The following is a 144,179-nucleotide window of genomic DNA, read 5'->3' on the forward strand; positions in this document are numbered from 1 at the left end:
TTTCCATATTAGTTTGGTCAATTTTGGACCATTTTTGGGTCAGTTCAGCTTACTTTTCAGATCTAGTTTTGAAATAGGAGAGAGGAGAGATAAAATATCTCATTTAATTGATTTAAAATTGGGGATAATGATGAGAAAAAGGTGCCTACTTCATGAGGGGAGATCCCCACTCTAAGGTGTCAAAATTCAGTTTTTTTAATCTTTTCTTTGGTCCTCAGTCCCTCTTCATCTTATGTGAGCATTTACTCATTTTTGGGGGGGGTTTCTTTTATTCTTCAATTTATCTCCTCCCTACATTTGGATTAATCTTATTGGTCCATAAGAACCTTAATCTAAAATTTTTAAAAAATCTGGACCCTTAGGCTAAGGTCTTTTGTGCAGATTATAATTTATTTCTAATGCACCTTAGGAATTTCTTTTTAAACTTCTGTTTCACGGGAATTTATTTTAAATCTAGAAGGGATATTTTTCCATCCAAAGATATCTAAAAATTGAATTACCTCTCTCTAGAATATTTTCTCTCTCTAGGCCAAAACAACTAGAAACAAGATCTTTTATTATTCTTTGAAAAGGGGATTGATTACAAGGGAAGAAACTGGACATCTTGAGGGGCTGGGGAGGAATCTTACACTAATTGTAGCACTGGGGATCCGAAAATTCGAGTTCCTTGAACTTTATTCCCGTGAAGGTCAAGAAAAGAGATGATTCCTTTATACAATGAATATCAGCTTGATTCTTACGGAGCCAATCCATTCCAAGGATTCCATCATAGACTCCCAAGGGTAGGACTCTGAACTGGCACTCTATTACGTTCCCATCTAGACTAAACTGAATAAGATCTGTCTCAAGGTGTATGAAAAGAATCTTTCCACTGGCCAATTCCACTTGCAAAGGTTTCCCTGATTTTTTATTTAGGACTAATTTATGCAATCCTAGGGAAATAAAATAATGAGTGCTGCCTAAATCAATCAAAAGCTTGAATTGCTTACCCTGGTACTCTGTAGGAGTCTGGAGGACTGAGAATTGACGGTTATTCCCCTGATGCTCTATTGCTGCATAGATCTGTTCTTTTTCTTCCTCTACTTCATCAGTATAGTGAGAGCTCTGGCTGCTCTGCAGTCTGAGGTGGAACTCTCTCTCTTTGGTTATCCCAATTTCGGGAGGGAGTTCGGAGACTGCTTTGCATGGAGGCTGCAGGGCTGAGCTGGCACTCTTCTGGGATTGCCCTGATTTTGGCGCGGGGGACCCTGATTGGGGACTGATATGAAGGAGTCTGTCTCTGAATTTTGGGACCCTGGCTTCCTTGGCCCTCCACAGAAGGAAATGGGCAATCCTTGAGCTGGTGCCCAAACCCCTGACATCCGAAGCAGTTGTTCTCACTTCGAAGCTCTTCCCTTTGCATTCTTGAGAGAGCCGGAGTTCCTGACAAAGTACTTCTTCGAGGGAAAGGTCTTCCTTCATTCCTAAAGCTTCCCATCTCCAGATTCTGGTTGGGACCTTGGTGTCTCTTTGGAGGCAGAAGGTTGGAAGAACTTCCAGGTGTCTAAAATCTTTTGAAGGATGAGGGAGCTGACTTTGGTGGGACTTTCACGATGAAAGCTTTGGTGAAGTCCTTCGCCATTCTGACAGCTTCTGCCATGGACATTGGCTTGGAATTCTTGACCAATGTGTCTAAGGGTTCGTTCATTCCCCGAATGAACCTGGCCATGAGTTGCTCTTCATCTAGAGGTGGTGAATACTTGAGTAGAAGAGCAAATGCCTGGTGATATTCTTTAATGGTTTTGCTCCCCTGGTTTAGCTCTAAAAATTCATTCATTTTGGTTTCTAAGAACCCGGGGGGACAAAATCTCTTCCTCAAATAGGTTTTAAGATCATTCCAGGATTGGGTATTTCTATCCACCAAATGGTTGGTGTCACAATGGTTCCTCCATGCCACCCTGGCTGTTTCTACAATTTTCAACCTGCCAAGAGCCATTTTGCTCCGCTCATTGTAAACCGGTGACATCAAAATACTCCTTCATTGCTTCCACCCATTTCTCTACAACCTCGCCCGGGTTCTCCCCTTCTCTAGATAGGGTTGTATCCTCTTCCTTATCGTATGGTATTGTCAACTTTGTGCCGTTGACCATTATGATGACCCTATCACTAGCAAAGCACAATGGTGCTTGCTTGGGTAGCAATAGTCCATTTACGCCCCAAGATTAAATCTGCTTCCAAAACATACTGAACCACAAGTAAGGGGGTTAGTTTGAATATACATTGTATATTCAAAGTACCCTAAACATGGCATGTTCAAGTCTTGTGTAAAGGGAATTCTTTCAGAGTATGCGTCCTGAGTATGCGTCCTGAGTGTTGGTTGACCTAACAAATCCCATAACTCGAGGGTCATGAGATTGTGTTCTCGTGTTGGATAAAGCTGTGCTTGAGCTGGGGCAATTTTTTTGAAAAGTTCCAATCCAACCAGAATCCTAGGGATGTTTTCAGTAATATATGTTGGAAGTTACAGCTCCTCCAAGGTCGCTTCCTCCCATATAGCAATTGTACAATTCCTCTAGGAGTGTTCAAGGTGATTGTTTGCATAGATTCATCAATTGAATACAAGTCACATATCCAAGTTCCACCAAGGAAAGAGACGACATCATACTCCAAGGGATCTGGGGTAACATGGAATGTAAATTCCACATCTCCACTGATTGTTTGAGTAGCATAGCAAAAATAACCAGGAACTTCAATGTTTTGTCCATTGGCTCCTCTTGCAAGGCCATTGTCTGTAGGGATGAGTTTAGGTTATCCCAATGACACCCAAGTGTCTATTGTTATGATGTTATGACTAGCTCGAGGACTAATCAATGCGCGTTTGTGCTTAACATCATTGCATGTAAGGAAATCTAGCCATACCATGATAGAATCTTCAAGAGGAACCATGGATGTTTCAGTTTGTGTTTTTGCTTCAGATCCCATTTCTCTTTTATATTCCCATTTCTTTTCGTCCTCTTTTTGGCTCTTAGCTTTTTCAAGAGTACCCAATGTGTGCAATGACACACTTGGTCCTCTAACAATTCTAACTAAGTTCTGTTTGGAAACTTGTAAATCCTTATAGTCCTGTTCTATGGAGCTCTTTTATGTCTTGGTATAACTCATGTTGAGCCCTTAAAGGTGCAAGTGCTGATGTTATGCTGGCTTCACCACCATGAGAGAAGAGCATTCCTCCAAATGAGGTTTTGAGAGACTGCTTTAATTTCATAAGGGATTCATCAAATTCCTCACATGCTTTTCAACCGCATAATTCGTGCAATCTGTCTCTAATGACTCTTCTCTGTAGAGAGTATGTCTTCCTCTTGAAAGGGGAAGCGGTACTCCTTCGGGTTTTGTATTTTGGTTTCTTTTTTTAGGATTGGCATTATGAGGTTCAATTATAGCTGGTGATACTGTAAGACACTCAACCATGCTAAGCATGCTCTCCTGAGCTTGCTTTTTACGTTCCGCATATGTAATGTGATAATGATTTTCAATTTGGGGTGGTTGGGCGGGTTCTAGTTTCTTGATTGGTCTATGCGTTGTAGTGAGTGTCGAATCATAACTTGTTTTATCCTTACTAAAAATGACGTATTAGAACTTGTTTCATGTTCTGACTTTCTTTGGATCGTCAGGTTTTCATTATGTTTGCCCATGCAATGAGAACGAACTTTCTTTTGGGCTTTTGTATCCTATGTCGCACATATGAGTTTTGTGGTTTGTGTGGTGGCCTTTGAGGTGGATGCTTCTCCATCATGTGTAGCTTTTGGCTCTTTTGGGTTTAAGTCCCCTTTTGGGTTTATGTCCTCCACAGGCTCCTTTTCCCTGTCCTTTAATTCAACTGTGGTTTGGATAGTTTGTTGCCCCTTGTTTTTTGGGTTTAGAAGGTTTTGGTTTGTATTATGGTTCTTGCTTTAAAGCATGCTCTTCTACCCATTTTGAAGTGTTATCTTTTACGTTCTTTTTTACTGTCTCTTGTGTCTTGGATTGTAATAAGCGTGTAAGCACATTCAAGGGTACCATGGACAATTGCCCGTTTTGTACACTTAAGATGTTGAGTTGTATTTTGTGAGACAAGTTACATATTGAAGCAACTCGTCTTGGGAAATCTTGGAACATGTGGTCAATGCCACATCGTTCACACATGGGTTACAAAGTGTCGTGACTATGGGCATGGCAGTATTCCAAATTGTGCAGTCTGCCACTTTGTGAGGTCCACGACAATAGAGACATTGAAGTTCCATCTAAGCATAGGTTCAATGCATGTACCTTGGTGGGGCAGTTTGGATTTCCAAAGGCTTCACATCTCTATTCAAACATTTGAATGAATTGAACATAATCAGTTGTTCCATCGTATTTGCCCATAATTTTAGAGATCTCTATGGCCGTATTTTTGTATGAGTCACATAGGCCGTATGTGACTGCTCTTGTTGGTACTCATTGAGTCCTTGGGCAACCCCCCTTCCTAGACTACTCAGTATGTCCAAGGTGTGGGCATCCAGGGGTTGGAAAGGGTTGGTACCTATAGGATTTATGGGAATGTTAGGTAACAGACCAAAGCCCTGTGGGATTGAAGTGACAAGGGGTGCAAAACCCGATGACACTCTTGTTGTTGGCATGGCAAATGGTATTACGAGGTGCATTTGGGGTGGCATAGATCTCAATGGCTTGAAGATGTCAGCTAGTGGGTTCAGTGAGGGTGTCGGCCCACGTAGTCCCTCTATCGTTGCCATGTCTGATTGCCTAATTGCTCCTTAATGAGCAAGCATACTGTTGGAATTAGGGTTAGGTATGTAACAATGCACACACACAAGATAGAGAAGCTTGAGAGCACACAAACTCACTAGATTAGGATGAAAAAATGTGTGCCAGATACCAAAGATAAGTACACACCCCAAAATGAGTAGATAAGAGGGTGTACATACGCACAGGGGAATAAACCTCCTAGTGAGGGAAAAAGTACCTCGGCGGTCCTAAGTGTGTTCACACACATCACTACCATATAATGCTACAAATCCCCCCTGGAGTGATAATGTGAACATGTACAGGGTATGGTCGATTAATCCTGAAAAGGCAGTAAGCCCAAAGCTTTACGAACAGCTTCGACCTTTTCACGAGAAAGAGCCTTCGTGAATAAATCTGCCATGTTGTCATGTGTAGGCACATAGACCAAGCTAATCTCTGCTCTGCAGAGAGTCTTTCTCTAACAAAGTGGTAATGCACCTCAATATGCTTAGTGCGAGCATGAAACACTGGGTTCCTCGTAGTTGCTAATGCACTCTGGCTGTTAGGGAAAATCATAGTGCTAGACGACTGTCCAACACCCAAATCAGCCATAAGACGTCTAAGCCACCACGCACACTCAACTGTACCTGTAAAAGCTGCCATGTACTTAGCTTCACAACTGGAAGTGGCCACTGTAGGCTGCTTCTTACTAAGCCATGATATACATGAATCACCAAGGTGACAGAAAAAATCATTAGTGGACACTCGTGTGTCATAACATCCAGCCTAATCTGAATCACTAAAAGCATGTAGCTGTGACTCACCCCCCTTTGGATAAAACAATCCAAAATATTGAGTGCCCTGCAAATAGCGAAAAACCTGCTTGATAGCCAACCAATGCTTCATACCTAGGCTATGCATAAATCTGCTCAACTATGAGACCGCATACTATATATCTGGCCTCGTGTTGCATACATAAAGAAGGGATCCAACAGCCTGCTAACACAAACTAGCACTAAGTCGAGTACCTGTCTCCATAGGTGTAGCAATAGGTTTACAATCTTCAAGATTAAACCTCTTCAATAGCTTCTATATATATTTAGACTGTAGCATAACAATGCCATCTCTCATTGCACTGCATAAACTGAATCCCCAAATAATAATGCAAGGGCCCCAAATCTGACATCTTAAACGATGACTGCAAATTAGCCTTAAAGGTCAAAATTTGATCTATATTGGGTCCCGTGAGCAACATGTCATCAACGAATAGAACGATGACCAAAAATGTGTTCTTACTCCTCTTCCATAGAGGGTACTCTCTGTTGGACTGTTGCAAAAAACATTTGTAGCCAAGTATGCATGAATCTTCTCACACCATGCTCTAGGAGCGTGCTTAAGGCCATAAAGAGCCTTTTTCAACCTGCACACTTTAGACTCTTCTCCTTTCACATCAAATCTAGGAGGCTGCGGCGAGACATACACCTCCTCATGTAAATCACCATTCAAGAATTCAGTCTTAATGTCCAATTGATGTACATTCCACCCATGATGTGCAGCCAAAGCAATGAGACTCCTAATGGTAGTCATACGAAATGTGGGTGAAAAGGTCTCATCATAATCATTGCCCTTTTACTGGGCATACCTCTTTGCAAAACAAGTCTGACCTTGTAGCGATCAATGCTACCATTTGCTTTGCATTTCAACTTGTAAACCCACTTAGTACCAATGGCATGCCATGGGGTAGATCTGTCAAATACCAGGTGTCATTCTTGAGTATAGAGTTATACTCATCCTGCATAGCATGCATCCAATGATCATCATCCTGTGCTTCCTCAAAGGAAATAGGGTCCTCCTCATTACATAAAGTAGAAATGAGAACATGATCCACATGAGAATAATCTACACAATGAGAACCTGCACGAGTTCTGCTAGGTAAAGGAGCTGCTAACTTGCTATCCCTCAATGTCTGTACAAGCCATTTTGGCATATGCTGAGATTCTTCTATGGTTTCTCTCTCCTTATCCACTACATCCTCAATAATTTCCTCATCAAAAGGCTGTTTTGCACGCTGATTTTGCACTTGCAAAGGCTAAATTTCAGCACTTGGTTGAGTATTCAATTGCTCTACATATGGTTGCCCTCCATTAAACAAAGGTAGGAGTGAATCAAACATGTCCTATGAGCATACATTCTGTTGTTTTTTTGCATGAAAACATGGGCTGAACTGAGTTTTTGATAAAAATAACATCTCTACTTACCAAAATCCGCTTTAAGGCTGGATGGTAGAGTCTATATCCCTTGCTTTCTGAAATGTATCCCACAAAATATGCATTTAACTGCCTTATCATCAAGCTTACTGTGTTGTTGCTCAGGCACAAGAGCATAAGCAAGACAACCAAAAACACGTAAATGAGTCACAAAAGGCTTCTTGCCATGCCAAGCTTCATAAGGAGTTTTAGATTGCAAGGCCTTGGTATTGCATTTGTTCAACAGATAGTTTGCGCACATAGTTGCCTCTAACCAAAAACCATGAGGTAAATCTTGGGCTTTCACCATACATCGTGCCATCTCCATGAGAGACATGTTCTTCCTCTCAGCCACACCATTTTTTTGAGGTGTGTATGGCACTGTACATTGATGCCTTATGTCTTTTTCAGCCATATATGCATGAAATTCCTTGGACATATACTCCCCCCCCCCCCCCCCCCCTTGATCTGAACGAAGGAAGCTAACTTTACATTCACATGCATTTTTCAGCCATGGATATGAATTGCCTAAAGCACATAAAAACCCCTGACTTCTGCTTTAATGGATACACCCAGCTATATCTGGAGTAATCATCAATAAAAGTGACGAAGTAGAGATATCCCCCAATAGATGGTGTCCTCATAGGACCACATACATCACTATGTATAAGGCTCTCATAGATCCATCCTTTGGAAATGATGCTCATTGCATTTTACCAAGAATACACCCCTCACATATATGTCTAGTAGGGGTCTCAAGAGTTGGCAACTCAGACACCATATCATGCCTTTAAAGTCGTAAACAAACTGCCATAATTCTGCATTAGTCATAGCACGAGTCGTAGAGACTGAGCAAGCATCATGCTGAAACTTCTCAAATACATCCATCTTATATAGGCCATGAAACAAGGTACCTGAGGCAATGATAGAATAACCATCATTTCTATCATGAACTGTACATCTGTCATCCATAAATTTCACTGTCAAGCCTGACAAGGCTAAGGTTGAAACTGATAGCAAGTTCTTCTTAATGCGTGGCACATATAAAACTTTCGAAAGAGTAAATGTGTCCCCATTTGCAGCAGTGATGAGCACAACTCTACCAACTCCTTTGACAGGATATGAGGAACCATTTGCACATGTGACGGTTCCTGCACTTGGGACAGATTCCAGAGATGAGAACAAACTTTTTTGTGAAGTAATGTGCTTACTAGCACCACTGTCAAAGTACCAAGCATCCGATTCTGCCATTGACATGCATACATCATGAACAGAAGGGTCATAACTGCAATGTACAGTCCATGCCTAATCATCTTGAGCAAAACTTGCAGATTCCTTCTTCTCTGCACTTGGTGTAGATGCATGAGCCACAGCCATGCCCCCGATTCTTTCTTTTTCTCCTTTTCTAGCCTTTTCTTGCACTCATGTATGTAGTGCCCTGGTTTCCTGCAATAGTGACACTTGCCCTTCTTTTTAGGCTTATCACCTTCTTTCTCTACAGCATCCTTACCTAAGGATTCTGATTTTGGCTTATAGCCACCATGCAAAGAAGCTTTACCTTTGCCTTTCTGATTGGCAACAAAAGCTAGGTCACCAACTTGCATATATTAGCTCTGTTTTGCCTAGACTGTTCTTCTTGCAAGAGTACTGAAACCAGCTCATCAAATGTAAGGGCATTTGGATTTCCCTTCATCATGAGTCTAAGGGTAGAGGCAAAACTTTGATAAGAATCCGGCAATGCATTGAGAACTGTGGGCACCAATGTACTATCAGGATATATCTCATCCAGACTAGCAAGCTGCTCCTTAAAATCTTTGATCTTGGTCAAGAGGCTATCCATTGAGTCTCCCTCATTCATGTGCTCAGACTTCAACTGTTTGCGCAGATATGCAACACGTGCTTCATTGCACACCTGGTATAATGCAGTAAGTGCATCCCATGCATGTTTTGAAGTCTTACATGACCGAATATGAGGAATAATGCTTTGCTTCACAGAAAGTGCAAGCAATGCGTGTGCCTGTGCATCTCTTCCATCCCATCTTGTTTGAGCACAGTGGCAGGTACTGGTGGTGCATGTGGAGGAGCCACATCTGTATCAGATTCTACTACAGTACCTGGTTGCACTGGTAGTTGTGAAACAGGATGAGTTTCGCTACCACTGACCACATTCCAAAGGCCTTTAGCAACCAATACATGCCTCATCATATAGGACCACAATGGGTAGTTAGTCCCATCAAGTTTGTCTCCTCAGCACAGCAGCAACATGTTGAATACATCACTCTACTGCCAGCCATGACTTTCTACCAAATGCAAAATCTTTCAACACACTGCAAGTATCATTCCCTATTTCTGAATACAAGAAAATATTATTTTTCCTTGTTTTTGCCTAGAGAGATGAAAAATTCTAGAGATTGGTAATTCAATATTGAGATATTTTTGGATAAACAAATTCTCCTAATATCAAAAATATGTTTCCCTAAAACAGAAAATCAAAATAAATTTTCCAAGGTGCATTAGGAATCAATTAAAAATGATTTAAAAGACCTTATCCTAAGGGTCAAGATTTTCTAAAAGGTTTTTCAATGCAAATGAAGTTCTCTAATGAAATTTTAATGATTAATCACATAAAGTTTACATTTATGCTTAATTTAGGATGTTTTTTTATGTATATCTCTCTCTCCCCCAAAGAATGGTCATTCCTATGACCAATTTTTAATTCAAATGATGCTTCTCATGGAGCAATTCCTAATTCTAAAATCAAACTCTATGTTAGTCAAGCTAGAGGCCAAAGAGATGGCTTTTTTTTTGCTTTAATGTTACATAAATTATGGTAAACGTAGGAATTAAGTCCATAAATTGGATATTGGTCCAAATGAAAGTTACTCTATCATAATCCTATTACTAAGTCTTATTCTTTTAGAAAATATTAAAAATTATCAATAATAGCAGTGGAGCTATGGTAAAATTTTAAAAAATTAACACAAATCATTTTTATGCATAATGTGAAAAGAGGACTTCCTACCATATTCTAGGATTGGTCATCCTATGTTAAATGAATAATTCTCATCATATCTATGAAAAATTAATTTTTTATGTTTATGCATAAATAGTTAATTAGAGAAAAAGAGAAATTTTTAGTAATTTCATTTTGATAAAAGAGAAATTCCCATGATAATGGAGATCCATGTATTCCAATGGAGAAAGAGAAAATTTGGAATACTAAAATAATGGATATTTTATTTAAAATTAAAGAAAAATTTTAGATAAATTATTTTTATGCATGAAAAATTTAAATGATGAGCCGATTGAGCACTTTTAGGCACATAAGAGGCCTAATGCTATTACAATGACTACTCTCATAATATATCCATGAAGTACATCACTTGGGACTTCCTACAGGCTACCACATGCTGTCATAAATACTCTGTCGTCACACCATTACAGGCGCCCGTCCAAGTTGTAGCTTTAGACACATTTGCTTCATATCTTGAATGTATGACCCTTTGGTGTATCTACCTTGACTCCTTGATGTAAGATAATGGTGGTAGTTCTTGTTAACCCTAGGAATGGGTTAACATTCCCCTCTTCCCGATGGTGATCGCGTCCTCGTGATTGCGTTGAAGACTTTTGTGTGAGAAGAATTGACAAGCTTGATATTGAGTGACGTTCAATGGACCTTGTTCCTCTGGAAGGAATGAGAAGGGTTATATAGTGAATGAAAAGGTTAGTGGTTTACTGGGAATTCCTAACGGGGTGGGGTTTTTTGTGAATGATTGCATTTTTATATTTGTGTGAGTATTTTTTTTGGTTTTTTGTTCCCTTTGTTTTTGGCAACATAAGCAAGGTTACATGTGATTTGTGTTAGTAGGGACGCTAAGAGATGTTAATAATGGGAGAGAAGAGAGGGAAGGATCCGAAGGAACATAGACATAATCATCAGAAAGAGATGGTGATTCTCACTTCCTCATTTGATTCATTGGAGCGACATTCATCATTTGAAGAAATTGGCCTTCGATGAAGTCCCTTTGTGTGGTAGGAATCTTGTCAAATGTTGTTGAGTAGGACCTATTCCTGCATGCTTCTTTCCATGTGCTTTTTATGTTTTTATATATATTTAAGTGCTCTTATGAAACAAATATATATGAAGTACAAGTGAGTCATATAGACTCTTATTAAACTGCTCTGTGATGAAGTGGCCATTTGTTGGCGCGAGGGTTGAAAGAATTACGTTGACTTGTGAAGCTAATATAGATATCTTCACTAAGGATTGGAGATCATTGATTTGTGAAGATGGTAGCGTCGTTTGGAGAGGTTTGTAATTTGAAGAAAAATTCAAGGCGATGGGTTGTACCATTGACTAGGCTTTCGCCCACCATGCCCCCCCATCCAGAGATTTATGTGGAAAGTTGTTGATGGTGAAGCTTTGGTGCAAATGTCCTCCAGCGCATGAGTATGGATATGTAGTCACATGGAGAAGCTGCTACATTAACATAGCCAAAATAATAGTAAGCTATAAGCTTAACAAAATATAATGGCTATTGAAGATCCTTAGGAGTTGCTTGTGATATTCTACCACTTCTAGGTAGGCCATAGGTGCGACTCCTTTGTGTTTGTGTTTGTGTGTTTTTTTTTTACTACCACCTTGCAAGCAATAGGTTCTTGTGGCTACTCTCCTTTTTGAGGGAATAGGTTCTTATGTCTGCCGCGTAGCTTCTGCACTTATGTTTTACATCCAGAGGGTTGAAAAGAGCATTGTGAGTTTGTCTTTGATGCACTCATAAGTCTCCGTTTTGTAGACGTGGAAATTGATTCTTGAATTTTTGGCTCAAATTTTAGATAAGACTACTGGTTGATTACCATTGGGGTTGCTTGAACACACAAGCTCTTGTGTAGGTGCTGAATGCACGAGAGTGGTTGAGTGACTTGCTTGGTGTTGCTTAGGCCTCCATTCTTTTGTTGAACTTTAGGTGAAGCTGTTGGGGTTGAAGTCGGTGGTGAGGCTTTCTTCATGTTGTTCGATTTTGGCAACCATATGATGAGATTACCATCATAGTATCCTTGTTTTGTTGAAGCACATGCACACGTGTCCATCTTTGATGAACATTATAATGTGGTGGCGGCTAATTCTTTTGGTGCTGAGGTTTCTTTTTTTGTGCAGGCTTAGGTGACTTTTTTATGTGCTTGGGAATAGCTTTGGTATTACTTTGGTAGTACCCTTGTGCTTGTAATAATTTTTTGGTACCCATACTTGTTGACTTGGTGGAGTTCTTTGAGGAACTCGCATAGGCTTTTGTGGGGACAGTGTTGTGGAGTACTTTTATTTTTCCTTGGCCTCTGAGTGTTGCATTGAGGAAGAGGATTTGATGATCGAGGTACCTGAATTTGATTGGCACCTTCGTAGTAGCCTTGAGCTACAAGTAGCTGCTTCTCCATCCACATCTTGATACCATTAAGATACCTTGATTTTTGTTGTCTTGGTGGATTTTTTTTTTTGGTTGAAGTGGCTGTAGGTTTGAGACTCATGGATATTTTTGACGATGATGAGGCTAGAGTCTCTTGTGAAGTGGCTGTCGATGATGAGGCTTTCAAGCATGCAGTTGTCTCCTTTGGTGAGGTTTGTCGACAAATGAAGAGGCATAGCTCCGGGGATTTTCCTTTGAGTTCCTTGTTAGAGATAGGTGGTTGTGTGGGAAACTTCTTCAGGAATAGCTGATTGTGAGGTTTTGGCATCGAACTTGGTTGATGAGGATCGAGTTGAAGGAGTATATGCTTTATCGGAGTCGGTTGTTGATGCAGATGGTAGGTCATTGTGTAGAGGGGTTTTCGTGGAAGAGGCTTGTAATTGAGTTTTGTGAAGAGCCTTGCAAACGTCGGGGTCAAGCTCTTCTTCTTCAGAGAGAGGGTCTGGCTGATGGCCATGGTTTCCTCACCTCATGATTCTGCCAAAAAAGATATATTATTAAATTTTTATTTTGATATCGTCCACGAGATCCTAAGACTTAAGAGGTTTGAAAAATAATTTCTTAAACAAGATAAATGATCTTATTGGAGATCTATGACATATGTCTGATAACAGATTTTGCTTTATCAGTTCATCCATAAACAATCACTGATACAACAGGGAATTTTTCCATAAAACATTTCTTTATTTATAGAAAGGTTGCAATATGTACATAGAGCAGCTCGGCTCCAAAAGTCAAAATCTCCTCGGGAGACGCATAAGACGATGGTACTGGGCTATAGACATGCCCTTATACAAATATTCCCTTACTGCCAAGGGAGCTACTATCTTCTCCTTAGGAATAAAGCGACTAAGGAGTCTGTAGATTTAGCAGGAAAGTCTGAAATTTCGAGGCCTTGAGTGATATAAAATAACACCATGTATCACTTTCAGCTTCATCAAAATCATGGTCAATGAGAGATTCTACCTCAGCATCGCACACTGGTCGCAAAAGGGGCGTGGACATACTGCCCTCCAAGCCACTTGTGCTGCCGTCTCTTCGCTGGGTCAAGAAAATATAAATCCTCGAAATGGCCTGCGAGTCAGGCTCGGCTCGTTCGAGTTGTAGCGGAAGAGATGAGATGCTCGAAGGCGAACGCAGTCATGTCTTATGACTGGGTGAGGTCAAGAACACTAGATAAGTGTGGAACTTTCATCTATAAAATCAAATTCTTTGATTAAAAATGTTCATTAATGACCCATGGGTTAGCCAACCACCCGACCACTGTATTGGTGGGATTCCTTTATAAATATTTGGTTGTGTTTTGCCCGGGTACCAAGGAAATGTTTGCAGTTCACCAAGTAATCTCTTATTGGATGTGTTTCAAGGAGGGTTAGGGTGAGCCATAACATACTAAAGATCCCTTGGCCTAACATTTGACAAGCAATCTCCAACCAAGATTTGTATCAAACCTATGGGCATTAGATCTCTAATGTATCTAGATATATATATCTCTAGAACATCTGTGTATCTAGCATTGTATCAATCCCTAGGCAATAGAACATCTGTTGTAGGAGGGATGTTGGAGACAACACATGTTCTCCTGTTTGTGAGTGTACTAATACGTACTAGTGTGTGTTTGTGTGGGAACAACCTCTTAGGATTAGATATTATGCAAGTGTGCAAGTGTGCAAGTGTGTAGGATGCTTCCTTTTTTTGGGAAGAACTAGTCCAAGTTTGATTGAGTCAAAAGACAAATCTTTGTGCCTATAAAAGCATGCATTTGGTGGAGTTTTTATCATTCAATACAATCCTCATTGAATCATGCAAATCCTCTCTCACTTGAGCTTGTGTTTCTCTCTAAAGCTCTCTCTCTGTCCTTGTCTCTCTAAGCTTCAGCCATGGCTATTTTTAAGCCACCATAGATGTGCCTTAATCCTAATTTTAGTACTAAGCATTAGCAAAAGTCTGAGGCTTTGGCAACAAACTGCTAAGCATCTTTTTACAATGTGGGCCACCATAATCCTGCCTAATTATCTTGTGGTCTATAACTTCTTCAAAAAAATATCCTCCACCAACACCTTGATGTGCTTATGTAATCACTGGAACTTTCTCGTGATCTTGAACATATCGTCTTAACATCTAATTCACCCCCATTTTCTATAGCTAGCCTACTATAACTGTAAAAGTTCTTCTATGGAGTGCTAGCCTCTTCTCGTGATCTCTGATCATTCCCTCTAGGAATGCTCCATTTACAAAGAACGTCGTCATTTCATCATACCACGTTTTTGGTGGAACATCCAGAACAAACAACTCAGCATCCGAATATTGATCCGGTACTTCTTTTGGTAGTTCTCCAAGATAGAAAATCTGCAACAACTGCATGCTCACTTCCAAGCCTATGTTGTATGGTAAACTTGAACTCTTGTAAGAATAGTATCCACCTTGCGATCTTACCGGTGAAATTAGGCTTTCTTACCAAATAAACCAATGCTTCATGATCATGGAAAATAAAATGATTGACCAAAAGATAATGTGTGAACTTATTTACTAAATAAATCATGCCCAAGGCTTCTCTCTCTGTTGTGGAGTAATTCTTTTCTACAACAGAAAGCATCTGGCCTACGTAATAAATTGGGTAGAACCATCCACCTTTGGTTTGCTACATTAATACACTTCCAATTGCAACATGTGATGTATCCACCAAAACATGAAATAACCTCTCCCAATCTGGAGGTTGTACTATTGGTGCTGTTCCGCTAATATCATTTTGAGATGCCGGAGAATGCCTGCTCACATTTAGCATTCCATATGTAATCAGCATTCTTCTTTGTGAGTATGTATAGTGGGCATGCCATGTGAGCCAATTAATGAAGGAGCCTTAAGTGTCCAAGAAACTTGCCCACTTCTTTGATGTTGTGTGGATCTTGAAGCATGACTATGATGATCACCTTTTGAGGATCCACTGCTAATCCTTCCTCTAAAACTATATATCTAAGAAACACTCTTCTCACTACAAAGGCATATTTTATCAAATTAAGGCTCAATCTGGTTTCTCGGCACCTCTTAGACACAGTGTTAAATGATGAAGATGCTCCAAACACTTTCCAAACACACTAAAATCATCCACAAATGCCCTCATAAATGTTATAAGATACTCATGAAAGATTTCCTGAACCATTCTTTAGAAGGTAGCTAGTGCATTCTTTAATCCGAATGTCATAACATTGGAGGCAAACACCCCCCATTTTGTGATAAAAGCTATCTTTTCTTTATCTTCAAGTGCCATCTGGAGACCTCATTGTGACCACTGAAGGGTAATGGGGAAAGGGATCTGCGACCACTAATTGCATCCAAAATAGAATCTATGAAGGGTAATGGGAAAGGGGATCTGTGATTTTAGCTTCGTTCAACTTCCTATAGTCCACACATACCCTCAACTTCCTATAGTCCACACGTACCCTCAACTTCCCATTTTTCTTGGGGATGATGACAATTGGAGATACCTAATTAGCTTTTTCAATAGGGTAAATAAAACCTACTTTCACATCAGCTTAGCAATCTCTTCTTTATCTTGGCAAGAATAATTTGGATTCATCCTGTACCTCTATTAGATGGAAACTGAATCTTCCTTGAGATTGATTTTATGTTGATAAAAACTAGGATCAATACCCTTCATGTCTATCAACTCCTATTTGATACCTCTATCAAAGGGGAACTGCATCTTCCTTACGATTGATTTTATGTTGATAAAAACTAGGATCAATACCCTTCATGTTTGTATAGCTCCAAGATAATATATCTTTATATCTAGACAATAATTCTTGCAATTTTATCTCCATTTTTCCATGAGTTTAGCACTTAGCCAGACCATGGGAGGATTTTGATCATTTCCTAAGTTCATTTTGGGCGGTTCGGCTTTTTCATGCATTTCTTCTGCACCAACAATTAATGCTTTAATGTCTTTAGGAACTTCAACTTGCTCTATTTTTGGAAGAACCTACTTAACCCTATCCTATGGATTTACCAGCATCCCTTCCTCCATCCCCAAGCCAATCTCCAAAACTGGACCCACCCGCAGGCCATTTTCCACCTTTCCCCAAAATCATCCTTGGCTTGCCATTGATGCCTCACCCACCCACAGTTTCTCGCAGCATTCTGGTTTCTATAGAGCCCATTGGCTTCGTGAAAGGTTCCCACATCAAGCTTTCCATCAATCCCAACCCATTGGCTTCATATGAAAGGTAGCTTCCCATCAATCCCATATCTTAGCTCGGGGAACATCGACACATGGCTTCCAACAAACCGATCAAGCCCGGCCTCCTTTCTCCAACCAAAGTGCTTGAACTGGATTAGGGAAACGCTTAACAAAATCCGCGTAGATTGGAAAATTTGGGACAATTTGAAAAGCAGGCAACGAGTACATGTAACTCCACAAATTCCTTATTGATAGTCAATTTCAATGTTGCCTTTTGGAGTATATGCTTAAGTTTAAATATCCGCCATCGCCCTGATAACCTCCATCATAGTTTTCACTAATTCAGAAGACTGTTGGAAACACAATTCGACAAGATCAATCTGAAAACCAGAGTGAGAAGGAACATCTGCATTGTACGCCTTAGGGCCCATACAGCAACAAATTATGGCTTCTTAATCCTCAAGTGGTAGTGGTATATTTTAAGACGAGAAGAATGAGGTTACCGAGGAGCAAGATATAACTTGAAACTACCTGTGAGCATTTCAAAACAAGCAATAAGCAATAGGAATGCAAGCACATACTTGGTTATAATCTAACACAATCAATTCGTTCCACTTCACTCTCAAGTACTATAAGTGGTAACCTCCCTTTTCATCGATGAAAGAAATCAGTTAATCTTTTTTAAAAGTAGTATAATTATGATTTTCAGTGACTTTTGTCTCTTCCCATCCATACCTTGTGTATGGTCTTGGTGTTTCTCTTTTTCTTAAGCCACACTTTTAATAGCCTCAAAGCTTCACAATTGATGAGCAAACAGATTTCCAAATTTTTTCACAACATTTTATAAACTCATCTAAATTTCTTTTTGTAACCACATCAAGATTGAATCTGGGATTTGACAAAGAAGGGAAACTTTGGATTTTGGGTAACTCTGAAAGAGTTTAGCCACGATTTGAGAGCATCACGGTAAAACTCTAACGCACTCTGTAGAATTATTAAGCCCAGAGAGTAAAGAGCCTAGCTTCTCAAGCAACACCGATGGCAGGAAATAATCCCTTAGTTTCCTATAGAGCCCAAAGTAAAACTGCCAAGGTCCAGATGATGATGGATTAATATCTGCAAAAACAATCATAACTATAGACAGAATCGCATGATCTTTCCCACAGAGTAAAGATCTTAATGCTGCTCAAATGTAAGATCTTAATGCTGCTCAAATGTGAGGCCAATATAAAAAAGGGCCTGAACGATCAATTCAGGCCAAAAGAATGAAGATACGTCGGAAAAAATATAGCAATGAGGCAGTGCTGAGGAACCTTCATCAAGCAAGGCTCTGAGAGAAGGCCCTTAGAAGCACCCTCTGATGCCTCCCTCGTGCCACTCTTTTACATACTGTAACTCTCGTGATAGAAGGAGTGATAAAAACTTTTCTTCAGCAGGCGTTGTTCCCCCCCTCCGAATGTCAATCGGCCGCAACTACAATTTCAGCTTCACGTTACACCACAGTCCATGACGGATTATTGGTGAAAAGGCTACTTCGCAGCCCAAGTTGAATCTATGTGGCACTGTGCTTGAAAAGCAGCGTCAAAGCCCATCTGAAAGAGTGGCCGGCAAACTCAGGAGCTCAGGTGACATTCTGATCAACCTTCACTTTCAGCTGACTTGCTCACCAATCAGATCGAGGCCAACCACAAGGAAAGAGATCCCTTGAAACAGGAGAAAGTAGAAATGAACACCTTGCACTGATAACAAGCTTCTCGCAGATGCAGTAAGCAGAAGAAGAGCCAGGGCTAGCTCCTTCCTGTAGATGCGATTGACCTTCTTCTTCCGAGGCTGGGGAGTATGTTCACGCACTTTCGGCACGACATCTAGCCGGGGATCTAAGGTCCCGTGTCGATGCGCGGCAGGTTCTTGCTCTGCCTGTTGTGCCTCTTCAGCAATACCTGCCAAATCTGCTTCTGAAGCCCTGCCAACTTTCTTGGTCACAACCCACTCGTATGCGCTTCCGAGCTGGAACAAACCAGAGATCATGGCATTGAACTTGGTCACTGACATGGTGTTCTCAAACAAAAGATAGGGTACAATAAAAGGAAATGACTTAGGGGCAGGTAAGATGTTCAAAAAAGACATCAAAGCAGGTACATAGCACACGACCCAAGCTGGCAAGTGAGCCTCTGGGATAAACATGGTCATGGGAAGTATTATGCAGAAAAGAGTAAATGAATAGAAGGGTAATATCAGCTTCCGCAGCAGAAAGAAGAGAAAGATCAAGTTTGCTTTCTTCCACTTGGAGATCTACACCATCCAAGAACAAGTTAGCATGAGACAGGCAAATGCAATGTTCAAAAGCGACACATGAGATGTTTTCTTCTTGAGAATCTCACCTTGGAAGAAATAATGTCAGGGAGGCAGAGGCGAAAGAGCTGCATTGGCCCAGAATGCCACCGGTGCTGCTGTTTTCTGTACGCCTCGTAAGATTCAGGCAGCTCGCAAAGACACTGGTGGAGACATGGGCCAACAGTTATCAGGACGCCAATTGAGAGAGATTACATGTGGGTATATGGAGCAAACCCTAAGTCTCAAGGAGGACCATGACATTACCCAAACAACATGCTCTACTTGCTCAGAAAACCAGTGTTTTGGAAGTACAAACCTTGACATCATTGAGAAAGATGAACTTCCACCCACTCAAGTGGGCTCGGACGGCAATATCCATATCCTCCACAGTAGTGCGTTCCAACCACCCTCCAGATTCTTCTAATGCTTTGATTCTCCAAACACCAGCAGTTCCATTGAAACCAAAGAAATTGAGAAAGATTCCATTGACTTGTTGCTCAACCTCAAAATGATAGCACAGATTGACATACTGAAGCCGTGTCAGGAGGTTCTCATCTTTGTTAACAAACATCCATCTTGCTTGCACAAGACCCAGCTCCTCATTATCCTACCAGGGCAAGGAGGAGAAGGAATAGCACACAGAGAGTTAGAGATTACAAAAAAAGTAGGCAATCAGGAGGCAGCAATGCACCAAACCATGTGTTGGTAGCTGCAAGTCCTGATACAGAAAGCACATCACCTTAAAATGAATGATGGTCCGCTTCAAAAAATCTGGCTTAGGCTGAAAATCTGCATCAAAAATGGCTACAAATTCGTAATCTTTCACATAATCACAGCTCATTGCTGACTTGAGATTCCCTGCTTTGTAGCCAGTTCGGACAACCCGATGACGATAAACAATTCTCATGCCATTCTGTTGCCATTTGTGCACCTCGTTTTTTATCAGTGTTTGCACTTCTACATCATCCGAGTCATCCAACACTTGAACAAGAATCTTGCCTTTTGGCCAGTCCAGCTGAGTGACAGCAGCTATTGACTGCTGGTATACCTGAGAATACAGAACCACATGTGAATATGTTACCACATGAATCCCCCTTTCTTAAGCCAATGAGTACATGTTTTATTCCTCACCAAGCTAATAACGACAAACCTCCCCCCCCCCCCTCTCTCTCTCTCTCTCTCAGAATGCTCAACTTAAAGACCGCCTTCAAGATTCGAGGACAGTCCTGCAACACCGGACACTCAACCGAACTCGACACAAATTTCAACTGAGCAGGGAACAAAAACGAAGAGAGCCAGCAGCCCTTCTACGGGGACAACCTAAGGTATGGTACAACAAGTAGACAAACTACATGATTTATAATAAAAAGTGATCCAAGCAACACAGACTATCAAATGCGATGTACGAGCCGCAACCAGCATAGCCCTAAGAAGCACGGATCATACGGTCATAGCCCACAAAGGAAGACAAGCTTGCAGTCCTCAGCAATCGAATACCCTCAAGGACATAAAGCTATAGATAGTATAGAAACCCACATCAAAACAACTGAAATTATAGGAAGCCAAGTTAGCCAAGGTTCCGGCAGCCCACAATGCCGGTAAGTGGGCAGTGCGGAAGAGCCATTATCCACTAAATTTGTACTCCCAAAGTAGTGGACACTCTATTCTTCGCTGATGTATCTTGATTCTCTAGGCCATGAAGCTACACAATCCAATGCAGTTTCTTTTCTCCTTTTTGCTATTTGATCATGTATGAGGCCTTCACGATCGAATGCTTTGCTGTGGTCTGAAGAGTCATATATTTGGTTCAGTGAATACTCTCCCTCCCTCCGAGATACTCGTTATGCGTCTGATCCAATAGCTCCATTTCATTGATTGAGTCATGCAGCTGAGAGAATCGAAATATACCGCCGCATTACAGCCATATATATATATATATATCTCATATTCATTCATTCATTCATGTATCGTGATATTTAAGTATGCAAGCGCATATAATTTGTTCATAAATGTATGCATGCACAAACACCACTTACCATTGTTGGGATAAAACTATCCTCAGTTACAGATAACAGCAGGTGGGATTATGTAGGTGAGGGAAAAGAAAGAGCACTACAAATGGTCGAGTGTTCGCCTCTCAAGAAAATCCTTTGTGACCGTACATGCCAACAGACCTGATACTGACATTCATACCCTCATCATGAGGTTCAACAGTGGATGTAAGTTCACATTAAAGCCATGCCAAATTTCATGGTCACTTGGACAAGCCAACAACAGTTTCTGTCACTTCTTTGAGTGACAATAGAAAACTCGATCAAGATGGCTGCCTGGCATGGTTGAGCAAAAGCTAAACAAAACAGCCTGCAAGTTACATGGAGAGTTTAGCAAAAACTTGAAAGAGATAAGACTTGGCAAAGTAGTCAATACTCGCACAACAGAGTAGATGTGCTGAATGTCTCTAGAAAGCAACCTTCATAACATCTAGTCTGCCCCTTCTTACTCCATTTTGAGCCATACCAAATTCTCATTGACTCATCTTTACAGTTTCAGCTCTTGGTCTAGCCTTCTCGTCTAGAGAAGGCCCAACACATTCCCATCCCATTTACACTTCGTTTTGTCACTCAAAACCTTACATACATGGTTCGGTACCCTTCTCTACTTAAGAGGTTTACAAGAATTCTGTAAATTCAATCACATACATTCGCCGTGAGCTTAGATTGATTTGAGGGGTGTGTATTCATGATTTCAAGAAAATACATCTGCACCTTGCAATTTTACAGCATGATAGATCCTTACGAACTTCTAACCATATTTCCCTTAGAATTACTGTCACATAAACACAAGTAAAAGCTCCTGAATAGAGGAAAAAAATCTGCTCAAGAGTAGTAGTTAGTACACTCTTCTGTAATGAAGTCATTTCAATACTGCTTTTGGAGCTATGCAATCAACTTCTCCAAAAAAAAAAAGCTACAAACATGCATGATAATGATTCAATCGTGGCAAGCATGCAGGCGGCGAACACTACGTCATCGGATGGTTTTAAAAAGTAATTTCGCAGCTCCCTCTCTCTCTCTCTCTCACTCAATGTATGTAAGCTAGTGTGGGTCTGTATGTTAAAGAGTGTGTATGTGTGTGTTTGTGAGAAAGAGAGAGAGACAGAGACAGAGACAGAGAGGCGACCACACATACATACATAGAGATAATCAGTTCTTGGACTATTAACTAACCTGCCACCAAACAGATACTCTAAAGGCAATCATCACATAGTAAGTGAACAGAACACCCTAGACATGTGGATTGTGCGATAGCTCCTGACATGTTCAGATGAAGTAACATTAATTCCAAGTCATAATAGAAGAACACAAGGAAGTATGGTTGAAATATACCTCTCTTTCGTTACACATAGGAATCTGAACAAGAACCATAGGATATCCTGCATCTGGATCTTCCACATCTCCACAATCAAGTGATTCTACATTAGGCAAAGGCGTAATCCTCTTCAACTTGATCCACAAAGCGCCTAGACACTGGGTGATTCTGTCAGCAGACTGTATGAGAAACATGAAAATACAGGCATTTGCCAAAGCTTGTAAAGGAGGGCCCAGGTAGTTGGCCCGGATGTATACCCACGCCAGGTAAACAGACTGGAGGAGGCTCTGTACATCAGGCGAGCTAGGCATGTGCAAATGCGGGCGGTGGAAGTGCCACCCTTTGGAGTGTGCAACCAGCTCGAAACCAAGCATGAGTACGGCAAACGCAAGGAAGCCTACGATGGTCTTGTAGAGCTTACCTTTGTGTAGCTTGTTGGAGAGGGAGGTAGGAGCAGGAGCAGCTGAGGCCTGGCAGGCAGTGAGGCGCCTCTTCACAGCTGAGAGCACTGTCAAAAGCCCTTGAGCCATCCAGGCCAGGCATCCAGCTGCCCGGTGAGCTTTCAGCAGAAGGACCCATGTGAGCTGCTTGGCATTCCTCCCCCTACCCTTATCCCCTGCTTGGAAATCTCCCTCGGGGCTCTGCAGCTCCAGCATGGACCAGTTGGGGTTCTCCATCTTCACCACGACGGAGGTGCCCTGGTGCGACTCCTTGGCCCACCAATCGACGAAGTGGAAGCGCGGCATTGCGCCAAATGGGCGTTTTGGTGGACGGATCGAGCTGCCGCCGGCCACGTAACGGGGTCTTAATCGGCAAAAACTAGGATCATTTCTCTGTGCATAGGAGTGTGGAAGGAGGCAATGACGCGTTATTCCTCTCACAACAACATGGTAAAGAAGAATCCCGACAGACGGGAGAGCATATTTGATTGTCCGTTAAAAAGAATAGGGATAACCAGATGCGAGGGCCGAGAGAGAGAGAGAGAGAGAAGAAAATGGAGGAGAGAGAGAGAGAGAGGAGGAAATGGAGGAGAGAGAGAGAGAGAGAGAGAGAAGGGAGTGCGCGAAGGAGTGGGCTGAAGCGGCAAGATGAGGCATTAGCCAACCACAGCTGCAGCAGAAGGTGAGAAGGGGAGAGAGAGGAGGAGGATCAGACACTAGAGAGAAGAGAGAGAAATGGGGGGGTCAACAGGGCCTGTTTGCCAGAAGGCTCCAGCCTTGCTGTGCTGAATCCAAAACTATCTATTGAAAGAGCTTTTAAAAGGGCAGTTATGAAATGGCCCCACTTCCCTTTTCAAATATTGCCTTGTAAAACACCTAGGATATATATATTGTGTGTGTGTTAAGTATTTCTCCTTTTTATCAAAGGATAAATCATGTAACTTCGATCGTCGGTGGGGGGAACCGCACACAGAGCTTTGCATTTGCAGCACAGCAGCAGCAGCAAAAAGCAGACATTGCTACCCCACCAAATGGGAGAAGCCCTCTTGATGTGCCAAACCCATCTCTGCCTACGTATATTGGGCTAAATGGGCGTACTCGACTCGCAGAGTTGCTCCGTCCGTCGCTATTCCGGCGGCAGTATCCGTCCAATACCCAATACCTTTTCTTTGGATTTCTTTAACGCTGTGTGTTCTGATATCATCGTCGTCGTCATTGTCGCGATCTGCTCGGTTTCGGCGCGTTGTAACGCCCCGAGTCGTCGCCTCCGTTGCCGGCCGCCCCTTGAACTCCCGCGGACGCGAGTCGTCGGCTTGGCAATGCGTGTGAGCGTGTGTGTGTTTTCCGTATCCTCCCACTAGCGAACGCTTATTGAGGTGCGGCGCTCTCAACAACCAGCCGAGCCCACCAACTCACCCCTCTCGATTCAAAAACCAAGAGCTACATGTACTACCAACAATGACCACTGCTCCAAATTCATAATTATAAATTGGAAAAAAAAAATTACAGTTGAGGAGCGGTGAGTTAATTCAATGCGTGTGGAGACGCATGTCTTTGTACGTCGAGGGGATTCGAGACTGCTTGATGCGTGCATGCACACCCAAGATGGTGGATTCTTGGATGTAGGAGCATGGCGAGGGCTGGGGGGATTGGGGTCTTGAGGAGACGAAGGACATGAAGAGGTGTCGCGAAAAAGAAGCTAGTGAGAGGAGACAAAAAAATGTTCCCGATTGGCTGAATGAAAGGCTTCAAGCCCATGCCCAAATTCAAGAAAGGAAGGTATGCTTGAGGCTAAATCCCAAGCTTATCAAGCATTAAATCGATCTGTTTTTGCACTGTAGCGTGATTTTATTATGTCCTAGTAAACCTCCTGCTAAGTATGAGGTAGGTAGGTGGTTGCAAGAAGAGATTCTGTATGATTGAGTGGTGTCCAATGTGTTTTATCTAGGGAAAAGGTTTTTTTAATGTGTTGTTCATCAAAGCGCAATCTGTTTCAGAGATGTTTCTGAAGTCGCCACTATTCATGGGCCATAGAGTGGTACATGTCTTCCCTTTTGATCCTTTGTTTGATGTGAGTAGAAGCCTTCAGGAATGTTTGGGTGGAAATTTCTAGTCTTCCTCCCTAGCTTAGACCTGTCTTACGAGATGTCGCTAGAGCGCTGGGTCCTGTGCTATATTTACCTAGTGGATGACGCAGGGGGTAGGCAGGCCAACAGTGTTTGTATATCGTGGAACACCAGGATTGAGACTCCAAAATCAATAGAAATTGATTTGGGAGAGTTGGGCAAGTTGGAAGTCCAAGGTTATTTTGTTTTTCTTGTTTGTCTACGCAAACATCATTTATCGTTTCATCTACGGAAACAGAATTCAACAGAGGGTAACAAGCATATACCTCTGCTATCTGGTCTCTGCGGACCGCTGTACACAGCTCCATGGAAGAAATAAGTGGTGTGGCAGGGACAGTACGGTCGCCCTGCAGGGTGATGACTCTACCTCCGTGCTCAAAGCATAGCGTATTATGTAAGTAATTCTCCGAGCTAGACTAGGGCCCAAGCCATACAGCCACTCCCTGCCTAGATATACGTCTGCTCTGGCTAAGTGCATGACTTGAAAGTCAAGCGGAGCCTCGTAGTCTTGCATAGATAATGGGATTCCCAATACTACGGTATTCCATACCGTTTTGTCATATCCGTTGGCTAGGCCAACAGTATACTCATGATCACTCCGGGTCTCAGTCAACCCCAACTTCTTGACTAACGAGTAGTTCAAAAAGTTGTGGCTAGCTCCATCATCAATAAAAACTGTGACTCTACGGCCACCTATGGTGCCATACATGCGCACCATGTCATGCGGACCTACAGTAGGCTGCCACATCGCTGGTGTCACTGAACAAGCGTGATGCTCATCACAATGACACACTGTCACCTCTCTGAACTCTGCGGAACTGAGAGGGAGTCTCTGCACTGTATACAATTGCCTAGAAGATTTACCATCTTTTTTGGGCTCATTGCCACTCGTGCTGGCTTTAGTCTTTGGACACTCAGCCTTCGTGTGTCCTACTTCATTGCAATTAAAGCAGCGATTTTCCTTTCGCGCTTTAATATACTGCTCTTTCTTTTGGATTTCGGTGTCTTTTTTTTTCCTGGATGGTCACGGTTTTTTAGATCAATGACCACCCTGTCCTTCTTGGTCCGTCCTATCCCCTTGTTTCTCACTGCGGAACCCTTTTCTTTTGAGGCCTGACCTCCTCTTTTCACTACCCTCGGCCCTGCTAGAACCACCACGCGCACTACGGCGCTTGATGTCATCGAATATCTGTGCATATTGAATTGCCTCTGCTAAGTCTTTAGGCTGTAGGGGTTCTACGTACTCAAGGTAATCATCTTTGAGGCCTCTCTTAAAGCCTCGCAATGTCTGGAATGCATCGATTCCCTTTAGCTTGAGTACTATTTCCCTGTAGTTTGAGATGTACTGAGTTAGGGATTTGTTCTCCATCGAGCACTTGTCCCATAACTCCCAGCTTCTCTCTGCCTCATTAACAGGCAAAAATTCTTTTCGAAACATTGTTTCAAATTCCGTCCAAGTGGCAGGGCGAGTTGTCAAACTCATCCACCACTTGTACGCTTTGCCGGTTAATGAGAGGCTAGCCTCTACGGGCTGTATACGGCTAGGCTGCTGTCGCAGCGCGTGCAAATCTGACCACTTCGCTAGAAACATATTGACTGAGTCCTTGTTTCTCTCCCTTTCCTCGCCACCAAAACTAGGCGGCTTTAAGTCTTTTAACAACGACGAAACTGTCGCTACGGACGGTCCCGCAGGCGCATCGGCCTGTACTCCTGCAATTACTGGCGAGGCTACACTCACCCGTGCTGTAGGAGCTCGGCTACCTCGAGGAGTCGGAGTACTAGCCGAGGCGGCTGTCAGTGCATCTAACCGTGTGGAGATGCTCTGTAGCATCGTGACTAAATCAGCCTGGACTTTACCCATAGTGTTCAATTTGGCATTAAGATATTTAAACAGTCCACTAGAGAGCTCCATCTCTGTCAGGACATCAGCAGGGTCCAATAGGTCATAGTCGTCGTCGTCATAATCCAAGAGGTCCTCCTCGGTCCCCTCGGCGACGTCAGTGTTCATGTCCTCTGGCTCATCGGCCAGACAGGGGTCATCAGCCAATGCGGCTGCTACGGGCTCGCTGGGTCCTAAGACGGGGTTAATAGACGAGGAGGGCACTGGCGGATCACGAGTGATCGATAAGCGTGCTCCGGACCGAACAACGGTCGGGCGTGTACGGCCTGACAATTCGGTCGGGGTCAAACCCGCGACCGAGGACAAGAGACTGGAAAAACCTAGAGAAGTAGAAGACGGTGGGGACACACTACGCCTAGCAGACATTTTTAATTCTTGCAAAAAAATAATGCGAGAACTCGGAAATTACTTTAAAAAAACGCTAATAAAAATGAGCAGTGGTGGAGAGAGAATAATAGTCACCCCCCTTTACGGTCGCCTGTCGAATTGTTGTGCGTTGCGGGCCTCTACAAGGATGCTTCCGGGATGCTCCGATCCACGAGAAAAATGCCTTCAACTCATAACAAGAATTTAAATGATCGAGAGGTGCCTTGCCGGGATTATTTCTTGCGGGGATGATTCTTCTCCTCAGCCAAGAGAGAGCGTTTGTTTGAATTTTTCATTTTTAATTTTTTCTAAATTGAATAATAAAAAATATATATATATAAAAAGAAATGGTTTTTTTTCCTTTTTTTTTGTTGTCTCTGGCCGCTGGTGGGTTGGCTGGCGTTTGCTGGCCGTTGTGGCCCTTGGCCGGCCTGGCTGGCCTCCCTCCACCGGCTGGCCTGGCTGGCCGTGGCCCTAGCTGCCTCCTCCTCCCCGCAAGGCTGTACGATGGCGAAAAGTCAGACGTCGCTGGTCTTCGCTGTGTCTCCTGCGCCTCCCTTGCACAACAGCATTACGAGAGGTAGGGGGCTGCTGTTCGCCCCCCCCCCCTTCATTAACGTATACGTGGGACTGGCCGGGCTGGTTTTCGTCCCCCCATCCCACATAGTGTTAACGATTAGTGTATTTCGTGGGGTTGGTCTGCGCCCCCCCACCTCGACACACAGGTTTCAATCCTTTGAAAGCCTTTCAACGCAGAGTTTTTGCAGCATTTGTAGCCATTCAACGCGGAAAACAAACAAAAATTTTGCTTACCTGCGATGCTGTGTGTGACGGGGAGAGAGAGTGAGAGAGAGAGAGAGAAAGAGTTCTTCCCTTCAAAAAATCTTGGCCCCCCTCCCTCCACACATTCCCTTGTGGAGATAAGGGTGAGAAGATTGTGGATGAAAACCATCGAGTGGGCTCCGGTCCCCCGTTCGCACGCGGACTCTCACGATCCCCTCGAACCACGCTCTGATACCAGTGTTAGATATCCGTAACGCCGCTATCTACGGGCGTTACCACAAGAGGGGACGGCCTCTGGCTCACCACCCAGCCATAGAGGAAGAATGAGGATTGCCCCTCATCCCCCAAGCTATATAGTGTGTGGCCTGCCGTCCACACTAGCCTGGCCGCCCATGACTCCGCATGGGCGTCCTCTCCCACTGAACCCCGGATATGGCCATCCGGTCTGCCGCCGTCGGTCACAGGCATTACAGCCTACGTGACAAGATATAACACTCAACCAATAGCTCGAATGATCACTATTCTTGCCTTGGCTATTGTTAATAAGAAGTGGCCAATTTTTCAAATGGATATAAAATCAGCTTTTCTAAATGGATATATCAAGGAGGTGGTGTATGTCAACCACTAGGGTTTGAGCTGCTTGGATCAGAAAATAAGGTTTGCAAGTTGCAGAAGGCTTTATACAAGTTGCTTGGAGGTTGCAGAAGGCTTTATACGGACTGAAACAAGCCCCAAGGGCATGGTACCAACAAATAGATATTTTTCTCATAAACTAGGGAATGACTCGGTGTGGGTGGTAGTGGACAGGTTAACTAAAATGGCAAAGTTTATTGCCACGAAGAAAACTGTTAAAACGCCAGAGTTGGCAAAACTCTTTATTGAACATCTCTACAAGCTATATGGCCTGCCCGCAGATATAGTGTCGGATAGAGATAGAAAGTTCAACAGTCATTTTTGGAGGGAAGTCTTCAAAAAGTTGGATACTACTCTGAGTATGAGTACGGCAGATCATCCGGAGTCTGATGGTCAAACTGAAAGAGTTAACCAAATTCTAGAGGATATGTTGCGTTCTTATGTTAGTAAGAAGCAATCTAATTGGGAAGAGTACTTGCCCTTACTGGAGTTTGCATATAACAGCTCCAAACACTCAGCGACTGGATTTACACCATTCATGTTAATGTATGGATTCCAGCCTAGATCTCCGATGGCTGTAGGCCTAGAAAAGGAGAAGATTCAATCTGTCAAGGATTTCCTTGAAGATATGAATGATATGCTCAGAGCCGCACGTGAGAGCATTCATAGCGCCCAGGATCGCGCTAAAACTTATGCGGATAAAGGACGAAGAAAGGTGACCTTTGCAGAAGGTGACTTTGTATTCCTCAAGGTTCCTGCGCAGTCAAAAACCATGAAAACGGGAAAGTGTAATAAACGTTCTCCGAGATATTGTGGTCCTTTTAAAATCCTTAAGAAGATTGGGGACGTAGCATATAAACTTGAGTTACCGGAGAGTTCTCAAGTCCATCCTGTCTTCCATGTCAGTAAACTGAAGAAATCAGTTCACGGGTTAGAGAACGCAGTTTCTCCAGAGATTTTGGTGGACTTGATAGAGCCACCAAAGATACCACATGAACCTGCAAGGATTCTACAGTATCGTGATAGACAGACCCGACATAAAGTGTACCAGGAGGTACTTGTTAAATGGACAGATAGGGATGAGGAGGTAGCTACCTGGGAACGCCGTAGTGCAATTTCCAAAAGGTTTCCCCAGTTTGTTTTCGAGGACGAAAACTCTTCTTAAGGGGGGGGGGGTAATGTCACGTAGGCTGTAATGCCTGTGACCGACGCGGCAGATCGGATGGCCATATCCGGGGTTCAGTGGGAGAGGACGCCCATGCAGAGTCATGGGCGGCCAGGCTAGTGTGGACGGCAGGCCACACACTATATAGCCTGGGGGATGAGGGGCAATCCTCATTCTTCCTCTATGACTGGGTGGTGAGCCAGAGGCCGTCCCCTCTTGTGGTAACGCCCGTAGCGACGTTATGGATATCTAACATATCCATTTGAAAAATTGGCCACTTCTTATTAACAACAGCCAAGGCAAGAATAGTGATCGTTCGAGCTATTGGGGCAAAGATTTCACTAATATCAAAACCTTCAACTTGTGAAAAACCCTATGCAACTAGCCTAGCTTTGTATTTCTCCAATGAGCCATCGGATTTATAGCTAGCTTTCCACACCCACTTGGTGCCAACTAACTTTCGTTTTGGTGGCCGATCAACCAGGTCCCAAGTGTTGTGTTTTATGATGCTATTATACTCTGACTACATCGCTGCCTTCCACTTTGGATCTGTCAAAGCTTCTTCTACATTTGTTGATTCCCTCACTAAATCCATTATCTTAGCCCATCAAGGCCATAGTGACAATGTGTTCAGAAGACCTTCTTTGCTCCTCTACTCTCTTTTATCTTCATAAGCCATCTGCTGAAGTTTTTGTAACATCAAGTGGGGGGTTGCGATCATCAACAAAGAGTTGCGGTACCCACGTAGGAAGTGGTTGTCCTTTAGGTGCAGGGGCAAGCTGGTGTGATTTCTGAGAGTCTTCATCATCTAAAAACTCCTCCTCCTTCACTTTTTTGGTGCTTGGGCTAGGCACATGGTGGAATATTTCTCCATTTAATGATAAAGTGGATGAATCCATATCCTTTGCTAAATGTGGATGCTCCACAAACACCACATCTTGGCTATTCATTATCTTCTTAGCCTCTAGATCAAATAGTCGATATGCCTTCGAATTTGTACTATATCCAAGGAAGATACATTTCTTGCTTTTGGTAACAAGCTTAGTAATATTTACATCTGGTATATGCACGTAACATTCACAACCGAATGTTCGAAAATGAGAACATGAAGGCTTCTTAGCCGAATAGTCCTCATATGGTGTGATTCCTTTGAGCACCTTCATGTAGGATCTGTTGAGAATGTAAACTACACTGTTGACTACTTCAGCCCAGAAAGAGTCTGGTAACCCTTTCCCTTTCATCATACACCTTGCTATTTCAATGTCTCTGTGGTTGCAGCATTCCACAACTCCAGTTTGTTGAGACGTATACGTACACTGAGCTGGCGCTCGATGCCATGCTCCTTGCAGTATTCATTAAATTAACCTAAAGTGAATTCTCCTCCTCAATCTATCCGGAACTTCTTCACCTTCTGTCTTATCTAATTCTTCACAAATTTATGCCATTGTTTAAACTTGCCAAAAGCTTTAGCCGTATCATTACAAAGAAAATAAACCCACATCTTCTTACTGTAATTGTCGAGCTAACAGCATAAAGTAAGAAGATCCCCCAATGCAGCAGCAAACATCTTACCACAAAGTTCAACATGTATCAGCTCTAGAGGAGACTTTGCTCAATTGTTACTCTCTTGTGGAAATGCCTTCCTTTGTTGTTTGCCCATCATACAAGCTTCACATGGTTCCTCCAATTCTGCAAATGCAGGTAAATTTTCCATGGTTCCTACAATTTTGCAAATGCAAGTAAATTTTCCATCATCCCCATTTTCTACATCTCCTCCTTCAGCACAACAAATCTGATGTGACCAAATCGCTCATGCCAAAGTTTGCTCATGCCCTTGTCTGCACAACAGCTATAAAGAGCACTTAGCTCATACAAATTGTTATTTGTCACAACTTTGCCAACTGCCTTCCCGTCTCAGTATCTAGAATTTTTGCTCCTATTTTCTTGAAGCGTACTTCAAGGCCACGAGGCCACGATCTATTATTGTAGATGAGAGTAGGTTTCTCTTCATTTGAGGCACATAGAGCACATTAGATAGCTTCTTTTCTTCACTTATTAACTGCCACAAATGAGATGGTTTTGGACCCCTAGACATTTAGCTATGCCTAACAATAACATTGATGGATTCCTATAAAGGCTACCAGGGACTATTCTATTCCCTTTTGCTGGTCATATGTCGGGATGCCTCACTATCCAAAATCCATGAACAGTCAACAACTGGAGCCTAAGCGGATGAGCATACCTCTTCTATAGCAACTAGAGTTCCAGTCCTTCTTTTCGATCTTCATAGTGTCGTTCTTCTCATTAGTCTACTTCTTTCTAAAGTCTTTGACCGCATGAACCTTCTTGTCACAATAGTAGCACGTATCAGAAAAGTTCTTCTCCTTATCTTCACAAGTAGCCCCGCCTTTGCCTTTGCCTTTTACTTTGGTCGTAAATACGGGTTTCACCGCCATCACGGGTCTTTAGCTACGTCTCCTCCTCAAAAGCATAGCACTAAATTGAAAGAGGTGGTACTCTAACCTAGGTGTTTAGTGCCGTAACCAAGCCATCATACTTCTGCAGTAGAATTCGGATGCATCTCTAAGCCAACTCTTCATGATTCCCACAGTAGCCATCGGGTCTTGTAGGTTTTTGATTCGTTTTTTATTTGAAAAATAAATGCTTCTGCGGACTCTCCTTTATCAAAATTTTCAGTAGTAAGTTGATTCTCTAGGTTTTGAATCCTGGTCTAATTCCAGGTTTCATACTGATTTCTGAGTATGGTCCAAGCCATGGATGCCTTGGTTATGTGTTAAATCAGAGTAAGGATAGAATCACTTACACAGGTAATAATGGCACAAAGTGCATCTGCATTCCATGCCCGAAGAAGAGAAACATCTAGTGGAATCATTCTTGTGTTATCTCGCTAGGGTCAATGGTTTCCACCAGTTCTTGATCCATTTCTAAAACAGTCTCTAGTAGCTTATAGGAATCAAGGATGGCATTGATTTTGAACTTCCAAAGAGTGTAGTTTGTCTCATCTAACTTTCCTTTAGTGAAGGCAGCCTATGCTTTAATCCTTGATGTATATGTGAGTTTTGATTAATTCTTCAAGAAGTACATGAGATCCTGTGACACTTTGAGATGCTCATGCTTATTGACTTGGCACTTATGGCATTTAGCATGAAGCCTTAGGTATCCTTGAACAAACTAGGCCAATAGAATTATCTTTTAACTAGTGCATAGGTCTTTTGTACCCCACAGTGACTAGTGCTTTGGACTATCGTGACTTTCAATAAGCTAAAAGTCATTAATAGATGGTACACAAACCCTACCTTTGTAAAGCAAGTACCTATCATTGATAGAGAAGTTCTTAAACCTTTCTCCTTGATTAACTTTATCACCCCTGTTTGTTGAAACAATGTTGAATGGTTGTGAAGGGTCCACCCCCAAGCTCTCCGTTCTCAGTACATAACCCAAGAGACTCATCTAGTCTCTCAGGACTAGAACTCCCTCTTCTTCTTGTTCACTCCAAATTAGCAATCCTTAGGCAATGGCTGCTTGCACGTGTGCGTGCGTATAGCAGGTTAAACCTTTGAATAAGATGGATCATGTTCACACAAACCACATAGTGAATCCAAATTAGCACTCCTTGGGCAATGGCTGCTTGCATGTGTGCGCACGTGCGTATAGCAGGTTAAACACTCTGAAAAAGATGAATCATGCTCACACAAACCACATAGTGAATCCAAGAACTAGTTCTTGAATATAGTGAAGCTCAACTTGTTCACCATTGGCAAGCAGCTCAGCGCATTCGCTACTACGTTAAATTCACCTCTTTGGTAATGAAGTTGAAGGTCAAACTCTTGTATGATCTCTGCCCACCTTGCTTTTCTACCTTTCCACTCATTTTTACTTGAAAGACATTTCAAGATTTCATGGTGCGTACGGACCTCAAAAGTAGCACCATATAAATAATGTCACCACTTTTTAAGAGCATGAACTACTCCAAGTAACTTTCGCTCATAGGCCGAGTAATTACGCTAGGCATGATCAAGCTTTTTGCTTTCAAATGCAATTTGGCATCCCCCGTGCATTAAAATTTCCACAATGGCTTCTCCCCACTAACATTTGTTTCTACAGTAATAGTTCATTAAGGTCCACTATACTCAAGGTAGGTGCAGTTACAATTGCAACCCTTAGTTTCTCAAAACTACTTTGTTGCGGATTCTCCCAACAATAGATAGTTTTGCCTTTAGTTCTCAGCTAATTTATCAATGGGACTATGATCTTCACGTAGTCCTTTACATACTGTCGGTAAAATCGTGAAAAATCAAAAAAAAAATTATAGTTCTTCTAAGGTTTTTGGCTCAGGCCATTTGAGAATAGCATCCACTTTCTCTGGATCCATCATTCCCTTAGTGGATATAATATGGCCTAGATAATGAATTTCCTTAGCAAAGAATTTGCATTTGCTTTCCTTCACAAAACCTATTCTTTCGAAGTAATTTGAACATTAAGCATAAATGCTCTACATTTTCCTTTCTCAACTTACTCTGTAAACAAGTTTGTTGTCGAGGATAACTACTATGAATTATCCTAAGTATGGATATAAACCGTTATCCATAAGCATCATAAATATTGTTGGTGCGTCAATTAAACCAAATGGCATGATCAAAAACTTATAATGCAATCGAGTTCTAAATACGATCTTGAACATCCTATTCCATGATCCTGACCTGGTGGTAGCCTAACCTAAGGTCAATTTTAGAAAATTAACATGCACCATTGAGTTGGTCAAACAACTCGTCGACGATGTGGGGCATTGGATACTTTTTCTTAATTATAATCTTATTAAGAGCAAGATAATCTCTTTATTGTAATCTGACTAAGAGCATAATAATCTATGCACATATGCATAGAAACATCTTTCTTTTTTACCAAAAGAATGGGCGAAGCCCATGGAAAAGTACTAGGTTTTATGAAACCTTTTCTCGCATAATCAGCCAATTGCTGCTCCACCTCATGTGCTTCGGAGTGGCTAAGTCTATAAGTAAGCTTGCTTATAGGCTTGGAACCTGGTAGTACATCAATTGAATGGTCTATGTCCATGGTGGGATACCATTCGGCAAATCTTTGAGAAAAACATCTTGATACTCTCGAAATAAAGAATTTAAAGTATGTACGTTTTTACCATTATTTACTATCTTGTTTTTAGCCTTGGATTTTTTTAAAGTTTTGCTCACATGAAAACAAAACAGGGTTTACAAAAAAGGGGTCTTGTCTAAGGTTATTTACATTTATTGTTTCATCTATTGGAAATATTATTCACTTCTGTTCATCTACCGAAACAAAATTATGCAAAAGGTTACAAATGTATACTGAATCTTGTTGAGCTCGTAGGCACGACACAACTCCATGGGGACAAAATCAAAGGCATAGCCAACACATCATGCTCACCAAGTAAAGAAATTCATCTACCCTTATGCATGAATTTTAGGCTGTTATCCTAATAACTACTATGATGCAGGGTAAGGCCCAGGTTATACAATCACTCCCTACCTAGATAGACATCTACCCTAGCTAAATGCATGACGTGGAAATCAAGCGTAGCCTTGTAGCCCTGCATAACAAGAGGCACTCTCAAAACCACCGTGTCCGAAAACAGTTTTAACATAACCATTAGCAAAAGCAAAGCTGTGTACTTATAGTTACTCTTGGGCTCGACATCTTCAACTCTTTGACTCTAGTGAGTAGTCAAGAAAGTTGTACGTGGCTCCATCATCGATCATAATGGTGACTCTAGGGCCACCAATCCTGCCATATAAATGAACCAAATTGTGTGACCCAAAAGATCACTACCACATAGCTTGTGAAACACAAGCAGCATGGGTGTTACTTGTATGGCAAACTATCGCCTCTCTAAACTCAATGGATCGTAGAGTTAACACTTGCACCATATGAATTTGTCGAGAGGATTTACCATCCTTCTTGGCATCGCTAGAACTACATCCAGCATTAGCACTTGCACACGCCGTTGGCTATTGTGCGGGTTTCTTGCTACTAGTTGCGTGTCATTTACAATAGTCAAGAGAAAGAGAGGGCGCCTCTTACTTCCAATTCCCCCCTAGAGAGAAACTCTTCTATGTAAACCTTATCCACACAACCCAAAGCAAAAAAAAAAACAATGACATTGAACCCCTCCACCACTAAAATCTTATCACGTTTTGAAGCAAGGTCGCATGCGGAGTGATTTGAGAGAGAAGCCTATTTGAACGTGGCTTTGATACCAATGTTGCATTACCCATAGGAGGCCACCAAGATGAGGGAGAAGAGAAGGGATCTTGTTCATCATCTAGCCATAGAGGAATGTGGATAAGAATCCACATTGTCGGGCTTATGTAGTGGCCTACTTGCCCACACTTTCTCGGTCCTCTGACTCAGGTGCCTCATCCTTGAACCTCAGACACTCTCATCGATCACTCTTTTGTGATCAAGCTCCATGTCCAATCGAGCCCTATGTAGCCAGTTATTACAAGCTACATGACACTAAACCTTTTCCCCTGACAAACTTTGTCCCCCTCATTTGAAACAATGTCGAATGATTGTAAAGGGTCCAACCCTAAGCTCTCTACCTTGGTACATAACCCAAGAGACTCGTCTAGTCTCTTCGAACTATAACTCCCTCTTCTTCTTGTGGAAACCTATTATTCTTGAAGGGTCCACCATAGAGCTCTCCATCTCGATACATAACCCAAGAGACTCATCTAGCCTCTTTGAACTAGAACTCCCTCTTCTTCTTGTAGAAACCTCGGCTAATCGCTCCGGATTAGCACTCCTCTCTTACAAGGAGGACAATGGTACTGGCAAGTGCACGTGCGTATAGTAAGTCAAACCTCTAGATAAGATGGATCATGCTTACATAAACTATGTGGTAAATCCAAACAACTTGTTCTTGAATATGGTGAAGCTCAGCTCGTTCACCATTGGCATGCTACTCAATGCATCCGCTACTACATTAATTTTACCTCTTTGGTAATGAAGTTGAAGGTCAAACTCTTGTAGGATCTCCACCCACGTGGCTTTCCTACCTTTCAACTCATTTTGACTTGAAAGCCATTTCAAGCTTTCATAGTCTGTATAGACCTCAACAAAAGTAGCACCAAATAAATAATGTCGCCACTTTTTAAGAGCATGAACTACTATAAGTAGCTCTCACTCAGAGGCCAAGTAGTTATATTGGGCACGGTCAAGCTTTCTGCTTTGAAATTCAACTAGGCATCCCCCTTGCCTTAAAACCGCCCCAATGGCTTCCCCACTAGCTTATGTTTCTACACATGTGTTTCTATGACAAACGGCTCATTAGGGTCCACTAAACTCGAGGTAGCTACAATTGCAACCTTGAGTTCCTCAAAACTACTTCCTTGTGGATCCTCCCACCATATAGTTTTGCCTTTAATTCTTAGTTGATCTATCAACGGGACTGCGATCTTCATGTTGTCCTTTACATACTATTAGTAAAACCCTGACAAACCTAGAAAAATTTATAGTTCTTCTAAGTTTTTGGGCTCAGGCCATTTGAGAATAGCATCCACTTTCTTAGGGTCCATCCACATTCTCTCAAGGGATATAATATGGCCTAAATGAATTTCCTTAGCACATAATTCGCATTTGATTTCGTTCACAAATAACTTGTTCTTTCTAAGTAATTTGTACACTAAGTGTAAATTCTCTACGTGTTCCATTATTACAAGTGCAAACAAAATAGGTTATCCTTGGTGACACCTATTCAGACATAGCCAACCCCAATGAAGCCCATCAAAAATAGCCTTTTCACCATAAAATTCCACACTTCTCTCAAGAAGGTAAAGAACTTTTCAATTAATCTTGCAAGTCAAAGAAATTCTTTCATGTATCTCTAATGATTTTGACTTTAAGAGCTATATCAAGAGTCTGCCTGACTCACTTTAATACACTTCATTATATATCTGCTTGTAAGAGTAATAATATGTTTATACATAAAAATTTAAAAAACACATAGGATCATGGACTCCTTGAGGAGTAGAAGGCCCTTTAAGCTCTCACATTAGTCCTAATGTATGTTTTAAGCTCTTTTAATTACTTGATAATCTTGTAGTGTTTACTAAACCCATCCACATGTAACATGAACTTCAAGAATTTGTGTGGATAGTCCTTTACACTGCATTTTGGAAGTGAAAGTTTATTTCATTTGCTATTTGAACTTTTCCCACATAGTCACATTGGCCACTTGGGCTTGCATATACCTCCAACATGAACTTCAAGAATTTGTGTATAGTCCTTTACACTTCCCACTTGCTCCAAAGCATCCCATTCACTTATCAATTTATCTTTATGCATTTTGGAAGTGAAATTTTATCGCATTTCCTATTTGAACTCTTCCAAGGAGTCATATTAGCCTCTTGGGCCCTCAAGGTGCAATGTGGCAAAATAGCTCTTTGCATGATCACTTCTTGGATTCATGTCATAGTACAATTCTAACTTACTCACTCACTCTTCATATTCCTCATTTGTATTACCTTCTTTTCTTGATACCCTTGAACTCATCCTTGTCCTCATTTGCACATTTTTGCATGTGGTACATTATGATTGTAAGAGCCATCCACATGTGAAAAGCCAAAACCACTTGCTTTCCTTTCCTCTCTCTTGAAAAAGAAGGAAACTCCCCATGTAGACTCCCAAAAGACAATGAAGGTGGTAGATGATTCTCCTTATTTCCAAAGGGAACATCGTCTATATTTACAAACAAAGCACTCATCATCAACCTTGGTTGATGATGATGTGTTCAAGATCATGAGAAAGTTGTAGTGACTGCAGAAGCACATTAAGGTGTTAGTGATGTTTAAGCCAAAAAATTTATATTTTTAAGCTTATTTTTTAATTCTTTTGCTTTGCCCCAAACAATTTCTCTAGCTCATCCTAAGCATCCTTAGATGTATCCTGTGATGCAATGTGATAAATAAATCCATCTCCCAATCCTAATGCAATGATAACTAATCCTTTTTTAGTCCATCTTAACCATTTTTTCTTTTCATCTCCTTCATCCTTCTGACACTTTTCCCGTGCATTTACAATGCCCCATAGCCCATCCTTTATTAACATAAATTTGATTTTAACTTGCCATATGTGGAAGGACTCCCCTTTAAAATTCTCAATCACAAATGAAGTAGTCATTTAGGGTTTTGAGAAAGTCTAAACACTTGAGTATCACTCAAGGTCAATGTCTAATCCGAGTACAAGAGAGATTTGAATGGAGAGATTAGGGCTAATGCAATAGATTAAACATAAAATCCAAAAACAAGCTCTCTGTTTTATGCAAAAAAATTGCTAGTGTTCAAGTGATCAGTTGGCCCTTCAAATCAAGGAATGCAATGATATAGACTTGTAGAGCAACTCCCAAACTTGTGATGTGATCTCTCAATTGCCCCAAAATACCAAAAAATGAATGAGATAAAGACTTGTTATAAACAGAGACTATTTTTGAGAGCAAACCAATTTTGAACTTCAATTTGAAACTTGATTAAGTCACCAAATGATATAAAAACTTCTAAGCATACTCCTCAATGAGCTTAATTAGACAATGGAACGCTCAATTTTTACCAAAGATGAGTGTGAAGTTTGATTTTCTCCTTCTTGCTAGAATTTTCGTTCTACCTTTACTGCTCACTTTTGGGACCTTGTAGCTTGATGTTGGAGGTTCTTTTGATGAGGAAAAGCCTTGACTTGAAGTCTTCTTAGCTCCACATAGCACTAATGAACTTTAAATGAGCTGGTTTGATCATGCTCTTCACTCAATGAGTGAGATAGAAGATATGATTAGTAGTTGATTAATACAAGATTAATAATGCCTATTTTAGCTACTAGCTTGAGATGGGATGAATGAAGAGGAATGGCTCTAATATCATGTTGAGAAATCAAGCATGATTAAGCTCAAGGTGGATCAAACCATATGAGAAACATGATTAAGCATATTGATTAAGATAATACACAAAATAGGATTAAGTTAATATTAAGATAATGATAACAATTAAGTACACCATCATAATCTTATTGCATTAGAGTCGATCCAAGTACATCCTTTTATAGCTCTTATGGAGCACCCAACTCACAAGATATATGCACCCTTGTGCCATACATATGTCCATAAATGCTCACACTACATGTGCCTCCTTATACTTTCCATGTGCCACCTTTTTTACCTTCACCTTTTACAAATGACCATACAAATCAACCTTTGCCAATGTACCCTTAATCTATTCCTTTTCTAATATGCATGCTTCTCCCCCTGCTCTACACTTGTTGCACCCTCACACATTGCATTTCTCAATACAATTATCCATAAGCTCATGGCCTCGTCCAATTAATACCACCACATCTCATAAAACTAATAGCTAGCCAAGGAGACAAAAAGTCCAAAACCAAAGAGGAAAAGCTTCATCAAAAACCAAGGAGACATTGCAAGAGAAACCAAGGGTCAGCAACTCATACTTTCAATCCTACCCCAAGGAACTAGATGAAGTAGGTGTGGGTATAGAAGGTTCCAAGAAATCCAACTTATGTGCCCACCAACAAACAGCCAAAACCCAAGAACAAAAAACAAATCAAAGGAAAGTATCCCTAAAATGCCAAAAAAAGTTGATGATAAGTTGGTGTGGATTCTAAAGACAGCAAGAAATCAAAAGTCATCTTATGATCTAGCCACACAGGGATGGGTGACCACACAAAGGTCACTAATATCCCAATGATACTACCAAGAAAGAAGCCAAATCTGGGTATCAAAGATGCATCCGTACGAAGATGTAACCCTCCAAGAGCGATGAAAGAAAAATTAACAAAATTATCATCGTGCTCAAGAATCCTACATCGATAAGTTACACCAAAGTGGGCATGGATGCTCAAAAAGTAAGATAAGGGAAAGCTAAAGATAGAACACACACAGACCATGGAAGAGCAGGAATAGCTTCAAAAGAAAATCCAAGAACTATGCTCCTTCAGCTTTGCAAGAAATCCTTACCTAAAAATCAAGATAAGGGGAAAGCTAGGGGAAAGCTAAGATACAACACACATGGACCATGGAAAATAAGAAACAACTTCAAAAGAAAATCCAAGAACTACCCTCCTTTTCATCTCTGCACAAAATCCCAATACCCCTAAACTGTTGAAGCCTCTAAAAAACATAGTGCAAGGATTGTCCCATCATAAGGAAGCCCGAGAACCATTAAAGCCTCATTCTTATCCTAGACAGAAGCCAAGCTCATCGAGATGATGCAGACACCCTTAACTCGTATAACAAAGCTAAGAATACCTTTTCTTAAAGCATAGCAAGTGTGGACATACATAATCGATACATCGAGATGATGCAGACACCCTTAACTCGTATAACAAAGCTAAGAATACCTTTTCTTAAAGCATATCAATTGTGCACATACATAATCGATACACGCATAATCACACACACTTGCATGTGCACATATAGAATTGCATAATCACACACACTTGCATAATCGACACACGCATAATCACACACACTCACTACAAGACAATGCTGCCATACACGCGATAAATTACGAGCGCGTGTATGGTCACGCTTGTATTTGAATAGAATTGGGCGCGTGTATTTTAGCATTTAAGTCCGCGTGTATATTTGCATTTATCAACGCATGTATAAACGCGTTTATATACACGCAGTAATACACGCATCTATACACGGTAATATTCACGGATTAATACACGCTATCATACACGGATTAATACATGCCACTATACACGGATTAATACACGCATGGCAGAGAAAAACTGAATTCCTTTACAAAATTAAAAACTATTTTCTTTAAACCATCTCATAGTACATTACAGTATACATCATTACACAATCCCACTACATGCATTTACAACAATGAAATATATTCAAAAATAAATCATGCATATGAGATGATAGAAATGTCATCAATTTAGAACGTACAGTGACGGATTGGTTAGGGTTCGATCTCATCTTCAATAAGATCCATCCTTGCCAAACGATCAACATCAATATCCATTTGATCAATTTGTAAGGCTACGATTAAATTTATTCCACTATCGATATTCTGTACTCCATTGATAATGGTATCGATGTCCTGATCATCCTCATCAACATCACCATCATCCTCAATGGTAGGGTCATTCTCATGATCATGAGAAATGGCATGCTCATCCTCATTATCATGATCATCTCTTATTTCTTGATCATCGATCACAACATCTTCAATGGCATGTTCGACATCATCTTCATTGCGGCTTGTTACATCCTCCATATGCTCCATATCAGTGAATGTATTATACATCACTTTGGAACGTGGTGCAATAGGGATGACGTACCACCATTTGATGTCATGCACCATTGGTAGATAGATAACCTACTCAAATACACATAGTACAGTAATTAATTAGCATATCAAAAGTCAAGGGGTACGCGAGCTTAGATATATATGTACATGAAACACATTAGTAAAAAAATGCATACCTGCTCACATTGTTGTGGCAATATGAGCCTATCTTTCTTTGTTTGCCAGCGCTGAGCTTTTGCCAAGGTGTTGCATTGTACTATGGAGTGTTCAAGCTAATACTGAAGAATATCACATGGGCTAGTTTCTATCTTGTTTGCTCATCTACTTTGCATCCGGTGCTTTTGAAACCAAATGGATTCACTCCATCCATACCCAGGCCAAGTCTCAAGTTTCTGGGCTCTGTTTTAAAGCTGGGCCACTCATCTTCAATATGCTTCCAAGCAGGAGTGTCTGTGGGAATTCTCCACATGCCATCATCCGATCGATGTGAGGAATGCCATGACATGAGCTCTACTATGGATTTGCACTTGAACATGTGTTTGATGCGAGGAATTATAGGAAAGTGTCGCAAGACTTTACGAGGTACATCAAAACTCTTCATATCTATTCTGTACCTTGCTTCACCACAAGTGGGATAATATAGAGCCTCCTTATGCGTCCCACGAAAGAGAATGCAATCATTGACGCATGCATGTATGCGATCATAATCCAGTCCTCCAAGAGATGTCACATAGCGCCTCGCTATGTCTCTTGAGGTGGGTAGTCTATTTTCCTTTGGAAGCATGTTTGATAATAGCTTGCATCCAATATCATCAATTATAATTAGTCTTAAATCCTAAACCTTAAACCACTAATTCAAATTTGTAAGTTAGAATGCTTACTTCAATAATGCGTCAAGACTTGCATTGCTCCATCCATAAACTGTTTGTATATTGAGTAGTTCAAGTGAAGCACGTAAAACAGAGAATGTGCACCCTTCAAACACCGGTGTCGATGAAGCCTTGTAAAGATGCTCTTGTTCCATATCATCGTCGTCCATACCTTTGGGATCATCCTTAAAAAGATTCCGCACCATATCATCAAGAACCTCCTCTTCCACAACTTCGTGGGGTGCAGGGCTATTGTCATCCCTTTCCCTCTCATCTCTGACAATAGATCCCGAAGCTCCAGCATCATCTCGTCGACGCTTTGCGTGCTCTCGTCGCGCGTAGGGTACCATGTTAGGGTGTGGTACTGCATCCTGCTTCAATTAGAGTTTATATATTACAACTCTATTAATTTAATTTGGATACCATGAGTCATTTGAATACCATCATCTACTCACCTCTAAACCTGTTTGATTCCATTCTCCATACATGGAGATGTGATTCAAGGTAATTCGACGTGCTCGTACAATGCATCCTTGACATCGATTACACATACATTTGATCCGTTGTCTCAACCACACATCGCGATTACGATGACGCATTGTCTCATCTTCCCCAGAACTGCTTGAAGAGGTTGATGACATCCTATGTACAAACCAGAAAACACAAAATCATAATATGTCTTTAATGAAAGTATAAAAATCGCGTGTATTGACGCGGCTATTTCCTAAACATTGCGTGTATTAACGCGGCTATTTCCTAAAAATCGCGTGTATTAACGTGGGTAATTCCTGCAAAACGCGTGTATAAACGCAGCTAAAATATCATACACGCGAACATACACGCGTTTATAAACGCGACGGTCTGTTTAAACTAAAAATAGCCCGCCTTCCCCAAATATAGATTTTGAACTAACATATCAACACTGCTTTCGTTTTCGCCTCTTCCAACAGTAACGAAACCTAAGTGCAAGGAGGGAGCAGAGAAGGAGCACACACGGGAGGAAACGGAGCAAGAAAGAAGACTCAGTTTTTCAGAGATGAGTCAGTTTGTCCTGTGCCTTGTCTCTTTCCTCAGATTTGTTTATGCTATTTGCTCTTTGCTTTTTGGGTTTGTCTCCGTCCTTTTGCTTCTGTGCACACGATTGGGTGAATGATTCTGACAGGGGCGACAATGGTCCTTTTATAAGGACACTTTGTCTTTGTCGGAGGTCGGTTCTTTTGAAAAAAAAATTTCGCAGGTCGCGTGTAGAAACGCGTATAAAAGCACGTGTACTCTGTCTGCAGAGTCTGTTCACGCGAATATACACGCGTTCCTGGACGGGTGTATACACGCGTTTTCTGACGGGTGTATACACGCGTTTCTGCACGGGTGTATACACGAGACTGCGTTTCAGAATTCATGATTTGCAGGCAACACAACTGACTTGAATAATGATATTTGTGTGAGTCAAGAGACAGCCCATGATGTACATGAAGATGTTTGTTGCACGTTCTTTATGGATATTCCAGGTTCTTCATCCGATCCATTTGCGTACAGTTATTGGCTGATGGAGATGCTGAATCATTTTGGGCGCCATCCTGGTCCGGTTGAGCTTACAGAGTATATGTATGCCCATCCCCCTCCTTCCCTGCCTGGTGTCTATACCCCTACCGCGAGTATTCAGGGCACTCCAGTGCCGTCTATTCCTCCGAGTCCGACGAGACGGCATGCAGCTTCTCCTCTTCCATGTCCATCGAGGAGACATACCTCATCCCAGACACACTCACGTACACCCTCACAGCCACCATCACGTGCTCCCTCAGAGCCACCGTCACGTCAGGGCTCACAGCCACTGTCACGTAGACAATCCCCCAGTCGTGACTCCGCCCGCAGTAGTAGGAAGAGTGGGAGTGGAGAATGCGGCGGGTGCTTTGGTGGGGGAGGTGGGGGAGGTGGGAGAGGTAGTAGGGCATGTGGTGAGAGAGGAGATAGAGGGAGAAGAGTTAGAGGAGACAATTCGAAAGAGGAGGAGATGAGAGAGATGGAGAGAGTGGTCTGCTATGATGTGACGGATAGGGGCGGGATAGTGATGGATGTGAGGGGGAGGAAGGTAATGGAGTACATGCGTGGGGTAGTATCAAACTCATATAGAAATTGTTTTATTAAATTTAAAGATCAAAATAGCCGATTAGTTGGGGAGGTGATAGAGGCTGTACATAGTCGGTACCCCAATCCCCCACATGCTACATTCTCGGATGTATGGGGAAGGACGCGAATAAGGGAGATCTTAAGTAATAAAAGATCTCACCTTAAAAAACTTGCGTACGATGACCGGCTAAATGTAGCTGCGGGTGGCTATCCTACCGAGAAACCTGCCACTGCGCACAAACGCGAGTGGAAGGAGGCAAAGAAACGAGCAGAGGGTGGCGTGAAGAGCAGGCAGCATGTGGAGGCACGACGGATCCAGATGGAGACCATTGGATCTTCGCATTTCGGATCTGGCGGCGTCGAGTCATGGGAGACAGAGTTCGTAAGTATCTTGCCACTTTATTTGATTGTTTACTTAATTCATTGATTCTATGATTGTTTTAATCTTACAAATTGTGTTGATTATGATACAACGACGGGTTACGGGGAGGAAGCCCACAACCCACGATACTGCGTATGCTCGCCGGCATAGCAGACGTGACATGTGGACCATCTTCAGAGCCGAGGGACGTATTACGGACGCGCAGTTTGAGATGGCCATGAGACCATACGGTCGACAGGTACTTGAAAATTCTAAACGAATGATTTTGGTTTATTGAATTACATATATATATACTTATATACTATATATTACTTGAACAGGCACAAGTTGCTGATGATCCACCCGCCGCCACTGCAGAGGGTGGACGTAAGCACTACTCATCGGACATTCCGACCGATGTGAGCTCATCTGGAGGGAGCACCGAGTCATCATCTGGGTCTGAGTAGTACTCAGACTTATAGTATCACATTCCATATTGAGGATGTGGTTGTATATATTTTTTTGTAAACTGAAGCCGTGGGCTACTTCGAGATATGGACTCCCTTGTATACATGTATGAAATTTTGATAGTAATATTGAATCGTGAATCGATAGTATTACATTCATGTCTATCTTGAATCGTGTATTGACAATGTATGCATTCATGTCGTTCTTGTCTTAATCTCCCTCGTGCATATGTTCTTCGTGGATGGTCTAATGCACAAAAAAAAAAATCCAGAGAGTGTTATTGGGTGCTGGAATGCTGGAACAGTATTCAGACACCAAATAGCACTCTCTGGATTTTTTTTTGGCTCTCTGTTCGCGTGTATAAACGCGTCAGAACTGCTAAAACTCGCGTGTATATACGCGAATAATTTGTAAAATACGCGTGTATTTATGCGTCAAAACTGACAATTACGCGTGTATAAGCGCATCTAAATTAAAGAAACGCGTGTATAGACGCAGGTATCAACGCGTTTGAGTACATTTGAACTAAACAGAACGCGGCTATACACCCGTGTATAAGCGCGTCTAAATTAAAGAAAGGCGTGTATAGCCGCATGTATCAACGCGTCTGTGAAAAGAACGCGGCTATACACCCGTGTATAAACGCGTCTGAGAGGTCCTATACATGCGCTCTTACACGCATGTCTGTGGCCGCGATCATACACGCGCTGGTACACGGACCCGCTACTTTTTTTCACAAGTCATTTTTAGCGGCTAGGAGCGCGGGTATGAGCCCGATCCCTTGTAGTGACTTGCATAATCACTTGCATGTGCACATATAGAATTGACATATACATGCACACACACCCACACACAAGCATTTATGTGCATACACATAAATGCATACACACACACCCACACACAAGCATTTATGTGCATACACATAAATACATACACACATACATTAAAGCCTCATTCTTATCCTCGGCAGAAGCCAACCATTAAAGCCTCATTCTTATCCTGGGTAGAAGCCAAGCTCATCAAGATGATGTAGACACCCTTAACTCGTATAACAAAGCTAAGAATACCTTTGCTTAAAGCATAGCAAGTGTGCACATACATAATCGATACACGCATAATCACACACACTTGCATGTGCACATAGAATTGACATATACATGCACACACACCCACACACAAGCATTTATGTGCATACACATAAATACACACACATACACTTTCATGCTTGTACATACACACTTACACACAAACACATACACACTTGCACACATAAATACATACACACATACACTTTCATGCTTGCACATACACACTTACACACACACACACACACACACACACACACACTTGCACACATATGCACCACACACAGATATACACATGCACATGCACACACTCAAGTGTGTAAACACACCCGTGCACACATACACATGCACACACAAAGTGTTCGTGCATATGCATACGCGTACACACACACATACATGTACATACACGTGTATCCACATACACAAGCACAAGATGCACACCCACACTCTCTTGCGCACATGCACACAGAGATATACATGTGCATACACATTGGTGCATGCACACACAAACACACACACACATACACGAGATAATGCAATCGCACGCATGTGTACACATAGTTGACACACATAGGCATAGACATCACAGTCTGAGTGTGAGAGTAGGTGAATCACATAGACACATAAAGGCACAATGAAAATATTGAGGGAAGAAATTGAGCTTGAGCTCTTGTAAACATACACACACTCACACAACAATGGAGAACACACACACTAGGATGGAAGGCTGAAATCTTCTTCTTCTTAATCTCAAAAGAATGCTATAAAAGATAAATGAAAACCAACATAAGTACTAGAGTACTAGGTATAAGAGATCTATAATATGGACATGTTAAATAAAAGAGCTGGCATGCTATAACTCAGTTGCACTAGGTAGGTGTAGTCCAATTGTAGAATCACTAGCGAAGATTTGTCGTGTGAGCTACCAAACACGCCAGTGTTGTAAATGTGAAACGGTCACCTAGGCATATCATGAGTGTCAGCTCGTGTTGAGCTTAACATCTTAACATTCCCCCTCAAGCTTAACTTCAACACTAAGACTCCAAGCATAGTGCAGAATCTACGAAGCTTCTCTTCTCCTAAGGCTTGGTGAAAATGTCAGCCACCTTCTCCTATGTGTTAACATACATGAGATCAACATCTCCTGTCCAATACCTTCTCTCCGATGAAGTGATAATGAACCTCTATGTGTTTGGTCATGGCAACCATAGTTAGTTTCCGGATCCGCATTAAAAGCGTCAGAGTCACTCTCCGGGCTGTTGTTTGAACTGCTGTCTTCATCCTTGAGGTTTGCAATTGCATGCTTGACATCAAACAAGAGGTTTCCGGTTACAGTTGCTATCCACGCCATATCCAACAATAAGGAGTCTCCTCTTCAGGGGTGTTGGGAATGCCATTCCACAACTGAGGAAACATCTTTGAGAATCTGCTTTAGCTCCGTTCTACTCTTCAAAAGGCGGTTGGTATTGCAACATTCTTCTGCTTGAGCCATCGGCGTTGCACATCCTCAAACTGCTCCAACAATGTATTTGGGCACACCCGAGAGCTGTGACCTTGGACTCTGCATTGCCCACATACATGGTACAAGCAATCATTGGTTCGATGGCCATGTTGGCCACACTGCCTCTACAGGTCACACAATCACTAGACCTATGCTGCTTGTTGCCACAATGCTTGCATGCCCTTTGACCCATTACCCAAGTCTACCAGCCAGCTCTAACATACTGATTGTAGCACATGCTTAATTCATAGAATGTCAAGCAAATGCCGGACTAGCCTCTGAACAAATCAGTATCATCATCCAACTCGGCCAGAAACTCGGCGCACCACTTGTACATCCGGATCTGGTTGAATTGGGTTGTCCACCTTGGCTTCTAGTTTAGCTCATCTAGATTGCTCCAGTCAGTCTGCTCTTCGTGGGTGTCACATTTTGAGTACCAGACATGGTTGCTCCTGGATAAATCCATGTGGAACTTGCCGACACTACGACCTCGGAGTCTTTTTGACTTCTCCAATTATGATTGCGTAAGGCCACCAAGTTGTTGACGTTAACTGTGGTACAAATTTGGACAATGGACATTCCTCTAGTGCATTGAAGATGGGCCTTCTTTCTAGGAAGAGGAGATCTTACAGCAAGCCATAAAAGCAAGTAAAGCTCAGCTATGGCCACTGTGAGCTCCTCCTGTATCCCTGCAAACAGTTCTTCTCTGACTTTCCTCTTGGAAGAGTCGTCAGTTGCACAAACACATATACTTGATATGCAACAACAAGCTGGGTATCTTAGGCGCTTGCATGGACACCACAACCCATGCAGTCGACAACACCTATCTCCGCTGCCAAGCCTACCTTGTGTTTGCCATCCGTTAAGTTTTGGCCATGCTCTGTGCAGGTTCAGTCCAGGCCAAAAACACCAGGAACATCACAGATTCACGAATGGTTAGCCTGATTTACCTCCGGGTTATGGAAGCGGAAGGCTTGTTGCCTTCCGATTTTGTAAGCGGACTAATTATTCGATTCTTGGTTCTGCACGTGGAAGAGTGATCCGCTTTCGGGTGGGCAACCATGACCATACGCTTCTTTCGCTTTCCGGGTTTATCAAGCGGAGTGAGTTGGGTGCGAAAGAAGCGTGGTGGATGCGGAATGAGGGTGGCAGAGGAGTTCAGAATCTGGAAAGCGGCGGAATTGAAATCCGTTGCAGAAGGATCACCAGGATGGTGGATGCGGGGACGGCAGTCCGGGTTGCCTCCAGAGCAGTAGTCCTGGTGACTTGCGGGCACGGCTGCTTTCGAAGTCCGGAATGAGCCTCCGGGTGTGTTGTGAAAACATTCCGGGTTCTGGGTGGCGGGTCCTGACAGAGTCGGTATGGCGGGTGGCTTGTTCCTCGTTCGATATACCCCGACCTCACTTGTCGTCAGCTAAACCTTTGGGATCGCAGCTGCAGCGGAGCTCCAAGGTTTACCAATTGCTCAGAGGAAAAATATACACTGAGAAGAATCGAGGGTTAGGGTTTCGCCATGGCTGAGGCCTCCCTTGCGGATGGTTGCACGGGAGTTGCTGTTTTGGCGGGCTTCGCTCTGCGAGCTCCAAGTTTGAAGGCTGTTGTCATAGACTCGTCCTCCCTAGTTGCCTTATGCACCCACTAGCTGGATAGAGGACCTATTTGCACTTGTGCTTGTGAAGGTCTCCCACACAGATAGCAGAAACTACCCCATTGAATGGGTAGTGGACTTCGTGTACGACCCCCCTCACTGAGGAAGCGAGACAGCTAACCCCCAACTTCATGAACCTTTTGCGATTAAGGCAATGAGAGCGATGGCATGTCCTTTTGGCAGCAGTGTGTCTTCTTCCACTCCTAACTTCATCACCAACAGAGGGTCGCCAGCTAGGGTTGCTAGCATCGTGGGTAGCCAAAGTGTTAGTGGCCTCTTGCCCCAACAGAGAAACAACAAAAGAAAAGAGAAGGGAAAACACAAAGAAAACCCAAAAGAGTATCCACTGCAGCTCTCACAAAATCCCTAATCGTGAATGCTCATACAACAACACATACACACACTCCACTAGTCAATGCCCAACCACATAAGGTAGGTGGACACACCCTAACTCTGGCACGCTAGCTCTACAATAAAGTGCGTCGACTCACCGGCTTTGACATCCGGCTCCTGGCCGCCAACACCCCATCTCTACATAACCTGGTTTTTCCAAGTTCTTTACATCTCTAAACCACTCATCATGACAGGTCATGTGGTTAGAGGCTCCCCAATCCACATACCATACATCATCAACATTTGTGGATACATCTGCAGTGTACAACATACCAAATAAATACTCGTATCTATCTTCACCCAACTTGCTTAAGGACGCATAATTGTTTTGTTGTAACTTCCTATTCATCATGTCACTCTACTTCTTGCGACATTCTACAGAAAAATGACTTGGTTTTTGCCACAATAATAGCAATTTTTGGAACCTATTCCTGGTTGTTGTCTGTTCCAATAACTACGGCCTCTTTGGTTTACCCTTCCTTGAGATTGGTCTCTTCCACCTGTGTATGATTGCTGTTGTGAATCATTGGACTATTGTTGTCCATAATTCTGATTTCCATGTCAACAACCACCTTGGCCTCAACCATGACCTCTACCTCTGCCTCTACTTGAATTGGAGTAGAAGGCCTATTCTAATTTGTTCTTACTTTGTGAAGAAGAGTCCTCACCCACAAACTTTTATTCTATGATCACAGTATAGACACTAATCCCGAATGTTCAAAACATTCTCCCTAGAGGTCTGGAATGGCTTGTACTCTTTGCCAAGCCCATTTAGACAGAGAGTCACCAAATTATCATCTTCCACCGATACATTGATAGACCTAAGGGATTCAACGATGCCCTTGATCTTTAAAGCATACTCATTGATAGACATGCTTTTCTTCTCCACAAATTGCAGCTCTTGTTTTAACTGCAGTTTCCTTGCCTTTGTGTTGGTTTGGAACATCGACATCATGTTCTGCCAACTGCTGGAGTGTTGGCATCATTGTGTCCTATCATTGTGTATGTTACAGTGATTGAAAGCCAATACATGACTTTCCTTACACCTTAATTCCAGTCCTTGAATGCCTTTACATCTGCTGGATGGAATTCTCTTCGGGCAACTCTAGAGGCTTCTCATTGTCTCCTTTGACATAGTCCCAAAATCCTTTACCCCCATCAGCAAATTGGTCATTTTAAACTTACAAGCATGGATGTTGTTATTATCTAGCTTCTCACTAACAATTCGATTGAGTCCATTAGTAGACATGTTTAAACGCTTGCAACAACTAGAAACCTACAAACAAACAATTTCTGTATGCAACCTGTAACACAACAATATATTCTGTGACTGTCGCAGTAGCGATACTTTTGCATAACCTATATGTCACCAGATGTGACATATAGGTTACCAGATGTGACCAGAGTACATGTACTCTGGTCACCAAATGTGACCAGAGTATATGTACATACACCTGAGATCATCAATACATGTGCAAACACTGTCTACACTCCCAAAATACATTGTAATAACTAGGTTTCGAGCACAGACAGTTCTCAATTAGAACTTCGTGGAACTGCCTTATAGCAATGACCAAATGGAGACCAAAAGATGCTCGAAACGTGATTCTAGCCAAACCTGTAATACAAAGTATTATGTACCTTACAAGCATCTCCACACTTGTGAAGACAACTCCTTAATCGGAGATGTGTAGCTCCTGGAGCTACCCAGGGAGTGTCGTACCTAAATAAGAAGGGGAAGAGATGATGATGTTCTCACCCGTGTACCGCTTCCTTTGCTTTCATATCTTCCTCTGCTTGCTGCTCAGCTTCTTAGCTTGAACCAGACTTTGATACCATGAAAAGATTGGGGGAAGATAGAGAGCTCGAGCTCTTGCAAGCACACATACACGCACACCCTCCCCCAATGGATAACACACACATATTAGGATGGAAGGCCCCAACATAAGTACTAGAGTACTATGCACAAGTGGTCCATAATGTGAGCACGCTAAATAGGTGAGCCGGCAAGATAAGTATGCCATAACTCGGTTGGACTAGGTAGGTGTAGTCTATCTGTAGAATCACTGGCGAATATATGTGTCAGCTCTACCAAACATGCCAGTAGTGTAAATGTGAAAGTCACCTAGGCGCATCATGAGTGTCAGCTCATGTTCAGCTTAACATCTCAACACATACACACTTGTACGCATGTGCACACTCACAAAGTTGGCGTGCACACAGTTTACACACATATACACACATACATGTCCACGTGTGTACACATACACACACACACATGTACACTGTCTGAGCGTAAGAATCTATACTTGCAGTAGTGTGTGTGTAAGAATCTATACTTGCAGTAGTGTGTGTCTGAGCGTAAGAATCTATACTTGTAGTAGTGTGTGTGTGTGAGAGAGAGAGAGTGTGTGTGTGTAAGGGTGCACGTGTGGGTGCATACATGTGTTGTGTGCGTGCGTGCGTGCGTGTGCGTGTGCGTGTGTGTGTGTGTGTGTGAGAGAGAGAGAGAGAGAGAGAGAGAGAGAGATGTGTGAACCCACATACATATTTATAGTTGTGTTTATCCAACAAAACATATGCACATCTGACACTATGAGTGTATTCACACATATAGTCACTCCTATTCGAATATAAGCTCACAAGTTGGTACATAGGGCAATTGAAATATTATTTCAGGGTGATTGTTAAGTTTTGTTTCTACGCGTGTTTCCATGACTTGCATGCTCTCTCTTCTGAAGACAGCACAGCTGCTCGAGCAGCACAATGCGAGAAACTAATCCCATATCTACTATGTGGCAGGTTTGAGAGCTTCTCTCTAACCACGTGCCACACATAGGAGTAGTGTAATAACAAGAGGGCAGCGCGCAGGCCGAGTACTAGTTTTCTTTAAGCAACATGTGGCCCAATTCTCCTCCCCTATGCTTGTTAAAAATAAATAAATCTCCCTAACCTTCACTTGTAGTCTTGTACAATGAAATGTAGTACGAGATTGAAAACACCACGTCGGACGACAATGCTTGACCCGCTACCAATGGAAAGGGACGCTCCACACTTCACATCGCGGCTTCGTCTTTTTTTCTCTCTCTCTCTCTGTTGTGGCTTTAACCTCGGTTCTCTTTACCTTTGTGGCTTCTCCGTGAAGAAGTAGGAGGGCAGCATGACTCTTGCAGCTTTGGAGATATAAGAAAAGAAGTTGCGGCCGGCGGCGGCGATGGTGAAGCTAGGGACTTACGCGGCGGCCAGCGCCGCGGGGGCGGCAGCGGTGGTTTTCCACGCCTTCCATAGTCGGGGCCAGTTCTATCCGGCGATGCTGTACCTAGCTACGTCCAAGATCAGCCTGGTGCTGCTGTCCAACATGGCCCTTGTTCTCATGTGTGCGGTGTGGCAGATGGTGAAGCTGATATTCTTGGGGCGCCTGCGGGAGGCGGAGGTGGAGCGGTTAAACGAACAGTCATGGCGCGAGCTCATGGAGCTCCTCTTCGCCATGACAATCTTCAGGGAAGAGTTTAATGTGCCCTTTGTGGCCATGGTCACCGTCCTCCTCTTTATCAAGGCATTCCACTGGCTTGCCCAGAAACGCGTGGAGTTTATCGAGACCACCCCATCCGCCTCCCGCTTCTCCCACTTCCGCATGGTTTCCTTCCTCGCCCTCCTTCTCCTCGTTGACTCCGCCTTCCTCTATAACTCCGTCTCCTTCCTCTTGCGCACTAAGCGCCCATCGGTTGCCCTCCTTTTCGCCTTTGAGTAAGTCACGATACAGATCTGTTTATGTTATTCGTTGCTTTTCATCGTTGTTAAGAAGCACAAAACCATAACAGTCAACAAATTAATACAAAAACACATCCCTTTACATAAGAGAGTTTACTCAGAATCTCTCAATCCTAGTCCGAGAAAAATACACTAAATGCAGGTTTTTATTTGGAATCTGGTTCTAATTTAGGTCTTGACACATAGATCAGACTTCAAGAACAACTTGCCTTGACATATGGTGAACAGGATTCTTGGAATGTCCTGAAATCAAACCCCTGTCTGCGTTCAAAAGCATAGAGGTATTGTGGGATTCGTTTTGGAAAGTGGAAGTCTAACTACCTTAAGAACTATAATACCGAGTATTAGTGTGCAGATACTTTGACTTTGCACATGACATGAAACTAAGGTTCAATGACCCACTTGTTCTTTAAAAATTTATGGGGCATTTTCTTTTTTGATTGGAGCCAAAGGCTACTGGAGTGTGCACTTGAACAACACTAGCTCTGCAAACTGTGTGATAGATGCGATTTCTGCCCTGCATCTCCGGAGGTTTGACAGAAACTAAGTACGAAGGGCTTTGTGTGAATATATGCTCTTATGTGTGTGTGTGTGTGTGTGTGTGTTCGTGGTGTGAGAGCATATCGATAGAAACCAAGTACGAAGGGCTTTGTGTGAATATATGCTCTTATGTGTGTGTGTGTGTGTGTGTGTGTGGTGTGAGAGCATATCTTGATACAAAGTTCTACACCCACTATTGAGCACTGATGACATTAGTGAGGATGTCATAGTATCTAGTCCATACTATGCATAATGGATGTAACATGCATGTTCCTAAAAGGTGAATTTGGGCATGTTCTTGGATTCATCTAGGTATATATTAGGACTCTGCATTGTTGCTGGAGAGCTGTATTTGACGTGGGTGGATTTTCCTCATTGTATATGGGAAGGTGGAAATTTTCAGGTTGGGACTCTGCCCAATGTTGGAGGAGAATTTGCTGTCCCAAGCTGAAATACTGCCACAGCCAAGCTTTAGCTGACTGTCTTAAAAACTCTTGTATTTTACCATTTTAAAATCACCATTGATGTTTTTTGGCCCGTGGATTCAATCTCAAAGTGGGAGGAAATGTGAGTGGATTTTCAAAATTACTGCAGCCTACAGATTTTTTTAAGTAAAAATGTTGTGAGTCCTAATTTATGAAGTAACAAGAGGGATCAATCAGCCCATGATGTGTGCCCTATTTTATGAAGGGACAAGAAGTTATGGATTTGAGCCAGCCAGGGCAGGGCGCTTGGAATGGGCAATGATAAGCTGTTCACCAACAAACTTCAAGTGTCAATACATTTTATGCAAAAATGCAAATCAACGCTAACTATGCCAGCATGCATACTTTTTGGAGGAACTCTTCTCACCCCATACCCCCATTCTACACATCCTCCACTAGTATTTTGAGCAGCCAGTCTTGAAGAGTAACTGATGTAGCCTGAACAACAGCAATTAATGTAGATTAGTTCAAGGCTTCCTAGTGTAGGAGATTCAGCAGTTGGGAGTGGACTACAAAATGTTTTCTTCCTGTCTTCACAGCCATGCCCTTCAAGGTTAGTAAGGAGTTTACTTCTTTGCAGATCTAGCAGGATTCTTAGTTGTTTAAAGAACGCATTGTGCACCTTGGCATCGGTGTTAGAGCAGTTTTGCCCCTATTACTTGATGAGGGTACTAGAGTTTGTAATAATAGCCTCTTTTTTTTAAAGAAGAGGTTTATGTATTAGTATATAACCAGGATATGTAGCTTATGACATCTGTCTAGGATCATAAATGTACAAAGAATAATGACATTGCCACCAATCACTACTTACAAAGACAAGAATGGATGGTTTGGATAAGGAAGAGAAAAGCTTAAGGCTAACAATTTGAAATGTGTTCGAACGACTGATTCTTTGTGTGCTGGCTTAATTGCAAATTGAGTTTTGCAAATACAAAAGACAAGAGAGCAGTAAGGTTATTTTTCCACCAAATTAAAACCTCAATAGGAGGGGTTCCCTCATTAGTAGATTGACATGGAAGAGGGGATGTCAAGTTGGAATGCAAATGTCTGAGCAGGATTACAAATGGCTTCTCTTGGGCCAAAACGTGAGAACAAGGTTGGAACCTTGTCAATGCCAAGTTTTGAGACAACTATGCCCAGCATTGTGTCATAGTTGCTTTATTGGAATCTCAAAACCAATTTGAAACATGAAACTGAAAATACAGAGAGAATAGTAAGAGAGAAAAGAGAATGCCAGCGGAAGACTTGACTCTCACGGCCTAACCTAAAACTGAACTTTTCACTAGCTTCTCTTCAAATGAAATTTTATTGAATTAGAAACCTTGGATTGAGTTACATCGATTGTTGGTGTTTTGGCTGAATCTAGTACTTTTCACTGCACGATTCTCTCTCTTTTCTGCTCCCAAAAGGCTTGTAGAAGATGTCATGTTGCACACCTACTGGATTAGGGTGCCACATGTACATTCTGCTTAGTTTCTACACTTGACTCCATTTTGATAGGCACTGTGCATGTTCTGAGCCCTGGTCTAGAGACATGACGCCAGGCACCATCCAAGTAATCAGGTAATTAACGCGTGCCTTACTCAAAACTAAGAGCTTTTGCTATGCTTGATGTAACAATGTTATCAGAGCTTAGGCTTTGACCAAAGGCAGTGCCGAGATTTCTTTGTGGACGGTTTATTTTGCTTTGGGCTAGAACCGGTAGGAGCATCCCACAAAGGCCTTTGTGGATGATTTACCTTACTTTGTGCAAGAACCCATAGGAGCATCCCGCATAGGTGGTGTTGAATTTTTTTTCTCTTGTGAATGATTTATCATGCTCCGGGCAAGGCCCCATAAGAGCAGCCTTGACACAGTAGATGGTCTTATTGCGCTCTGGTAGACTCGTTGAGCTGCCCACTATGGATACCTCAGAAGATCATCATTGTAACATGCGGAAGCTTCGAGGAAGATCGGTAACTTCAATGCTCAGAAATCAGCACACTTGTCGCGATAAAATTAATGCACAAAACTGAATGTAGATGTGCAGAAAAATAGAGAGAGAGAGAGAGAGGGGGGAGAGGACACAGTATTAGGAGGGCTGTAGGCCAGGTGTGGGGCAGCCCAACAGGCTGCCCAGCAGCCAGAAACAGAGGTGCATGATGGCCAGCAACCCATATGTGTGATGCGCAGGGATTTTAGCATTAAATGCTGAATTTACAGGTCATGGGACTATTTTTAGTCAACTGACTGGTCTTAACCGAGCCGACCAACACCCTAGAGGGGTATAAATACCCATGGCCTATTTTCAGGTCATTCATCTCATGTTTCACCAAGTGCTGAAGCTGATCAAAGGGCCAGGACAGCCAAGGATAAGCTAACGCAGAAGCGGTGAAGGATTGAAGGTCAAGGGCAGAAGATTTCTCCTCAGCCAAGAAGGTTCAGGTTCAGTCTTTTATTTCAGTTTTGCATCATTCTAATAAAAGCAAATACACCATTCATGGTGGGGGGCCTACAGAGGGTATTCGGGATAGGGGTTGGGTACCCTGTCGGCTGTTGGCTGCGTGTCCAAGAGTCCTAGGGCTGGCCTACAGCCCTTCCATGGTTGGTGGGCACAGTCAAGGCCTTCCTGGCTCCTATGGGGGTGGTTCTACACCTCCCCCATGCCCACATATCTGTCCTTGGGATAGCCCTATGGGCTGGCCCCTTTTCTATATGCAAACCCTAACTGTCTACACAGTGGTTTGGCATCCAGTATCATACTAGATACACAGAACCATTGACATCATTCCAGAGGGAGACTCAGCGCAGACTGGCACTGTTTCATGTGCAGGACAGTGCACACCTGACCTTGGATGACTAGAGTGGGACCCTGGTTGACTCGTCCCGGACTGGGCTCACATGGGACCAATTTTCCACCCTAGGTCCTGCACCTTGTGTACATATATGTCGACGTGGCATCCAAGTGCGGGATGCATGTGACATCCCCTTTTGCTTAACTTGACGGAAGCTGCATAGCCTCCAAATAATCCGTCAATAACACCGAATAGTCGTCGAAAAATGCTTTGTCAAGTCATACCGCTTCGTAAGTCCCTCGGTTCTGAAACTTTGTGAGGAACTGTTTTTGTCTGGGCCTGAGCCATGCTTGAAGTGGTGCAAAAGGATCTATTCTAGAACCATAACTTCAGCTTCATCAATGATATCTGGTTCTGCCTCGTGTTTAACTTCTGAAGGGGTCGGACCTGCATATGGCTTTAACCTACTGACATGAAACACATTGTGCATAGTCCAACTCGGAGGTAGCTTCAACTTCATTGAAACCTTATTAATCTTTCTTTGGATGGAAAAAGGTCTGAAGCTCCTAAAAGATAACTTTGGGCATCGCTTGCCCACCTCTTTCAACCTTTGCTTCATAATCTGAAGATAAACCCAATTCCTATTGAGTGTAGGCCTCTTGCGCTTTAGCCAACCTGTCCTTTCTTGACTCCAAAATCTCCTGGTAGGTCAATCTATTCGCTTTAGGTACTGAAGGCGAGGTCTTGGTCAATAGTGACTGGAATGGTCTTCCAAACGCTGCTGTCTCATATGGAGTCCTGCGAATAGCTGAAGAAAAAGAATCATTCAAAACAGCTTGAACTAAAGGCAAATATGATTCCCACTTACCTTGCTGATCGTGGTTATAACACTTCAGCATATCAAAGGCCAACTGGTTGTAGATTTCTGTCTAGCCGTCTGTCTGGGGGTGAAATGCATTGGAAAAATTCAATTTAGTACCAAAGTTATCAAACAATGCCCTTCAAAAATGACTGGTAAACTTGGCATCTCGGTCTGACACTATGGTCATAGGAATCCCGTCAATCGGGTACCAATGCCGAATGAACAACTGGGCAACATCCTCGGCGGTCACATTAGCCCTGCATGGAATTAGCATAACAAATTTGCTAAATCTATCGATTATAGTCAAGCACTGTGTATTATGCTTACCCGGACTGGGAGATAGATTCGTGAGTGACAAAGTCCATCGAAATATCTTGGAAAGGTCCCTCAGGAATAGGCAAGGGCTGTAATAATCCTATTTTCTTCCGACGACGAGCTTTCACCTTATGACAAATATCTCAGTGTTGTACATATGAAAACACATCTCGCCTCATCTTTGGCTAATAATATTGTCGTTCCAATTTCTCCAAAGTTGAATTCATGCCTCTATGACTACCAATAATGGCGTCATGGGCGTCATGGAGAAGAGCTGCCCTGAACGACCTCATGACACATAGTCGGTCTTTGTAGAAAAGCCAACCATCACGTATCAAAAAGTGGCATGGTCCTGTGGCATCCAATGCCTGTTCCCATTGTGTAACGAATTTCTCGGAATCTGCGTATGGGTGCTTCACGTCGTCTAGTCCCGTACCAACAAGATCGAGTCTAGTGGTCTAAATCAAAGTTACTTGTCTCTTCTTGCTCAAAGCATCAGCCACTGGATTGGCCTTTCCTGGAAGGTACTCAATCATACCACTAAATTGTTGGAATATCTGGCTCCAGCGGTGTTGTCGATCACTCCATTGTGTACTTGGCATTGTCTGAATCCAGCGTAATGCTTGATGGTTAGTACGAACCTCAAAGTCACGGCCATAAAGAAAATGTTTTCAATGTTTCAAGGCCTGTATTATTGCGAGGAGTTCACGATCGTAGACTGAGTAATTCTTCTCTGCGGGCAGTAACTTACGAGACATGTAAGCTACTGGATGATTATTTTGTTGTAATACACCTCCAATTGCGATGTTACTTGCATCAGTGATCACTTGAAATGGCTTGTCCCACGAGGCAAGTGCTAAACAAGGCGCTTCTGATAAAGCCACCTTGAGGTTCTTGAATGCCTCCAACGCTCGTGGAGTCATTCGAATCCGTTGCCTTCTTGTCTTGACACCCTTTAGCAGATCGGTGAGATCCGCCGAGAGGTCAAAAAACTTGTCTATGTGGGTGGAGTATGCCTGGCATGTACCCACAAAGGATCTGATGTCATAAGCAGTCTGAGGTACTTCCCAATTGACAATCTCGGCCACCTTAGCCGGATCAAGTCGAATGCCTTCTGCACTAATTATATATCCAAGGTAATGAACCTCGAACAAATAAAATTCCGACTTCTTCTCATTGACGGAGAGCTCATTGCTTTCCAACAACTTCAAGACTTTCTCCACATCAATGTCATGCTGCTCAACCGTAGCTGAAAATACTAGTATGTCGTCCAGAAAATTGAACACACTTTCCAATCAATTCTCGGAACACATGCATCATCATGCGGTTGAATGTGGCTGGGGTGTTCGTCAAGCCAAAAGGCATGACCACAAATTTATAGTGGGCTCGTTTCGTACCGAAGGCTGTCTTGGGAATGTTCCCCTCCACAATCCTCACCTGGTGGTACCCACTCTTCAAATTGAGTTTCGAGAACACCTTGGTCTCATTCAGCCTCTTGAGAATATAATCTATTCGATGCATTTGGAATCTACTCTTGATAGTCAGCTTATTGAGTGCATGATAATCGACACAAACGAGAAGACCCATCTTTCTTCTTGACAAATCGAATCGTGCTGCAAATGGCGACACGCTGGGGCGGATGAAGCCAGATTGCAACAGTTCTTAGAGTTGGCGGTCCAACTCCGATTCCATTGCCTTGGAAAGGCGATATGGAAACTTGCTCGGGGGTTTCTGTGTGGGAGAAGGAAGAATTAGGGTTAGGTTAATTCATGTGTGGGAGACATACACAGAGAAACAAGGGAGAGAGAGAAAGAAAGGTGTGGGGAAAAGTCAACTCATGAGGCATGAGTGTGTGACTCCTCTATCACACATGTATATTGCACTAGTACACATAGTGCACTTAGTACATTAAAAGTACTAAGTGTACTATGTACTATAACTTATGGGCTTGTACACACTATAAGGGTGGGCATAACGCCTTTACCCCAACAACCTCCCACTTAAAGGCAAAGTGCCCTTAAGTAAAGGAAAAGAAAAAATCAGCATGTACATGATAATATACAAGGCCATATCAAGGCTGAAACTGGCCTCATCCAATGCCCATCAAGTGTCTACAATGAGCAAACCGCTCCGGAGGCAAACTCTTCGTCAACAGATCAGTCGGGTTGTCATCCGTATGAATCTTAACAAGCTGAATTTGCTTGTTCTCTATCACCTCTCTGATGAAGTGATGGAGCATAAGCTGTGAGCCATCTGAAAACACAAGCCTCACATCACCTCTGCCAAGAATCTTGCATGCATGGTTATCACCCAAATAAACCACTCCTTCATTGCCAGCAGTATACCTGACAAACAAGTCTCTGCAACCTGTGACATGAAAGGAGGCACCTGAATCAATGATCCATGAGTGCATACCATGACCACCTGTAAGAAGTGAATGGGCATCAAGTGAAGAAGTAAATAGGACCTCATCCTCACTGCCACCTGCATGTGACACATTGATTTCTTCAATCTTGACTCCACTTTTGCCCTTTGGCTTTACATCTTTGGCTTCATCCTTCTCTTTGTCTTTGCCTTTTCCCTTTTCTTTTTGATCATTTTTCCATTTGTAGCATTGCTTTTTAATGTGTCCCTTCTTGCCACAATAATGGCATTCCAAATCCTTTTTGGAGCGAGACTTGCTCCTTCCCCTTTCTTGGCTTTTCCCCCTTTGCTGGGATCTCCCACGTGCATTCATTGCATTGGACTTTCCAACAGAGTTGTTTTTCCTGTTCATCTCTTCTTGAAGAAGAGCACCCTCAACATCTGCATATGAAAGCATAGCATGCGAATTGCTAGTGGCTGTCCTGAATGTGTCCCAACTCTCTGGCAAAGTGCATAACAGAAAAGTGGCTTTGAACTCATCGTCCATTGCCAACTTTTGATTAATGACCTGGCTGACAATACCATTAAACTCATTTAGATGGGCTGTCATAGACGCCCCTTCCTTCATCTGAAGACCTATGAGTTTCTTCAACCAATACACTTTGCTTGAGGCACTTTGTTGGGCATACAAGTCCTGCAATCTCTGCCACATTCCCCAAGCTGTCTTCTCTTCACGAATGCTGAAAAGTAATGAGTCTGACACAGACAACATGATAGTAGATCTTGCCAGCTCATCCATATCTTCCCACTCTTCAGCAGTAAGTGAAGCGGGCATTACACCCCTTTCTTTGATAGGCTTGTGCTGCTTTTTCTGGAGCAACACATTGTAGCACTGGGTTTGCAAAAAGCACACAGATTTTTTTGTCTATAAAATAGGGACTTTACCCAGTGTATCTCACTCAGAGCGTGATGAAAGGCAAAGGAGGGAGCCTACCGGGCAGAGACTCTGTAGGGTTTCTGTCTCTCATGCGTGGAGCACAGGTCACATGTACTTTTAAATAGGGTTTCCAACATAAACAAAAGTTTAAGTTTGGGAAGGCTCCACATAGCCAAAACCAAACCCTGACTTTGGATGAATCCAACCCGAAGAAAGACAAGAACCAAGAGAACCTCTAGAACACTCGGAAGGGTCGGGGTTTCATTTGCTTAACCTAGAGCCTCTACAGTTTGTGGAGTTTGTGGGTTTGTTATTACAAGAGGAGCAGACTAGGAAGAATAAATCTTCCATCATGCGTGGCAGTGAGACTAGGCCTTTGTTGTAGCAAGGGCAGTGGCTACTATTAGTCTAAGGTTGATTCTGGACTGCCATTAAGCAAAGCAAAGAGTGATGTAGATCAGCCCAAGAAGAAGGGCGAGTGACATTATTGCAAAGATCCAGGGCACTACATCAATGAGTGCAAGAAGAGACATGCCAAGGAGAAGAATTTGGTTTGGCAGTGGACTCTTCTAATACTCCTGTAGACAAAGCTGACGATTCAACTAACTTTATGCAGGATGATTAGGTTTTTTTGGTTTGCAGTTATGATGCATCACAAGAGCACTTATCTCGCAATGTTAATGAGAAACAGGTTATATGGTATTTTGATAGTGGAGCCTCCAGACATATCACCTCCAAGAGGGATTTGTTTAATTCATTGAGGGTTGCCCGAGAAGGCAAGAAAGTCATATGTGCAAATAACTCTTCTTATCCTGTCAAAGGCATTGGTGAGATAATACTTAGAGCTGTAGATGGTTCAAACCTATGCATTCCAAATGTACTTTTATGTGCCAGGGAGAGAGAAGAATCTGCTGTCAGTCTCCTCTTTTGCCAAAAGAGGTTATGTGGTTAACTTTGAGGATGACAGATGCACAGTGAGAGGTAGAGAGAGACTGTGATTTACACTTTTGGAACTCTGTACTAGGGCGTGTATCACTTAGACTCATTTGAGAAGAGAGCACAGGATGCATGTTTGGCCACTACTTCTACTTTTGCCATGTGAGGCAGAGTCATGGCATGCTAGATTTGGGCATGTGAGTTATGGCGATTTGTTGTTGCTACAAAGGCATCAAATGGTGCAGGATATGCCTCATGTGGAGTTGCCACCTGGACATGTATGTGAAGGGTGCATTTTAGGCAAAAGTCACAAGAATGCCTTCCCAAAGAATGGATCTGTAAGGGCTGTCTTGAAAGTACAGCTCATGCACAGTGATGTGTGTGGTCCCATGAGGGGGAAGCATCTTTATTTTGTGACCTTCATTGATGATTACTCTAGATTTGCTTGGGTGTACCCTTTAAAGAGCAAAATCTGAGGTGTTTATGTGTTTTCAGCAATATGTAGCAAGAGCTGAAAATGAAATAGGTTGCAAAGTGCAAATCCTCCGCTTAGATGGAGGGGGGGAATACATGGCAGATGCATTCAAAGCATATTTGCCAGAGAAAGGCATTAAACGTCAATGCACAATGCCATGGACACCACACCAGAATGGTGTGGTAGAAACACATGTTTTGAACAGGTGCCCTACCAAAGCTTTAAAGACCATACTCCATTTGAGACCTGGTATGACATAAAGCCTAAGGTTGATTACCTAAGGACTCTTGGTTGCCTTGCATATGCTCATGTGCCTCCATAGCTAAGAGGCAATGTCACGTGCATCCCGCACTTGGATGCCACGTAGACATTTCTGTACAGAAGGTGCAGGACCTGGGATTGGGAACTGGTCCCATGTGAGCCCAGTCTAGGACGAGTCAGCCAAGGATCCATCTCAGTTGTCCGAGGTTAGGTGTGCACTGTCCTGCACATGAAACAGTGCCAGTCTGCGCTGTGAGTCTCCCTCTAGAATGATGTCAGTGATTCTGTGTATCTGGTATGGTACCGGATGCCAGATCACTAGCGTTTAGGACAAGGGGCGAGCCCATAGGGCTACCCCGGATCTTAGTGTGGGCATGGGAATGGTGTGGAACCACCCCCCATGAGGGCCAGGAAGGCCCAGGCTTAGCTAGGAATAAAACGCAGCATTTATGGGATTTATTTTAGCATTTATTGTTGAATTTGCATAAGTCGTGGGACTTTTATGCTGGCCAACTGCTCATGAGGAGTAGTATAAAAGGCTTAGCCCACAATCCCATTCATTCATCTCATTCTCCACCAAGAGCTCCAGCATAAGAGGCTAGACAAAGCCAAGAGGGTGCTAAGCAAAGGGGTGAAGGATTCAGGTCAAGGGTAGGGTATTCCCAGCCAAGAAAAGGTCCAAGATTGCTGTATTTTCTTTCAGATTTCTCATCATTCTAATAAAGCAAATACACCATCCGTGGTGGGGGCCCTGTAGAGGGTAATTGGCACCCAATACTGTGTGCTCTCCACCTCTCTCTCTCTCTCTCTCTATTTTCTGCACTTCTCCTTTCAGTTTTTGCATTAATTTCCGTCGCGGAAAGAGTGCTGAATTCTGAGTATTGAAGCTATCGATTCTTCTAGCTTCCGCATATTACAGTGGTATCAGAGCCTACTTCAAGTACAAAGATTCAACAAAGAAACCATAATTTTTTCTCGCTCGTGTGGTTGGTTTTTAGATACCGGTAGACTACCCCTTTCGGAGTGACTCTCTCTTGTCCCTCAAAGGACGGTTGGGTTTTAGCCTCCGGACGTCTCCCACACAGATAGTGGATGGTTAGATTGCGTTCCGGAAAGGAAGTGCATTTTCCTGCTACGGCGAGCTTCGACGTCGAGAGAGACCAAGAACCATGGGACCAGAGTGCACCAGGTAGTCCAGCTAGGGCACCAGGCTTGAGTGTCACACAGACATGTTCCAGCAGATGATGCGAGTAATCGCAGAACAGACAGCCAAGTTGGATGAGCAGAAGGCGCAGATCTTGGCTCTGGAGGAGCGTACCCGCTCTCCAGCGTCGCGTTTTCCATCTCCTCCTTCCTCTCCTTCCGTATCCCAGATACCAGATCCTCGACATAGGGACCCTCTCGCTGGGTCACAGCCGCAACCAAGCTCTTTGCTTGAGTTGCAAATGCGTGCATTGGAGATCCAACAGCGAGAAGACGAAGCCATGCGACGCGTGGAACACGAGAGTTACCTCAAAGCATTGGACGCCTGATTGACACCGGCGGCGCCCTCGAATCATTTTCCTGAGAAAATGAACTTCAGTAAGTATAATGGGACGCACTCTCGCTTGCGCAGAGTGCAGAAATGAAACACAATGGTGGCAAGCCCAAGACTTCCCAGCCGGCTTCTCCCAGGGCTACTGCCTCAGGGAGCAAAAGCCAGAACCAGACGGGGTCTTCCCCAGGACAGAGCCCGGGAGCCTTTGGCTCCAAGAACTCGAACAATGCGTCTAAGCTTACTCCAGACCAGAAAGCGGAGGCAAGCAAGACAGGTGGCAAGTTGAGTGATGAGGAGCTTTCTTAGTACAACAAGAAGGGTAGATGTTTCTTTTGTCATACAAAAGGACATACTTCTCGGGATTGTCCGAAGAAGTCTCCAAAGCCCGTCGCCGTCGCCTCCACAGCTTCCGTGGTGAGCTCAGCTCCCACACAGACCCCAGCGGCTACCCCTAGTACTTTAAACCCCGGTGCTTCAGTTGGAGCAATTATTAGCCGGGAGCTCAAAGATAAGCAAAAGGGCACCCATGACCAGGAGTATGAGCGCAACGAATTGCTCAAGTCCTTTGGCTACATAGGTGGCCAGAGAGTCGTCGTCTTGTTTGACAGCGGCAGCACGGAGGATGTGGTCACGGAACAGGCCGCTAGGCGTGCTCGTTTCGAATTGACTTCGGTGGACAAACAGGTTGAGGGTTTTAGCACAAGCATGACAACGAGCGTTAAGTATGAAGCTCTAGGTGCTAAGTTAGTTATTCAGGGCATAGAGTTTGTGCGTGATTTTATGGTTGCCCCTCTTGTAGGAGCAGACATAATTTTGGGTATTTAGTGGTTTCACAAGTTTCTCCCTGATGTCAAGTGGGACAAGCACATGTTCCAGATCAATCGGAATGTGTCACACACCCCAGTGACCATTAAGTGTGAGCCAGGAATTCCGAACTTTCCGCTCATAAGCCACTTGCAGGCTAAGCGAGCGCACAGTGTGCGATGATTTACATCCAAACAGCCCAAACGGTGGCGAGTGCTTCTGAGAAGTACTCGGTTCCCCATGAAAAGTTCCAAAAGATTTTTATTCGGGATAGCCTCCCTCCCCAGCTCCCCCCGTCCAGACCAGAAGACCACAAGATTGACCTCCTCCCAGGCTCGGAACCCCCGAGCAAGTTTCCGTATCGCCTTTCTAAGGCAATGGAATCGGAGTTGGACCGCGCCAACTCCAAGAATTGTTGCAAGCTGGCTTCATCCGCCCTAGCGTGTCGCCATTTGCAACACCGATCTTGCTTGTCAAGAAGAAAGATGGATCTTCTCGTTTGTGTGTCGATTATCGTGCACTCAACAAGCTGACTATCAAGAGCAGATTTCCGATGCCTCGAATTGACTATATTCTGGAGAGGCTGAATGGAGCAAAGGTGTTCTCAAAACTGGATTTAAAGAGTGGGTACCACCAGGTACGGATTGTGGAAGGGGACATTCCCAAGACAGCCTTCCGTACGGAACGAGCCCACTATGAATTTTTGGTCATGCCATTTGGCTTGACGAACGCCCCAGCTACATTTAACCGCATGATGATGCGTGTTTTCCGGGATTTGATTGGAAAGTGTGTGTTCACATTTCTGGACGACATACTCATATTTTTGTTGGGGTAAAGGCATAATGCCCACCCTTATAGTGTGTACAAGCCCATAAGTTATAGTACATAGTACACTTAGTACTTTTAATGTACTAAGTGCACTATGTGTACTAGTGCAATATACATGTGTGATAGGGGAGTCACACTCATCTTGGTGAGTTGACTTATCCCCACAACTCTCTCTCTCTCTCTCTCCCTTGTTTCTCTGTGTATGTCTCCCACATGAATTAACCTAACCCTAATTCTCATTCTCCCACACAACTGGTATCAGAGCCTGAACTTCCAACTGGTGGTGTCGAATTTGCTGTAGAGGAGAAGAAGGTGCAAGCGCTGATTTCTCTCTTGTGCGTCTACAACGCAGACCAACAGCTGAGCAGCAATATCTTATAGTGACAGCTCCAATAGGCGAGTCCTAGGCAGGCGGGCGTCAACCGCAGGGGCTAAGCTGCTGCGCAAGGAAGCCAAGGCGTAAGAGCTCCGTTGGGCGTTCAACTGGCTACTCTGCGTAAGTAGGCGAAGTCACCTTCGCCTACGTGGCTGGGCGAAATCAGGTCAGCCCACACAAGGCGAAGTCGTCGGCTGGCTACTAGGCGCTAGGCGAAGCGGGTGGACAGGCGCATACCTTGTCATAAGTGTGTATCGAAGAGAAAACCTCGCTCTCGAAAGACGAGCAGCCTTCGGCGTTCCCCTTAGCGCAGACCCCTCTCCAAGCCTTATCTGCCCTACTTATACGTACATCACAAGAGGAGCAGTCCTGAAGCCCGTGCCTTTTTCCACGTCGAGGGTCCACCCTTCCAATCAGTGCTCTTCCTACACCATCTTCTCCAAGTGCCGCTGCCTAGGATCTAGTGGACTTGGAGAATGGTTTTACTGACTTCATTCCTGAACGCCATAACGTGGCTGGAGAAGTGTTCGTCTTTCATCTTTACAGACAAGCACCTGGATCAAAATTGCCCACCTGCACAGCAGCAAATACGAAGCCCTCCCCCCTTTCCTGCAACAAAAAATAAAAAATTAAGAGGTATTTGCCTTCAATTTTGGGAATTTCTTATCAATTCAATCAATTGAGCAGGTATAGGTGCCGAATTGCTCAATTTTTGAGCAAAATTGGCAAAATTGGGTGACATTGGTCACAATCAGGATTAATTTGCAGGAAATTGGATGTTGAAATTTGGGGATTTTGATGTAATTGTGCAATTAAGCAGTCATACATGCTGTATGATGTGAGAAATCGCACATTTGGGCAAAATTGCAGCAAACTGCAGTGCAAATCAAGGGGCTTTTGTGCTGATTTGGTTGATTTGCATGCAGGCACTCGCAGTTGATGCTTTGGGCAATGTGTTGATGCCTGACAAGCACTCAATGTGCCTGTAAATCAAAGGGCTTTCATTATTTGGATGTATATGTGGCCAGGGGGAAGCATCGTGAACACTCTGGATGCCTTCATGTGCGTCAATGTACCATGTATGATCAAAAATTGATCTTAAATCAAGGGGCTTTTCAAGTTCGTATGCTTGTTGAGCTTGGCAAAGCAGCAGGCAAGACATTTATGCCTTGAATCCTCAAAAATCAGCTTGCAGTCAAGGGGCTTTTGCCCAATTTCTGTTCGGGACTGTTGTATGCAGTGTACGGGACTGTAAAAGTCTGATTTTCACTCATTTGGACAGCCAGGAGAGCATTTATTGCTATTGTACTTGCTGGTACAGATTTGGCACAGCTTTGTGCAAGTTTTGGCATGGCTGTACACTGTTTTGAGTGACCAAAAGGTTCAATTTCAATTGCTGTACTTGCCGGTACAAGTTTGGTACATCATTGGTGAGCACTTGGTACTGCTGTACAGTACTTTGGAAGGGCAACAGAGCACATTTAAGGTGCTGTCCAAAATCTGCAGCAACCAGATTTTGGTGATTTCATCACATACAGTGGGAGAAAAGTTGCATTCTTGCTTCCGTAGTGGGAGATAAAGCTTGGGAGAACAACTGTGAGCACTTTGTGTGCTTTTGGTGCAGTGTTTGCACATTTTGCAGGGAGTCAGGCATTGACAGGTTGCATATTGCTATGGCAACCACAGGTGAGAGCTCTTCATTGCTTCACATCAAGAAGCTTGAAGGCTCGCATAATTATGATATTTGGCAAACCCAGTGCTACAATGTGTTGCTCCAGAAAAAGCAGCACAAGCCTATCAAAGAAAGGGGTGTAATGCCCGCTTCTCTTACTGCTGAAGAGTGGGAAGATATGGATGAGCTGGCAAGATCTACTATCATGTTGTCTGTGTCAGACTCATTACTTTTCAGCATTCGTGAAGAGAAGACAGCTTGGGGAATGTGGCAGAGATTGCAGGACTTGTATGCCCAGCAAAGTGCCTCAAGCAAAGTGTATTGGTTGAAGAAACTCATAGGTCTTCAGATGAAGGAAGGGGCGTCTATGACAGCCCATTTAAATGAGTTTAATGGTATTGTCAGCCAAGTTATAAATCAAAAGTTGGCAATGGACGATGAGTTCAAAGCCACTTTTCTGTTATGCACTTTGCCAGAGAGTTGGGACACATTCAGGACAGCCACTAGCAATTCGAATGCTATGCTGTCATATGCAGATGTTGAGGGTGCTCTTCTTCAAGAAGAGATGAACAGGAAAAACAACTCTGTTGGAAAGTCCAATGCAATGAATGCACGTGGGAGATCCCAACAAAGGGGTAAGAGCCAAGAACGGGGAAGGAGTAAGTCTCGCTCCAAAAAGGACTTGGAATGCCATTATTGTGGCAAGAAGGGACACATTAAAAAGCAATGCTACAAATGGAAAAATGATCAAAAGGAAAAGGGAAAAGGCAAAGACAGAGACAAAGATGAAGCCAAAGATGTAAAGCCAAAGGGCAAAAGTGGAGTCAAGATTGAAGAAATCAATGTGTCACATGCAGGTGACAGTGAGGATGAGGTTCTATTTACTTCTTCACTTGATGCCCATTCACTTCTTACAGGTGGTCATGGTATGCACTCATGGATCATTGATTCAGGTGCCTCCTTTCATGTCACAGGTTGCAGAGACTTGTTTGTCAGGTATACTACTGGCAATGAAGGAGTGGTTTATTTGGGTGATAACCATGCATGCAAGATTCTTGGCAGAGATGATGTGAGGCTTGTATTTTCAGATGGCTCACAGCTTATGCTCCATGATGTCAGGCATGTGCCTGAGATCAAGAAGAACCTGCTTTCTACTGGACAGCTTGATGATGTTGATTATGTTACCACATTTGGTCGTGGAAAGTGGAAAATTAGTAAGGGCTCACTGGTTGTTGCCAGAGGCTCTAAGGTGGACACTCTTTATTTCATGCATGCAGGTGTTTGTCACCATGCTAATGTAAATGCAACCGAGCTGCCGGAAATTTCTATGTGGCATAGCCGGTTGGGACACATGAGTGTCAAGGGAATGGAGCAATTGTCTCGTTTGGGTTACTTGCCTTCTCTAAAGTTTTCAAGTTTTCAGTTTTGTGAGCATTGTATATATGGTAGGCAACTACAGTGCCCCCACAAGAAAGCTCTTGGACAGAAAGATGCTCAGTTAGAGCTTGTGCATACAGATGTATGTGAGATGCCTCAGCTTTCTTTGGGAGGGGCAAAATACTTTGTGTCTTTTATAGATGATGCCACACGCAAGGTGTGGGTCTATCCTCTTCGTTTGAAGAGTGATACATTCTCAGTGTTTCAGAAGTTTGTTGCTCATGTTGAGAATCAAACTGGCAAAACACTGAAGGCTTTGCGTTCCGACAATGGTGGAGAGTATATGTCCAAACAGTTTCAGGATTTTTGTGATGCTAAAGGCATCAAGAGGGAGCTCTCTACTCCTTATGATCCTCCACAAAACGGGACAGCAGAGAGGATGAACAGGACCATTCAGGAGAAGGTCCGTTCTATGTTGTCACATGCTGCATTACCTCATGGTTTTTGGGCTGAAGCTGTTATGATAGCCGTTCATCTTATAAACAGGTCACCTAACACGAGGCTTGGTGGGAAAGTGCCAGAAGAAGTATGGACAGGGAAGCCTCCGTCATACAAGCACTTGAGAGTGTTTGGTTGCGTTGCGTACGTGCACATACGCAGGGAAATGCGCACCAAACTTGATCCTAAGTCTCACAAATGCATATTCCTAGGATATGGTGACAAAGGTGAAATGGGGTATAGACTATGGGATCCCGTGAATAGAAAGATTATACGCAGCAATGATGTCATTTTTGATGAAACATGCATGTATAAGGAGCCTGCAAGGCAACAGGAGCCTGGCAGAGTCATCTTTGATGATGATGGACATCATGGACAACAACCAAGGGCTGTAAATCAGCCATTACAGCAGGAAAACCAGCCCTTAAATGGTGCTGAAAATGGTCCAAATGGACAGCCAGATATGGCAGAAGATATCCCTATGGATATACCACAGTTAGAGGAGATACCGGGCATGATTTTTCAGCCTTATGGCATGGAACAGGAGCCACCAATGGGTGATATGCAGGCTGGACAGCAACCTGCAAATGATGGTCATTGGGTACGGAGGTCCACTAGACCCTCCAGAGCCCCTGACAGGTTTGTTCCAGGGGTTGACTACTTGATGCTCACTGACTGTGGGGAGCCCTCATGTTATAAGGAGGCTTTACAGAGGGCAGACAAGGCTCTTTGGGATTGTGCCATGAAGTCAGAGATGGATTCTCTGCATAAAAATGGAACTTGGAAGTTGGTGCATTTGCCTGCAGGCAAGAAGGTTTTGCCATGCAAGTGGGTTTACAGGCTCAAAGTTGCACCAGATGCAAAGCCAAGATACAAAGCCAGGTTAGTGGCTAAGGGCTTCAAGCAGGAATATGGTGTGGACTTTGATGAGATCTTCTCTCCAGTGGTCAAAATGACCACACTTAGAGCTGTGTTAGCTTTGGTTGCGCATGATGATCTGGACTTGATTCAGATGGATGTGAAGACTGCTTTTCTTCACGGTGATCTCCATGAAGAGATATATATGCAGCAGCCAGAGGGTTATGCAGTGAGTGGAAAGGAGAAGCTTGTATGCAAGCTGAAAAAGAGTCTTTATGGGCTCAAACAGGCACCAAGGGAATGGTATCATAAATTTGATACATTCATGAAATCTCAGAAATTCAGGAGAAGTGACATAGATCACTGCTTGTACACCAAGAAAGCTTTGGATGGCAGTCTATTGATCCTCATCTTGTATGTTGATGATATGTTGATTGCCGGGAAATCTCGTAAGGAGATGGATACCTTGAAGCAGAGGCTGCATCAAACCTTTGATATGAAGGATTTGGGTGATGCAAATCACATCTTGGGTATGCGGATACTTCGGGACAGAAATCAGCATGTAGGAATACATTGGCAAAGTCTTGCAGAGGTTCAATATGGACGGGGGGAAGAAGACTAGTACTCCTTTGCCTCCATATGTGAAACTCAGTGCTATGGACAGCCCACAGTCAGATAGAGACAGGGCTGATATGGCCAAGATTCCGTATGCTTCAGCTTGTGGCAGTCTCATGTATGCCATGGTTGCTACTAGGCCGGACATTGCATTTGCAGTGGGAGTGGTTTCTAGATACATGGCCAACCCTGGCAAGAAGCATTGGGAAGCAGTGAAAGGTGTCATGAGATACCTGAAGGGCACACAGGATATGTGCATTTGCTTTGGCAAACAGGATGCATTAGTGCATGGTTACACGGATTCGGATTATGCCGGTCATCCAGATAACCGGAAGTCTACTATCGGTTATGTGTTTACATTCACAGGAGGTGCTGTGTCATGGATATCCAGGATGCAGAAGTGCACTGCCTTATCTACTACAGAGGCCGAGTATATTGCAGCCACAGAGGCTTGCAAGGAGGCATTATGGCTATCTCGGTTAGTGGTTCATTTGGGTTATATAGGGGATATTCCATTGTTGCATTGTGACAGTCAGAGTGCCATCCAGTTGGCAAAGAACCCTGTCTTTCATGCAAAGACGAAGCATGTGGATGTGAAGTATCACTTCATCAGAGAGGTGATAGAGAACAAGCAAATTCAGCTTGTTAAGATTCATACGGATGACAACCCGGCTGATCTGTTGACGAAGAGTTTGCCTCCGGAGCGGTTTGCTCATTGCAGACACTTGATGGGCATTGGATGAGGCCAGTTACAGCCTTGATATGGCCTTGTATATTATCATGTACATGCTGAATTTTTCTTTTCCTTTACTTAAGGACTTTTTGCCTTTAAGTGGGAGGTAGTTGGGGTAAAGGCATAATGCCCACCCTTATAGTGTGTACAAGCCCATAAGTTATAGTACATAGTACACTTAGTACTTTTAATGTACTAAGTGCACTATGTGTACTAGTGCAATATACATGTGTGATAGGGGAGTCACACACTCATCTTGGTGAGTTGACTTATCCCCACAACTCTCTCTCTCTCTCTCTCCCTTGTTTCTCTGTGTATGTCTCCCACATGAATTAACCTAACCCTAATTCTCATTCTCCCACACAATTTTCAGCTACGGTTGAGCAGCATGACATTGATGTGGAGAAAGTCCTTAAGTTGCTGGAAAGCAACGAGCTCTACGTCAATGAAAAGAAGTGCGAATTTTATCTGTTCTAGGTGCATTACTTGGGATATATAATTAGTGCTGAAGGCATTCGACTTGATCCGGCTAAAGTGGCCGAGATTATCAACTGGGAAGTACCTTAGACAGCCTATGACATTAGATCTTTTGTGGGTACATGCCAGGCATACTTCACTCACATCGACAAGTTTTTTGACCTCTCGGCAGATCTCACCGATCTGCTAAAGGGAGTGAAGACAAGACGGCAAAAGATTCGAATGACTCCACGAGTGTTGGAGACATTTCAGAACCTCAAGATGGCTTTGTAAGAAGCGCCTTGTTTAGCACTTGCCTCGTGGGACGAACCATTTCAAGTGATCACCGATGCGAGTAACATCGCAATTGGAGGTGTATTGCAACAGAATGGTCATCCAGTAGCTTACATGTCTCGTAAGTTACTTACTGCCCGCCGAGAAGAACTACTCAGTCTATGATCGTGAACTCCTAGCAGTTATACAGGCTTTGAAACATTGGAAACATTTTTTGTATGGCCGGGACTTCGAGGTTCGCACTGACCATCAGGCATTACGCTAGATTCAGACAATGCCAAGTGCACAGTGGAGTGATCGACAACACCGCTGGAGTCAGATATTCCAGCAATTCGATGGTATGATTGAGTACCTTCAAGGAAAGGCCAATCCAGTGGCCGATGCATTAAGCAAGAAGAGACAAGTGTCTACGATTCAGACCACTAGACTTGATCTTGTTGGTACAGGACTAGAGGACATGAAGCACACGTACGCGGATTCCGAGAAATTCGGTACACAGTGGGAACAGGCATTGAAAGCCACAAGACCATGCCACTTTCTGATACGCGATGGTTGGCTTTTCTACAAAGGCCGACTATGTGTCATGAAGTCGTTCAGGGCAGCTCTTCTCCATGATGCCCATGACGCCATTACAAGTGGTCATAGGGGCATGAATTTGACTCTGGAAAAATTGGAACGGCAATACTATTGGCCAAAGATGAGGTGTGATGTGTTTACATATGTACAACGCTGTGACATTTGTCAAAAGGTGAAAGCTCCTCGTGGAAAGAAGATAGGGTTGTTACAGCCCTTGCCAATTCCTGAGGGTCCTTTCCAAGACATTTCCATGGACTTTGTCATGAATCTGCCTTCTAGTCCGAGTAAGCGTAATACGCAGTGCTTAACTATTGTTGATAGGTTTAGCAAATTTGTTATGCTTATTCCTTGCAGGGTCAATGTGACCGCCGAGGATGTTGCCCAGTTGTTCATTCGGCATTGGTACCCGATTGGCGGGATTCCTAGAACCATAATGTCAGACTGAGATGCCAAGTTTACCAGTCATTTTTGGAGGACATTGTTTGATAATTTTGGTACTAAGTTGAATTTTTCCAGTGCATTCCATCCATAGACAGACGGCCAGACAGAGATATACAACCAGTTGGCCTTTGATGTGCTGAAGTGTTATATCCACGATCAACAAGGTAAGTGGGAATCGTATTTGCCTTTAGTTCAAGCTGTTTTGAATGACTCTTTTTCTTGAGCTATTGGCAGGACTCCATATGAGGCAGCGTTTGGAAGACCTTTTCAATCGTTGTTGACCAAGACTTCGTCTTCAGTACCGGAGGCGAACAGAGTGACGGAGTCTTACCAGGAGATGTTAGAGTCAGTAAAAGACAGATTGGCTAAAGCGTAAGAGGCCTACACTCGACAGGCCAATAAAGATTGAAGGGATATGAAGTTTTCGGAAGGGGATTGGGTTTATCTTCGGATTATGAAGCAAAGACTGAAACAGGTGGGCAAGCTATGCCCAAAGTTGTCTTTCAGGAGCTTCGAACCTTTTCCCATTCGGAAAAAGATTAATGAGGTGTCTATGCAGTTAAAGCTACCTCCGAGTTGGCTATGCACGATGTATTTCATGTCAGTTGGCTAAAGCCATATGCAGGTCCAACCCCTTCAGAGGTCAAAGACGAAGCAGAACCAGACATTGTGGATGAAGCAGAAGTTATGGTTCCAGAACAGATCCTTCTGCACCGTTTCAAGCATGGCTCAGGCCGAAGACTACGACAGTTCCTCACGAAGTTTCAGGACCGAGGAACTCATGAAGCGGTATGGCTCAGCAAAGAGTTTTTCGAAGACTATCCGGCGTTATTGATTTATTATTTGGAGGCTATGCAGCTTCCGTCAAGTTAAGCAGAACGGGATGTCACGTTTATCCCGCACTTGGATGCCACTTTGACATTTTTGTACAGAAGGTGCAGGACCTGGGATGGTGAACTGGTCCCATGTGAGCCCAGTCCAGGACGAGTCAGCCAGGGATCCATCTCAGTTGTCCAAGGTCAGGTGTGCACTGTCCTGCACATGAAACAGTGCCAGTCCGCGCTGTGAGTCTCCCTCTAGAATGATGTCAGTGATTCTGTGTATCTGGTATGGTATTGGATGCCAGATCACTGAGTAGTTAGTGTTTAGGACAAGGGTCCAGCCCATAGGGCTACTCTGGATCTTAGTGTGGGCATGGGAATGGTGTGGAATCACCCCCATGAGGGCCAAGAAGGCCCTGGCTGAACCCACCAGCCATGGAAGGGCTGTAGGACAGCCCTAGGGCAAGAATAAGGCAAATTCCAGGAATTTACAGCCTTTACATGGCTGTAGGGCAAGTATGGGGCAGCCCATACAGGCTGCCCAGCCCTTGGGATGTGTGCAAAAGGTTTGCCCAGCCATTGGAATGCAGGCGCCTCACCTCCCAGCTAGCTAGGAATAAAACGCAGCATTTATGGGATTTATTTTAGCATTTATTGCTGAATTTGCATAAGTCGTGGGACTTTTATGCTGGCCGCCTGGATGTATGCTGGCCGACTGCTCATGAGGAGTAGTATAAAAGGCTTAGCCCACGATCCCATTCATTCATCTCATTCTCCACCAAGAGCTCAAGCATAAGAGGCTAGACAAAGCCAAGAGGGTGCTAAGCAAAGGGGTGAAGGATTCAGGTCAAGGGCAGGGTATTCCCAGCCAAGAAAAGGTCCAAGATTGTTGTATTTTCTTTCAGATTTCTCATCATTCTAATAAAGCAAATACACCATCCGTGGTGGGGGCCCTGCAGAGGGTAATTGGGACCCAATACTGGGTCCTCTCCCTCTCTCTCTCTCTCTCTCTCTCTCTCTCTATTTTCTGCACTTCTCCTTTCAGTTTGTGCGTTAATTTCCGTCACGAAAAGAGTGCTGAATTCTGAGTATTGAAGTTACCGATTCTTGTCCGAAGCTTCCGCATATTACAGGCAAGTTGGATGACAAGGCAGTTAAATGCATATTTGTGGGCTACAACAGTGGTAGCAAGGGATCTTGTTTTTACAATCCATGCAATCGAAGGATCTTTGAAAGTAGAGATGTTGTATTTGCTGAAAATTCAGCACAACCATTGGCTGAATTTATTAGACATTTTCAAAATGGCTCACAGGATATGTTTGAGGGACCACTTCCATTAGGCATAGATGTTAGAGCAGACCAGCCACTAGAAATGCCTAATGGACAGCATGTAGGTGCTGAAAATCAGCCCATTGTAGATCATGACATAGAGGAAGCAATTCATGAAGAGTGGACAGCTTTGGAAGGGGCAAGAACAGTGCCTCATTGGTTGGTCCATACTTTGGAGGAGAGTAAACTTTCAGCTCCTCTTCATAGCAGGACACGGGCTGGTTCTAGAAATGCTAGAGAACATGCAGATGTGGCTTGCATACAGATGAGCCGGACTCTTATGAGGAGGCTCAAGAGGATGAGCACTGACAAGAAGCCATGCAACAAGAAATCATTGCTATCCAGAAAAATAGTACATGGGATCTAGTCGACTTGCGTCATGGCAAGAAGACAATTGGTACACGAAGTTGGTTTATAAAGTCAAGATAAAGTTTGATGGTACCATTGGATAGGTACAAGGCCATACATGCTGCCAAAGACTATTGCCAACAGAAAAGGCATAGATTATGATGAGACTTTTGCACATACTTCATGGCTGTCCACTAACAGATGTGTTGTTGCTTTGGCTGCCTATCATGGATGGAAGACAAGTCAGTTGGACATTAAGACAACCTTTCTCAATGGGGACTTGCAGGGAAGTTTATGTGAGTCAACCCATTGGTTTTGTGGTGTCTGGCCAAGAAGGTAAAGTATGTAAGCTCGAGAAGATTAGGTGGGTCTTTCAAAGCCGTTCTAACATTGTTAATATCCTACATGATGTTTGGAAATCATGTTCAGCTGTTAGAGGGGTGCTTACCACAAAAGCAAGAGGAAAGAGTAGAGAGTTGCTTCATAACAATCGCCTTTCAATGAGCGAACCGTTCCCGTAAGACATGATGGGACTTGTGTATTTAACTTGATTCTGACTGCCAATTTTTTTTCCCATCATCATGATGGGATGTTGATTTTGCAGGTATATGATATTGGCAACTTCCACGATTGCGATATTTCTGAAGTATGCCTTTTATGTCTGTGACATGTTTTTGGAGGGGCAATGGGAAAACAAAGCAGTTTTCACTTTCTACTTGGAGCTCGTGCGAGATCTTCTTCATCTCTCTCTCTATTTGTTCTTCTTTCTTGTAATATTCATGTAAGTACCTGCCTTCTCATGATCTTGTGAGCTTTGTTTTTGGACTATCTACTGCAATGAATTTAAAGCTTTGGTCATCATGATGGAGCCCTCACTTGATGGATCCTGATGTATTGATTCCAGAAACTATGGCTTGCCCCTGCATTTGGTACGGGAGCTGTATGAGACTTTCCGCAACTTCAAATCCAGGGTTTCTGATTTCATCCGCTACAGGAAGATAACGTCGAATATGAATGATCGATTTCCTGATGCTACCGCTGAAGAGCTCAGCAGGTGAGCCTCACAGAAGAAATGTGTGCCTTTTTCATGGTCTGTGTGTTTTTTAACACTGCAGCATGCAGGAGTGATGCCACATGCATTATTTGCCGAGAGGAGATGGTGGCAGCAAAGAAGCTTCCTTGTGGGCATCTGTTTCATGTGCACTGTTTGCGATCTTGGTTGGAAAGGCAGCAAACATGTCCCACGTGTAGGTCTCCTGTTCTTGTTCCGGAGGGCGGACAAACTGTTGTTGGTGGAGATGGGGTGGCACCACCTTTACAACCTCTGCAGCAGCAGCAACCACTATTGCAAGGTCAGTTTCCTTCTATAGCTAGCATTGCATATGATAGTGGTTTGGCATGATTTGCCATGAGGTCACAACTGCTATTTGATATAATGTGTGTTGTTTTAAGGTTGGGATGGAATGCCTGAAAGGCATGGAATTCATGGTCAACAACAAGGTCAAGTTCAAGGAACAATGCCGTTAGGGAGCTTTTATGCTTTGCCCGAGGTTGCCCGACTGCAAGCTGCTGCAGCTGCTGCTTCTCAGTACAACAGCTCATTCATTTACCCTGCTCTAAGTGGGAGAGAACTGATCGGGTAATTAAGAGAATTTTAACGTACTGGTTCTATATCGAGAAAATAGAGTCCATTTCTGTTTTCCTGGTTATTATGACCTTCGCAGAGTGAGCTTGGGGTAGCCTATATGCTGGAGCTAGTGGCCACCTTGACTGTGATGATTTTCTCCTTCAGGTACCCTATGTACTTGTACTACGTCCCCCAAGCATATTTAGCAGCAGCATTTGGCCAGAACCCAAGTGCTGGAGGTGCTGCTACAGTCGAAGCAGAGTCTAGAGAACCTTCTGGAGAGAGCAATGTTGGTTCATCTGGCTCAGGAGGGCTTCATCATCTAAATGGCCAAGATCCACATATCCTACCTGCTGCCTTTGTCCCAGGGATGTTCAACGCGCTGGGCACAATGGGCCAATACAGGTCTTTGAGATCTGAACAAGAAGGTGCCAGACAGAATACAAGGGAGAATGGGCAGGGTAGCTCTGTAGCTTCACCTAGTAATGCAGCAACATTGTCAGCCTTGGAAATTCACCAGAGGCAACTACAAGAACGCTTAGTGGTAAGAAAGGCCTGCTACTTAGATCTCTTTTGTGTCTCGCATTCATGTCTATTTTTTACTGGCTTTAAAATTGGCTTTCCTGTCTCTATCTTTGTACATGGCAGGTTTTACAGGATCGCCTGAAGAGAGTTGGAGATCTACAGAGTCAGCTAAATCTTGACAAGAACCTTTCTACCTTGTCCAGCAGTAAAGAGTCAGACTCTGTAGATTTGAAGGGAAAAACTCCAGCCGATGAAGTATTGAGAGAGAAGTAAGGTCTGTTTATCTTCTGTTCAGCCAAAGCATGCGTGGATGGACGATCAGGAAAACATGGCTGGGTGCCTGTCGGTTATTAGGAGATGGGCTACCTATCATGTGTGGAAAGAGATTTGGGCTGAGCAAACTGCAGTCACTACATGTGTATTGTATGTATCAATGAGGGGGCACAGCCCTTAAATTTAGAGGAAAAGGAGTGGGCAGGTTGCATCAGGCTGCTTTGGTATCATGTATGGGTTTTTTAAATTTTACAGAAACATTTAAGAGTTATTGTAAAGGGTACACTCGGGTTTTGCATTTTTAGACTGAGCATGATACTCAGGCATGTTAAAACAGCAGCAGGAATAATTGAAACGTTGACGAGAGCATTCTCATCATTGGGATGGTCCCCCTGAAGTTGTCAACGTATCTAGTTCCTTCAGCATATGTGCACATATTCCATGAACTACTGCTAAGAGACTGGGCCAAGAATGAGCTAGTCTTCAAGCGTGTAAGAAGCCATTCTTGACAATGCAAATAGTGTGACTTGAATGCCTACTCTTTCAATGGCTCCTGTGAATGGCATGCAAACATTGCTATAATAGGAGCTCACAATCTTGTGCAGATCCTTGTATGCTGTGCACGTAAGTCTCTAAAAGTAGCCGGCGCATTGGTCAAACCAACTTGTTCTTGAATTGCATAAAGAAATAACTCCCTAAGGTTAATGCATTGAAGGTTGGTGCTTCATCTCAACAAGCTGAAAACATAATGCTTTGCTAGCCCACTACTCGAATGCTTGTGTAGCAGACCTTGTACTAGGGTTTGGACACCGACTGTATCACGGCATCTCAACAATCTGAAGACATTATGCTTTGCTAGCCCACTACTCGAATGCTTGCTCGGCACACTAGGGTTTGGACATCGACTGTGTCGCGAAGATGTATGTGTCAAGGAGAAGATGGAGGTTGTCGAAGAGAGAGGAAAGAGGGGTCGTGGGGTGAGAAAAGGTGGAGTGTGTCGAAGAGAGAGACCCTCTCTTGCACAAACACACGTCTAACCACCTCCTCCTCAAATGCACCCGAACACCCCGCAGCAAACCCATCCTCATCATCATCCCGGCCCCCTGTAGCGCATGTGCTTTTTCTGATCCCATGGCTCATGGCCCTCGCCCGTCATATCCTCCCTCTCCTACCAGCTTCCTTCTCTCTCTTTGACAACTTTACTCCCCATTTACCTCTCTCTTCGTCACAGTGCTCCATCTCTCTCACTTCGACATCAAGCACCCTCTCTTCGACAAAAAGTGCTTCCCCGCCGGTCCCACTACTAGAAAAGGAGGGTGTAGCGGGGAGACTCGTTGGCGAACTGCTGCTGTCTACTGGAGATAAGCTAACTTCTTGCTCAAGAGGCTGTTGACGCTCAGCTGCTCTGTCGGATTTTCTGCCTGTGCCTTTCTAAGATGCTCCAGCACTTTTCGCCACTTTCCAGTTAACGTGCTTTTCCTTAAGGAGCACTTTGTCAAAGAGAGATTTGGGAGCAAGAGGCATAGTATATGTCGAGGAGAGAGGGAACACATGGTGGCGAAACTTTGTCGAAGAGAGAGAAGAAACATATGTTCGCGAAGAGAGAGAGAGAGAGCAGCGTACGTTTCGAAGAGAGTGCATCATATACGTCGAAGAGAAAGAAGGGCAACACGTCCGTGCAAGAAAGGGGGGACGAAGAGAGGAAAAGGGACTCTTTATGTCGAGGGGGGAACTCTATGTTGAAGAGAGAAAAGGGGGGGATGTGTGTGCCGAGGTGAGAGGTGCGCATATGTAGAAGAGAGAGAATGGGGGAGAGAGAAGATGGAGGTGGAAGACCGATAAGGAGAGCGAAAAAAATGCTAATAGCAAAATATGGAATTGGGAGGGCGTTTTCCTCTTTTTTTTTCCTCCAAAAAAGAAAGAAACGAACGTTCTACAACTGGGGCCTCCCAAGAGATGGTTTTTAAAGGTAGAGCTTGAGTTCGGACCCATTCTCTAAAGGAAGGTGTTCATATGGGGATAAAGAGCACAATTGCACTACACCTTGTGGCATGATTTCTTGAACCTTGTAAGGTCTTGCCCCCATCTAGGTACTAGCATCTTGGAGCGTTCAAGGTACCAAGCTTGGTAAAGGAGCTCCAAGTCACCTTGAGAAAAGCGAGTGTAACACAAATGTCGAGTGTGCCATGCCTTGCCTCTATGCTGCTTAGCTTCTAGGGCGAGATTGGCTAGGGCATGGGTTTCTTCTAAGATGCAGAGACGGTTGATGGAGGAGAAATGAGAGACACCAAAGCAAGAGACGCAGAGGGTGCCCACCTAGTAGGAGCCATGGTTGAATTCGAAAGGGGAGATGGCTTCAAGCCCAATAGCCAATTGGAAAGCGATAGTTGAGTAGCAGCTTTGTAAGCAGTGTGATATGTCTAGAGTGTGTCAAGAAGAGCATCTGGCCATTGCTTGGGATGTTGATGACAAGCCATTCGGAGAAGGTGATAGAGAACTTTGCTAGTGCTCTCGGCCTAGCCATTGACCTGAGGGTAGTAGGCACAAGATTTGCATTGAAATACTTGGTAATTGGCGAGGATGTTGGCGATGATTTCATTGTGAAAATGAGAGCCCTGATCATTGGTTAGCTCCAATGGACAACCAAAGCGGGTAAGGATGTGCTCATAAAGGAATCGAGCTACTGTGGAGGCAGTGCATCTTTGGTGGCTTGTGCTTTTGCCCACTTGGTGGCATAGTTATGGGATCGATGAGGCCCACGAAGTCGATTCCCCATTTCCAAAAGAAATTATATGATTTGCTACACTTGTGTTTGCATGGAGCTAAAAAGACATGAAAGGGGTGGATCCCTAGTTTATCAGCACCACATCAATCTCAAGATGATGTGGTTCCTATTAAGCAGCAATGCTATCAGATGAACCCGAGTTATGCAAAGCAGGTGAAAGAAGAAATAGATAAATTATTGAAAGTAGGGTTCATTTACCTAGTGGATAAAGTGACTTAGCTGTCACCCATACAGTGATAGTTCTAAAGAAGAACAGGAAGCTGTGGGTCTGTGTGGATTACAAGAAGCTTAACACACCAACAAGAACAAATTCATTCCCACTTGGTAGTAGGCTACGAGATGTATTCATTCTTGGATGGCTTCAGCAGGTATGATTAGGTTGTCGTGATGGCTCTGGAGGATTGGGAGCCATCACGTCTGAAGGATAGCTTTTGCTTTACTGAATGGGAATGTTATGTCCTTTGGTCTCAAGATAGCTTTTGTTTTACTAAATGGGAATATCATGTCCTTGGGTCTCAAGAATAGTGTTCGAGATATTTTATGAATACCCGGTAACATTCATGTAGGTATTTTTAGATGATTGCATTGTTTTCAATGAGTAGTGTATGTCCTCATGTCTGGAAAAGTGTTGGTATTTTTAGATGATTGCACTATTTTTAGCAAAGTAGTGCATGTATTTTTAGATGCTTGCACTGTTTTTAGTAAAGTAGTGTCTGTCCTTATGTTTGGAAAAGTGTTGGTTTGCTCAGGTTGGCTTGAATTTGCCCAAGTGTGTTTGCAGTGGCAAGGGGAATAATTCTCTTAGGACACGTAGTGTCTACCGCCAGGATAGCTATGGATTCCAAAAAAGTGGAGCCGATCAAAGCATTGCCGACATTGCATAATCTTTAGGACCTGGGCCAATTTTCAAGCTAGATCAAATGGCATAATCGAATATGCACTTCTTGGCTGATGTAGCTTATCCAATGTACCAGCTTACAAAGAATGATGCACAGTACGATTGGCTAGAGCGTTGTCAGAAAGCTTTCTGTTACTTGCAGCTCATGTTGGCAGCTGCTCCATTTGTCCACCTGTCGGATTGATCTAGGGACTTTCATGTGTTTTTTGATGCATTGAATGTGGAGATCTAGAGTGTGTTGATATGTAGGAGTCCGATGAGGGTTGGTTTTGCCCAATGTATTATGCTAGTTGGATGATGTTAAACCAAAACATACTACCTTGCACAAGAGAGGGAGAGAAGAAGAGAATGATGCCATGCAAGGGTCAATTTGGAGACTAGCACTTAGCCAACCCTAATGAGGGTTAACTCCTCTATGTGAGGTCGCTAGGGGATCACTCCACCTCCACTTGGGTCACTCAAATGGACATCCACAAGCTAGGTGGTGAGCAAAGAAGAAGGGAGCTATGGAAAGCTCTACCTCCACTCAATGCCAATGTGCATGCAAGAGGGATCTTGAGAAGGAGACAATAAGAAGGAGAAGAGAAGAGAAGACAAGACTCATCCACTCCATGCACACATTACAATCAAGCAAGCAACCATTCACCAACACAAGCTCACTACCATAACCACAAGAGAGTGTGTGAGAGAGAGAAGACAAGACTCAACTGTGATAATGGGATTGTCTTTTCATATTTCATAAATCACTTACATGCATGAACTCACTTTTTACAATGGCCAGCTGTACATTTACAATTGGGGGCCCAAAACTTACTTCCTAGCTCTATGTACATATAGACTCATTCCTAGGACCGCCATTACACAAGTCCTATGGTCATCCTATATATCTTTTTTCATTAAGCGCTTAGCACGGTTACATAATAATGGATTATAAGAAGTGTAACCACGCTTGAAAAATGATGTTAACCAGTGTGGCTAACATTCCTCCCTCCCTAATTTAGATCCATCCTCGGAGCTGACAGGAGGACTTAGCTGTATAGCAGATCCTCTCTCTCTTCCCCTCCCAATCCTCTACACCCCCTCACATCCCAACTCCGCCTCCATCACCCACACCTCCTTCACCCCCAACCCTGAATCCCCACTTGGGCTATCCCCTAAACCTCAAAGATATACCCTCTACATTGACAAGGCCCCCACCAATCCTCACCGCAACCCTAGCCACAATACCCTCTCCATCGACAACCCCTCCCTCCATATCACAACCTCCCCTCAACATACCTTCCCCTAAACCTCTAGAGGAAGGTGAAATCCCTCCACCCCCACCGCAAGAGAATAAAGAGGTGGATCCACCCCTTAACCCTCTCAACTATCGCGATCCATTAGATCACACAGAGTTTGAGTAGGCAATTAACACCCTACTCGGTCAACAACTCCAAGAGGCCCCCATCACCAGGGTGACTGACCGCATGGACATCCATGTCCTGCAACTCTACCTCGATGCCAAGCATAGAAGATAGAAGTGCGAACACCCCCTGCCAACGTGGAGGTTACCTCAGGCCCCCCACTGCTGCTCGCCCCATCACGTACCGGCCCTTCTCAAATCTTTCAACTTGGAACAATACTGCAAGGCACATGGCAACCACGCATTGATCCGGCCTATTTGCCCATCCGTTTGCGGGGCTGGGCCTGGCAACTTTTTCATCGGGAGCAAGTAGAGAACCATAAGCTTCACAACAACTTCCTTTGGTTCGCTCCTCTGATGTCCTAGAGCCCCTGCACCGAGGCCTCCATGCTCAAGCAGATCCACACCTTCATCGAGACAGATACAAGTAGGTGCCTGATCCTGCAATTGTGGCCACCATCTGCTTCTTCCATCTCATCATCACTCTCTTGGAAGCATTCCCATACTTGTGCTACTACCACGAGGGCAATCAAGGCCTCGCCTTGGACCTCAACAAAGGCTCCACTCTAAAGCAGCTCTTCAGCTACTACGAGCGCATCTAATGGATGCCCGCCTGGCGTTTGCAAACATTTGAAGACATGATGGAGACTACCTTTTGGACAAGCTACAAAGTCTTCCATCGTGCCCCTCGACATCCCACGTCACGGAAGGACTTCATCCGCACCTACTCCATTAGGAGGAGGAGGTTGATGTAGGGGACACGAGGGTGGGGGTTGCTGTTGGGGGGGTTGCCGTGTGCTCCTCCTCCACTGTCATCGTCGTCGTCGTTGTCATCTTCAGAGGAGTTATTATCAGCCTCCAATGCTTCGGGGGGTGAAATGCCCAGATAACAACTCCAAATGACGGGCCTCTTCGGCCTCATGGGGGGTGAATCCATGGGGAAGGCCACGTGGGAGTCATTAGACTGCACGATCCCCATGGCCTGGATGACTTCTCGCTGAAGACGACAACATTGGTAGAGGATAAGAAGTCGCAGTGGAGTGTATGGGGGAAGCGCGTATCGACGAAGGGACTTGTAAGAGGCATAGATGATCTCCTAGCCAGTGTGGTGGAGGTAGCAGAGGGCATCTATGGTGCAGGGGGAGGAGTGCAGATAAGGGCAGCGCATGTCGGGGACGGTGAGGTCAATGGGGTCTTGTGACTTGGTGGGTTGCCCGAATCGAAGTAAATGTTCCCAGTTCAGAAGATTGGCTTGGAGGGGGTGGGTAGGGAATTCAAAAAAGATGGTGGGGTGTGCGAAGGAAATTTGGCCTTGAAAGAAAAGGGTGGCCAGGAGGGAGATGGAGGCGAGGGGGAGCTTGGTGAGAATACCTGAAAATGTGGCTTGGGAGATGGGTTCGTCTAGGAAGATATCGTGTTGGAGGAGGTTGATGCGATTGGTGTGGAAGTGGAGATTGAGGAGTTGGCTGAAATTTTGGGGAGGGATGGCGAGGGTGGGGAGTTCAGTGGTTGCAGTGTCCATCAGCGTGTTGACCTTCTTTTCAACCGTGCTGTGGGGACAGGGCCAGATGGGGTGGGTGGGGGTTGGAGGGCCTGTCACCACTTCTCTGGCAGACGTCTAGAATGATGTCATGATTGAATACATGTGGAAGGGCTCCATGGAAGGATTGGTATCATGGTGTGAGTCCCTGGCATGATTTATGAACTCATGGAAGGGTGGTAACCTTGGTGAGTGACTCTGGACTCATGGAAGGGTGGTTACCCTGGTGAGTACTTTTTGGTCCTGTGTGGATGACGCCTGTGAACGGGCTAGTTGGATGTACAAGATGTAAGTTGGGAGATTTCATCCACCATGTTTGTGCACCAGCATATGTATGTGAGTTGCACATGCATGGATGACTTGTTTTTGATGCCTGGACATTGCTTGGTATTTTGCCTGTAAATGTCCACGGGCATCAGGGACGCTTGGAAAACCCGTGGATACACGTGTGCACACCTGTTTGGGACTCAATGTATATGCTTATGTAATGTTTCACAATGATGGTAAACATGTATATGCTAGGAATGGTTGATGTATGTATGCTGTTTTGGTAGTGAATTGGTTCCGTATACACGTGCCCATTTGTGACAATGGTATCAGAGCACTGGTTTCTTTCTTTGCTTTAGAAAGATGATTTTTGGGCATACGGAAAGCTTTTTGTTGAGCATACAGATTGTGAAACATGAGCATGCAAGCAGGTCTGGTGAGCATACAGATTGTGAAACATGAGCATGCAAGAAGGGTCTGGTGAGCATTCAAATGCACAACGGTCTGCTAAATTCGCATATTCTGACCAGGCTGATGTACTTTCAAAGCTAGAGGCTCTCAAGCGTCAAGTTAGATGCTATCGTGAGGAGACAGCTGAATTGCGGTCTCTCAAGAATGACCCTGATGTGCAAAGGGTTTTGAATGAAAAGAAAAAGAAGGATTCATGTGACGATGTAGCCTTTGAGGCCATAGGAGCAGAGATGGGATATGAAGATCCTAAAGAGCTGGCCATATCTTATTTGAAAGCCAAAAAGGATATATTGGGTGATGCAGGTACAAAAAGGACTCTCCGTGTGGAAGCACATGCAGATTCTAGTACATCAGGAGATGTAGATCCTCGCCACCATTATGCATCTTCACGCTAAGAGCGTTCTTCAAGTGAAGATTCTCACCACTCTAGGAGCGTGTCTCAAGTATGTGGGAAGAGACCCAAGCATGAGTCACCTAAGCCTAGACATGAGGCTAGAGAGACAGGTCTCATTCTAAAAAGAAAAGTCGAGAGTTCAAGTCAGGAGACAAAGATGTGAAGTTTGAGAACTTCTATGGCAAGATGGATACTACGAAGGCACTTGCTTTTGTGAGATAGTTTTTGAAATTGCTTTTTGCAATGAAGATTTCTCTGAGAAGTCTAAACTCAGGCATGTGGGTATGCATCTCCTCAGAGAGACAACTAGTGATTGGTGGATGGCCAAGCTTTTGGATGCAAGTGCTGCCCGCACATGGAATACTTTAAAATTCAGTTTTATGCTCAATTCTTGCGTCCAAACTTTGCCAAGAATGTACGTAAAGAGTGGGATTGGTTGAAGCAGGATGAAGGCGAGACAATGCATACATATAGCTAAGTATTGGAAGGTACGCTGAAAGTTACTCCCTTTATGTCTCTTTCTAATGGGGAGAAGAAACAGAAGTTTGAATCAGGTTTGCACCCCATCATTCAAGAGAGCTTACAGGTGTACCCAAATCAGACTCTTCAGTAGTTGATAATTTCAACACAGCTGAAAATTTGCATGAAGTGGGTTAAAAACAAGTCAAATTCAGATTCATTTAAGGGCAAGAGATGGGCTGGTTATGACCAGAAAAGGGTGGACAACCCAATAAAAGTGAGGAGAATGATGCCTCAGATACAAAGGGAAACTCGTCTAAGAAGCCGAGGGGTAAACACAATTATTTTGGGTTGTCAAAACAGTAGAGGCTTGATTGTGTACGTGATGGGAAATGTTTTCGCTGTGGCAGTAAGGATCACACATTTACCAAATGCCCGCAGAATCCCAAGAACGCAGATTCTAATGCAGAAAAGCCTCATGTGAATGTTGTGCCCGATGTGTAGGGAAACACGGGGCAACCCCCATATCATAGAACAATATGTAAAGCATGGGGACAGCTGAGGGATTAGCCCGCACTCTTTTTGTTTGATGATACATCCACAAATAATTTCATCTTGGTACAGATGGCTGTTGCCATAGGCTTGGATGTATCAAATTTTGGGACTCAAATGAATGCAGATGCTACTTTTTGAGGGTAAAGGAGTTGATGTAACGCCGATCATTGGCAAACTCCGAATTCATATACAGGGATATCTTGATTATGAGAGTTTCTTAGTTGCTCCTCTCACAGGATGTGATGTTTTGTTAGGGATGCCTTGGCATGCTCGTATGGAGCCCAAGAAGGACTATAAGTCCAAGAAAATCAGCTTTGTTCATAGAGGTAGAGAGCTTGTTATAGAAGCTGGTACTCCAGGTAGTACCATACCTATTGTAAGTCATGTTCAGGTTTCCAAAAATTGAAGAATGTACATGAGATCAGGATCTTTTTGGGATTATGCTCATATTATTGCCTGTTTATTAAGCTCTTCGCCGAGATTGCTTCACCTTTGCATGATTTAACAAAGAAGAAAGCTACTTTTCACTGGGGTGACAAGCAAAGGAATGCCTTTCTTAAGTTAAAGGAAGCAATCATGACTGGACCGCTGTTGATCATTCTAGATTTGCATAAACCCTTCTCAGTGTGGAATGTGATCCATGTGGGAGTTGTATTGGTGCAGTGTTGGACCAGGATGTTGAACCAGGAAGGCCATGCAGTGGCATATGAGAGTCGTTGGTTGCAACATGCCGAACTCCACTTGCAGGTTTACGAGAAAGAGTTATTGGCAGTGATTCATGCTCTCACGATGTGGAAGCACTATCTTTTGGGAGCTCAATTTACCGTTAAGACTGATCATCAGAGTCTACGGTATTTTCTTACACAGACTAAGCTATCTGAGAAACAAATGAGATGGGCAAACTTCCTATCTATATTTCATTTTCAGATTTTACATACTCCTGGTAAGAAGAATGTAGTGGCTGATGCACTATCTTGAAGGCCTCAAGTAAGTGCTATTACAGTAGCCTATCATCAGGACTTGTCAGATATGCGAAATTCTTATCATACAGATGATGATTTTCAACATACATGGGTTGGTTTTCAGCAAGGTATAACAGCCCCGAATTACTCCATACGTGATGGGTATTTGATGTTTCATAATCGCTTATGTGTACATAAGGATTTGAGGCAAAAAGTAATGGATGAATGCCATGCACCGCCTTATGCAGGAGGGCATAGAGGAATCCTTGCCACTACATAGGCTTTGGAGAGATACTTTTACTGGGTGGCTAGGAATGCGTAAAGACATAGATGACTATGTGCGCCAATGCATGGTTTGCCAGAAAGTTAATTTTGACAGGCATAAGACTCCGGGGTTGCTTCAACCGTTGCTGATTCTGAATCAGCCTTGGGAGAGTATTACCATGGATTTTATCTCACAAGTCTTCCTAAGTCGTATAGCAAGGGAATGATGCCATCTGGACTATTGTGGATAGATTCAGTAAACAGGCACATTTTATTTCGGTATGGAAGACCATAAAGCCAGAGCATATGGCAAAGATATTTATGGCATAGGTTTTCAAGCATCATGGTATGCCAGAGGCGATTGTGGGGGATCGTGATCCTCGCACCACAAGTCTCTTTTTGGCGAGCATTGTTTGATAACATGGAAACGAAACTGAATTTCTCTTCTATATATCATCCAGAGACACATGGGCAGAGTGAGATTGCAAATTCAGTAGTGCTTGATCTTTTGAAATGCTATGTGGCTGATCGCAAATCAGATTGGGAGAAGTGTTTGTCATTGGTAGAGTTTGCTTACAACAATACAGTGCATACTTACGGGCAAGGCACCCTTTGAGATTGTTTATGGCAAGATTATTTTGCCACCTGTTAGGGCTTTCTTATGTAATTCTTAGACCTTAGTCAAAGGGCTTGGGGGTTAGTTACGTGTGGATGTACCTTTTGGGATCTGAATCGAGTGGTTATTCCCTGACAGTTACATCTAGGGAATGGCGATGATTCTGATCGCTAATGAATGAAAGAGAAGATCTGCTATGTCTTTGCTCAGCGTTTATCATGTCTTTCTTGATGTTTGTGCAATCATTATGCTGTCGTGATAAACTAGAGTCTGTGCTCTAAATGGTGTTGAGTGAGTATTGTTTGTTAATGTCTTATACAGAACCTTTTAGAGGCCATGTATACACTGGCGATCCTACGAGTTCGAATGCCCTGAGTTCTGGGAGGATATGACATATTCAGAGGACCGCTAGCCTTGGATGTCTGAAGATAATTCGGGGAATTCAAGACGATATTATACAAGGTTAAGGGCCAGAGATGTTGATGCTGCTTTAACAAGCAGGAATGATGACGAAGAAGGTGATGACTATGATTCAGATTATGAAGTTCCTCCATGGACAAGTGGACCATTGGAAACTGTTTTGGAAGAAGATGTAGAGGAGGAAACATTGGATCAAGAAGCAGAGGATATTGATGATGAGGAAGAAGCACATGATCAGTTTTTGGATGCTGTTCCTCCAGGAGAAGGGATTCCGATAGGTTCGGTACAATCTAAATCTGATTCGGGCATTCCAATTTTAAATAGTGATTCAAATGTTAATGCAGAAGCAGGAAGTGTTGGGGATGCTCAAAATCCACCAGTATTCTCAAGCACTTTCAGGACATTTCTTGGAGGAACCTTGTTGAACAGAGTTATCAGGGGAAGTAGTAGGAGAAGGTTGCAGTTTCAACCATTACCAGTCTTAGCAAGGAGGCCAGTTAGAGGGGCAGCAATGAATCCTCAAAATCCTCCAGCACAGAACCCAAAGGTGAGATCAGCAAAGTTCAGGGGAAAACCCAAGGAGGACCCTGACTGCCATGTAGCCCAATTCCAAACAAGGTGGGAGGCTAGTGGCTATGACACACTTTATGGGGGAGAGGTGAAGAAGAGGCAGTTTGCTGCTACCCTAGAAGGCTCAGCAATGGATTGGTTTAGCCAGTATGGTTTGGGAAATTTTGGAAACTTTGATGCTTTGAGAGATAGTTTTCTTGCCAGGTTCAGAAGGGAGAAAACAGCCAATGATATCATAAATAAAATTAAAGATCTTCAACGAAAAGAAATGCTAGTAGAGGACTATGCTCAGAAGTTCAGGGTTCTCTCTAGAAGATTGGAAGGAGCAGATAGGCTTTCCAATGAAATGCTAGCTTCCTATTTCCTGAATGGATTAAGGAAGACAATCAAATCAATAGTGGCTAACGTAGACATTGTTGCAGGTTTTGATGCTTTGGTGCAAGCAGCCAGTAAGAGTGGAAAAGAGGTTGGGTGTTACCAAGAAGAAGAAAAAGAAAAAGAGGTCTGATTCAGACCTGGACTCTGACTCTGATGAAGACACAGACTCAGAGAGCTCTGATGATAATTCAAAATATAATAGTGACTCAGATTCAGATGATGAATCAACTAGCCAGAAAAGGAAAAAGAAGAAGAAATCTTCTAAGTCCAAAGATAAGGGCAAAAAGAAGAAGAAAGGATTGGATGATGAACAATTGTTAAAGAGGCTTAAAGCATTGAAGGATGCCTCAACATTAACAAATGACAGACCAGTGTGTCAGATATGCTCAAAGGAAGGACATTTAGCAACTAATTGTTGGTATTACCCAAATTTCACAGGAAGAGTTCCCCTCGGTGTACAAAGGTCAAAGCAGCAGCAGGAAGAAACTTCATCTAATCAAGTCTTCCCTGCTCAAGCTAGAGGACCAAATAGACAGTTCAGATCATAGCCTAGACAAACATGGCAATCAGATTTTAGAGGAGAATTGAAGTGCACTTATTGTGACAAAGAGGGCCATAGACAGGGCCTAGCTTGTGAGTTATGGTGCAAGCATAGGACAGAGAGGGGTATCCCAATTGTAAGGTACCCTGTAGCAGATCAAAATGAAAGAGGAAAGATGCAGCAAAACCAACAAATAACACAGTTAAATGCAGTGAGACAGAGTGACAGAGGACCAGTTTCAGAGCAATTCTGATATGGTTGAGAATGTTGCTTGTGATTGTTCTGGATGTGTAGTCCATGCAAATGATAAGGATGGGAAACAACAGGTTCCTGCCTTGGCAGTGACAAGAGTTGCAAAGTTGAATAAAGGTCCAATTCAATGGGTGGATCAGGAGAAAGTTAGAAGCAAGGTTCAGAGGAAGTTGGACAAGAAGGAGCCAGCTTTGGAAGAACTATTGTTAGAAGAAATAGAAGAGGTTTGTGAAGAACAAGGATAGGACAAAGGAGAAGGGGAAATTTTTGTGTTGACTCACTCTATGAAGCTCTGTTACATTCAGAAATTCAGATTTCTCTTGACAAATTGCTGACATTAGTACCAAGGTTCAAAGATTTGCTGTTTCAAAGAATTCTTTAGAGAAAAGGTGTTGATTCACCTCAAAGTAATTTTTCAATGAGCAATATTGTTCAGGTGGAAGATGTTGATTTCAAAGTTCCTGCCATATCAGTCAAATATCAGGGCCAATCCATACATGGAGTTCTTTTGGATGGTGTATCAGGAGTTAACATACTTCTTGAGTCAGTTTATATTCAATTTGGGAGCCAAGAGTTGCATCCAGCACCTTTTTTAGGTTAAAATGGCTGATCACAGGAGATTACGACCTTTAGGTTTGTTAAAAAACCAGGAGATCTTCATTGCAGGATTGAAGTTTAAGGTCAACTTTGTAGTACTCAGGATGCAATTAGGGAACTTGGCCTACCCAATGCTCCTTGGAAGACCCTGGTTTAGGCAGGCTAAGTTAAAGCAAGATTGGGGAGCTAATATGGTGATCTTGAAACAGGGGAACCAGAAACAGACTTTACCCATGACATCTACTATAACTATGTCAAAGGAGCAAAGAGCTTTGTGGGCACAAGGCATACACTTGGCAAATGAAGTAGAAGATGATGAGGAAGAGGAATATTTGAAGGCCAATCCAGCAGTTGTCCCAGTGTTTGATATAAATGTGATGACTATTTTGGGAGATTATGAGGATTGTTTTGCTGTAGTTGCAGAAGGGGAGACAGACCAACAATTACAAGATATTCAAACAGGGACTGAGATGACTCAGGAACAGTTTAGAGCTCTACAGGAATTAGAGCTGTCACAGTCAGAGGAGATGCAGAATGGTCTATCAAGTGATCAGGCTATTGCAATAGCAGAGCAAAGATATGAAAACAGTATGAAGAAATCAGCTAGAGTTATGGAGGATGATTTGAATGAATGGAATTTGGGAACAGAGAATGACCCTAAAGTTGTCAAAGTTAGTGTTCATGTGGAAGGAGAATTCAAAGACAATCTTCTGAAATTATTAATGGAATACAAGGACATTTTTGCATGGGAATATTCAGATATGAAGGGGATTGATCCTGCATTTTATTCCCATAGGATTAATTTGAAGCAAGATGCTAAGCCTGTTATCCAACAGAGGTACAGAATGAATCCTAATTATGCAAAGTAGGTTAAAGATGAAATTGACAAGCTACACAAGGTGGGATTCATTAAGCCTGTACATGAAGCAACATGGCTATCTCCAATTGTAGTAGTTCCCAAGAAAAATGGAAGAATCAGAGTTTGTGTGGATTATAGAAAGCTCAATGCAGCCACCATCACAGATCCTTTTCCATTACCTTTTGCAGATACTCTACTAGATTCAGTTGTTGCAGGGCATCAAATGTATAGTTTTTTGGATGGGTTCTCAGGATATAATCAAATCAGGATGCACCCTGATGATGAACACAAAACAACCTTCATTACAGAGTGGGGAGCATTTGTGTTCATAGTAATGAGCTTTGGATTAAAAATTGGACCACCAGCTTTCTCAGAGGTGGCAAGCAGAGTGTTTGAGCCCTATTTGTCTTCTTTTATGAGGGTATTTATGGATGATTTCAGTGTGTTTGGATCCAAAGAGATGCATTTGGAGTACTTGAGGAAAGGTTTTGAGAGATGCAAGAAGTATGGTATGTCATTGAATCCATACAAATGTGCAATTGCAGTTAAAAGAGGAGTCTTGTTGGGCCACGTAATTTCAGAGGAAGGTATACAGGTGGATCTAAGAAAAATTCAGAGCATCATAAAGTCCAAGAGCCCAGTGAATCTGAAGGAAACATCTAGGTTTGTGGGTCAGATCAAGTGGCACAGTAGACATTTAAGATATTTGTCAGATGTATGTGCACCCTTGTCACATTTAACCAAGAAAGGAGTAGAATTCAGGTGGTGAGAGGCCCAGGAAAAGGCATTTCAGACTTTAAAGAAGATGATGGTGGTAGCTCCAATTTTGCAGCCTCTTGATTGGTCTTTACCATTCCATGTATTTGTTGATGCCTCAGACATTGCAGTAGGAGCTGTTCTTATGCAGGCAAAAATCAAGAATTGGTTCAGACGTGTCTACTATGCAAGTAGAATGCTAACTTCAGCTGAGAGGAATTACTCAATTACAAAGAGTGAAGCTTTGGGCATGGTGTTCTCTTTACACAAATTTAGACATTATCTCTTGGCTAACAAAGTCTTCTTCCATGTTGACCATCAAGCTCTATTATTTCTTCTGAAGAAACCACAGTTGACAGGAAGGTTAGCAAGATGGATGTTGTTGCAAGAATTTGACTTTGTGATAGTACATACTCTAGGGAATCAGCATGCTGTGGCTGATTATTTAAGCAGACTTGAAAGTAAGGAGGATGCTACAGGAGTTAATGATTATTTCCCTGACTCTGATCTGTTTGTTGTTCAGAGCTGGAGCTCTGACTCCTTTTATGATCAAATGTTGCTGTTTCTCACTGATGGATTGCTACCAGAAGAGATGAGTGTGGATCAGAAAAGGAAGTTTGTGCTGAAAAGCAAGCTATTTTTAGTCATTGCAGGAGCATTGTATAGAAAGGGGATAGATCAGATAATAAGAAGATTTGTTCCTGATTTTGAACAAGCAGTAGTGGTACAAGAGGCACATGCAGGGTTGTCTGGAGGTCACTTCTCAGGGGAGATAACAGGAAAGAAGATTTTACAACAATCAGGTCTGTGGTGGTGGCCAATAGTTTTGAAGGATGCTCACACATATGCCAAGGAATGTTTGGTTTGTCAGCAAGTGGGCCAACCCAATTCTAAAGATAGGATGTCAGACCACCCTGTGCTACCTCTAGATCCATTTCAGAAATGGGGATTAGATTTTGTGGGTCCTATCAAGCCAAAGAGCAAGACAGGTAAGAGTTACATTCTAGTGGCTACAGATTACTGTACTAAATGGGTGGAAGCAATGGCTCTCAGAGACAATAAAGCAGCTAGTGTGGCCAAATTCTTGTATAGTAACATCATGACAAGTAAGAGTTACATTCTGGTGGCTACAGATTACTATACTAAATGGGTGGAAGCAATGGCTCTCAGAGACAATAAAGCAGCTAGTGTGGCCAAATTCTTGTATAGTAACATCATGACAAGGTTTGGATGTCCCATTGAGCTTGTCAGTGATCAGGGAACACACTTATTGAATGATGTTATCAGAGAGCTGACTCAAGCCCATATGATTTTGCATAAGAAGTCCACTCCCTATCATCCTCAGGCAAATGGACAGGTTGAGAGTTCAAACAAAATCCTACTTAAAATCATTAAGAAGATTGTTCAGGACAAGAAGTCTGATTGGGATATGAAATTGGACTCAGCTTTGTGGTCATTTCGAACAGCTTTAAAGTAACCACTGGAATGACTCCTTTTAGGCTTGTTTATGGGTTAGAAGCAGTAGTACCCATAGAGTTTGTGGTGCCTAGCTTGAGAGTTGCTGCAGAAAGTAGACTTCCACTCAAAGAATCTCTGATCTATAGACAACACAATCTGAATCAGTTGGAGGAAGATAGAGCAATGAGTGCTTATGTTTCAGAGATCATTCAAAAAAGGAGACAAGCTTGGGTAAATTGGAATGTGAAGTTCAAAGTCTTCAAAGTGGGAGATTGGGTCAGGCTTTACAATTCCAAGTTAGGGCCACACCTAGGGAAGTTGAGGCTCAGGTACATTGGGCCCTACAAAATTGAAAAAGACTTGGGGCAAGGAACCTTCATGCTTTCAGATGCCTTTGGAACATTGGTACCAAAGGGGGTGAATGAGTTTAGACTTAAGCCATTTGTGGGCACTCCCCCTGTAGTTCAGAGTACATGTTCAGATCAGGGCAGAGCAAAAGATCAGAGAACAGAGGAAATTCAGAGCTTGTGTGTGGATCAGAGTTCGCTTGGATTTTTCAATTTGAATGGTGGGGAATATATTTCGCACGAGTCGGCTGTCAATGGGCTTGATTTAACTTTTTGTCCGACATTATTTGCGGTAATGGCCGACGTGATGCATGAGAATCCCTATAAATCCGCAACAGTGAGGGGACAGCATGCACGACTTCATCCAGTCTGTTCTAGAAGTGCATGGAAGAGGAGATTGCGTGAGGAGACATCTGCGTTTCAGAGGCATCCATTCCAGAAGCCAGTAGCCTCATTGTGCTGTGTGCCTCATTCTTTTTCTCTTTGTTCTACTTATCCCCTTGCTCACATGCCCCGTAGTTCTACCACTAGGCCAGACATTCTTGCTTTGAATACTGTTAGGCAGAGGTTGGCCATGGTGAAGGGTAAGCAGGCTATGCAGCAAGGGCGACCTAAGGTGGAGACCACATCAGTTCGACGGTCCCTGGGCGAGAGCATTCAGCACAAGCAAAGAAGTGGAGCAGTGTTTTAGCTCGGATTCTGAAGAGACGGGACAACAGGAGGAGACTTCTACGAAGGATATTTCTACTGCTGTGGGTAGCCTGATGGAGAACTTTGCACCCTTCAAGTACAGCATGGATTTGGAAAATAACGCAAATGTTCAGTGGCTTACTTCAATTGCGTTGATTGGATATGCAAAATTAGCCTGGGCTGAGTGGCAAGACAATATCTATGCTCCCACATAGCTAGCTCTACTGAGAAAGACAGAGGGAGTACTCAAAGGAGGTACAAGGGTAACCCCAGCTCTGATTTCTCAGGTATTTGACTTACCTTTTAACCCAGGTTTGGAAGCTTTGAATTTAGTTTCTGATGAGGATATGGAGAGAGAATTTGGGAACCCTTTGGGTTCCAGACATTATTATCATTTGAAGATAGTAGAGGCCGCCAGGAAGCAGCAATTGCGATGGTTTATGGAGTGTGTTCTTTTACTTCAGAAGGTTGACTACATGTCAAAGGAATCTTATACCCCTTTAGCTGTAGTTAGCAGAGGCAGGAGTGGATGTGGATTGGGCCACTGTGGCATATTAGAGGATTATGATTGAAGTGGGAGAGAAGGATAAAAGGAGAGCAGTTAGTAAGAGCAGGCTTGGCCCTTTCCTCAAGGCCTTATTTGATTATGACTCTTTTCAAACAGCTATACCTGCAAAGCCTGTGGACCCTAGACTTTCTTCACATACATTGGCTCTGAATCTGAAGAGGAAACTTAGGGATAGACAGTTGACAGAGGAGGAGCAGAAACTAGTAGGGTGTCTCTTGGAGGTAGGTTATAGTAGGGTGTCTCTTGGAGGTAGGTTATAGTTTGGAAGAGGTTCCAACTTCTGTGTTGCAGTCTGGGATAGATGAAGATGATGAACCATTTTTAGGGGCAAAAGTCTCTGGGATAGGGCAATCCTTCTCAAACCAAGTTGGGGAAGAAGATACAGTTGATTGAAAAGGAACATGTGGCAGGAGGCAGCAAAAGATATGACGTATTGAAGATGCAAGGGATGCCTTCGAAGGTGACTCCGTTGGCAGCAAAATCCGGTTCAGAGCAGTCTTGGACTGTCACTACAGAAAATGTGGGAGATACTCTTGTATTTCTGAGGAAGTTTTGTCTGCAGCAAGTTGAAAAGATTAGGGAATATCAAAATAGAGCCTATGCGGAAGAGCAGTTGCAAAAGGCTAATGATCAAGTTAGACTAATGCTTGCAGGAAAAGCTCAAGAAGTGAAAATGTTACAGAATCAGATCAAAGCTCTGAATGCTGATATGGCTGAGTTGAAAGTTTCTTCAGCCACCAAGGAGATCTCCGAACAGACTAGTCAGTTGGTTAAGAATAGATTGTCTCTGAAGTTGTTTGAAGAATGGACAACATCTTTGAAAGCTAGTGTAGAGTCAGAGATGCAAAGATTTCTTGAAAGACAGGTAGAACTTGAAACAGAGAATAGGATGCTTTTAAATAGATTGGAACCCTTAGAACAGATGAAGGAGCAAATATTAAGTGAGCATGAAGAACTGTCTGTAGGAGGTGTTCTAGTCTCTGAAAAGCAGATGTGGGCAGAATCAAATCAGAATATGATTCAGTAGGGATCAGTGATATGGAAAGAGATCAGAGAAAGAATTGGGCAGTTTGTTTTCAAGCCATATTAGAACCTCAAAGGAGTTGTGAACACAATGGAGCAAGAGGTGAATTTGAAGCGCATTGCTCAATTGGAAGCTGAGGTGGTACAGCTTGTAGCTGAAAAGTCCAAATTTCAGAGCAAGGTAGATGAAACAGAGGATATGCTGGAATATAAGACGGCGAGTGGTTTTGCTCTGAAAGGCACAATCAGGCCAGAGGAGTCCCATATGATGGGGATAGAAAGTCCTAGTTATAATCCTTTTAAGCTTGTTAAGTTGAAATCGTCTACAGGGAAGCTGAAGAAGATTAGAGCCCTTTTTCAGACACAGGAAGAAGGAGCAGGTGCTGCTGAAGGAAAAACATCTGGAGCTGTTCAGAAAAAGAGCTCTGATGAGCACGTGAGCTTGTTGATGGGTATGGATAAAGCCTTACCAGATGAGGACCCCGAGACGGTGATCAACATTGCAAAGGAGGTTCAAATGGACGTGGAAGCTCAGCAGGAGCAGGTCTTAGAGATTCAAACTGACCAACAGGGTCAGGCATAGTGATGCTCGGAATGTTTACCACAGTGTTTTTCAACACTAGTTTAAAAAAAACAAAAACAAAGACAAACACTAGGCATTTTCTTTTTAGGGAAATTTCATTTTGTTCTAGACACTCTCTTTATATGATCAGAGGTCTACTGCTGAAATCAGATTTTGCTAATTAGGGATTGATGGGTTCAAGTCAAATTTTTGGGAAAAATTTAGCCACCAGGCTGTGCCAAGTGTTAGGGCTTTCTTATGTAATTCTTAGACCTTAGTCAAAGGGCTTGGGGGTTAGTTACATGTGGATGTACCTTTTGGGATCTGAACCGACGAGTGGTTATTCCCTGACAGTTGCATCTAGGGAATGGCGATGATTGTGATCGCTAATGAATGAAAGAGAAGATCTGCTATGTCTTTGCTCAGCGTTTATCATGTCTTTCTTGATGTTTGTGCAATCATTATGTTGTCGTGATAAATCAGAGTCTGTGCTCTGAATGGTGTTGAGTGAGTATTGTTTGTTAATGTCTTATATAAAACCTTTTAGAGGTCATGTATACACCACCTATCCTTCACACGAAGGATGAGATATTTGCAGTAGCAAATGAGTATGTAAGGGATTTGGATACGGCCTTTGCATAGGTCTGGATAGCCATACAAAGATCCCAGGATAAGCATAAGAAAGCTGCAGATAAGCGTAGAAAGCAATTGGATACGGCCTTTGCATAGGTTTGGATAGCCATACAAAGATCCCAGGATAAGCATAAGAAAGCTACAGATAAGCATAGAAAGCAATTGGATTTGAAGGATGGAGATTGGGTTTTATTAAAATTCCAAAAGGCTCACCTTCACAAGCAGACTGGGAAAGATGGTAACTATCCAAAAAGCTATCTTGCAGGTATTATGGACCATTTCACATCTTGGAAAAGATCAATGAGGTAGCTTACAGGCTGGTGTTGCCAGATCATTGGCGAATTCATAATGCTTTCCATGTCAGTCTCTTGAAGAGATATATTGGTCCTGAGCCAGTAGAGCCGGTTATGGAAGATGAACCCGAGGTTGATGAGCTGGAAGAGGTATTAAACCCTGAGCAGATTGTTTCTCACAAGGAATGGAAAGTTGCTAGAGGTAGGCTTGTCCGTAAGTATCTTGTAAGTTCAGGAACTATCCAGCACTTGGTGGATGGACAAGGCATATTTTAAAGATTATCCAGATCTTCTTGCGGCCTACTTTGAAGCTTTTCAGTTGCGGGCTGCTGTTTAGAAGCCGGGGGGAATGTCACCACTTCTCTTGCAGACGTCTGGAATGATGTCATGATTGAATACATGTGGAAGGGCTTCATGGAAGGATTGGTGTCCTGGTGTGAGTTCCTGGCATGATTTATGAACCCATGGAAGGGTGGTAACCCTAGTGAGTGACTCTGGACTCATGGAGGAAGGGTGGTTACCTTGGTGAGTACTTTTTGGTCCTGTGTGGATGACACCTGTGAACGAGCTAGTTAGATGTACAAGATGTAAGTTGGGAGATTTCATCCACCATGTTTGTGCACCAGCATATGTATGTGAGTTGCACATGCATGGATAACTTGTTTTTGATGCCTGGACATTGCTTGGTATTTTGCTTGTGAATGTCCACGGGCACTGGGGACACCTGGACAACCCGTGGATACACATGTGCACACTTGTTTAGGACTCATATGGTTTCCTTATGTGTTTTACAGGTGGTAAGTGTGCACACTTAACCCAATTTATTCATTATTTCATGCTACTAAGGTTTATTGGGTGTAGGGTTACTAAGGTTTATCGGGTGCAGGGTTCACATTCACTTAAAGTGTGGGCGGACACCCTTATAATTTTATAAGTGAGTTCACATCAAGCTGGACTATTTTTAATGAACCAAGGCCAATTATAATTTTATAAGTGAGTTCACATCAGGCTGGACTATTTTTAATGAACCAAGGCCAATTATAAGAGATGGGCACTCGGGCACTCCCAAATAGCTCCACGAGTTGCTATTCTGGGTGTGGGAGGGCCCTAACTTATAGAGCACTCATCTGAAAAATGTGAGCTATTAGAGGAGCTGTTTAGATAGGAAAAACAGCAAGTTTACTCATTTGCATGAGCTACAGGTGGAGTACATGCCAAGAGCAAGAGTCCCAAGGTTGGCTGGTTGCTATTTCTCTCTCTTTCTCTCTCTACAGGGCTGGCCGATTGCATCTACAGGTGGAGTACATGCCAAGAGCAAGAGTCCCAGGGTTGGCTGGTTGCTATTTCTCTCTCTTTCTCTCTCTACAGGGCTGGCCGATTGCATCTATAGGGCTGCAGGCTGTTAGATTTGTTTCCAAAAGTTGGCACATGGTTGTTGGGAGGACTGTTTTTGTGCTACTCTGCTGAGAATAGGGCTTGGACGGAGTGAACAGAGCCTCAACAGGAGCTTGCCGACTGTTATAAGGGCCATTATTGGCTGTTTTTACAGGTTTGCAAGAGGGTGTTGCAACAATAGGAGTGGTTGGTGACCGAGGAGTTGCAGGTAATGTGTTTACCTATGTTTTCATAGTTGGATAAATCTGGTGTCGGCTGGATGAGTGTGTACTCTTCGGGCACCCGCAGTTTTTGTACATATAAATACTTCTGTTGGTAATAAAGATACCTTAGGGGAGGGGCTGGCCCAACTTCAGCCCCTAGTGCTGTGTCATTGTGCAAGTTGGTTTATGTTTGTAGGATGTATATTCTCATGTAATGTTTGACAATGATGGTAAACATGTATATGCCAAGAATGGTTGATGTATGTATGCTGTTTTGGCAGTGAATTGGTTCTGTCATATACACGTGCCCGTTTGTAACAGGGCCCAGGCCTTTGCGGCTTCAAGCTGGGAAGTTTTGTGGGCGGAGGGCTCCCTCAGTGACTTCCCTGTACTGCTGGAAAGCGAGGTTGGTGGTGCTATGCTTCTTCTCAGCTTGAGCCACTCTTTATTGAAGGTCCTGGACTTTGGCTTGGGTAAGAAAGAGGGCATGTAGTGCCTGTTGTTTGGTGTCTTAGGCTGCCTAGAGCTGTTGAAGCTCTGTGATCGAGGATAGTGCATTGGCGATGGTAAGCTCATGATCCTGCACCCGAGGTGATGGTTGACCACTGTGGCCTCGTGGATCTGCTGCTCTTGGGACTTTGCTAACAATATTTGTTGCTGCGTCGCTATGGCTTGCTCTTGCTGTTTGTACATATTATCTGCCATTTGGCTAATAATCTCTCCAGCCAAGTGGGAGAAGCCCTGGGTGAAATCCAACATTGCACCATGAGTGGACTCAATGCCCTCTAAGTATGCCTCCTGTGATTTGAAGTTTCTTGTTCGCGCCCAATGGAGGGTCTCCAATGTGTTGCGTTGGGAGGAGGCGGGGGAAGAGGGGCCGACTTGCAAAAAGTGAGGAGGAGGTGGAGAAGACCCAGTGAACATGTTATGATAAAAAAATTCCTTGTGGATTGCCGCTCCTCAGCGGCCTTGCGGGTGGGGCTTCAGCATCTTGTGCGTCGATACCTAGTCCACATGTGGAGTCGGGGGGGGCATGCTCCTATTTGCTGAGGGTCAGGGTGATGGTGCTTGGGGGGTGGAGAGGTGGGAGAGGAGCGAGGGGGGAGGAGAGAGACATTGGGACCCTCCAGTTGGATGGCTGTAGGGAGCTCATTCCACCCTGCGGCATGATAGAGGAACTTTGTGAGCAATGATGCAGTCGGAGCTTCCCCTGTGGGTTTGCACAAACAGAGTGAAGCTCCTTTTGTGTAGGTACTCAGCCCAATTGACAGGTACACCTTGCTGCTAGACCCGGGCGCACAGACTGAAACGGTCTGTCCAACGGGTGGTTAGGAGAAATGATAGGACACGAGCAGGCATGATGAGCTCCTGCTGGGTGATATTGGACCACTCTACCCTTCCTTGGTGGTGGTGCCTATGCCACGAGCCACGAACAAGGTGCACTGTGTTGGTGATGTGAAAATAAGGCTAGTCCATCCTCGTGGGAGATGAAGCGCTTCCCAGACTAGGTTGAGACTGAGATGGATGGTCTGGGTTTGGCCTACATATCAAGCACCTATCTTGTGGCAGTGTTGGCATCATAAGTCTCTCTAAAGTGGAGGTAGTTCAACAAATCTGGGCCCTAGGGTTCTAGTGTGGGTAGGTCGCTGAGCCCAATTTTCTCCAAGCGGGTAACAATGGCCAGGTTCACAGCGACGGCTCACTAACACGGCCAGGAGCTTTTGCTCCACCTTATAATTGTTTTTCATAAGGCCGTGGACGGTGTTTATCCAACTCTTTACTTTAAAATGCAATTGGCCTTCCCTTTTTGCAATAATATTGCTCTTACAGCAAAATTACTAGCATCCGTTTCCAATATAAATAGTACATTTGGATCCACTATTTGCAAAATAGGAGCAGTAGGTATTGCTACTTTCAATTTTTTAAAACTAGCTTGTTTCATGAGTCCAACTAAATCATTTTCCTTTTCCTTTAAGCTGGTTCATTTCATTGGAACAGCTATCTTAGCATAATTATTTGTAAACTTTTGATAGAACCCTGCAAGTCCTAAAAAGTTTTGTAACTCATCTATATTAGATGGGGCCTTTGTAACATACCCATCTTCACTAATAAGGAAATGTCCATATAATAGATGAGTTTATGAGTTTTTATGGTATAAAAATCAATGATTTTATTAGATGGGGCCTTTGTAACTTTTGATAGAACCCTGCAAGTCCTAAAAAGTTTTGTAACTCATCTATATTAGATGGGGCCTTTGTAACATACCCATCTTCACTAATAAGGAAATGTCCATATAATAGATGAATTTATGAGTTTTTATGGTATAAAAATCAATGATTTTATTAAATGAGCCATTTCTACTTAGAATCTTCAAATTTTGAGCCCAAATTTGGAATCTACGTGTGATTTTGCCCTAATATAGGATTTTACAGCATCAAAAACGGACACCGGATCAAGCTTATATGCAAATTTTGGTTATTTATAGTTAAAAAACGACGACCTTTAAACCTTAATAAATGCATGACCGGGCATCCGATTGACGAACGGTCTACACCCCAACGACTAGGAGAACATCCCGGATTTAAAAAAATCCCCCCCCGGGGCGGCGGTCCGGCACGTAAATCGAGACCAGCGTCCCAAATTTGGAGACCTCGTCCCAAAATTTGGACCGTACACACTTACCAAGGTGCCCATACGATGGCCGCACAAGAACCAAAGGATGGTCGCCCACTGTGTGGTCCACACGCACCGCTACGTGGACACCCATGCTGCCCCTTACCAGATAAGGTACATGCGTACCACTCCTTCCCATGTTAACCGACACCATATCTTTCCCCCTGAGCCATGCAGGCCATTGATCTATAGCCTTTGCTAGTACACCGTCCTTTCGTCCTTGCTTTGCGCAGTGCCCATACCTGTACCCCACAGTTATATAAACCCCCGGGGTGCTCCATGGGCAGCACGCATCTCTGCGTAGCCTATGCCGCCGTCCATACCGCCGTCTGTCCCTGTGAAGTATATCAGATAACTATTTTCCCAAATAGTAATCATCAAAATGGCTAAGCCAAGAATGTACTATGCATCCATCTTTCTTGCAAAACTCTGTTTTAAGAACTGCAAGAAGACAGATTGGTTGTGCAGACATTGTGTGTGCTGCAAGGAGGTCAACAGTTGCCATTGGGTGTATGTATGCACATTGAGGTCATTGGTTGTGATATTTGAGTGTAGTACAGTACCCAACACAATGAACTTATTTGGTTGGGTAATTATTAATTGTCCCCAATGATGTGAAGAATAATTCCATTGATTTCTCCTTGTTGATATTTGCTTCAAAGATCCTTCAAGGTTGTCTTGTACTCCACTTGCTCCATGTAGAACTCCCAAGTATGCCCAATTTATTAGACAAGAGGTATGCCCAATTTATTAGGCAAGAGGTATTTTGTATGGAGAAGATTTGAGAAATATAGAGATTAGCTTATGAAAATGAATAGAAAACAAATTAAGGAGTAGAGATTAGAGTTAGCAATGAGTAGCTCAATGAAAACATGGAAGAGAAAGAACTTGGCTCTGATACCAATGTAATGCTCCTTGCATTATAAGCTTGAGGACTTGACAGACTAGTACTTTTATTCTCCACCCAACCATATCCTAAATAGACCCTAAACTCATGGTTATATAGGCAATAGTGGTGCATGACCTTCCAACTTTAGCCCCTTGAACTTTCATTGGCTAGACATTACCTTTTCATTATCCAATGCCTCTTCAACTACTTCTCCTGTATCCCTTGGGCTTCCATTATGCACCATATACTTCCCTTTTTACTTTAACTTTAATGCCTATTAACCATTGCTTAGGTATTTCATATTTGAAATCCCTTAACTTTATTTATATGCAAACCTTTTACATTCACTTCTAGTCTAAATCACATGTGCATCGACTATAGAGCATTGAAAAAGGTAAATGTTAAAAACAAGTATCATATTCCTTATGTTGATGATTTCATAGTAACTGGTTTGAGTGTGGAATGTAGTCTCACAAACATCAAAAATATGCATACGAACTTGATGATATCTAGGTTTCAAGTCAATCTTACTAAACACATTTGAAATATGCACCAAGCACATCCTAGAAGGATGGGGCCAAATGCACCTTGTACATGTGAAAGGGATCAAATCCTTTAGAGCATGTGGGTGAAGCTTCCTTAGCACCTAGTTTTGTAAAACCTCTTGGTTGATGAAACCACTAGGTGGTATTTGGTTTACATTCACATTGCATCTCATCCATTCACATCTATCCTGATTCACATCACATCACATCACATCCATTCACATCACATCTCATCCATTCACATCTATCCCGATTCACATCACATCACATCTCATCCATTCACATCTATCCCGATTCACATCACATCACATCTATTTCACATCACATCACATCCATTCACGTCACATCTCATCCATTCACATCTATCCCGATTCACATCACATCACATCTATTTCACATCACATCACATCACATTCACATCAATTCACATCTATTTACATCACATCACATGTCATCCATTCACATTTCATCGCATCCATTCACATCCATCTCATTCATTACATCCACATCACATCACATACATCCCATCCACATTACATCACGTCCACATCTCATTCTCATCCATTTACATCACATCACATCCTTTGACATATCATCACATCTCAATCTCATCTCATCACATTCACATCCACATCCATTTACATTACATCACATCCCATCCCATCCACATCTCGTCACATCCATTTACATCACATCACATCCCATCCACATCTCTTCACATCCACCTCCATTTACATCACATTCTCATCTTATCATATCCACTCACATCTTATCAGCCATGGACTCATCCGTTGAGGACCAGCAAGGTCAATCAACCAGGATCCATGCCTGAGTTCAGAAAACAACTCTTACTCCTTGTTCTAATATCTTTCTCAATGCACGCATGGGCTTCAGTGACCCAAAGCCCGAGCACCGTATGGTCAGCACTCTCTAGGATCCTTCGTAGGTCACCTAGCGCTTCACTCATAGGCCGCTTCCTTGGTCCCTCATCCACCGTACCGGAAGCTCCCCATTTAAATTGAACCGAGACTGGTCAAGACCTCGACCGGACCTTGCTACACGAGACGTCCTCCATTGACTCTCCATCAGCTGTTGCAACTTTATTAGTTAGGTCTCCAACGACCTCATTCACAAAACGGTCAAAATGCTTTCCCAGCATTCTTAACATAAAACAGTCATTTAAAAACAGGTCATAAATATAGTTTCTATAACGAACTCTCATCTTTTCACATTGTTCCACATCAATCCACATTACTTAATCCACGTCCATTTCATATGTATTCCCATTCTCATCCAATCACATCTTTTTCATCTCATCCAATCACATCATTTTCCATCTCATCACATCTTTCCTTATTTATCCTCATCACATCTCATCCACTCGCATCTACCCATATCCACATCTCATATCACATCACATTCATTCACATCTCATCACATTCATTCACATCTCATCTATTCATATCTACCCCGATCCACATCACATCACATCCATTTCACCTCACATCTCATTTATTCATATCTACCCCGATCCACATCACATCCATTTCACCTCACATCTCATTCATTCACATCTATCCCGATTCAAATCCCATCACATCTCATTCATTCACATCTATCCCGATTCTCATCACATCACATCACATCACATTCATTCACATCACACATCGTCCATTCATATCTATCCTAATTTACATCACATCCATTCCACATCACATCTCACCCATTCATACTTATCCGACTTACATCACATCACATCTCTTTACATTACACCACATCACATCTCTTTACATTACACCACATCTCATCCACATCCCACATCACATTCAAATCCACATCTCTTTACATCACATCACATTCTTTCACATTCACATACACATCCACATCCATTTACATCACAATCTTTTACATACACGTCCACATCCATTTACTTCCCATCTCACCCTTTCACATATCCTCTCATCTCATTCTCATCTCATCATTCACATCCACATCCATTCACTTCACATCTCATCTACATTCATTTTCATTACACCACATCCTATCACATCCCATTTACGTCTTATCACATGCCATTTACATCTTATCACATCCATTCACATCCTATCGCATCCCATTTACATCTTATCACATCCATTCATTTACATCTTATCACATCCATTCACATCCTATCACATCCCATTTACATCTTATCACATCCATTCACATCCTATCACCATTTAGTAGCTTTTTCTACTTCGATACCGATAATGGGTTTTTTTCTAAATTTATGCCAATTGCTTGGCCTAGATAAAGGTTCTTTTTCTCAACGACTATTTCCATATTTTTTTCTCAATTTCTCAAATGAATTATATTCAATATTCCTCTTTTGAATAAAAGAATACATGGGATTTACAAAAATCAATTCTATCCATATTTCCACTTTTGATAAATATTCATAAATTGAATTATACTAAAAATTCTTTTTTTCCATTTAATTTCTTGGATCTCAATTATCATGGGAATTCCTCTTTTTTACATTTAATTGCTTGAAATCTAAATGTCATAGGAATTCCTCTTCTTTATCATCAAATAAATTTATCTAAAATTTCTCTTTTCTTTAATAAAAATATTCAATATTCCAAATATACCAAGAATTATTCTTTTTCCATTTAAATGATTGAATTCCAAATATGATGGGAATTCCTCTTTCATCATTTAAATTTATAAATGCATAAAATAATTTTAACTAAAATTTCTCTTAAAAATTACATAAAAATATCCATTAATTCCATTACGCTAGAAATTCCACTTTTCTCATTTAGATGATAGAATTCCAAATATGGTGGGAATTCCTCTTTCATCATTTAAATTTATTTATTTATGCATAACAATAAATTTATTTATGCATAACAATAAATTTAACTAAAATTCTTCTTTAATAAAATATCCATTATTTTAGTATTCCCAATTTTTCTCTTTCTTCATTGGAATACATGGATTTCCATTATCATGGGAATTTTTCTTTTATCATAAAAATTAATTACTAGAAATTTCTCTTTTTTCTAATTGACTATTTATGCATAAACATTAAAAGTTATGATGAGAATTATTCAATTAACCTAGGATGACTAATCCTAGAATATTGTAGGAAGTTCTCTTTTCATATTATGCATGAAAATGGTTTATGTGTTAATTTTTCAGAAATTCTGCCATAGCTCCGTTGCTATTACTGATAATTTTTAATAATTTTGAAAAGCATAAAGTTTAGTAATACAATATTATAGAATAACTATCATTTGGATCAATATTCAATTATGGACTTGATTCTTAAGTTTTTCATAATTTAAGTAGCATAAAAGCATTAGAAAGCCACTTCTTTGGCCTCTAATTTGATAAGCATAGAGTTTACTTTTAGAATAAAGAATTGCTCCATGAGAAGCATCATTTGAATATAGAATAGGTCATAGGAATGACCATTCTTTGGGGGGGAGAGAGATATGCTTTTAAAAAAAACATTTTAATTTAAGCATAAATGTAAACTTTATGTGATTTATCACTAAAATTCATTTGAGCTTCATTTGCATTGAAGAATCATTCAATTGAATACTTCTCAAGCTTGAGAGGGGTTGAGAAGTAAAAAACATTTAGAAGATTAAGAAGAAGACCATAAAGTCACACTTTACCTCTTGTTTTGCTTGATTCTTTAGTCTTAGGAGAGGCCCCCAACCAATCAATTGGTTTTGTATATTGATGAAGATCCAAGGAAGGTTGAAGAGAGAGAGAAGCTCCAATCTCTCTAAATTGTAGAGGATTTTAGAGGATAATAGAAAATATGCTTATTTTAGAGTAATACTGGGATGGTCTAGTTCACAGATGAGAATACAAAAGAATGAGGGTCTATTTATAGGTGAGGGAGGCCACTAACTGAGTCTAACAAAGTTTTAGAATTTTTCAGCTTCAGTTTGGCTAAATTTGGACAAGATTTCGACCAGTTTGGCTCCCTTTTTTGATTTAGTTTGATCCAGGAGAGAGGAGAGATAAAAATATCTTAATACTTTTGAGTTTAAAACTCCTTCACATGTGTGAAATAGGCGCTTCCTTGAAGGCTCCCCCTTTCCTTACCAAGGTGTCAAAAATGAATGATTACTCTAAAATATCTCATTTTTTTAGTAATATTTCATAATTTTTAACTAATAAATCTTGTACTCAGTCAACTCTTCATCTTATGTGGGCATTTACCCATTTTTGGGTATTTTCTTTTATTCATTAGATTTATCTCATCCCAACACTTGGATTAATCTTATTGGTCCATAGGAACCTTAATTGGACCATAATCCAAAAATTTCAGAAAATCTTGACCCTTAGGCTGTCTTTTAAATCATTTTTAATTAATTCCAATTGCACCTTGGAAAATTTATTTTGATTTTTTGTTTCACGAAAATATATTTTTGATATTTATAGAATTTATATATCTAAAAATATCTCAATATTGAATTACCACTCTCTAGAAATTTTTATCTCACTAGGCAAAAACAAGGAAAAATAATATTTTCTCGTATTCAAAAATTGAGAATGATTACAGGGTATTGAGGTAAAGGCTTATTCATTATTCAAGCTGAGGAGGAATCTTACATCCTCTCCCACTTGAAAAATACGAGATGTCCTCATCTCGCAGGTGGAGTGTGATCTCCTTCATCATCTTCTTCTTCTTCAATTGCTTCCAGTGCTACTGCCTTGGAAGTGGACGGCCGATTTGGGAACATCTCTCTTCGACTTCCCCTATTCTGAGGCAGAGGTCTTACGCATTACTTTGGATTGAAACTGTGGGGGTTGGTTAGACGGTCTACCTTTGGGATTTCCTTGATTTTGGTGGAAAGGAACCTGATTACTCTCGAAGGAAGGAGCTGGAGCCTAGAATCTTGGTCCCTGATTTCCCCGCCCTGAAAACCTTGATCCAAAAGGAGTTGGACCATCCATACTGTGATGTCCAAATCCTTTACAGTTATAGCATTTCACTTCCTTGTTCAAGGGTGGAACTTCTGAAGTTGAATTCTAGGGGATTAAGTTTCGGGAAAGGGACCTTTCTTCCATTCTGGAACTTTCCATACTCTGAGCTTAACCTTGTTGTCTCTTAGGCGGTGGAAGGTTGGAATCACCTTTTGGAGCTAGAAATCTTTTGAAAGATGATGGTGCTGGCTTCGTTGGGACCTTGACATCAAAGGCCTTGGCGAAATCCTTCGCCATCCGCACTGCTTCGGCCATGGAAACTGGCTTGGTATTCTTTACTAGGATATTCAAAGGTTCGTTCAGTCCCCGAATGAACCTGGCCATCAGCTATTCTTCATCTAGCGGTGGCGAGTATTTGAGGAGGAGAGCGAACGCTTGGTGATACACTTCAATAGTTATGCTCCCCTGGGTTACCTCTAAGAACTCGTTCATCTTGGTTTCCAAAAAGCCGAGAGGACATAATCTCTTCCTTAGGTAAATTTTGAGATCATTCCATGTCTGGGTGTTCCGATCCTCCAGACGGTCTATCTCGCAGTGGTTTCTCCATGCCACTCTGGTTGTTTCTACTATCTCAACCTTGCAAGAGCCATTTTGCTCCTCATTGTACCCGATGACATCAAAGTACTCTTTCATTGCTTCGATCCACTTCTCCACACCCTCGCCCAAGTTTTTCCCTTCACCCTTGAAAGATCCAAGCTGCGATCTATAAGAGTTTTACAAACATCCAAGTCGAGCTCTTCCTCATCGAGTTGGGGGTTATCATTCCTACCACAACGACCTCGATCCATGACCCTATCAATACGAAAATTCTTGTTAAGTCCCTTTATTTATAGTTCAAATCGGACTTTAGATTCAACTGATTCTAGGGTTCTTTAGATTGGTTGGTCCCCTACAGAATCCTGGGATAAAGATCCCTTCTAACAAAAGAACATATAGAACTCATTATCAAAGAATAGTTTATTCATATTCTTAACACAGTAATGGTCCATCAGACCAAAAATTTCATCTGAACATTCCTCCACGGGAATTTCAGTTATGTAGGTTTCAATTTGTCATCCCTTAACTAGAGTCATGAGGTCAAGGTCAACAGTAGCAATCTGTCAGTACAATCCACTAATCTCATAGTGATTTGCTGAAGTCAAAATCATCATCACTGGGATTCGTCCCATTCATCCTCATTGTGGCTTTGTTAAACTTATCTTCTTTCAACTAGAATTTAGGAATCATTATCTTTCAATGAGAATCCAAATCAACTCATCAATTCTCAACCACAATTCTAAAATCATATCAATCAGCATTTGAATTCATTATTTGGATAGCATTTTTGCTTATAATTTCAAGGTCTTAGATTTGCTTATATATACTGCCATAGTAAAGAGCTGCAGTTATAATCTCGATATATGTGGGTAGTCACGGTCCTTGGAATTATAAGGTAAATACCATCATGTCTAAGTCTCGAGCAAGTCAGGGATTCCAAATAATTGCAGTACTTCCATCTGAAGACCCAATTACGTATTTATGAATCTTCATTCTAAATACCAATTTGTATGAATTTCATCACACAATTCCAACCTTTTACTGGTACTTCATAAATTTTTGACATTTTTGGCTTCTCGGTTGATCCACTTTAGCCAATTCGCTCTGATACCAACTGAAAGATCCCTGCTCCCTCCGCGTAACAAATTCGCGCGTGCTAGCAACGGAAGTAGCACTTCTTGCGCGGGGCAAAGCCTCTCACTCGGGGCCTCGCCCACGGATATCCGAACAAGAGACTAATCCCTTGGCTCTTCCAAAACCAAACCCAAAAAAAACTTCCCTCGCCCAAAAAGCACGGGCAATTCCTCTAGGATATTTCTACTCTAACGTAGTCAAGGTCATCACTGACCAAACTAGTCCGACTGAACCTGTAAGTCTCTTGGTCAGATCAAGGAAGAAACTTGCACTTGGATCATAGAGACCAACGCTTTTTTCCTCATCGAGAGGGGCACAACCGTTGATTCTTTTCCATAGAACAATTACACCATAACACAATTGAGTCTCATTTTAGGATCCATCAGTCCAGCCAGTCCCATGGGTTAGCCAAACACCCAACCACTATAGTGATGGGATCCATTTAGGAATTTGGTTAGGTTTTGTCTCGGGTACCACGAAAAAGAGTTCCCAGGCTCCCTAACCGGATTTTCATGCAAACTTCAAGCTAGTCAGTCACACCACTTACACACCCAATATGAAATTGCTTGTTTCACAGATTAAGCTATCTTTAAAATAATATTTTAATGAAACCATAGAATCACTGATCATAATCCTCCAAAATAATCGGTTGAATTCTAATTTTCAATCATTCCTTCATCGGTGTACCTATGGCATCATTAGCAACCAGAACGCTCACCACCTATCCACTCAAGGGCCTTTTCGATAGTTCCTAGCTCATAGTACCTGGCAATATATTCACTTATAGAAATCCAGAACGCTCACCACCTGTCCACTCAAGGGCCTTTTCGATAGTTCCTAGCTCATAGTACCTGGCAATATATTCACTTATAGAAATCCATATGGAATCTCCATTGAAGATTAGCAAGATCAACTAACAGATCCATATAAAAGAGCCATGGACTCATCCGTTGAGGACCAGCAAGGTCAATCAACCAGATCCATGCCCGAATTCAGAAAACAACTCTTACTCCTTGTTCCAATATCTTCCTCGACGCACACGTGGGTATCTTCGGTGACCCAGAGCCCGAGCACTGTATGGTCAGCACCCTCTAGGATCCTTCACATAGGTCACCAAGCGCTTCACTCATAGGCTACTTCCTTGGTCCCTCATCCACCATACCAGAAGCTCACCATTTAAATTGAACCGAGGCTAGTCAAGACCTCGGCCGACCTTGCTACGCGAGACGTCCTCCGTTGACTCTCCATCAGCTGTTTGTAACTTTATCAGTTAGGTCTCCACGACCTCATTCACAAGATGGTCAAAATGCTTCCCCAGCATTCTTGACATAAAACAGTCATTGAAAAGAGGTCATAAATACAGTTTCTATAACGAACTCTCATCTTTCCATATTGTTCCACATCAATCCACATTACTTAATCCACATCCATTTCATATGTATTCCCATTCTCATCCAATCACATCATTTTCCATCTCATCACATCTTTCCTAATTTATCCTCATCACATCTCATCCACTCGCATCTACCCATATCCACATCTCATCACATCACATTCATTCACATCTCATTCATATCTACCCCGATCCACATCACATCACATCCATTTCACCTCACATCTCATTCATTCACATCTATCCCGATTCAAATCCCATCACATCTCATTCATTCACATCTATCCCGATTCTCATCACATCACATCACATTCATTCACATCACATATCATCCATTCATATCTATCCCAATTTACATCATATCACATCACATCCATTCCACATCACATCTCACCCATTCATACTTATCCGACTCACATCACATCACATCTCTTTACATTACACCACATCTCATCTCCACATCCACATCTCTTTACATTACACCACATCCACATCACATTCAAATCCATATCCCTTTACATCACATCACATTCTTTCACATACACATCCACATCCATTTACATCACAATCTTTTACATACACGTCCACATCCATTTACTTCCCATCTCACCCTTTCATATATCCTCTCATCTCATTCTCATCTCATCATTCACATCCACATCCATTTACTTCACATCTCATCTACATTCATTTTCATTACACCACATCCTATCACATCCCATTTACGTCTTATCACATGCCATTTACATCTTATTACATCCTATCGCATCCCATTTACAACTTATCACATCCTATCACATCCCATTTACATCTTATCACATCCATTCACATCCTATCACCATTTAGTAGCTTTTTCTACTTCGATACCGGTAATGGGACTTTTTCTAAATTTCTGCTTGGCCTAGAAAAAGGTTCTTTTTCTTGACGACTATTTCCATATTTTTTCCTCAATTTCTCAAATGAATTATATTCAATATTCCTCTTTTGAATAAAATAATTTAGGGGATTTACAAAAATCAATTCTATCCATATTTTCACTTTTGATAAATATTCATAAATTGAATTATACTAAAAATTCTTCTTTTTCCCATTTAATTTCTTGGATCTCAATTATCATGGAAATTCCTCTTTTTAAAACATTTAATTGCTTGAAATCTAAATGTCATGGGAATTCCTCTTTTATCATCAAATAAATTTATCTAAAATTTCTCTTTTCTTTAATAAAAATATTCAATATTCCAAATATACCAAGAATTATTCTTTTTTCATTTAAATGATTGAATTCCAAATATGATGGGAACTTTTCTTTAATCATTTAAATTTATACATGCATAAAATAATTTTAACTAAAATTTCTCTTAAAAATTACATAAAAATATCCATTAATTCCATTACGCTAGAAATTTCACTTTTCTCATTTAAATGATTGAATTCCAAATAAGGTAAGAATTTCTCTTTCATCATTTAAATTTATTTATGTATAACAAGAAATTTAACTAAAATTCTTCTTTAAATTTATTTATGCATAACAAGAAATTTAACTAAAATTCTTCTTTAAAATATACATTATTTTAGTATTCCCAATTTTTCTCTTTCTTCATTGGAATACATGGATTTTCATTGTCATGGAAATTTTCCTTTTATCATAAAAATGAATTACTAGAAATTTCTCTTTTTTCTAATTAACTATTTATGCATAAATATTAAAAATAAATTTTCGATGGTTATGATGAGAATTATTCAATTAACCTAGGATGACTAATCCTAGAATATGGTAGGAAGTCCTCTTTTCATATTATGCATGAAAATGATTAATGTGTTAATTTTTTAAAAATTTTGCCATAGCTCCGTTATTACTAATATTTTTTAATAATTTTGAAAAGCATAAAGTTTAGTAATATAATATGATAGAATAACTATCATTTGGATCAATATTCAATTATGGACTTGATTCTTAAGTTTTTCATAATTTAAGTAGCATAAAAGCATTAAGTTTTTCATAATTTAAGTAGCATAAAAGCATTAAAAAGCACTTCTTTGGTCTCTAATTTGACAAGCATAGAGTTTACTTTTAGAATTAAGAATTGCTCCATGAGAAGCATCATTTGAATATAGAATAGGTCATAGGAATGACCATTCTTTGGGGGAGAGAGAGATATGCTTTAAAAAAACATTTTAATTTAAGCATAAATGTAAACTTTATGTGATTTATCACTAAAATTCATTAGAGAGCTTCATTTGCATTGAAGAATCATTCAATTGAATACTTCTCAAGCTTGAGAGGGGTTGAGAAGTGAAAAACATTTAGCCATAATTTCATGTAGAAAATTATGGTATACTAATATTGAGGATCAAAATGAAGAAAAGAATATTTTAAGATAAATCAATAAAATGATGTATGCATATTCACAAATGGATTATTTGGAAAAAGAGTTATTTTTATAAAATTCCATTATTCTCGAATAGAACTATTTTGTCCAGGATTGCTAAGAACAAATAGAAGACAAGCCTCCTACTACTTACCTTAAGCCATGCCCTTTGGTCTCCACCAACATGAGACCTACTGAAGAAGCTCTAGAGAGATCCTATACCAGGCAGTCACCCCCACATCGGCCAACACAAGCAGCAACACCCACTGCAGCAACTACCCCCACCAGGGAAACTAGACCATAGGTAGCCGAATATCTTAGAAATCTGGGGGATGACCATCTGAAAAGAACGGACACAGAAATCCCCATCCACATGTCATATACACATAAGAGCTTAAAATTAATCCAAAGCGACCTTCCTCATGGAACAGCCTCCGCTCCTAGAGACATTGCTGGTCTCTCTTCCTTCCTCTCTTCTCACATCTAGATCCCCATTGGCACCTTGCTTCAAGGTAGCCTAAGCTTATGGAAAGATCTGAAATATTGGATGGAGGGACTCCTCAGGGTAGGCATGCAGAATCCATAGAGCTAGACAGCTCTAATGAGTCAAAGGAAGATGAGCTTGTTGAACCCCATGAGATCACTGGCACTCCCACATTTTGAGTAAATAAGCTCAGACAATATTTTGAAGGCGATGAACTCAATGCCGCATTGTCGATAACCTTCGATGGCCTCCAGGTCATAGCAATCTTGGACAGGAAAGCAAGAGTGAGCATTGTTGCCAAACAATGCTGGGAAAAATGGGGAGCACCTGCCATGGATGATACAACATTACTAGTCAATCTCACTCTGACGGAGCCACAACTAGACCCATTGGTCTGTTGAAGGATTTGAAAATAAAGATCCTTGGAACTACCTACCACCACACCTTTGTGGTGATGAACTTTGGATGCCAACCCGTTTCATATGACTACATCCTTGGACGGCCATTCATGAGGGAATCCAAAATGATCCACAATTCGGATACCGACCATATCTACATTTGAAGGAAAGATCAAACAGTAAAGATCAACCTACGCACGTGGAAGGTACATCCCATGAGTGACAGACCCTTCGCGCAGAGGACTCAATAACAACAACTAGATCCACTGCAGTCCATCTATGTTAAACGTGCCACAAGACACTACTTGATGAAAAGGATACTGAGAAATGTGCACCTCTTTCGGAGCCAGAAGACTCTAGAGAATTGGATGTATATCCTCGCCACCCTCGACATACTTCCTAGATGCACGGGAACAAGGTTTGCTATGGCACACGAGCAGGAGATCACATCGCTATACATGCTTAGCACTGCATACCTGCCTAATGTTGCCACTTAGGAACTTTAACAGGCCATTAAAGTAGAACCATCAAGGGAAACATGCTCACACAAAACTCACAAGCCTGACAGATTCCTTGGGCTAGAACGCTATGTCTTTTGACAATTCAGACACCCACTGGCTAAAATATGTTGGGGCAGTTGAAGCAAATGACCACTTCGACGACCAAATATGGCAAAAGGAGTTCACAAATAGATCCCTTCTGGTCCACATGACCACTCCAAAGCCAATGGAGCTTGTTGATCCCAAACTCAAACCGGAAAAGCCTGCCGCTCTGCGTGTAGAGCACACAATAAAATGTTACCACGCTGGCACGGAAAAGGAAGCCAAAAGGCTAGTAGAAGAAGAAAGAACTAGGGCAGAAGATACCAGACAGGTGCCCAAACACTTCAGGACCTTTTAGATGGCCGACAGATTCATGCAATATGACTCGGCCCAAAGGTCCCACAATGGACCACTAAGGACCTCATATGATGGTCCAGCCAAGGTAAAAGAAATTAACCTGGCATGCCCGAGCGAAGACCCGAGGCCAATATACATTGGAAACGATTTCTCTATAGAGGAAGAGAGTGAGCTCATTTCTCTACTCACAAAATTCTAGGATTGCTTCGCTTGGAAGTACACGGATATGAAAGGTGTACCTCCCAAAATAGTTAAGCACACCATTCTGATGGTCGATGAAGCAAAGCCGATCAAACAAAGGGCTTATCCTATGAACCCAAAATATTCCAAGATGGTCTAGGAAGAAATCAATAGACTTATTGACACCAGGTTCATCTGCGAAATAGAACATATAGAATGGGTATCACCCATCGTGATAGTTTCCAAAAAGAATGGGAAGGTAAGAGTGCACGTGGATCTCAAAAAGGTCAATGCTACCACCATAAGGGATCATTATCCCTTACCCTTCACTGAATATCTTCCTTGATGGATTCTTTGGTTACAATCAAGTGTTGATCGACCATAAGGATTAGCATAAAACAGCCTTGGCCACAGAATGGGGCACTTACGCATACCGTGTCATGCCCTTCGGGCTGACTAATGCCCTCGGCACCTTCCAACAACAATGACTAATGTGCACAGCCTATAAGGAATATCTTTGAAAATTCCTTGAGGTTTTTATGGATAACCTTTGTGTCAACTCCTCGTGGAAGGTACACCTTGACTATTTACATAAGGCGTTAGAACTATGCAGGCTGTATCGCATTTAATTGAACCCACTCAAATGTCAATTTTGGGTTAGGCATAGAGTAATCCTGGGACACATTATCTCCAAATAGGAAATCTCCATGGATGATAGCAAGGTGCGGCTCATCCTTGAGGTGACCCCACCTACCAATTTTAAAGAAGTCTAGCGTTTCATGGGACATGTTGGCTACTATCGGCGATTCATTTTTATTTATGCTGATATAGCTCGACCTCTTTACAGACTCTTGATCCTTTTTTAATACATAGGAATGCCAACAAGCTTATACCACCCTCAAGAAATCCTTGGCTAGTGCTCCTATTCTCAAGTTCCCCAATTGGGACATTATCTTTCATGTCCACATCAACGCATATGCTTTTGTTGTTGGATGTGTGGTGGCCCAATCAGGTGAACACAAGATGAATTTTCCCATCAGCTTTGCCAGCCACCAACTAAATGAGGCCAAGAGAAACTATACCACAACCAAAAGAGAAGGGTTGGCCATGGTCTACACTATTAAGAAGTTTTGCCATTACCTTCAGGCGACCAAATTCATCTTCTTTGTAGACCATCAAGCTCTTCTATACCTGGTAAACAAGCCCTATAAAATAGGAAGGATCACTAGGTGGCTGCTAATCTTGCTTGAGTTTGACTTCACTATTACAGTGAGGAAAGGCTCCCAGCATGTCTTGGCAGACCACATGTCAAGAATCCCTAATGGCGAGCCACTAGTGGGAGTGGTTGATTTACGAGATGCCACCATATTCTAATTATGCTTAATTTCTGAGTGGGTCAAGGAGGTCGCAGACTTTCTAGCTAATGGCTTACCAGTGAACCCCAAGCCCCCTACCAACTCATTGCAAGCCCCCTACCAACTCATTGCAGGCCCACTCTACAAGCAGGGGAAAGACAAGATCCTCAGATGTTGTGTCTAAGAAGACGAATATGTCTTCCTTCTAGAATAGGCTCACTCTCTGCTTATGCTGGGGGGCACTTTGTAGCAGATATCACTACACGTAAAGTCCTCACAACTGGGTTATGGTGGCCCACCTTAATGGTGCATGCAGCAGAATATGTTAAGCAGTGCGATGAATGCCAACGTGTGGCAATCCCCGACTTTAAGGATAGCATGCCCCTAAACCCAATTGTGTCCTTTTGCAACCATTTGAAAAGTGGGGCATTGATTTCATTGGGCCCATCAGTCCCGCAGCTAGATACACTCAAAGCCAGATATATAATCGCTACTTTGGACTATTGCACCAAATGGGTCAACCCGTAAAGTTGATGCACGATCGATTACAAAATTCTTATATGAGTCAATCATCACATGCTTCAATTGTGTCCTTTTGCAACCATTTGAAAAGTGGGGCATTGATTTCATTGGGCCCATCAGTCCCGCAGCTAGATACACTCAAAGCCAGATATATAATCGCTACTTTGGACTATTGCACCAAATGGGTCAACCCGTAAAGTTGATGCACGATCGATTACAAAATTCTTATATGAGTCAATCATCACATGCTTCAATTTCCCCCTTGCGCTTATGAGTGACAATGGAATGCATTTCATTAATGAGGTAATCCAATTCCTCTCCTTCTCACTTATAGAAAGTCCTCCTCATATTACCCACAAGCTAATGGCCAAGATGAAAGCACTAACATGGTTTTATATGCCACTCTAACCAAAACTATGGAGTCCAGCCGCCGCAATGATAGGGAACAAAAGTTGCCGACAACACTCTCGGCCTATAGAACTTCCTGCAAGGCAGCTACCAATGCCACCCCCTTTAGTTTAACCTATGGTACAAGTGTAGCGGTTATGCCTTTCTTGGTTCCTAGCTTGCGCATTGCTGTACAAGAGAAACTCATGGGGAATGTCTTAGGCTGTCGCCTTTTCGAGCTTGAAAAGCTTGACAAAACATGCCTTCTTGTGGTATATAGCATGATTGTTGAGAAGCTGCGTAAACAATGGTTCAACGACCAGTTAAAAGACAGGAAAATGAGAGGGCCACATGGTTCTCCTATTCAGCACGAAAACTCATAAAAAGAAACTCAAGCTTAGAGGCTTAGGACCCTTCTTAGTCACTAAGATAACTCCAACAGGTGTTCTGTGCATAGAGACACTTGATGGCATCGAAATGGTGGGATATTTCAATGGTAGCAAATTAAAACGCTACTATGGCCCACTCACTGAGAAGCCACCCTAAAGGCCATTCATGATAAGAAACAAAGAAAAATGGACCATGAAGATATAAAACAAGCTGCCCAATAAGAGGCTAAAGCAAGGCAAGCCAAACTTAAACAGAAATATGGCCCAAGTGGTAAACCTCGACGAAGAGGAAGAATGTGAGGTCAAGCCTGCTCGGTTGTGGTTAGTAAAAAAAGGAATGACCACCCCGACGAGCTTTGCCCAAAAATTAGCTCTTGTAGACACATGGGCTAATTATAATTTGATGTCTCCTCACAAAACATGGCGTTCCCTTGGGGAACCTTCACTAAAAGATACTCTTGCCACCCCCCCCCCCACAGTCACAACAGTGGCCTCTCAGGAAGTTCACTACTTAAGCACAGTCACATTTTGTTCCACATTGGAAATAATCCATTGGAAGGGAAGTTCTATGTGATGCATGTAGGAACAATGTGGAAAGAAATACTTCTCGGAAGGGGTTGGATGGGACACAACAGGTGCAACATCGATTGGGATGCAAGGACGACTACCCTACAGTTGGTCAGCCTCTGGCCAACAAGGCCTCTGGCCAACTGTACAAGTTACTGTCCTCATGATGACGAATAAAGAGCCCATACCCACTGCTTCTCCATGCCAAGAAGTCACTCCTCCACTCACCACCATCATTCCACCCTCAAATCCCCACAAATCCATCCCACTCAAAAAGAGGCTACTCACCAACCATTGCCTCTCACTTTCTCTCCACCACCCCACTCGACAATAGCCCAACCACTTCCACATCTCAAAAACCACACAAGCTGCTAACCCACCACAAAAAAAATAACCCCACTAACACTTCTAACATCACTAAAAAACACACACAGGTCTCGCCTTCTCACAACATTGGGTATCTAAAAGGCTCCTAACCATGCAAGGCTATTATGAGGGCACTTCTACTTTGTGGATCCCCTGAAGATCCAACACTTATCCTCATATACCGGCACCCTGAGCTCCTCGTCCCCCTTGTAGGCAACCAATTTGACAACCGCAAGCCCATTGGGTACATGGCAAACACCAGCCCAAATGCTCTCCAAGGCCCAACTATCCATTGCAAACCACACCATCCACCTTACCCAACAACAACCTTCAGGTGGATCCCAAAACCTCTACTGCAAGCCCAACATTTCTACGAGGGCAATCACCACATTTGGGTCCCCAAATCACCATGACACCAACTCCCAACTCCCAACTCATGTCACTCTACAATCACCCACCCTTGAATGAAAACCCAGTGGCCTCTTCCACAAAGACTAACCAAGAGAAAGGGAAGCAAAAGCTTCACAATGACACTATGACCCCCATCAATAGCCGACAGCCCTTACCAATGATATACCCTCGATGTTGGCAACTCCTCCACCTGTTATGATTAGGCTACCTCGGAGTACTCCCAAGCAACCATCAACCTCTCCAATTTCAAGTACTCCCTCGTCATCACCAGCTTCTGAACCCCCCAAGGAATTACATGTCCCAACCTCGCCACCTAATTGGAACCGACTCCTCACTTTGGTGAATTAGGTAGGTAGTCAGTATAAAACATGCAATGGGGTGCTGGCAGCATAGCCCAAGGGTACAAAACCTGACTCGGGGTGCCCATTAAAAAAATTATCCAAGTGCCACGGTTGTTACTAAATTTGCCACGGCCAGACCATTTTGCACTTCAAGTTTGGCCGTACCATTCAAAACTCCAAGTGCCATGGCCATTCCAACTTTTGCACCAGGTGCCACGGCAGTACCAATCCCCACATAAAGTGCCATAGCTGTTCCATCATCAACTCCAATTGCCACGCCCGTACCAAACGAAGACCCATCCGGTACGCCTGTTCTATTCAAGTTGCCATGGTTGTTTCTTGGGAATGCCATGCCCATACTATTTAGGTTGCCACGATTGTGTCCTTTTGGAAAACTATATGTGTGGGCCCCACTCCCTCGTTTCCTCACTTTTAGCTTTTCGCCTAATATAACTCTTGCAAATTTTTTTATCAAGATTTACCTTTCTTCCATCCTCCCTCACCCATGGCCGACACCTCAGATTTCTCCACGGAGGTACTCCACCACCCCACCCTCAGGAAGAAGCGCCCAGCAGGGGGACGCTTTGAGGAATATGGCCACCACCACCCAACTCAGCTTTCACACTTGGGGGAGCCTCTGATGAAGCAGGTCAACGGCCATACAGTGCATCACTCATGAAGAACAACCATAACGTGGAACACAAACTCTTGTATTTCATTAGGCCATGCTACAAGGCCATTACAGCTAAACTTTCAATTGTAACCCACCTAGAGCAACTAGGGCTCGGATGCCTACCTACCATGGAGCCATGGGGAATGGATCTTTACAATTGCTTATATTTTATAGAAACTTTTAATGCCAACCAAAAAATAGGAGAGGTGCTGGACAATGAGGAATAGAGGCAAATAATATACCTCAGCGTAGACCTTATCAGAGAGGCCCTCCAGCTCCCCCAACTTGACCAACCTTATGTGAGGCTCACTAATGCCTCGAGGTTGACCAAAGGCACTTATAGGGGCACCACAACAAAAGACGGCATGGAATGGGGTAACATCACTGAGGAAGAGCAATGTCGACAGCACATGCACTTTCCTTTCTTTTGACCACCAGATGGACTGACATGTTTAGCCGCCCCAGCTGTCCACATTAGCTAGAGTACACCAAGGGACGCCAATGAATTGGGCAAAAGATCTACACAAAGAGCTACATTATGTGTGCTCCAACCCCCAAGAAAGCTCGCAACCACAACACTCCTAACCAAAGTCCTCTACCACAGTCTGCAAGGTGGGAGAAGCTTCCTAGGGCCGTCCAACTCAGCGGACCGAACACAATCCCCATATCTATGCCTCCACCCCCAACATCTCCACAACCACCACTAGTAAAGCACCATCACCCCGAACCAAAAGGCAAAGAGCCCATTCCCCCATAGCGCCAAGGCCCTATCCCCTAAAGAGCAGGATGCTGAAGGAGCAAAACGGAAGGTAGCTGAGGAGGAGGCACAGAAACAGGCTTTCTTTGAGCAAAATCTTTATGAAACCTCGTCATTGGGGCAGGATCACCAGATTTCCCCCCTCACTACTCAAAAGTGAGCCCCTCCTCTCCTCACTCCTCCCATTTCAACACTTAGGCAAGAGCGACAGCTTCAGATCCAGTGAAGCCTACGCAAAAAGTGTCCATGCTCCACATGGGGAAGTCCCAAACTTCACCCTGGGCTTCTCTCACATGGCCCGCGAGCTCATCACCCAGATGACCGATTGCATTTACCCCGCCACCACTAAGAGGTTGCAACCATGTAAAAAAAAGACAAATGTTGCTCATGAAGGCTCAGGAGAGGCAGACTACCGAGGATTTGTACACCTCTAACCTCAACAACCTCTAGTCCAGACAATGATCAATGAGAAGGAGCAGTAGTAGTAGTAGTTGGTACATGCCATCTCCACAATCTCAGAGCTTGAGCACCAACTCCAAACAACACAGGAAGCCAAAAAAAAGAGCTCACAGTGATCTCTCTTTAGCCCAAGCCGTCACCAAAGATTCCCAGCAGGGTTATAGCGCGGAAGACACCCTCAGCAAGACACAGCTAAACTTCCAGCGCTATCGAGAAATCTTAGAGGAGGAGACACTTTGTGAGAAGGAGGCCCAACTGGAAGCCACAGAGGCAAGAGTAGCGCAGCCCCCACCGACACCAACTGCCCCCTCCTCCAGTGCCACAGACAAGAAGGTGGATGCCCTAATGGACACTCAGACAGAGCTACCTCTCCTTGCATTCCCACCCAAAACCCCTTCCAGCTCCTCGACCTCCACTATAGGAGTGTCCGCCTCAACCTGCCTGCAGCATGACATTTTCCTGGATGAGTCCCTCTCCAGCACCACATACAGTTACATTCTCACCAAAATCCCCCTCCATAGCATCTCCCTCCTGCCCCAATTCTTCTTCCAGGGGCTCATTTCCTTCACCCACCCCCATATCTTCTTTGACCTCCCTATCCACTCTCTCCGAGCCATCCTCATCAGCTAGTGCCACCTCCTCCGCACAGCTGATCCCATCGATATCTCGGTCCCGGACGGCTTGTGTCCGTACTCTTACTCCTCTCAAAGGACAGTAGAAGCCCTTTAATATCTCCACTGTAAGGGCAGATAGTGAATGCTGCCTTCCGCTCCCTCCTCAGAGACAACCTCCCCCCATACTCCGCAACTGGCCGACTGGTCCTTTACAGAAGATGCCATATCCAGATGGAGGTGAATGAGGTGAATGAAGCCACAAGCATCATGCAATTTGATGACTCACATGTGGCGTTCTCGATGAAGTTACACCTGAGGAAGCTGTAGAGACAAAGGCCTTTTTTAGATCGCATGGCCCCAAATACTCTGATGATGAAGACAATGGCAATGACCACGACGGCCACGACGGAGGAGACAATGCCCAAGGAGCCCAACCCCCTCAGCCACCCCCATCAAACTCCACCTCCCAGCCCCTCTCACCCAAGTACTAGCACACAGCCACCCCACCCCCACCTGGTACCTCAACCCTCCCCCTCTTCCCCTCACAATCATCTACACCACTCTGTTTTCCCACCTCACCCCACCTCCCTCACCAACCCCACCATCCCCTCTATCCTTGACATTGAATTTAGGCATGCACATCGCCTAAAAAATTTATCTTCATGCTGCATGCCAACCTCCCCCATGCTGCATGCCAGCCTCGCCACACGGAACCCTCGTCACCAACTCCTCCAACCTCTTCACCGCCGCCAACCAATATCCCCTCTCCCTACCCTTGGAAGAAGGAGAAATTCCACCCCACCGCCACCACTCGAGCGTGAAGAAGTCGACCTTCTGCTCAACCCACTCAACTGGGAAGACCCCCTCGACAGAACAAAGTTCGAGCAGGCAATACAATCCTACTCAGACACTGTAGGTAGTGCCAATCACACACATCACGGATCGCATGGACATCCATGTCCTGCGTCCGTACATCGACTAAGCAGCGCAAATTGGAGGTAAGAGCACCCCCCCCCCCCCCCCCCGACAACGAGGAGACTACCATCGGTCACCCGCCACACTGCTTGCCCCATAATGTTTGATCTCATGGGCGAGAAGTCGGCCTGGAAGTGCCCATTTTTACTGGAGCCCTTCATCTGGGAGATATGATCAAGTCCCAAACCCAGCCATGATTGAAACAATCAGGTTCTTCAACTTAATCATCATGCTACTGGAGGCTTTCCTTGATTGGAACCACTACCATGAAGGCATGCAGGGATTAGCCTTCGACATCAACAAAGGGCCAACACTCAAGTAAATTTTTGGCTACTACGAGCGCATCATGTGGATGCCCGCCTGGTGCCTCCAAACTTTTGAAGACATGATGGAGACTACCTTTTGGACTAGCTATTGAGTCTTCCATATCGAGCCTCCTGAACTCCTACCTTGCACTGCGATTTTATCAGAACTTATTCGATTTACTACCGCTAGATCTGGCCAGATATCTCCGAGGACGGCGGACCTGAATTAGGGAGGAGGGTATGTTAACCACTCCGGTTAACATTATTTTTCAAGCGTGGCTACGCTCATTGTAACTTTTCTTGTTGTAACCACGTAAAGCACTTAATGATAAAAGAGACATGGGATGACTGAGCTTATAGCTTGTGTAATGCCGGTCATAGAAAAGAGTTGTACATAGAGCTAGGAAGACTAGTTTTGGGCCCCCAATTATAAATGGGCAACCAACCATTGTAAACTAAGAGCTCTTGTATATAAGACATTTCATGAAATATGAAAAGGGACAATCCCATTAGTCTCATTTGAGTTTTTCCTCTCTCTCTCTCTCTCTCTCTCTCTCTCTCTCTCTCGCTTGTGGATGCATGCTTGCTTTGTTATTGCTTGCATGTTTGATTGTTGTTGTGTATGCTTGTAAGGATGGTGATGATCTAGCTTCTCCTCTCTGCTCCCCTCTCTTTTTCTCTCTACCAAGGTCCCTCTTGCATGCATGTGGCATGGAGTGAAGGATGAGCTTTCCATAGCTCCCTCCTTCAAGTGCTCTCCTAGGAGTAAGCTCCTAGTGGCCTTAGATAGGGAAGTGAACTCTCATTAGGGTTGACTAAGTGCACGTCTTCGACCCGACCCTTGCATGGTTGTTCTCTTCTTCTTCTTCTTCCCCTCTCTTGTATGCAAGGTTGTATGTTAGGATTAACACTAACTATGGACATGGTCAATGATCAAGATACTATCTAGAAGGTCTTTAGATTGGCCGAAATCCATTCATTAGTAAAGTTGGAAACTAATTAAACTTAACTCAATTGAATAAGTGTCAGCCAGAAACATAGAAGCTTGATGGTCATGCCTTAATATTCTTGGTAAAGAATCCAAACTATCCCTAGGTTCACAAGTAATACTTACCCATGTTTTGTATATAAGCCTTGTGCAAGGTTTTATCTAAATCTTATATACCTTACGCTCAAACTTTAGTATTTTAGTATATTTTTATATAGATGCAATGTTTAAACAATGAGCCTAAATAATTTTAGGTTGAAATAGTTTAAAATGATTAAAGAAATTAAAAAGAAAGTTTTAAGTTTCATGGTAACAAATCCTTTAAGTTATTTAAGCTTAGTCAGTAGATATATATATATATATATATATATATAAACAAATCCTTTAAGTTTCATAGTAACAAATCCTTTAAGTTGTTATGTATATATATATGACTTAAATTGTCATGTAGCTTATAACCCGGGCTCGATTGGACATGGAGCCCAATCGCTTGAGTGCAATCCACGAGGGTGTCCAGGATTTAGAGGTGAGGGCCCAAGTCAAAGGACCACGGTCGGGCAAGTGTATGCAAATAGACCACTACATAAGCCCAACAGTGTGAATTCTTATCCACACTCCTCTAAAGTTGGGTGGTGAACAAGAGCCTCCTCTCCTCCCTCATCTTGGTGGCTAAGGTGGCTTCCTATGGGCAGTGTTGTTCTTGCTCTCTCCACGCGTGCCCTACTATCTCAAGAAGAGATAAGGGTCTTGTGTGTGTGGAAGGATTTAACAAGAGCGATAAGTTGTGGTAGAGATGGCACTTGCTAAGAGCGTCAACAAGTAATTGGGTCATTGGCTACACCTCACATCTTTAATTTTTTGGAATCCACACTTTACTCTGCAGATTTTTGACGATTCCGAGCTCTGAAGGCTTGGAAAAGTTTTGGGGAGAGAGTCATCTCTCAGAGCCCAAGCGGAGCATCAAAAAACCTGAAGGGACCAGCCCACAGTCCAGGAGGAGGGAATGAAGAGCAAGGAGAGCCCAAGCACACAGGCGATAGCCTATGTAACCCGTGGTGATAGTAGCAACAGCCTGCACAGAGAGAACAGTGCACGGACAGTACAGTAGTACCACAGAACACAGTGGTGGCGACAGACCACCGTAGAAGCGACTACAAGCCACAGCAGCCCGGGGCGGCTGCAGGCTCGCACACCGACCACAGGCCAACAGCAGGATGACGCCAACGGTAGCACCAACAGTAGCCACACGCAGCCAACGCTACGCCCAAGAGAGAAACACCTGCTGGGGGCTCCTTTATCACAGTAGTGATGCAAGCCTTAGGGTAGTAGACAAGCTTCTTCTTTGCAGCTTGGGCCCTGTAACTAAGGGCTTAAGGCAGTGGAGAGTTGCAGGCTTCTTCTTCGCAACGTGCAGCCTGTGGCAGCAGGCGGGGGCTGCGGGCTTCTTCTTCGGAGTTTAAAGCCTAAAGTTTGGAGTCTCTGGGGATGCGACTTCATTAGTCCTAGGGGCTCCTATTCAAAAAAACCATCTCACAATCAACCACATCTACTTGTACAAGAAACGGTAAAACTCACCTCTCAATCAAGCCACAATCTAGGAATCAATTGTGTGTGAGGCAGCATCTGGATATGAGCGAGCTTAAGGTGTTTCCACTCCGAAGTTTGGAGTGCCATCCGCTTCAAGTTTCTGAGTGCCATCCACTTCAAGTTTCGGCTTCGACAGGGTGCCATCTGCTTCAAGCTTCCATTCGTTGGCACACTCCAGGACATATCGAGTTGTTGGTTCTATTTGTCCACTCCATAAAGTGTACATTTATCGTTGAATATAAACTTTGCATAGTTTTTGGCAATTTTATTTATTAAAAAAATGGCTTCGAGTGAGGGTAGCATACCTATCTCAAGGTGTTCGAGGGGTATTTCTCGAGTATTGTCGCCTATTTTCAGCCTTGCATAGGTCGAGCTTACCAGCATGTGACAAGCTATCCTTGCATGCTAGATGTAGTCCGTTTTGCCTTTGTCCACCTCACGGCTTGGCATGCAGAAGTTGAGTGGTATAGGAGGCACGTCCCTGACCCCATCCTTGTCCGTAGACGACTCCATGGTTGCGTCCGTAAGTAGAGACTAAACACACCCCAATGATAGTCGACCAGTCCATAGAGACTAGTAATACACTACTCGGCCCGAGCATAGATGACAACCTCTTTAACGAGGACGGGTTTGATGACACAGATCCCGATGCTTGATTTGAGATTGACGTCTCAAATTAGGAGATCTCAGGCAAGTCCATTTTGTAGATTTTTGCCAAGACCCAAGCCTTAGAACAAAATCAAAATGAAACTTTGACCATCCTTAGGAGTTTCTACCATCGTTTAGACTCACGTCTAACCACTCCTATTGCTAGTGTTGCATCTTCTATGCCCATATAGAGAAGAGTACAATTTACTTCTTCTCAGTAGGAGGTTGGGACTTCCATAGGGCGACAGTCCTCCATAGATTCTAGTTTCATGTCAATGTCCACTTCCTCCAATGTGGGGAAGAAGATTTGACCCATCTTGGCAGCATTTTCCTTGTCCCTCCTAACCCTAGGAGTCATTCCACTAATCCTCACTATGTTAGCATTCCTAGGGCCAGAAGCTAGGACTATTTGGGTTGGTAAGTCCGGACTTAGACCATGTCTCGTGCTTGTTGACAGCTTCTCGAGACCAAGATTGACCACCACAAGTACACAATTTTGCTTGCTAATGGTTATAACAAAACCATTTGGGACATAGTGGTTTTAGAAATGCCACTTGCTATGCAGGGCTACGAGATTACGCTTAATTTCCAAGTTATGCATTTAGCTAGGGTAGATGTCTATCTAGGTAGGGAGTGGTTGTATAACCTGGGCCCTACCTTGCATCCTAGTTGCCAGGATAACAGCCTAGAGTTCATGCATGAGGGTAGATGCATTACTTTCTCATTACTTTACATGGTGAGCATGATGCGCTAACTACACCTCTGATATCGTCCATGGAGTTATGTCATTGCCTACTTACAAGCTCAATGAGATTCAGCAAATATACATTTGTAACCTTTTGCATAATTTTGTTTCTATAGTAGATGAAACAAAAGTGAATAATGTTTTTGTAGATAAAACATCAAATTTAAATGGCCTTAGACGAGACATCTGTTTTATGAACCCATTTCGGTCTGCATGTGAGCAAAACTTGAGAAATTCTAAGGCTCAAAATGAAACATTAAATAATGGTAATTATGTAGATACTTTAAATCCTTTATTGTTTCGAGAGTATTGGGATGTTTTTCTCGATGATTTTTCGGATGGTGTCCCACCATCTAGGGCAATAGATCAGCCCATTGTCCTACCAGGTTCCAAGCCTGCTTATAGACTTAGCCACTCCAAAGCATAGGAGGTGCAACCCCCAAGGGTGTTGGAGAATATCCAAATGTTAAAGAGGAAATAAGGAATCTTGAGGAAGCTAAGGCCCTTGTTGTGAGAGTGTCAATGCAACCATGAAGCCAAATTGAGGGCTAACAAGTCTAGGGATAGAATGTACCCACGAAATGAGTTGTTAAAAGAAAGGAAGTTGGATGTGCCTACTCCAATTCCAGAAGGGTCCGAGGAAGGAACTCATAGTGACCTGATGGCAAGAATGTTTGAGGAGGCAGATCAAGATTTGTCAATCCATTCATTCTCTAGGATTGAATATGAGACAAACACACGGAAGGAGTCCTCACTTTCCAGAGAACTTAGAGACATAGGCAGTCTCTCAATACTGTCTACAACTATCAAAATGCTGCTAGGACCATTGCTACACGCAACACGCCGACATTGTGGGTAGATCTCAAGGACTAGGTAGAAGGAAGAATGAACCCAATGTCCACTACAAATGAGAGCCAGTCACCTCTAGCAGAGAAAAACCTAGTGCCTGAGGAAGGGGAAGCACCAAATTCATCAAAATACATGTCAACCAATTGGGACGGTATTATGAGAGTGATGACACGAATGCCATAGTTCCAATCCACCACAACGGGTACCAAGCACTTGCTATCCTGATGGAGGTGCGGGTGTGATCATTATCACCAAATGATGTTTGGAAAAATGGGAAAAATCGGAGTTAGAAAGAGTGGAACTAATCGTCAAGATGGCAGATGGAACATTCTCAAGATAGATAGGGCTATTGAATAACATTAGGCTTAAGGTCTTTTCGTTCCATTATCATCATACATTTTTTGCCATATAGTCTAAGAAGGATCTTATGCCTTGGATGTTTTCGGAGTCTAGTCTCCTTCTCTTACTTGGGCTGGGACCTTCTTCGATCCTTTTGCGCTTGTCAGCCTCTCGTTCTTGTTCTTCCCGAGCAGCTTCTAGATGTTGTGATGAGGCTTCTTTATCCTCTTCTATTATAATCCCTTGTGGCAATTGTTGTTCTTCCTCTTCTTGGGGTACATCTGTTTCACCTGAGTTGGGTACATCTGAGAGTATTAGGTGCCAGGTTCTTGAAAGCCAAGGTAGCGGAGCTGGGAGGTGGTGTTGGGAGGAGTACTGATTCTGGAACCACGGATTCCGAGGATAATTTTTCTATGAAGCTTATACTTTCAATTCCCAATTTGGGGTCAAGGGTGGTGGTTATCTTTGGTGCTTACTATTCCTCTAGAGCCTTCTGATAATACGAGGCAATATCTCTTGCCACCTCTTCCTCCAGATGCTTGGTTTCTACTTCCACTTGTTGGAGGCTGCCTCTCATCATTTTGGGTTTCCATGGCTTCGTACCTTCCTTGGCAATTTCTTGTACAAGCTCCTTTGTATCCTTAAGTACATCTAGTTCTTGTTGGAGTTATTCTATTAGGTTTGCAGAAATCTCCATGACCCCTTGTCGCTATTGGGCATGCGATAAATATTCTTCCTAAGGGCTTTGGGGTATTGGGATATTGCTGGCATGGCTAAGGACCTTCGTGAGTGAGGAGGTAGGGGTTGCACACCTTTGACTGGTAAGACTTGAGGTAGTTTTCCATGTCCTTGTGGATAAACCATGCCCAATCCTGTGTTTTCTCCTCATGCACCTTGGCGATTCTATGAAGAGGGACTCTACTGTACCTGTCCACCGGCTTTACCTACAGGATCATCAACATGGCTCGGTAGACTCGTTCATCTGCTTCTTCCCTGATGTTTTCATATTTAGTCCCATTTGAATTATATGAAATCTTCTTTAGCGTATGTTCCATTGGCATTTGATCTATGGGATGAACATGTGACGAGATGGGGGGGGACAATTGCAGTGCCTCTCGTATCATTCCCTCGGTGATGTGTACGTGTTCTATAGATCCATTCGGCTTTGATATTGTTCCCCTTTTTGTATTCTTATTGTATGATTTGAGGAATTCCGCACATAGTGATTGGTTGAACGTGCGGGGTAGTACCTCTGCCATCTTGCCCAGCCCCACCTTTTCCAGCTTATATTACACATCTGTGTCCTTGAGAATCTTGAGGTACTTGAGGCTGTGGTATTGGAAGAGGATCTTTCCCTGATCTGTTTGGCTCCCGTTTGGATGTCTGCCTGGAGCATTTTCCCCTTTAAATCCTATGCATAAGGACAAAGATATGTCAGCTTGGTGCCTTGTGCTGCTCGCTTCTTTTTTGCGGCCGTTGATCCTATAGCGTTGGCTTGAATCACAGCCGTGTTCCCTTCAAACTCCGGGTCGGAGTTTTTCGAGGATGTCATTTGTAACATTATCAATAGAGCATCAGTAATTGTTGACTGGTAGGAACTCACAGCCTTAGTGTTGCATTTTTTTGCACTGTAATCGATGAAGTATGAGGGAAAGAGGGATAGTATGGTGAGCAACAACAATAATGGAGTGATGTGGTGAATTAGCAAGGTAACCGTGGAGTATGACAATTAGTATTTGCTGTGAAACAAGAGAGTGACGTGAATTGTCAGTACGTGAAGGTGTTGAACTGTGAAATAGTTAATCCATGAACTATTAATCCGTGAGCTAGCTGAGTGTAGGTCATGACATGAACTGTCAACTCATGAATTGGCTAATTCGTGAACTATTAATCCGTGAACTAGCAGAGTGTAGATCATGACGTGAACTATTAATTCGTGAATTGGCCAATCCGTGAACTAACAGAGTGTAGGACACGACGTGAACTGTTAATTCATGAATTGGTTAATTCGTGAGCTAGCAGAGTGTAGGTCACGACGTGAACTGTTAATTCGTGAATTGGCTAATCTGTGAACTGTTAATCCATGAACTAGCAAAGTGTAGGTCATGACGTGAACTGTTAATTCGTGAATTGGCTAATCCGTGAAACAATTAATCCATGAAATATCATGTTTGTGAAACATCTATTTCGTAAAATAGCTATTCCGTGAAATATTAGATTCATGAAATAACTATTTCGTGAAACAGCTATTCCGTGAAATATCATATTCGTGAAATAGCTATTCCATAAAATATCAAATGCTATTTCATGAAATATCAAATTCGTGAAACAGCTATTTCGTGAAATAGTTATTCCATGAAACAGTTTGTGACATGTGTTAGTGATTTGCAATATTGCGTGAGTGATTTATCATTAGTACGTGGATGCAGGACAACAGTTTATTTTTCGTGAAAGTACAGATGGGGTTTTGTTGCCGTGAAAGTGTAGACTACTATTTCGCGTGTTTCAGTCTTGCATCCTTTTGTGAGTGGGAGGGGAAGTTTTGAATAAAGCAAATGGGAATATAAAAGTATAAAAAGGGAAAAGAACCGAAGCAGATGCAAGCATCATGTTCTTTGAGAAACAAGCATTTCTAAGTAAAAACTCATGATAACCAATGATGATTGAGGCAATCATAGAGTAAAGCATAGAACTTCTACCTGAGAAACAAATGTGGCAAAATGCTGGGAGGATCGAGTGCAGACGATGACCGCAAACGAGCAGTGAGTGGAGAAGAAGACCTTCGAAGAATGACAACGAAAATGCACGAAAGAGGAAAGACCACGTTTTTATGTTCTAGCTGTCGGCACCAACGGCCATCTTTATTGGGCATGCCATGTGTTTGAAGACGATTTACATAAGCTTTTTGACCATTTCACAGGGTGAATTGTCATGACGCGGTTTATGACATGAAATAGCCCGAAGTGTTTCACGAGGTGCAACAGCCCAAAGTGGTTCACAATGTGAAATAGATGTGTTCCCTTATGCATGCAAATGTTGATACCTTATGGACTCCTATATGCTCAAACATCCCAAGGCCACACGATATGCATTTATAGGAGTAGAATTGTACACATGAAACACGTGTATGAACATGTTTCACGACACGAAATGCATACCCCTTCCATTTGGAGTTATTTCTTGGATGTAGGTACTCTTGGTCACCCTTCTTCCTTTTATTGCCCTCCTGGGAACCAAGTTTGTACTTGGGAGCTTGTGGGTATGTGTTGGTTGTAGCCATTGTAGTTTTGAGTGAGAACTTCTGATTTTTCCTTCCATCCAGTGGAGGAGTACATCTACTAAACCTTGGTGAACCTATATTGTTTCATGTGCATGTGGGTGAACATCTGCATTCCCTTGGTTCACAACTTGGCTCAGCTTGATCTTTTTGGTGAGTGACATTGGAGATGTCGCGCTCCTTTGTTTACTTAGTTGATCGATTTTCTTCTTCCAAACCAATTTTGGTGCTGCCTTGCCACTTGATCTATTTGGGCCTTGATTTTGCTTGTGCCTATGGCCCTCCTTTGTTCCTTTGGAGGTAAATGCCACATTGGATCTTGTGTTGGTATTTGGTACCCATACTTCTGCATTTCCTTAATAGTAGCCATGTGCTGTTAGTAAGTCTTTTCTTACCCACCTCTTTTGAATGTCAATTGGTGTTCGAGCGTGCTTGGGTTGCGACTTTCTCTCCCTGGTTTGATCCCCTTAGCTCTTGCATTTAGCTTTGTGTCATTTTGCTAATACCCATAAGGTTTTGTCACTATCATAGTATCCTTGTGCTTGAAGCTGGGATTTGGGAATCCACTATTGTCTGGCTGGATACATTTGCTGCCTTTTCTATGGTCCTCTTGAATGGTGATGCTAAGTTGAGGTGGATGCCTGATCTGTTGATTCTTCTATTTTGCTTGCATTGGTGACTCCATGTCGCATGTAACTACCTGCTTTCCCTTATTCAAGGGACTCCATAATGGGATGGTGATGGTGTCATTGCCATAGTTGAGTTATATTGCCCGTCTTTCCCATTGGTGAATGTGGATGTGGCAGTTGCTGGTGCAAATCTAAGAATCATCTCCTTTTCCATGGTTCCTACAGGCATAACAAATACCTTTCCAACCAAGGGATTATCTCTGATGGAGATGTTAACATTCAAAAATCCCATTGTTTGTGTAATTGATAAATGCACACTGTGAACCTGTGCACTAGTTGCTTCTAGGTGGGGTTTGTTTAGAGCTACCCATGTTTCATAGAAAACCAAGTTATGACTTGATCCCGTATCAATCAATGCAATGCTCTTTGTGTGACTACCCTTTGTAGAGACATTTACACTGAGGCATGTTGGCTCAATATCCATGTCATCCTCTTCAAGCAAGGTGAGTGAAGCCATGTTTACATGTAGCGTTCTCCCTTAGAGTCTCTGTTTTGCTTTGGCTTCCTCTTGATCTTCTCTGTTTTGCTTTGGCTTCCTCTTGATCTTCTCTGTTTTTTTCCTTGACTAGCTCTTTCTTTTGTTTTAGAATATGCTCTTGTTCAAGCATTTCCTGGGTCACAGGTCCATAGTATTTTTTGAGCTTACTTACGTCCGTTGACATATCCCTCCATTTCTACCCCTTCGATGGTTTCAATTCAAACTGACCCTTGAGGGGTGATTGGACACTTTAAAAGGTCTAAACCCTCTGTATTTCAGTTTCTTTTTATTGACGCTTCCAAGACCATACATGAGGACAAAGTCCCCCATTTCCAGTTCTTTAAGTTTTAGGTTATGGTCAAACCAATGTTTTCTCTGTAGTTTTTTGACCATAAGTCCATGCGAAGCAATTAGCTAAGTTTCATCGAGTTTTTCTAAGTCAATCAGCCTCTCGGCTAACACATTTTCTGTAAGCCTTTCTTGTACCGCAATACGCAGGCTCAGAACTAAGAATTCCATAGGCATTACTACATCAATGCCATAAGCTAGATGAAAGGAATTGTATCCTGTCACCACCTTATATGATGTACGATAGGCCCATAGTGATGCAGTGAGCTTATGTTCCCAATTTGTACGAAACTAGCTTCTAAGGTCTTGGATAAGATAGCACATAAAATCTTGTTAGTGCCCTTGGTCATTCGCTTATGGATAATAAGGTGATGATTTTTGATGGATTACAAGGAATCCCATGAGTAAATGTTCGATCACCTCATTAATGAAATGTGAACCCCAGTCAATCACTGACTAATTCTAGTGGTGAGACAAATCTGGAAATAATCTATTCATACAAGAACTTGGCTATAGTTCAAGCATCAGCTTTTTTAGAGGCTCTCGCCTCTGCCCACTTGGTGAAATAATCCGTGGTGGCCACGATTACAGAACGAGCTTGGGGATGGATGCACTCCTGAACTAATGGGTCCAACAAAATCAATACCCTATTTCTCAAAGGGTTGTCTCACAATTATAGGGGTGAGTGGCATTCTCTCCTTCTATTGTGGAATAGCAAATCATTGACATTCCTCACATCTTTTCACAAATTCTATGGCATCCCCGAATAACGTAGGCCTGCTTAAAGTACTTTGTGAGCCATAACTTTTCCAGCAAAATGTCCTCTAGCTATTCTCGAGTGTGCTTCTTCTAATATCGTGACGAACTCATCTTCTCGCACACACCTCCTGAGGATATCATCTTTGCCTAGCTTGTATAGTTCTCCCGCAATCAATTGATATTGTGCGGCCAGCTTAATAAGCCAATGTATCTTATCTTTGTTCAAAGGCCAATCTTGTGGAAAACTACAAGCTAGGTACTCTGATATTTCCTCACTCCACTCAGGTACCATATCAATTTTGAACAGACATGCATATAGGAGGTCATCGTCAATGCCAGTTGTGTAGGTTCTCCGTTTGGAATTCCAGACATATGGTTTGCCAAGCATGTTATGTTCCTTTTCTCACCGTGACCGTAAAGTCGAATTCCAGGAGTAAAAGTAACCATCGTGTGAATCTCCCCATGGTCCATGGCTTATTCACTAGATATAATAAGGCCTGGTGATCAAAAAAGAATACAAATTTGATAGCCAACAAGTAATGTCTATATTTCTTAATAGCATAAACACTTAGTTGTGGTGTAGTTTATTTCTACATCATTAAGTTATCGACTGGTAAAGCAAACTGGGCAATCCAATTTGAATTCCCTAGGTTGTGCCAATACGCATCCTATGGCAAAATTCGATGCATAAATGTGTATATGGAATACGAGATCCTAGTTGGGTGGTCGTAAAATTAGTGCACTAGCCAGTGCTTTCTTCAACTTATCATATGCTTCTTGGAATTCTTCAGTCCATTCAAAGACGATGAGTAGTTTATACAATGGCTTGGCAATTTCAGCATAGAATATGATGAATCATCGATAATACCCAACGTGTCCCATAAATCGTTGCACACCCTTGTAGTTTGTTGGTGGGAGTAATTCCAAGATCAATTTCACTTTTCTCTCTCATCAGTGGAAATACCATTCTTAAACACAATGTAACCTAAGATTACATCATGTTTGACCCAAAATTGGCACTTTAAAGGGTTTAAGGATATGCGATATATTCGACATCTCTCAAACACCTTCCTTAAGCAAGCCATGTGTTCAGTCCATTGTGAGTTTCGTCAATGAATACCTCAAGCCACTTTTGCAACAAGTAGTCCTTGAAGGCCATGCACATCAATCATTGGAAAGTTGATGGGGCATTAGTGAGGCCAAAAGGCATAACCTTATAAGCATAGGTCCCCCACATCGTGTTGAAGGCTGTCTTGTGTTGGTCTTCTCGTGCTATGGACACCTAATTGTAACATGAAAACCCATATAAGAAGCTGTAGGCTTCCTCACCTGCTACATGTTCTAATACGTGCTCCGTATATGGTAATGGGAGCGGTCTTTTCTAGTAGTGACATTGACCTTTTTGAGATCAACACAAACTCTTAGCTTCCCATTCTTTTTTGGCATGATCACGATTGGTGATAGCCAATCTGTGTCCTCAATCTCATAGAGGAAATCTGCAATACTGAGCTTATCAATTTCCTTCTTTATAATTGCTGCATATTTTGGGCTTATCTGATATGGTTTTTGCCTAGATGGTCTTGATCCTTCCATGATTGGGATAGTGTGTTGAACCACCTCGGGTGGTACACCCTTCATTTTTGTGTATTTCCAATCAAAACAATCCTTGAACTCTTTTAGGAGAGCAATGAGTTTTAAAATGGTCTGGCACTAAGAGCAGGTCTGGCTTGTCGTCCTCATCATCTTCTATTAGAGCCATCACCTTCCTTGCCTCTCGTCGGCTTCAACCAAAGCCTTATTTTGTTTTCTTTATCCTGCCTTAGTGAGTTTAGGCGTATCAGGTTCGTGAAGCGTAGTTTTCTCCTGTTGTTTTCCTTCTAAGGTTATCTTACTCAACTCCTCACCCCAGTTCTTAGAGAACTCATCGTGCACCTTAGTGACCTCGAGATATCTTAGCCATTGGGCGTCCGTGGGTTTACTTTGTAAAATAGGGCGTTATGTCGACAAGCGATATACCTCTTTTGTTTCTGCCACTTCCTGAGACGACAGGTGCTATTGCAATCATGTAGTCCAAGCACTTCTGTGCTTGAGGCTTCATCCTTTGTTTCCTCTTCTTTGGGTTGCACATCTACCATGCACAATGAGGTGGTGGGAATGATTCTCGATTCAATGTACTTGGTTCCTCTGGGGGGCAACACATTTATAGTGGCAAGTACATGCATCCAGTTTTCACTAAAGTCCGGAGGTGAAAGTGACACGTACATCTTGGTCTCTTCCTCTTCCTGTGAATTTTCCTTAACTGGTTGGCAGACTTGTTAGGATGTGATTCGTTCTATGGTGACCGAATCATCTCCAAATAGTTGCCCTTACATGGGGTGTGCCTTCCACGTATGGAGATCAATTTTTAGAATTTACGAATCCTTTCGAATATACACTTAGTCTAATGCCCAATCATGCACCACCTTAGCTTCCCTGATGAAGGGTCTGCCCAAGATAATGTCATATGAATCTGACTGGCATATAAAGTCCATTACGATGCCCACGGATGTAGGTACTTTCCTTGAAGAGAGCATGGAAGGATTGGATAAGCTGGTACAACACCAATTTCATGAATCAGACGGCTCAGCCTCAACAAGTTCGAATATATGGTCATAGGAACAAAGGGTATGGCGCTGTCACCTGTTGACCACTCATATGCTGCATGACAGAAATGCAAAGTTATGGAATTAGATCCAAGACACAACTGACCTGGTACAAGCTATCAAAGATCAATTAGCTGCAGTCGACGATGCCACACACAAAGAGGTCATCATTAAAGGCAGCTTAAAGGTAGCTGAAGAATAGGAAGCAAAGTTACAAACCATTAAAGGCAGCTAAAGAATAGGAAGCAAAGTTACAAACCATCGGCTATTAAGCAAGACGATAGTCAGAACAACCAAGGAAAATGAAGAGCTCAAAGCGCAAGTTGATTAAGCAAAGGAACATCTTCAAAAGGAGGTGGCGCACACCAAAGAGAAGGAGATATAGCACACACAAAAACTAAGGGATGCACATGCCATGTTCCAAGCTAAAAAAGAAGGGTATACACAGAAAATCAAGGAGCTCAAGGAAGCACTTGCTACCTACTAGGAACATAAAGTGGTTAACCTCCAGATAGAATGAGAACAACTGAACAAGGAACACGCAGAGAAGCTGAGAGGCCTCAATGAGGTTATTAGTGCCAAGACACAAGAAATGGATCAAATGTTGGTCAACCCCAACAAGTACTCGAACATGTCAACCAACAACTCACCAGCCAACAAACCTTGGCACAAGAGCATCTAAAGCAAGTCAAGGAGGCTCACGCTCATGCCACCACCTCCAAGATAGCCCAAGAGAAAGCTGAAAGAAGATATACACAAGTAGCAGCCGCTAGGGAAGTACGTGAGGCAGCCATCTCCACGATCCTCAACGAAAAAGATACTATAATCCAAGAACTAGAGCGAAGGCTACTACTCTAGCAATGACCTCAAAGATATACACAACTAGCAGCCATCTCCACGATCCTCAACGAAAAAGATACTATAATCCAAGAACTGGAGCGAAGGCTACTACTCCAGCAAACGACCTCAAAGGGATGACCAATTCGATGAACTAAGTCAACTCATCGAGCATGCTTCGGAGATAGGCTCTTTGCTAGTGACTCCTCGGGCCTCTCCTCAAACTCTAACTTTGTTTTTATCTACACTAACCCTCTCTCTTCTTCAGTATGAAATAAATCTAACAGAAGACCTTAGTTTAGGAGATCTCACCCTCATACATCAAAATATGGAAAGGGACATAGACCTAACACTAGTAATGGGGATATTAAGAGGTGATGTCATTCTTACTAACCTAGCTGACATATTCTTTTTCAAGTTACACCCCATAGTGCTCAACCTCCATAGTTGGTGTCGAGTGTTACAACATTCTGTCATTTTGGATAATGACAGTGTCGACAAACTCAACCTGTTCATGCCAGATGACATGCCATCCACACCAACCAACTACGAGGTTGTTGCTAGAAGCTACCAGTGGATTATTAGCTATGGGTGGGTTGACACACATCAATATCTAAATCTTTCTAAATCAACCTTGTATCATCCCCTGGGTATTATAAAACTCTATAAAAAGATAAACATATGGAGGCCATGCTTACTAATGTTAATTATCATTTTGATCATGACCATATAGCCCCCGAAGAAATCCCCGACCTTCATGAATTTATGAAAATTGTGAAACCCCCTTAGACTCCACCCAGTTCAGGGGAAGGTCAAGAAGATACCCTAGGACCCTCAACCTTCATAACTTACCCCATTTTTACTTCTCTTTTGAGTAAACTACTAAATCCCTTTCCTAGTGCCTCTCCTACTAACAAAACTGAGGCAGATTGTATATTCTCTCATTACTCTTTTACCCCTATTGAATTTCCCACTAATTCTCTCGACCCCGAGGAGTTGGCAGCAACTACTCTATCTCCACCACGGCAGCTCGATGAGGTAAGTAATCTACCTCCTCTCATGATGATTTACAAGCTTTTACTAATAAAAATGTCATTGAGTCTTTATCAGTTGCAAAATACGAGGGCCTCATACTAGCAGGGAATCCCCTCCTAAAGCCTAAATTGTGAATCAACCAAAGGAAAGGTATGATGGATATGAGGTAGAGCAGTTATGCTTCGACATGAACAAAGGCCCGGATGAATGCGGAATGATGCATTATTATCATCGCCTCATGTGTCTACTAGGATACATGCATGTTACATTCGAAGACATGGTAGACACCGGGTTCTGGACATCACACTCAGCATTCTGAAGAACCCTCAAAAAGCTTAAATCACACCACAACTTCTACATACATGAGTTCGACAACTAGGTCTTTTAACCTAGGTAAAGGTTATGAGGACAAAACCTACATCAGGTGGGGGGTGGATGTTAATACCATTTTTGATTAACAAAGATGCTCCTCTATTTGAGGACATTAATAAGTGTTATGTAAAGGCACTATAAAGGTTGTACATTATGAGATACTGACCAGCCAAGACGTTAGTAAGTTTTAGGCACCCAAGTGTGAATAAGGGCCAGTTGTATATACGGCAATTTCTCATAATAGAAAGACACAACCCCCCTTTAAGCTACACCTAGATTAACCTAGCTTAACCTTGATTAGCATGAGCCTGGACTAAAGAGAAAACTAGAGATGTCTAAAGGTATCCAATATCATAAAGGTTCCAAAGTTGTCAAAAGGTAAAATAGAGCTAGGGCTAATGCCTTTTATAGTCCCATGGCCCCCATGCCCTAACACCACATGTAAATGCCCCTAAGATCCGTGTAACTAGGCCCATCCCCCATGTGCATATATAAGCCAAAAATCCCTTTGTTACAAATCATCCCCTCCTACAATAATTTCGTCCTCAAAATTGAAGGGTGGTCATGCACAAAAGACACATACAAAGGCTACATACAAAAGCCAAAAATCAAACATGTAGTCCAAATACACTCAAATGCAACTCGAATGATGTAAGGGCCTTTTGGATCAAATGGGAAACCAAAAAGTCACACAATCAAACCATAGATCTCGTGCCACGTGGATCGAAAGGATAAGTCATATCACCCCTAGCCATAAGTGTGCAGTGATTACCTAGATGGAACGCGAAGTAATGCTGCACCACCATCAAAAGGTGGTCACCAAGGATATCTAGATCAAATGGAAATCCACCAGTCGTACCATCAAGATCATAGTCTAGATATCCACCAAGGTCAAAGAAAAATGTGTCGTGATGGTGTGCCGCCATAATGCTTGCAAGATGATCTCCAATATGACAAAAAATGAATACCCCAAAACTAGTAGCCATGTCAATGCATAGGCATCCACGAGCAGGCCTCATAATCCAAGTCAATGCCTAGATCAAGAGTTGATATATCATGCCTAACTATAGGTAAACCCATGCCCTCAACACATGAACCATCTTGCAACTCAACCAAGGTATGGTCCCCATCACATATAACCAGCATGATCCATAGTATGTACATCCACATGATCTAACTCACACACATCGCTTCTATCACTATCACAATCACACATACATCATCATGTGCTCATATATCAATATCTTCATAAGTGTGTGTGTGTGTGGTACATCATCATAGGTATGTGGGTGTGATACATCATCATAGGTATGTGGGTGTGATACATCATCATCATCACCATCTTAATCTATGTCGATGTAGTCCACATCCTGAGGGACATAATCATATTGGCTCATGAGCATAGGGCACTTGCTCAATCCTCCACGTACATCATCGAGCAATGCTGAGTTGTCCATGTAAAGATAGCCACATAAATCAACAAGAAAATCACCATGTGTGGAGGACTATCTAGCACATATAGCTCTCACGTCGATTAGATGTATGAACTAGATAGTTAATAAACCTTCA

The 144,179-nt window shown here is 42.9% G+C and overlaps 2 protein-coding genes across 2 annotated transcripts; one reads left to right on the top strand and one right to left on the bottom strand.

The window, feature by feature from the left end:
* Nucleotides 1–17,704: 17,704 nt before the first annotated feature.
* Nucleotides 17,705–23,555, bottom strand: LOC147627523 (putative xyloglucan glycosyltransferase 9). The gene is made up of 5 exons (XM_086814443.1): nt 22,346–23,555; nt 19,699–20,007; nt 19,276–19,566; nt 19,007–19,120; nt 17,705–18,917 (listed from the first exon to the last, which is right to left on the bottom strand). The coding sequence occupies exons 1-5, from the start codon at nt 23,072–23,074 to the stop codon at nt 18,276–18,278; spliced, it is 2,085 nt and encodes a 694-aa protein (XP_086670569.1). The 5' UTR covers nt 23,075–23,555; the 3' UTR covers nt 17,705–18,275.
* Nucleotides 23,556–53,581: 30,026 nt separating this feature from the next.
* Nucleotides 53,582–80,783, top strand: LOC147627524 (ERAD-associated E3 ubiquitin-protein ligase HRD1B-like). The gene is made up of 7 exons (XM_086814444.1): nt 53,582–54,287; nt 78,428–78,604; nt 78,728–78,877; nt 78,946–79,175; nt 79,276–79,462; nt 79,616–79,994; nt 80,099–80,783. Exons 1-7 carry the CDS (start codon nt 53,755–53,757, stop codon nt 80,246–80,248), a joined length of 1,806 nt encoding a protein of 601 aa, XP_086670570.1. The 5' UTR covers nt 53,582–53,754; the 3' UTR covers nt 80,249–80,783.
* Nucleotides 80,784–144,179: the final 63,396 nt, after the last annotated feature.

This window comes from Cibotium barometz, chromosome 20 (assembly GCF_041138505.1).
Source record: "Cibotium barometz isolate CiBa-2024 chromosome 20, ASM4113850v1, whole genome shotgun sequence".
In the NCBI taxonomy this organism is placed as follows: Eukaryota; Viridiplantae; Streptophyta; class Polypodiopsida; order Cyatheales; family Cibotiaceae; genus Cibotium; species Cibotium barometz.

Coding starts and splice junctions, on each gene's coding strand:
- LOC147627523 (XM_086814443.1), bottom strand. CDS start 23,074: ATGCCGCGCTTCCACTTCGTCGATTGGTGGGCCAAGGAGTCGCACCAG. Junction 20,008..22,345: donor CTATGTGTAACGAAAGAGAG/GTATATTTCAAC, acceptor CTGTATTCTCAG/GTATACCAGCAGTCAATAGC. Junction 19,121..19,275: donor TCTTTCTCAATGATGTCAAG/GTTTGTACTTCC, acceptor TGTCTCCACCAG/TGTCTTTGCGAGCTGCCTGA.
- LOC147627524 (XM_086814444.1), top strand. CDS start 53,755: ATGGTGAAGCTAGGGACTTACGCGGCGGCCAGCGCCGCGGGGGCGGCA. Junction 78,605..78,727: donor TTCTTTCTTGTAATATTCAT/GTAAGTACCTGC, acceptor TATTGATTCCAG/AAACTATGGCTTGCCCCTGC. Junction 79,176..79,275: donor GCAGCAACCACTATTGCAAG/GTCAGTTTCCTT, acceptor TGTTGTTTTAAG/GTTGGGATGGAATGCCTGAA.